This window comes from Mus caroli, unplaced genomic scaffold, assembly GCF_978045245.1.
Source record: "Mus caroli unplaced genomic scaffold, Mus_caroli_1 scaffold_12, whole genome shotgun sequence".
Lineage (NCBI taxonomy): Eukaryota > Metazoa > Chordata > Mammalia > Rodentia > Muridae > Mus > Mus caroli.
Window position 1 is genome coordinate 11,342,561 of NW_028227267.1, and position 133,595 is coordinate 11,476,155.

At 45.1% G+C, this 133,595-nt stretch overlaps 4 protein-coding genes and 1 pseudogene across 16 annotated transcripts; 1 reads left to right on the forward strand and 4 right to left on the reverse strand.

Moving 5' to 3' along the window:
- The first annotated feature begins 27,184 nt into the window (after nucleotides 1-27,184).
- On the forward strand, nucleotides 27,185-35,024 carry Pdhb (pyruvate dehydrogenase E1 subunit beta). Its single transcript, XM_021181368.3, has 10 exons — nucleotides 27,185-27,312; nucleotides 27,386-27,439; nucleotides 28,861-28,968; nucleotides 29,062-29,124; nucleotides 29,218-29,253; nucleotides 29,833-30,118; nucleotides 30,439-30,549; nucleotides 30,813-30,904; nucleotides 34,160-34,301; nucleotides 34,531-35,024. Exons 1-10 carry the CDS (start codon nucleotides 27,271-27,273, stop codon nucleotides 34,674-34,676), a joined length of 1,080 nt encoding a protein of 359 aa, XP_021037027.1. The 5' UTR covers nucleotides 27,185-27,270; the 3' UTR covers nucleotides 34,677-35,024.
- A 765-nt stretch (nucleotides 35,025-35,789) lies between these two features.
- Nucleotides 35,790-101,654, reverse strand: Pxk (PX domain containing serine/threonine kinase like). Of its 12 annotated transcripts, none has more exons than XM_021181483.3 (20): nucleotides 101,464-101,654; nucleotides 80,678-80,728; nucleotides 78,090-78,137; nucleotides 70,214-70,400; nucleotides 63,549-63,626; nucleotides 63,077-63,150; nucleotides 62,504-62,578; nucleotides 59,860-59,964; nucleotides 59,058-59,159; nucleotides 56,303-56,464; nucleotides 55,832-55,949; nucleotides 54,294-54,372; nucleotides 52,463-52,511; nucleotides 49,926-50,003; nucleotides 49,349-49,435; nucleotides 48,777-48,846; nucleotides 45,568-45,627; nucleotides 41,284-41,314; nucleotides 39,504-39,506; nucleotides 35,790-37,060 (listed from the first exon to the last, which is right to left on the reverse strand). In XM_021181483.3, exons 1-20 carry the CDS (start codon nucleotides 101,563-101,565, stop codon nucleotides 36,883-36,885), a joined length of 1,737 nt encoding a protein of 578 aa, XP_021037142.1. In that variant the 5' UTR covers nucleotides 101,566-101,654; the 3' UTR covers nucleotides 35,790-36,882. The 12 variants fall into 12 exon arrangements, with proteins under 12 accessions (XP_021037142.1, XP_021037141.1, XP_029324537.1 ...); XM_021181482.3 differs by having other exon boundaries at nucleotides 45,568-45,630; XM_029468676.2 differs by lacking the exons at nucleotides 39,504-39,506; nucleotides 41,284-41,314 and adding exons at nucleotides 38,662-38,687; nucleotides 41,039-41,068 and having other exon boundaries at nucleotides 37,029-37,072.
- Nucleotides 74,383-75,913, reverse strand: LOC147001630 (large ribosomal subunit protein eL13 pseudogene; annotated as a pseudogene).
- A 6,431-nt stretch (nucleotides 101,655-108,085) lies between the features above and the next one.
- Nucleotides 108,086-110,202, reverse strand: Htd2 (hydroxyacyl-thioester dehydratase type 2). The gene has a single exon (XM_085828381.1). It carries the CDS (start codon nucleotides 110,200-110,202, stop codon nucleotides 109,726-109,728), a length of 477 nt encoding a protein of 158 aa, XP_085684507.1. The 3' UTR covers nucleotides 108,086-109,725.
- On the reverse strand, nucleotides 110,102-119,351 carry Rpp14 (ribonuclease P/MRP subunit p14). 2 transcript variants are annotated; one of them, XM_021182076.3, is made up of 6 exons: nucleotides 119,176-119,351; nucleotides 116,032-116,118; nucleotides 115,826-115,910; nucleotides 112,524-112,600; nucleotides 111,483-111,561; nucleotides 110,102-110,372 (listed from the first exon to the last, which is right to left on the reverse strand). In XM_021182076.3, exons 2-6 carry the CDS (start codon nucleotides 116,100-116,102, stop codon nucleotides 110,316-110,318), a joined length of 369 nt encoding a protein of 122 aa, XP_021037735.1. In that variant the 5' UTR covers nucleotides 116,103-116,118; nucleotides 119,176-119,351; the 3' UTR covers nucleotides 110,102-110,315. The 2 variants fall into 2 exon arrangements, with proteins under 2 accessions (XP_021037735.1, XP_021037736.1); XM_021182077.3 differs by having other exon boundaries at nucleotides 118,961-119,351.
- Nucleotides 119,352-133,595: the final 14,244 nt, after the last annotated feature.

Consider the following 133,595-nt stretch of genomic DNA (forward strand, 5'->3'; position numbering starts at 1 on the left):
CTCGTTCTCTGCCTCTGCCATCAGCACCACAGACCTAGACCCACTTAGAAGCCTGTCAGCCTCAGTTTCTTCAACTGTGGACCAGAATAAACAACTCCTATTCAGGATTGCTATGACAGTCAACTAGGACAGTTGAGAAATGGAAAAGTTTGATAATGCAGCGCCTGGTATGAAGTCGGTGCACAGAAAATTGGTGGCTCTTATTATAATAACTAATTGCTGTACTGCTGATTTGAAAGGATAAATATAGAATTGAAGCGTTGGCAGGCAGCAGGGGAACCGGGCTGAGAGAGGGGCTGATGGCTTGACTGTTCCAACCAGACCTCTTGAAACATCCATTTGTTTTGGTTGGTGGTTGAATGTTGTCCATGTTGGTAATTGCTATGAATAATTAAGGAACAATGGCTTCCCGTGACATTCTTCTGTGATTAGAGAAGTGTATCTTTTTATAACTTTCTGTAGTAAGCCACACAAAGCCTGAGCCCTTAACATCATAAAACTAGGTTGGCAGCGAGATGTAATTACACAAGGTAATAAGACAGAAAGTAATGACTCAGTTTCATTAACTACTTAAGTAACAGCTGAGAGAATTGAGTGTTTATAATATAATATAAAATGACATTTAAGTAGAATTTCTAAATAACGTTTATCTAACACCTAGCACATAGAGGGCACTTAGAGAAAAATGTCAAAATATCTCAGTGGACATAAAGTTTGGATTATGTTCTAAAGGCTATGTATTGATGAATGCACAATTTCAGGGCTCATGGAAAACATTTTTCTTGCTGAATGGAAGTGATACTTAAGTTTGGTTGGATATGTTTTAGTTAATTTTGTTATGGTGATAGACCTGAGAAAGAAATAGCACAAAACACAAAGAAATGCTTCAATAAAACTTCACCAAGTGAGTGTCCCTTTGTAACCATACAGTCAAGAAATTAGACATCACTGTATTCAGAAGCCCCTCATGCCCCTTCCTGGCCAACTTTTCCCAGAGCTATATTAAAGGCATGGTGGTCCCAGTCTTGTCATCACTGGATGGTGCTGGAACCTTTAAGAAGTGTGACTTAGCAGTCCATCTTTCGGTCAGGAGGTGTGCCCTCCCTCCCCCAGGACCCCCTACCTGCCCCCATCCCCCAGGCTTTTTTCTTGTTTTTCTTCTTTTGCTTCCTGGACACTAGAGGAGCAGTTTTGTCCCACCAGTCATGGTCACCACAATACTACCTCATCATAGGCCTGAAAGCAACAGACAATCCATTGGGTCAAAACCTCCAAAGCCATGAGCAGAAATGACTTCTTCCTCTAGAAGTCAGCACTCCCAATAGGCACTCTCAGACATTTCTCGTAATGACAGAAAGCTAATTAACACTGTATAGTTTGGTTTCATTTGAAATGTATGCAATTGCGCAACCATCACTACATCCCAGTTTTACAGCCTTTCTACCATTCCAAACAATTCCCTGGTTCACAGAACTCGGTGCTGAAGGTCCTGGGCAAGCACTCTGGAGTGTTTTCTCTCTGGAGTGCTTTGCCATTGCTAACCAGAATTTATAATCTCAATGGGAGAACACGAGCATTGCCTTCTGTGTGGCATGTGGCTTTTTAATCACAAAGTCTGTGGACCAGGATTTCCCAAGCATGGCATATGACACAGCTTTAGATGGTATACAGACAACTGTGAGGTAGCCTGATGTATGTTTTCAGTAAGTAAAGGGGGAAATGTTTATAAACTCTAAAAGGAAACTAGTTGGTTAAGTGTTTCTGATAAGATACATGAACTAACTAGCAGATGGGGACTATGGTGTCACAGATAGTACTGTTAAATTTGGAGTGTGTTTAAGGTTAACATAAAAAAAAAAAAAAAATGATGTAGCCGGGTGTGGTGGCACTCGCCTTTAATCCCAGCACTTGGGAAGCAGAGGCAGGCGGATTTCTGAGTTCGAGGCCAGCCTGGTCTACAGAGTGAGTTCCAGGACAGTCAGGGCTACACAGAGAAACCCTGTCTCAAAAAAACCGAAAAACAAAAACAAAAAACAAATAAACAAACAAAACCCATGATGTCCGGGCATGGTGGTGCACACCTTTAATCCCAGCACTTGGGAGGCAGAGGCAGGCAGATCTGTGAGTTCCAGACCAACCTGGTCTACAGAGCTAGTTCTAGGAAAGCAGAACTACAAAACAAACAAACAAACAAACAATCAACCCTACCTGTCTCAAAACAAATAAACCAACAAAAGAGAAACATGATGAATAACAACACAGATAGAAAATGAGATATGAATTTTTCTACACGTGACTGCTGTCAGCAAAACAGCAAGCTTCCATTCAGCAAGAAAAACGGTTCCTATGAGCCCTGAAATTGTGCATTCATCAATACATAGCCTTTAGAACATAATCCAAACTTTATGTCCACTGAGATATTTTGACATTTTTCTTTAAGTGCCCTCTATGTGCTAGATGTTAGATAAATGTTTATTTAGAAATTCTACTTAAATGTCACTTTATATTTATATTATAAATAGTTCTTAAAGTAAATTAACGATGCAAATCAACTATGAAGCTTGGCATATTAGCTCATGTCTACAATATGAGTACTCAGGAGATTGAGGCAGGAGGATCGCAATGAGTTTGAAGCCAGTCTAGACTTTACAGTAAGATCTTGTCTCAAAAAAAAAGTGTGTGTACAAATGTATGTGCATGTGTGTGTGTGTGTTATGCGTGGTGTGTGTGTGTGTGCTGTGTGTGTTGTGTATGGTGTGTATCTGTTCTCTCTGTGTGTGTTTATGTGGTGTGTGTGTGGGTGTGTGTGTGTGTGTGTGTGTGTTGGGGAGCTAGGGGGATTGCTCAATGGTTATAGCACTTGCCACATATGCCACATGAATGCCAGGTGTGTATGTGTAGGCCCACCTGTAATTCCAATCTCAAAAGTCAAAGACAGAGGATCCCGGAAAGTGAGCTGCTTAGTAAGATTAGCTATATCAAGCTTTGGGTTTATTGAGAAGTCCTGCCACAATTGAATAAACTGGAAGAGCTATCAAGAATGATTCCTGATACCAACTTAAACTTCTACATGCACACACATGTGTGCCTATACTCATACAAAAACACAAATACAACATGGACACACCACACACACACACAATGGAAAATAATAATTGAAAAGAAAATGCCAGTGAAAGCTTAGAAACATGATAAAGTGCTGGGCTGTCCCTTCCACAACCCAGGCACTGAACGGGCTAAAGAAGCATGCAGAAGAGAACCCTGGCCCTCAGAGAGTAAGGCAGATGCTGAGACGAGGAACAGTCACCAGTGCATGCAGCCACAGGCAGCAGGACATGGTCTCATACACTCAGGGGCCACTGCCACAAAGACTCTGGGTTAGTAAGAGGAACCATAGTGCAGGGATATGAAGGAAAGTAGGTTTGGCTGGTGATGGATTTGGCTCCAGGAGGCGAGTAGAAGGTCGTGGCGAGTAGAAGGTCGTGACAGTTCAGCAGAATCAGAAGCAAATTGGAGAGCTGCATATTCCAACATCTCTCAGGCCACCCTCTAGCTCGTGCAGAGTGATAAAGAGCAAAGAGTTGGTAACAAGATTGGAAGGCTGGTATCAATCTTGATCACCCACAAACAACTATGGATTATTGGACATTATAAAAACAAAAACAAAAACACAAGTCTGTTGGGTATGGTAGCATGCATTTCTAATTCCAGCATTTAGAGGCCCTAGTAGGAAAATCTCAAGTTCAAAGACAGCCAGTCTCAAAAAAGAAAGAAAGGAAGGAAGGAAGGAAGGAAGGGAGGGAGGGAGGGAGGGAGGGAGGGAGGGAGGGAGGGAGGGAGGGAGGGAGGAAGGAGGAAGAGGAGGAAGAGGAGGAAGGGGGAGAGAGAGAAAGAGAGAGAGAGAGAGAGAGAGAGAGAGAAATCAAGAGGGAAAGAGAAAAATGGAGCAATGAGAGAGCAGAGGTGAAGAGAGGCATTGATACTTAGCCTACTTTGATAAAAGGATGGATAGATATTGGAAAACGTGAAGATCCATTCCTATGGCATAAGAAGGTCTAACATTAAAGTTAAGTTTATTCCCCAACTTCTGATAAAAATTAGGGGAAGCATCTCAAACGACTTACTAAGGTCCCGTGTCTCCTCCTCCCACATATGGATCAGAGATGCAGCTTGGTCTTCATGTGGGTCCCCAAAGCTGTTGCTTGTACATAGGATATGTTCTAGCTGGCCTGCTTTGTCTGGCCTCACTGGGAGAGGATGCACCTAACCTCACAGAGATTTGATGTGCCAGGGTGGGGGAATACCCAGGGGAACCCCACCTGCTCAGAGGATAAGGGGGGTGACATGGGGAAGGAATGGGAGACTGGGAGGCCATGGGAGAGATGGCCTGGGGGGGTAGTAAGTGGGATGCAAAGTTAATAAGTAAGCAAACAAACAAACAAACAAACAATATTTTTTTTAAAGTTGCTTGTCGATCAGCTTTCTTTTTACAGGTAACAGGCATGCTTTCTACCAATCCCTGAGACGTGGCCTTCACTTCTGAGAAAGAAAATCTACAGAATTATTCCAACCAATCACTTCCTTCTACAAGAGCTAAAAGACAGCTCATCCTCTTGATACCATATGGCCTGCTTGCTCCTTGCAGACGCTGTGCCCACTCTGTTCCCAAGTACAATTTCCATGTGGCATGCAGTACCTCGTCCCCAAGCCTATGTGACTGATAAATGCTTATCAGTGTCACCTGTCAGGGGCAGCCAGTGTGTGTTTGGTCAGTCTTGTGCCCTCACCAGGGATCCTCTCACTCCCAGGTTACACAAAACCAGAGTCCAGAACCAAACAATCCAGTTATCCTGTGCCAACAGAGACTGGGTTTTGTTCAAGAAGCTATCTTTGCCAGCATGACCCAGGAAGTGGCCCTTTCCTCCCGGAGATATGTCCTAATTGTTCTAATTCCATGTCACTGATCCTGTTGGGCTGCAGCAGAGGACTCGGTTCTCTCATTAAAATCTTGGTGAGACCCAAAGGATGACTTCCGGGAATAGTCTTTCAGGTTCTTAAGAGGAGAACAGAAGCCGGGCGTGGTGGCGCACGCCTTTAATCCCAGCACTCGGGAGGCAGAGGCAGGCGGGTTTCTGAGTTCGAGGCCAGCCTGGTCTACAAAGTGAGTTCCAGGACACAGAGAAACCCTGTCTCAAAAAAAAAAAAAAAACCAAAGCCCCGCCCCCCACGCCACAAAAAGGAGGGGAACACATACATGAAAGAGCCTTCCCCTGTGTAAAGTAACCCACTTATTTGAGGTCTTATTGTCTTCAAGCAACCGTGTCTAAAAATACTAAATGGAAAATTCCAGAAATGAACATCTCACAAGTCTTAAATTGCTGCCATTCTGACCATGAAATTTTGTGTCAACCTTCTCTGACCTGCATGGGTCAAAAACCAACCCATTGTCCAAATGCTGGGATTAAAGGAGTATGCCCCCACACCCAGCAGCTTTCTCTTCTCCTGTCTCATCCTCTTTAGAGAAGATAATACCAGCCTCTTACTTTTTTTTCTGAAACATTTGATATGCATACAAAATTTAATCCCAGTACTCAAGAGGCAGAAGCAGGCAGATTTCAGTGAGTCTGAGGCCAGCCTGGTCTGCATAGAAAATTTCAGGACAGCCAGAGCAGAGAAACTTGTCTCCAGCAACAACAACAACAAACAAACAAACAAACAAACAAAAAGCCCACAAAACTATCTGCAATGCAAAACTAGGGCTCTACAGATGATTCAGCTATTACGGTGTTTGCTGTGAAATCCTGAGGATCCGACTTCAAATCCCAGCACTTACAGAACAAGCCAGACATCCTGTAAACACTTCTAACCTTGGCTCTCAGGAAGACAAGCATGAGAGGGCGGCAGGGGCTGACTGACCTCTTGCCTAGCTGAGAAAATAGAAGGCCTGGTTTCTGGGAGAGACTTGTCTCAAAGGAATAGGCAGAGAGCGATGGAGGGGACACCTGATGACCTCTTTTGGTGTCTGCATGGGCATTCACAAGTGCAAACAGCCACACCCACACGTGTGCATACACACACACATGTAACATACATATATACAGTGCACACATACACAAATACCTAAATATGTACTTTTACAAGGGACCAGTGAGATGGGTATGCAAACCTGACAACCTGAATTCAAGCCCTAGGCCCATGGAAAAGGAGAAAACAGACTCCTCTCTCTCTCTCTCTCTCTCTCTCTCTCTCTCTCTCTCTCTCTCTCTCTCTCTCTCTCTCTCTCTCCCTCTCTCTCTCTCACACACACACACACGCATGCGCGTTTTTAAAATAAAATGAAAATTAATGTAAAGTTGCTTGAGATGTGCGATTAATCAATTAATAGCATTTATTGAGCTTGTAGCACTGGCAAGGCATCTGTCAGGACTCTTGGGAAGTGTATTTTATTGTCTACAGAGCAAACAGCAGGACCATAGTACAAACTGCAGCACAAGATGGGACTAGCCATCAAAATGGAATTTTAAAGCCCCCTAGCAGGTTGACAGCTCCAGTAATTTAATGACTTTAAGATGTGACAACACTGCTTATAAATAGGACTTGAGCTCTGGACTCAGGAAGCCTGGAATTCAAACCCCAGTTCTCCCCACTTGCATATAACCTTGAATGAGTTGTTACCCTACTGAGCATCAATTTTCTGTTCTACAAAAAGGAAATAATATTTCATTCAAAAGGCTACAGCTTCAGGTCCAGTTTAGACTCAGCAGACAGTACCAAACATTATGTTTTTATCCTCATCCACGAGGATAGATGCACATGCACAGTTAAGCACGTGTGCACATGTTCAAGACACCCTTGGATGCTGTTCCTTAATTTTTGAGAGGGGGTATCTGGAGCTCACTAACTAGGCTAACTGGCTGGCTAGCAACCCCCAAGGGCCCACCTCCTCAGCACTAGGATTACAAGTGCACATTCCACCCCTGGCTCTGTGTGTGTGTGTGTGTGTGTGTGTGTGTGTGTGTGTGTGTGTGAATGTGTGAATCATGTGTTAGTGTGTGAATGTGTGTGCGTTAGTGTGTGAGTGTGTGTGTTAGTGTGTGAGTGTGTGTTAAAGTGTGTATGTCTGAGTATGTTAGTGTGGGTATCTTGGTGTGTATATGAGAGTGTGTTAGTGTGTGTGAATGTATGAGAGTGTGTGTTAGTGTGAGAGTGTGTGTTGGTGTGTATATGTTAGTGTGTGTGAGTGCGTGAGTTTGTGTGTAAGAGAAAGTGTGTTACTATATGAGTGTGTGAGTGCATGTGAGTGTGTTAGTGTGTGTGTGTGTGAGTGTGAGTGAATGTTTAAAAGTTTGTATAAGTTTGTATTAGTATGTGTGAGTGTGTGTGTGAGAGAGGGTGTGTAGGTGTGTGAGTGTGTAAGTGTGTTGGGTGTGTGAGTATGTTAGTATGAGTTCATGTGAGTGTGTGTGAGTGTGTGTTTGTGTGTGTAAGAGAGAGAGGGTGTGAGAGGGTGTGAGTGTGTTGATTTCATGTGTGTGTGTAAGAGAGAGAGTGTGTGAGTGTGTTGAGTGTGTGAGTGTGTTAGTGTGAGTGCATGTGAGTGTGTGTGTGAGTGTGTGTGAGTGAATTGTGAAAATTTGGGTAAGTTTGTATTAGTGTATGTTAGTGTGTGTGAGAGAGGGTGTGAGAGGGTGTGAGTGTGTTGCGTTCGTGTGTGTGTGTAAGAGAGAGGGTGTGTGAGTGTGTTGAGTGTGTGAGTGTGTTAGTGTGAGTGCATGTGAGTGTGTGTGTGTGAGTGAATTGTGAAAATTTGTGTAAGTTTGTATTAGTGTATGTTAGTGTGTGTGAGTGTGTGTGTGAGAGAGGGTGTGGGGGTGTGAGTGTGTTGAATGTGTGAGTGTGTTAGTGTGAGTGCATATGAGTGTGTGTGAGTATGTGTGTGAGTGATATGGGATCAGGACTTGGGTCCTGTGGTTGCACAGTAAGTGCTTTACCAACTGTGCTCTCAGCCCCTTGAAAGATAATTTTCTTTTATTTTAAGTAGATATCTCCAATGCCCCATCTAGAAAGACAGCGCTGGCATCAAAGGAAGAGCTGGCAGCAGCAGACGTGGATCATGGTAGAAGGTGTTGATCCACACTGCTGGTTCTTTCTGCGTCTGCCTTCCTCACTTCCAATGAAGAAGAAAGCTGTGCCAGCCATGGTACAATTTTACACGCCTGAATTTTCCAGCACATGGAAAGCTGAGGCAGAAGAATCAAGGGCAATCCAAGGCCAGCACCTAGACTGCGTACTGCGTCAGAGACTAGCCTTGGCTATATAGCAGGACCTGGGCAGGGGCGGGGAGGGGGGCTCTAGGACACTGCCTAGAGCTGGAAGTTTGTGAAAGCTGTTGCAAGCAGCATCTGGGCCTCCTTAGAGGCCAGGGAGATAGCAGAGAGCCTAGAGGCCCGCTGAGCGATGAGTAGACAGTTCAACCAGCTACATGGTCTGATGACCCCAAGAGAACACTTTGTTCTCCCCTTCCTTAGCCTCCCCTCACTCCCAGGACTATGCAAAGCCCACATGTGTGCACACACAGGAAAGCCCTCAGTCACAGTTTTTACCTCAGACTAGCAAGGTGGAGGCCTGCTCAGAGATAAGCACCAGACAGCCAAGCTTTGTTTCTTACCCACTGGAGTTGCGGACCCGTTTCCATAGTATGAAGAATTCCAAGTTGCTTGTTCCCAGAGACAGAATGGGTAACACAGCCCAGAAAGGAGCAGCAGAGCCGATGAAGTCACTGACTGGTCACTAAGAGAGTGTCCTAGAGGTTGCTGGTGTGGGCTTGAGCACAAAGAAACGAGAGAGCACGAAGGAACAAAAAAACCCTAGTGCTGTTTGCTGCAGTTCACACTCAAGTCTTAGTAAATGCTGAGACTGGGGTTAGCAGCTGGAGTTCAGCAATTAAAACTGTTAGGCAGCTACACCTTCTCTGTTTAAAGTGAGGACGAATGCAGTTTGTGAAGGTGTGGATTTGACACCACAGCCTCCTGTACAAACATCTGACTCCATCTGAGCACACGGGGTGGCTCGCTCAGGTTTCACCATCAACCCCCAAACCTGCTGTGAATGTGTGTTCCTTCCCAGAAGCAAAACGGATAAAGCAAATCTCTTTAAAGCAGGACCAACAGCCCTTAAGCCCCAGTTTATGAAGGTCCAAGCCCCAGAGGACACCTGTGTTCCAGTGGTGCGCTGTGAGGGGGACCAGCTAGAAGCTGGAAATCAGTGTGCTTAGCACCGTGACATTTACATTCTGAGAGCCCGGGGGAACGGGGCTGTGAGCCGATAGGCCTGTTTGTACAGCAACACCTGGGATATGTTCAAGACCCTGAAACAAAATGATTCCCTTCTCTGCAGCCTAGTCGCAAGTCTACCTGAAAGGTCAAAGGTCAGCAGGGGAAAGGCTCGTGCTGCAAGGACATTTTCAGGGCTTGCTGGGGCCACTGTGGCATCTCATGCATTAGTAAACTCAGGTCAAAGGGAACTAGGAAACCCCAGCCAAATAAGTCACATTGCAGAGTGGCCCGTCAGCTGTGATGGCTGTCCTGACTTGGGTCTGCTCATTCACTAAAAAAACATCTTTTGACTGTTACTTGAAAGCCTCTGTGGTCCTGTGGGTCATGATGGGATGCAGCAAACATGCTCCAAATTACTTCTCACCACCATCCAGAAGCAGGGGTGTGATGCTCTCTGAGTCAGTGGGACAAGCCCATAAGGCCCTAGGACATCAGAGTATGTCACCCCAAACAAGAATGTTTAGCATAAAGACAACGGTGCTGGAAGCAATGGACAAGAGGCAGATGTGGGGAAGTGTTTGCGCTTGCTCTGCTTGCCTGAAAGCAGATTTACAAAGGCAAAAGGTAGCTCACCCCATGTTCTACCAGGGAGATCAAAGGCAGCATTCAAGACACGTTTGGATTATTCCTGGCCTGGCTATGGCACCAAGGAACCTACATCTTAGTTAGGATTCACTGCGGTGAACAGACACCAGGACCCAGGCAACTCTTATAAGGACAATGTTTAACTGGGGCTGACTTACAGGTTCAGAGATTCAGTCCATTCTCATCAAGGGAACCTGGCAGCATCCAGGTAGACATGGTACAGGAGGAGCTGAGAGTTCTACATCTTGTTCCAAAGGCAAACAGAAGACTGACTTCCAGGTAGCTAGGAGAAGGGTCTCAAAACCTACCCCCTCATGACACACTTCCTCCAACAAGGTGACACCTACTCCCACAAGGCCACACCTCATAATAGTGCCACTCACTCCCTGGGTCAAACATCAAAACAACCACATTTCACTCCCTGGCCCCCCCATAGGCTTGTTCAAACACATGAGTCTAGAGCATGGTACAAAATACATTTAGTCCAACTTCAAAAGTCCCCCTCTATAGTCTCAATAATATTAAAAGTTCTGAGATTCATCTAATCACTTAATTTAATCCCATATAAAATCAAAATCAAAAGGCAGATCACATATCTCCAGCATCAGGATATTCATTACCATTCCCAAACATCATAGTGAGGAGATACTGGACCAAAGCAAGACCAACAACCAGGTGGACAAACTCCATGTCTGTTGTCAAAGCACTCTTCAAATCTCCAGCTCCTTTCATCTGTGTTGACTGCTATTGACAGATCCGGCACTCAGCAGCCACAAACGTCATTATCTTGGGCTGGCCCCACTCCCTGTTAGCAGCTTCCTAGTCAGGTATCCTATGACTCTGACATCTCTAACATCTTGGGGTAGCCAAGGCAACTTTAACTCCACAGCTTCTTGTTCCAGTGTCTGGGATCCACACATCATGTGTGATCTTCTGGGATCCTCCAAAGGACTTGGGTCACTTCTCCAGCTCTGCCCTCTATAGCAGTCTAAGCTCTGGTTGACTCCACTCTACTGCTGCTGCTGTTCTTGTTGGGCATCCACAGTGCTGGCATCTCTAATACACTGGGGTCTTCTGTTGCATCTAGGCTTCACCAATAGCCTCTCATAGGGCCTCTTCATAGTGCCAGGCTTTAACTTCTTTGCATTACTCCTTCAATTCTGTGCCATCAACTGCAACTGAGGCTGCACCTTTACCAATGGTCTTCCCTGGCCTCCCACAGTGCCAAGCCTCAGCTGTTCTCAAAACCCCTTCATGCCTTCAAGACCAGCACCTCCTGGCTGACTCTTATACATTCCCAAGACCAGGTACTAGCATGAGGTACAACCTTGGCTGTCTCTGGAACATAGCTGCTTTGTGCTTTCAGAACACACTTCCCGGATTTCATCTCAGTGATGCTGGTCTCTTCTTAATCACTGCTAATCTCTTAGCTTCAGCTAACCAGCTTCAACTGTCCCAGTAGTCCCTCCTATTCTTGACTCTAAAGCCAGAGCTACTTGGGTGAAAGTCGTGGACAAGCTAGTCTTTATTTGCCACGGATTTACCTTCCCATGAGTCACCACGCCCAGAGACAAAACCTCCTTCCTCAGTCTTATCACTTCTTTAAAAGTTTACAGTTGCCGGTCTACAGAGTGAGCTCCAGGACGGGCAGGGCTACACAGAGAAACCCTGTCTCGAAAAACATAAAACAAAACAAAACAAAAGTTTACAGTTGTAGAAAATGGTATTTGGAGATGTGTTTTGGTTTTGGTTTTGGTTTTGGTTTTGGTTTGCCAAAAATGAGAGCAGAAATTTCTACCCTTTAACAATCAGACCCTGACTATTTAGAGCCTCACTCCACTGTGTTTTGTTTTTTGTTTTGTTTTGTTTTTGAGACAGGGTTTCTCTGTATAGCCCTGGCTGTCCTGGAACTCACTTTGTAGACCAGGCTGCCTTGAACTCAGAAATCCCCCTGCCTCTGCCTCCCGAGTGCTGGGATTAAAGGTGTGCACCACTACTGCCTGGCTACACTGATTTTTTTTTTATAAATATTTAAACCCTAATTCCCATTGACAACTGATGCTGTAAAATCTACCAAACAAGATAGGGAGATGCTAACTGTCCAGATGTGGACCCCACACAAATGGTACATAAGACCAAGAGACTTCCTTTAATTGTTATGAAAGAAGCAACATTCTCTGAGAATTTGCCTGCTGCGTTTGTCTTTCTTTAAAGAACTCTCTCTCTCTCTCTCTCTCTCTCTCTCTCTCTCTCTCTCTCTCTCTCTCTCTCTCTCTGTGTGTGTGTGTGTGTGTGTGTGTGTGTGTGTGTGTGCGTGTGTGTGTGTGTGTGTGTGCATGCAGTTGCCCATGGAGATCAGAAGAGAGTGTTGGATACCCTGGAGCTACAGGTGGTTGTGAGTCTCTCAGTTTGGATGCTGGGAACTGAAGTCCTCTGGGAGAGTAGCAAGCACTCTGAAGCACATAAGCACCTCTCCAGCCCCATCCATCTATATCTCCCTGAGCTGGAAGCTCATTGAATTTGTTCATTGGTGGCCAGTGAGTTCCTGCCTCTCCCTACCAGTGCTAGTGATGCAGACACACAGGCCCAGTTTTAACTTAGCTGGTGGGGACCTGAACTCCTAACATCATGCTTGTGCCACAACGACCAGTCTCTCAGTTCCTGCAGTATATGTCTCTAATAAATCTCTTCTATACTGAAGTAGCCTTGTACAAACGTTTATGCCAGTATCGTCCTCTAATTACCATTTCCATCCCCTTCAGGATAATAACACATAAGGCAGACTGCAAAGGCCCTTCTGAGAGGTCTGCCTGGCTGGCTTCCAATGTATGCCTGTGTGTACCATCTCAGTTAATAAACTTGTATTCGGGTTTATCTCGGTAATTTGTTTTTGTTTCAGGGGTTTACTCCAATAAAAATTTCGGGAGATTTGGGGAGGGGGATCATTTTTTCTTCCTTATGTACCCAATCTGTCCCTGGTTTTGCTTCAAGAGTGCGTGATTCTGAAGAGGATTGTGTCCTAATGAGCAGGTTCCCTGCTGACCAGTCTGCTCATGATCAGTTTGCATGGTGAAGTTTATTCAAACTCAGGCTTTTCAGTTTGTGTTTTCTACCCCTTGGCTTTTGTTTGTTTATTTGCTTGGTTGGATCTTGTTGTAGCTTTAAGACAGAATCCCAGGCTGGCCTCCAGGTTGTGACCTTCCTACCTCTGACCCCCAAGCCCGTGGATCACACACACATGCCACCATACTTGGCCTGCCCTATTATTTTCCTTGTTATTTTGTTTTGGATTCACCAGCCAACATTTTGGCATTTTTACGGGTTTAAAAATTAATATGTTCTAAGGTTTTTTTCCCCTCCTAAATGTTATATTTCTGATTAAGTATTTATGTAATGCGTTGCTTCTATTAAAAATGAAATCGTTATTTATTGCTGTGGGAGGTTCTTGATGATCTGCCTGCCTCCAAACACCACAAAAGGCTGTTTTGCAAGTATATGAAAGGTTTTATTTCCTCAAAGATGCATGTTTACAGGAGGTAACTCTCCCTGGGTCTTATGTTTAATATATAAAATTTAGAAAGTAATTCCAGATTTCAAATACAAATAGGTGCCTTTGGTGAGCAACTGCTTTGACTTTAGGAGTGGGACAAGAAAACCCAGTTGCTAACAATGAATTGTAACTGACATATGATTACAATGGATAAGAACTTTCTATACCAGGCCTAAGGGTGAAGATTAGTGTTAGGGCACTTGAGCCAATCCCCAGCACCACAGAAAAAATATTCTTCAAGACAAAGTCTACTCTTTATTTGCTACCGTATCCTTAGCAGCCAATAGTAGGCTCCTTTTGAAGAATGCCTGAACGGTCCTGTTAGGTCGTGTTGTTGCTATCGGTCACCTCAGATGTCCGGGTGAGGAAAGAGTCTTAGCAGCCATCTTCTCATGAACACCATGAAGGGCAACATGGTCTGGAGTTCAGACTCCTAACACAGGTAAGTGTGGCCTCGGGCTTGTGCTCTAGGACAATGGCTGACCAGAATTCAAAGACCATTTGAATATGAGGCCCAGAATGGGGGTGGGGGGTGGTGGGGGGTGGTGAGGATTGGAATGCACAGGAATGCTGTGCTCTGTATATGGTTTTATTACTGGGAATTTGGGGCATAACATTCCCAGATCAGCTCCAAATTCAAAGGGCACCTTGGGACAGACCTCAAACCTGGGTCAGAGGTCAGGAAACAGCCAGGTAACCTAGGCTGCTTGTCTAGACTCTGCACCAGAAGCGTAGCATGATGGTGAGGAGATGACCATTTTCCTAAGTCAAGAGTCAAGCATGAGACCTCACAGGCAAGCACAGAGGTCACCTTCACCTTTCCCTCTTTCTCTCCTTTGCTAAGATACAGCAAACTGAGTTTCTTAACAAAATAGAAGTGGCTCAGTTCCTCATGTGCCTCTGGCCTAGTGCCACTGCTCACAGTAGTCAATAACATTTTGTATAAAAAGAAAACTGTGGCTGGGAATGAAAATGGTACAGACTCTGGAACAAAACTTGGCAGTTTCTCAAACAACCAAGCACACATTCATCCTACAGCCTGGCGAGTGTCCTTGGGCATTTATCCCAGAGAAACAGAGACTTATGTTCACACAAAACCTGTGCAGGACTGTTTGTAGCAGCTTTTTTAGTACTAGCTCTAAACTGCAAACAACCCAAGAATTCTACAGCAGGTAAGTGATTAAACCGAAGTATATCCACAGCAGGGTGAATGTAGCATCCAACAAAGAGAAGAAACAAACTGATGTCATAAAAGCCAACCACATTGTTCTCCATGGGAAAAGCCAACCACATACAATGTGCACTTACATAATATTCTCAAAATAACAAAATGATGGAGTTAGATAACTGATTGGCATTTTCCAAGGTCAAGAAAAGCAGAGGAAAGACCAGTATACTATGTGGGGCAGCATGAAGGAGATGTCTGTGGTAACTGAATACTTCAATTTCTTCTTTTTCTCCTTCTCCTTCCTCATCCTCCTCCTCTTCTTCTTCCTCTTCTTCTTTCTACAATTTACTTGTGGTGTGTGTGTGTGTGTGTGTGTGTGTGTATGCATATGTGCACGTGCACGTGCTCATATAACCAAGAGGACAATCTGTAGGGGTCAGTTCTCTCTGTCCAGAGACTGAACTCACATCATCAGGCTTGTGTAGCACGTGCCTTTACCCACTTTGCTGTTGCACAGGCTCTACTTGTTCTGTGTAGTAGTAGTTACCCAACTCCAGGTCCACAGATGCAACACAATAGCACAAAATACAACGGGTGCCTGTCTTGGTCACTATTCTATTGCTGTGAAGACACACCATGACCACAGCAACTCATATAAAGAAAAACATTTAAATTGGGGGCTGGCTTACAGTTTCAGCAAGTTAATCCATTATCATCAGGGGTGGGAGCATGGCAGCATGCAGGTAGACAGGGTAAGTAGCTGGATAAGTAGCTGACAGTTTGACATCCAGATCCACAGGCAGCAGGAAGAGAGAGATGCTGGGCCTGACTTGGGCTTTTGAAATCTCAAAGCCCAACCCCAGTGAAATACTTCTTCCAACAAGGCCACACCTCCCAATCCTTCTTGAGTAGTGCCACTCCCTGATGACTAAGCACTCAAGTACATAAGTCTAAATGGGCCATACTTATTCAAACCACCCTGGCATCAATGTCAGTTTTTGGGCTCTGTGACATATTTATATGAGCTGTCACCATTGAGGAAACTAGAAGCCAGGAGGCTTCTCTATCTCATCAACCACTGTGAATAATTCTCTCTCTTTCTTTCTTTCTTTCTTTCTTTCTTTCTTTCTTTCTTTCTTTCTTTCTTTCTTTCTTTCTTTCTTTCTTTGAGACAGGGTTTCTCTGTATAGCCCTGGCTGTCCTGGAACTCACTTTGTAGACCAGGCTGGCCTCAAACTCAGAAATCTGCCTTCCTCTGACTCCCAAGTGCTGGGATTAAAGGTGTGTGCCACCATCACCCGTTTGTTTTTTTGTTTTTGAATAATTATTTCAATATAGAACTTTTTAAACAACAAAACTATAGTTGAAAGCATCACCAGATTCTCAGATTTGTACCCACTGCGCAGATTCCAGTGAAGTGGAAAGACAGCGATGGTTCCATGCTCAGAAAGCTTCTTACCCTCTGTTTTCAGATGATTTCACTTTATAAGCACAGCATACATATTTTAATGCAAATATTACCTGTGGGTATCTATATTCTCCCCGTGCTGTAAATGTCATTAGAAACAGTCATGAATCACCGTATGCATAATTCACTTTCCCCTTTGTTTTTACATCTTTTGAGTACAAATTCATTAAGGTGGCAACATTGGTTTTCCTAAAAGCTATGGTATATTACTAATTTATGCTGTGTTTTAAACCAATGTATAAACCTTTTAATATCAAAATCTTAAAAATAGATATTTATATACAAATTCTCTTTGGTAAAGAGGTTAGTCTACTTCAAGTTACTATAGCTAGTTAACAGTAATAAAACACTATCTCTAGTTGGTTACTGCAAGTTAAACATTTACCTATCAGTGTTGATATAAATATTTCTTTTTCTTTTTCTTTCTTTCTTTTTTTTTCTGTGGGTCGTGTAAAAGTATATAAAAGTATTTTAAGAGAACTTTCTGGACTGGAGAGATGGCTCACCAGTTAAGAGCACTGACTGCTCTTCTGGAGGTCCTGAGTTCAATTCCCAGCAACCACATGGTGGCTCACAACCATCTGTAAGGGGATCAGATGCCCTCTTCTGGTGTGTCTGAAGACAGCAACAGTGGATTCACATACATTAAATAAATAAATAAATAAATAAATAACTTTCTTTCTGATTATTTTAATGTCATTTGCTTTTACATAGATCCAGAGATAATGAGGTGAAATGGTGCCTCCCTTAGACTCTGAACTACACACAGGAAAGGTTTACTGTTAGTTAATTCTCTGAACACCAGAAACACAAAATTAGTTCTAACATATTAAGCAAATCCCACCCCACTTTGGTACTAGATAAATATATAGTCAAGTAATTAGTATTAGAATGTTTGGGATGCTAAGAAATGTCCCCTTTGTGCCTGGAAATGGGTCATTTCATCATCTTCTCAAAGTTCTTTGTACAGTACGTGGGTGATGCTTTCTGGACTTTTTCCTCTTTTAGCCTGCTGCTACAAAGTCCAAATATGGGCTCTGCAACTGAGCTTTCCAGCCCACAAAAAATGTGGTTGAGGCCAGAGAACATAAGTTTTAATATTTTAGGAAGGCCACACATGGTGTTAGTCAGTCATACAGCAGTGGCTGTCAGCAGGTCTTCACACTTTTAATGGCATTAGCCACAGTTGGGAGACAAGAGCGCCCTCTATAGGCAACTCTGAGCAGCAACATGGAGGTTGTGCTCCTCAAATCCCAAATACCCCAAACCCCAAAATGTTAACCACTGGTAAGTGAATAGAGTGTTCCACTTAAAGACATAAGTGGAGAACTCAATGTTTGACACATATGATTTGTCAAAACACAAATGCCCTAAAATATTCCATAAAATACCATAATATCATGCTTATGAAACATGGATTAACTCCTGGTTAGGACTTAGGTCCCATCTCTAAGATTTTTTTTATTATGTGTATGTAAATATTTCAAACTCTGGAAAACATTCAAAATCTAAAACATGTCTTAGTTACTTTGCTAGTGTTGTGATAATACCATGACTGACTTATGGAGGGAAGTGCTTAATTGAGGCTAACAGGTTCAGAGGGTCAGAGTCCATGGCTATCATGGTGGGAAGCATGCATAGAAGCAGGCAGGAAGGCATAGTGCTGGAGCTGCAGATGAGAGATCACATCCTTAGATACAAGAGGAGGCCCCTCCTCCCCAGCCACCCCCCTCAACCACTCCCCATTACACCCCCACTACGCCCCCACTCCTGCACCTAGGCCTGCCAGACAAAGACAATGGATAAGATCTTGCTTCTGCTGGGCATGGTGGTGGTGCACACCTTTAATCCCAGCACTCGGGAGGCAGAGGCAGGTGGATTTCTAAGTTTGAGGCCAGCCTGGTCTATAAAGTGAGTTCCAGGACAGCCAGGGCTATACAGAGAAACCCTGTCTTGAACCCCCCCCCAAAAAAATAAGATCTTGCTTCTGAGAATTCAAAAGAAAAACACACCGGAAACCCTTAACCCAAAAGTTTTCAGGCTTCTTTATTTTAATGCTTGTTTTCCCAACAGGAACACCTAAAACAATGTTCATGCCTTTCAACCCCAAATTTTCATGCTTCTTTATTTAAATGTTTATTTTTCTCCCTAGCATTTGTGCCTTCTGACCAAAAATTGTCCTAAAGATTTTCAATTTGTTTAAAATTTCTTTTAAGGTTCAAAAGTCATTTAATCTACTCCCATGGGTCAAACCAACTATGCTGATAACCATTATTTAATCCTTTTGTAACAACCAGTTTCCTTTTACAGACAAACTGTTGCTGTTTATCCCAGATACATAATTAGCATAATAAGAAAATAAGATATTTTCTTCCTTGGCCATCCAAAGGAGACTTAAAGGATCCTTCCAGAACTAAATTCCTGAAATACCCTTGCTTTTCTAGGATCATAACAACAGACCATGATGTGCTCCCAAGCAAACTATTACAGACTTAACACCCACTACCCACCCTATGCGACATCCTGCTGCCTGGGTTCTGCTTCTCTATTGCAATTACCCTGCAGGTTTAACTCTACAAAAGAAAAGGAGAGAGCTACTCCCACAGATCCAGACAAGACTGACCACCATCTCCTTGGACCTCCCTGGGACAATGAAGCTGCCTTTGTCCAGACACCTCATCTGACTGAAGACTCCCGAGACACAGCCTGAGATGCACAGATGACAGCTGAGACCCACAGAGAACAGACTTAGGACCTTCCAGCTACAGATGAACTCTCTTGCCAAAGTCAAATGGCAAACTTGGGGAAAGTTACACGATAGTAAGGAAAACATGATGTCTATATAGAGTAATCAAATGTTGTTTAAAACCAATGTTAATTCCCTTACAAACTATAAAATCCACTGAATAATTAATTGGTTCAATAATCCCTTGTCTTCCTAACTCCCACCCCTCCTTACCCCTCTGGCTTAGCTGTACCTCTGTGTTGTGTTGTGTTTTATTCTGATACTTCCACCCCACCTAAATTTTTCATTACAAATGACACAGTCACTCCAGTAATGCTTCTCCTTTATAAAAAGAAAATGGAGGAATTGTGGGATGTAAACCATGCCAGGAAGTTTGGTAAGGCAGAACAGGTCGAGACCCGGAGACTTGGTGGGCACACATCTGAGGCTTAGGTGACTCCCGGCTCCCTGCCAGACTCCTGACTTAGAACACATGCCATGCATCTCACATAAAAGAGATGTGACCACAGGTCACGTAGGCTCAAGACAGAGTTCTCCATGCTAATAAGGTACGTAGAGGCTCAGAGGGCTTAGCCGATAAGCTTCCCCTCCCAGACATTCCTCCCTGCAAAGGGTATTTAATCTCAAGCCCACTCTTAGAAGTGGGGTATGGTTTTACACTCCATTTTCTGCTGTGACAATAAACTGTTTAGAACCATAGACTGTCTCTTTTCACCAAGATCCACTGTGAGGAGCCAAGCTGCAACCTAATCTCCCATAGAAAGCCTGTCTGCACTCCTAGCCAAGCCTGACTCCTTCAAGCCAAGGCCAATCACCCTGATGGGACAATCGGAGCTCCTCCCTCCCATCCCCACAGCCCCTGGATGCCCTGGCTAGATACTGTCCCCCGCCCTTGGGCCCAACTCCGACCTCTGCTCTTTTGAGACTCCCAGTGGCGCCTGTATGTCCAAGAATCTGAGAACCCCACAGTCTGTATATTTCAAAATGTTTAAGTGTTCTATGATGATAAAAGTTCATGTAATACTTCTACATGGAGCATGTTATGTGGGGCAACCTGAATCTATGTTCCAAGGCTCTGCTCCCTCACGCCTAGGTCAGAATAAAATCTTTCCCTTTGCATGGAGAGCCGGTTTGCATCCACAGCCACAGCTGAGGGCACAGATGGACTAAAAGGGGAGAGGCCAGGCATGTTCATTCCCCTTCTCCTGAGAAAGAGACACCACACATCCTCACTCAGCCTTCATCAGAAATGCAGGCCTGTGCACTCTGACCTGCTCCACCCAAGTTCTCAGACCTGCACTGAGCCATAGTATCAAGGTCTCTGACTCTCTCATTTGCCTGTAGCTTACAGGTGGCTTCTCTCAGCCTTCACAATCTCCTTCACACATCTGCATCTATACCTACCTCCACATTTCTTTATCTATACGTGTTAGTGCTCTGTTTCTCTGGAGACTTTCAGTAAGACAGACACTTACCTGATAGCTTTCTGCAGCAGTGGAACTGTTTTCTGATGGGGTAGGTTTCCCACTCAACAACATTTTACCTAGAAAGCTTATCATAACGAGTGGGTGGTCGGGGAGACTGTACGTGTGTGTTTTGAGATGAGGTCTGTTGAGATGAGCTGGGGTTACAGATATGTATCATCATACCCAGCATTCAAAATCACTTTAAAAACCAAAACTAAAGGATAAAAACTGTAAGTGCCTATGGAGATATTGGAAAGGAATGCATCAAAAGTATGAATATGTTTTGTTCTAAGTAGGATTTAGTATGTCATCCTTATTTTTAAAGTTTGTATTATGCATCTAACTTAACTATTCCTGGATATTTTCTACATATGAAACAGACAGACAGACAGATATTAGAGTTTATACATATACAAAATATATGCAACAGAATTGTTAGAGAAATGGCAGCTCCAAACCACAAGACATTACTTCATACACATTAAGATAATATTTAACTCACACAATAGCAACAATAGAGAGACTGTAGAGAAAAATGTTCACTTCTGGTGGAGTATGTAAGTGCTGTGGAATTTTGTGTGGGGAAGTATTAAAAACAAAAAACCTGAACATAGAGTCACCATATAATATAGTAATTTCACCTCTGAGTCTATATAGTTGAAAGAATGGACAGCAGAGAGGTAGGATGTGGCTCAGTGGCAGAGTGCTTGCTTAGCATGCACAAAGCCCCAAGTTCAATTCCCTAGCAACACATACTGAAAGCCAGGACTCACGTAGGCATTTGTATACCAATGCTCATAGTGTGAGCGTCCACAAAGCCCAGATGCTTAGGGTAGATTAATGAAACAAACATACTGTGGATGGGCTAGAGAGATAACTCAGCAGTTAAAAGTACTGACTGCTCTTCCAGAGGTCCTGAGTTCAATTCCCAGCAACCACATTAGTGGCTCACAACCATCTTTAAGGGGATCTGATGCCCTCTTCTGGTGTGTCTGACTATATGAAATAAATAAATCTTTAAAGAAAAAATATTTTTTTAAAAAAAACCATACAGTGGATATTACTCAGCCACAGGAAGGACAGACACTGAAACAGGATAGATACAACAGAACAACGCTTGGACGTGATATTTTTATCTGGTGCCTAAAAGACTCAAATTCAGAGACAGAAAGTAGAACTAAGGCTTGCAGGGGATGGGGAGAGAGCAAGAGATACTGTTCATGGTTGAAGAGCTGCTTGGTGGGGATGCTTAAAGAGTGTGGGTGTGGGCTGGAGGGGTGGCTCAGTGGTTAAGAGCATATCCTAGTCTTGCAGAGGACCCAGGCTCAGGTCCCAGCACCCACATGGCAGCTCACAGCTGTGTCCAATCTGTCACCAGTTCCAGGAGACCCAGTGTCTACTTCCGACACACATGTGGTCCATATGTATATACCCTGGCATACCCTCATTCAGTTAAAATGAATGAATGAATAAGAATAAGGATTAATACCACTGAACTCAAAAATGGTGAGTTTTAAGTCTGAATATTTTGTACACAGATTTTAAAAACACAATCTAATTAGAATATGGTCAGAAAACTTTGCCAAAGATGAAAGCATGTCACCAAAGAGGGTGATACTTCATCAAAGATGCATGTTAAGTAGGCTTATGAAAGACTACTATCATCATGAACCATTAGAGAAACACAATTAAAATATGAATAATACCACTACATATCTATTAGAACACACACACACACACACGCGCGCGCGCGCGCACCCAACCAGATATGTTGTACACATATGTAATCCTAGCACACAAGAGTTCAGGAAAGACAATTAAAGTTTGGGACCACTGTGAGCTGCAGGTATAGCAAAACCCAAAGGACTGATGATGTCACTACATACTGCCAAAGACCTAAGGCAACTAGACCTGTATCTCATTTATTGTGGAGGTGAAGTAAAATGACATGGTCAGGCTTCAAAAGCAGCCCGGCAGTTTCTGAAACATTAATGATGCACTGACCACACAGTCACAGTCCTGGGTATTTCCTTGGAGAAATGAAAACTTCTTACATTCACATGTAGACTTGATGTCCTTAATAGCTTTATTGCTAAGAATGGAAAACTGGATATAACCCAGATGTCCTTTGAAGAATGAGCAAGCCAGCTGATTTAATCATGACAATTATGTAACAGACAGAAATGCGGCACACACTAATTTGCATTGCTCTGAAGATGAGAACCAGTCTCAAAGGGTTACGTATTGTATGATTTCATTCATATAACGTGTGTGTGTGTGTGTGTGTGTGTGTGTGTGTGTGTGTGTGTGTTTTGCTGGCTAATCCAGGTCCTCATAAATGCTAAATAAATGTTCTACTGATGAACCCTATGCCCAGAATATAAAAGAGCGAAGAACTACAGTCATTTGAAACATATCAGCAGGTGTTGGGAGTTGAAAACCATGAGGTAACAAGGGGACATTTCTTTGTGGTTATGAAATAATTCTGTACTGGATTGGTGGTTACATGAATCTGTGTTAGAGACAACACACACACATACATATACAAGCACACTCATATTGTTAGAATATATAAATACATAAAATAATGCACATAGCTGGGCATGGTGGCACACAACTTTAATTTCAGAATTTGAGGTCCAGAAGCAGGAGGATTTTTGTGCATTGGAGGCTAGCCTGGTCTATGGGTAGAACTACATATTGAGACCCTGACAAAAAGGAGAGAGAGAGAGAGAGAGAGAGAGAGAGAGAGAGAGAGAGAAGAAGAAGAAGAAGAAGAAGAAGAAGAAGAAGAAGAAGAAGGAGGAGGAGGAGGAGGAGGAGGAGGAGGAGGAGGAGGAGGAGGAGGAGGAGGAGGAGGGAGAGGAGGAGGAGGAAGAGGAGGAGGAAAGAAAACAGAAAAATAGCAGCAGCACTTGTGTGACAGTCCAAATCTGTGATCCCAGCAATCCAACACTCCGGAGACTGAGGCAAGAGGACAGATGAACGTTTGAGGGCACCCTGGTCTATGCAGTGAGATCCAGGCAACTCTGGGCTGTGTACAGAATGAGACTCCTCTTTAATCCAAAACTGCACACAAGGTTGGCCAAACCCATAGAGAAAGAACCTTGGATAAAGAAATTTTCCAAAACAGAGAAAAGACCCCAAGCATTTGAGGTCCAATGTTTCTTCTTACTGTACAAAGACATGATTTTGGCCGATTTCTGCTTCTCAGAGCCTGTCTATACCATCTGGTGAGCGTATAAAGCTCCTTTTCAGAACTTATGTCTCTAAAGTTCAGTATTCTTGTTTGTGTTTTTAGAATAGGAAATTTTGCTCAGAATCTCTAAATCGGCCGCTTTGAAAGGAAAGCAACTCTATCAATTAGTCTGGATCTAAATGACCGTGATCGTTATTTAAAAGAAAACTCTCTGAGGCCCATGAAACCCAGTGCCTTCCCCAACTAACTCAAATGACTTGGGGGGTCACTGACAATTTTTGTGTGTGAATATAAGGCCCAAGAACACATCTAGGCTCTAGGTTTTATTCATCTTGATGTTTCCTTTGGCTTTGTAATTCAGATCCCAAATGCTGGGCGGAAGACAACTAAATCATATTTTACTATGAACAGGACTGTCCTAATTTGTTTTCTGTTCCTGTGATAAAATGATGACCAAAACCAACTTGGAAGAGGAAAAGGTTCATTTGACTTATACTTCCATGTCACAGTGCATCGCTGAGGAAAGTTGGAGCAGAGATAGGAACCACACTAGAACACTGCGTACGGGCTTGATTTCATGGTTTGCTCCAATTGCTTTCCTATACTAGTCCAGGGACGGACAGCACAGCCTACAGTGGGCTGGGCCCTCTCACACCAGTCCAGAAAAATCACACCATAGACACACCCACAGGCCAGTCTAATGGGCAAATCCTCATCCTCAACTGTGAGTCCCTCTTCCTTTAGGTGACTTTAGTTTGTCTCAAATTGACAAAAACTAACTACTACAAAGGAAAAAGAGTCCATGGGGACTAACACCTGAAATCAAGGGGCTTCATGGAGGATGCTGGTAAGCACTGGATGTCCCTGAAATGAGCCAAAAGTGTAACTGGAATTCTGTCCGTGCTCTCTGTCACTTACAGAATAGGCAGAAACAGGAATTGATCTTAAAACTGTGCCTTATTCAGAGCTGGGGATAAGAGAAACTTAAGTTAAAGATTCTAGAAATCTGGATTATATTTCACCTCTACCAGCAGATTCTATAAGACATCGTCGTACAGGATAGTGTGTGTGTGTGTGTGTGTGCGTGCGTGTGTGTATCACTCTGGAGCTCAGGCTTGCCTGCCCTGCTCAGGGGTCAGCCATATTTGAGTCTTGTGATGTCTGCTTCTCTCCTCGTTGCTGATGTTCTTCACTCTGGGGACACACAAAACAATGAAGCTCAAGTTCGTTTCCTCTGGTTTCCACCTTCAGAACTGGTAATCCTTCAGGGACATCTGGTTTGGGAGAGGGGTTAACGCAGACCAAGAAAATCACTAGGTGTGTGAATGAAAAATGAGATAAAAGGAGAACATGGCTATGCCTCAAGTGTGGAAAAGATTTCTATTGTAGACATAGGGAGAAAGCAGGCAGAAGGAAGAGTCCAGGCTGAACATGGCCAGCAGAGTAAACTGGGCTGTGAGAGGAGAGAGGGGAGGAAGAACAGGAAAGGACCCTGGGAATAAGAGACTCATGTAGCCCAAATGGCTGTATTATATAGGGATCAGGCTGGGGGACAGGAAGCCCAGCAAATGGGAGGGAGAGGTTTAGGGTAGGAGGTGGGGTGAGAAGTGTTCAGAGGAGTCATAGGTATTGAATGAGACTTGTCCTGGGCTTGAGACCTAATACAGTGTATATGTACTAAGCTATTAATATGGACAGGCGGATTCTCTTTTATACTGGAGCAAACAAGTGTGTCTTTATAATATAGAACACAAAATGTCCCTATCTGTTCCCTATCAAAAAGGACTAGAACCAGCTGGAACTAGAAGGATTCCAAGCATTGGCTGTTTCCTCCATTGCTGGAGGTAACTGGAAGCCTGAAGTTGTCAGAAATAAGTTTGGGGACACAACGAAAGAGACCAGCACTTCATTTGAAGTGTCTGGACAAGGTGAACTTTACTCCTGTCCAAGAGGATGTTCTCAGAAAGAGGGACTACACAGGGAGACTGGGAGTGCGTTTCATCTTCATTCTAACTCAGGCCACGGTGATAGGTTCTTTTCCGAGTTGGCACGAGTCTGAAATCACAGTCTGATGCAATGGCTATCCTTAGACAACTCAGCACTCAGGAAATGCTGGAGGAAGAGGAAAGGAGTGAAAGGATGGCCCATTGCCCCAGGTGTTGAATTCCAAGAACAAAGCAGAGGGCCTTTGCATAAATTATGCTTAAGGAAGATTCAAACTTTTTTTTTCAATTTTTTTTTACTAGATATGTTCTTCATTTACAATTCAAAAGATTCAAATTTTTGCTCAAAGCTAGGTGTGGTGGTTCATTCCTTTAATCCCAGCACTTGTAGGAGGCAGAGGCAGGCAGATCTCTGAGTTCAAAGCCAGCCTGGTCTACATCAATTTCCAGAATGTCCTTTGGTTACATGAAAGAGTGTCTTTGTTCACAGAAAATATACTCTGAAGTTAGGGGACCCTGATGTAAGCAAACTTCATAGTTTGAATAGATGAGAACACTAAAGCCAATGTAGTGAAGGCAATATTTAAGTTGCTAGTAAATAGAATTTGGAACATTTAAGCCATAGAAAAATAGTGGTAAGAAGAAAAACTATGGACCGGGTGGTGGTGGCATAAACCTTTAATCCCAGCACTCAGAAGGCAGTAGCAGGTGGATCTCTGTAAATTCAAGGCCAGCCTAGTCTACAGAGTGAGTTCCAGGACACCCAGGACTACACATAAAAACACTTCCAAAAACCATTTAAAGTCTTTCAAGGCAGGATAGAAAAAAGGATTTGAAGTCCATGTCCCAAACACAAGTTTATATAATTTTTGATAAAAAGACACATATTTGATATATCTCACAAGGTGACCACCTGATGGCAGCAATGAGGGAGGTTTGGAAGGAGGTGACCCCATACCTCAGTGTCCTTTTACAGTCGATGAGACCGAATGCAGAATATAAAGCCTCATCTAAGTATCTATTCTCAACTGTCTCTTGCCCTGCTAAAGCTAGATTTCAGGCTTCTCCAGTGCCGGTATGCCATCTAAATTCAGCAAGGTCAGAACAACCTCCCCATCTCTTCACGCCTGGATACAAACAGAAACCACCTAAAAGCACTTATCAAGCACACATCACCATACTTGGCACACAGTGGACGCTTAGTGCATACATGAAAGCTATTGTTTACATTCAATTTACAACGCCCGTTCATATAATGGTAGGTTCACCCTCCACTGTTGTGTGTGCAAGATTCACACGTTGCTCAAAGTCCTTCAGGGCCCGCAAAGGAGTGGCTTTAAGGTCCTTGCAGCCTCGGTCGGATCAGGCTGCACTGACTCAGTCCCAGCACGTGAGCAGTCAGCAGTCAGGCTGAGTGCAGGGCGTGTTAGGTGCATGACGGCCTCTGCAAGCGGTCTGCAAAGTTATCCCCAGTGCACCGGGTCAAAGAGGAACAGCAGCCTCACGTCACCTCTGCAGGACCGCGACTCGCTAGGTGGGCGGGGCTCGCAGGCGTCGAAACCGGCCGTTGGCCACGCTTGCAGAGGCGGGGCCCAGAGGTCGCGCTCTGCAAAGGCCTGAGGGCGGGGCCTATGAAATAGCGCCTTGCTATTGGCTTCCTCAAGAAGACGGGACTCTCAGTTACCACTCTATTGGCTTTGCCGAACAGAGGTGGGACCTAAAGGTGTCACGCTCTACCATTGGCTGCGTCAGACGGGCTCTGCGGCGCTTCTGTGTAGTCATTCGGCGGCTAGTAGAGGACACGGGCAAGATGGCGGTGGTGGCTGGTCTGGTGCGGGGACCCTTGCGGCAGGTAGGTAGCGGCCCCTAGCGCGTCCGCTGTAGGCCCTGTGCCCTTTCTGAACCCTTTTTTCTCTCCCTGCCAGGCTTCCGGGCTGCTGAAGAGGCGTTTTCACCGCTCGGCGCCCGCAGCGGTGCAGGTAACAGGTCCCGACGTCGGGCAAGGCCGGGAGGGAGCCCTGGGTCCCGGGAGCAGGCCTGAGAGATCGGGGCCGTGTCTGCCCCAGGGCCAGGTGGCATCTTGGACCCTGGCAGCGGCCGCGTCCTGCGGATGATTCGCACTGCCTCTGTCCTCGCCCGGTGCCATTCATATTGGTAACCATCCCTTCGAGGCCGGTGTCAGTCGAACAACCACCTGCTTTCCTGACTTTTAAACCCCACCCTGGAGTTGTGGTAAAATGTAACTTTGAAACCTATGTGTTCAAATGTGGCATCGAATGAATCCACGGTATACACTATCAACTTCCAGAACTTTACACGATAATAATTCACACTATTTCAGCCGCTGTTGTATTGTACTTTTCTGGCTCTTTTTGAGTTCTTGTTTTAGAGCGTCATATAAGTTGAATCTTTTGTTCTTTTGTGTCTGTCTTATTTAAAAAGGTTCATCCATATTGTAGAATACGTACATCAGAATTTGTTCCTTTGGAACGTTGAATCATATCCTTTGTACGTTTTATTTATACATTCATTGAAGGGCGATTTGTTTCTATCTTTTGGATTTGTTATGGTGCTGAGAACATTGGCTTGCAGATACATACTTTTTTTTGGCATATATATATCTAGAAGGATTTTATCAGTCTACATTACTGTAGTAGTAGCACAGCAGCACCTGTGTGGTGGATGTCAAGTGTTGTGCACTAGTGAATGCTTAATACTTAGTCGTAGTTAGTATCCATAGTTAGACCTTCCTTGCTAGTTCTCTAAGTCTTAGTACTTCAAGTGTATAGGTAAAACAGCCTGGCATGTTTCCTCCGTAGGAAACTGCGTGGGAGCTAGTTTAGCAATCGCTGTTTTCTTGACTGTGCATATGAAGCAGTAGAGCCAAAGTGTTCTGTAAGCTGGTCTCTTAACGTCTAGTGAAGATCATTTGGCATAAGTGGTACTTGTTAAGTTCTATCCATGTATGTGTGTGAGCATGCACATGTGCACTTGAGGTCAACGTGAGGGGATCCGTTTCCTCCTTCCACCATAGGAAACGGGATGAAACCCAGCAGGCTTGGCCTCCTCAGACTCTGGAATGTGGGCTGCCTGCATGAGTGTTAAATTTATGTGTATTGTGTGGGCAGTGTAGGTAAGCATAAGGAAGGGGGTTTCCATAGTCTCCTGAATAATCCTGTAGCATGTTTTCTTTTTTTTTTTTTTTTTAGGTTTTTCGAGACAGGGTTTCTCTGTATAGCCCTGGCTGTCCTGGAACTCACTTTGTAGACCAGGCTGGCCTCGAACTCAGAAATCCGCCTGCCTCTGCCTCCCGAGTGCTGGGATTAAAGGCGTGCGCCACCACGCCCGGCTTAAGTTTTTTTTTTTTTTTGCATGTTTTCTGTTTGTATACTTGGGACAGTTGACAGTTCGTGAAGCTATTAATCAAGGTATGGATGAAGAACTAGAAAGAGATGAAAAGGTTTTTCTGCTTGGGGAAGAAGTTGCCCAATATGACGGTGCATACAAGGTAACTGAAATAGATAAACTTTATGTAAAACTAAGAAGTAGCCATTTGCCCTGACAACCGCTTGGTAGTGATGTGGTTAAATCTTAATTGTAGGTTAGCAGAGGCCTGTGGAAGAAATACGGTGACAAGAGAATCATCGACACCCCCATCTCAGAGGTAGGTGCACTCTCTGACAAGCTTTGGGGGGCTGGTCAAGTATTCAATTTTAATTTCTATGGACTTTTTCTTAGGCTGGTGTTTGCTTTACAGATGGGCTTTGCTGGAATTGCTGTTGGTGCAGCTATGGTATGTAGTATTTATGGAGCTAATCCAAGGAGATTTCCTTTAATATCTTTTGAAAATATTGTTTGCTCTGTGTGTTGTGGTGTTTGCCTTTAATCCCAGCACTCAAGAGTCAGCCAGGGCTGGTGAGATGGCTCAGCAGATAAGAGCACTGACTGCTCTTCCAAAGGTCCTGAGTTCAAATCCCAGCACCCACATGGTGGCTCACAACCACCCGTAATGGGGTCTGAAGTCCTCTTCTGGGACAGCTACAGTGTACTTACGTATAAATAAATCTTTAAAAAAAAAAAAAAGACAGCAAGTACATTTGCCAGGCGTGGTGGTGCGCGCCTTTAATCCCAGCACCTGGGAGGCAGAGGCAGGCGGATTTCTGAGTTCAAGGCCAGCCTGGTCTACAAAGTGAGTTCCAGGACAGCCAGAACTACACAAAGAAACCCTGTCTCGAAAAAAAAAAAAGAAAAAAGAAAAAAAAATACCCCCAAACCATGCTGCTTGTATGTCGGGTGAGTGGACTGTTTGGTTATTCACCACTCTTCCTTGTTCTATTTAGTCTTTTTAACATTGATGTTTTCCATTTGACAGGCTGGGTTGCGGCCCATCTGTGAATTTATGACCTTCAATTTCTCTATGCAAGCTATTGACCAGGTTATAAACTCAGCTGCCAAGACTTACTACATGTCCGCTGGCCTTCAGCCTGTGCCCATAGTATTCAGGGGGCCCAATGGCGCCTCAGCAGGTGTAGCTGCTCAGCACTCGCAATGCTTTGCTGCATGGTATGGGCACTGCCCAGGTTTAAAAGTGGTCAGCCCCTGGAATTCCGAGGATGCAAAAGGACTTATTAAATCGGCCATTCGTGACAATAACCCAGGTAACCCTGCATCTCTTTTGAACATTAGAAAGCTGACATGGAGTCTCTGGCAGATAAGGCATCAAGGGCAGCTCGTGCGGCTTAGATACAGCATATGTATAACGTACTAATGACTTAGAGACCGGAAAGATAGTCAAAAATGTACCTTTTTATTAACTGCATACCTGCACATTTGGCTTAACCTCTATTGACCAGACTGTGTGTAAACCATTCTAAAGTTTCTATAGGAGACAGAAACCAGGCTTCTAATTCATAAGATGAATGGGTTTGTAGTCTATGCACTTGTAGTTTGTTGTTTGAGAACTTATAATGTTTTGCAGTGGTGATGCTCGAGAATGAGCTGATGTATGGAGTTGCATTTGAACTTCCTGCAGAAGCTCAGTCAAAAGATTTCCTGATTCCTATTGGAAAAGCCAAAATTGAAAGGCAAGGTAAGAACACCTTGGTATGCATTAATCATTTTTACTGTAGCCCCTGTGTTTGCATAGGTCAGAAGTTACTGCTAACTTGTAAGGAATGAGTGAGCTTGTTAGGCTTTTCTGGTAGGCTTGTATTTCATGTGCCTGAATACAGCCTCATTGTACAGCTCACTGAAATAAGCTGCAGGTTTGGTAAGACAAGCCGTAGCTGGCTGCAGAGTCACTGGTACTACATCAGTTCCACTGACCTGTAATCTGTGACCACTTTATTTCAGGGACCCACATCACTGTAGTTGCCCATTCAAGACCAGTGGGCCACTGCCTAGAAGCTGCAGCTGTATTGTCTAAGGAGGGAATTGAATGTGAGGTAAGTGGACTTTCACTCCCCCTATCCCTCACAAATCAGAAAGGCTCCTTTAAGATGCAAGACTGATGAGTTGGCTTAGCTGGTAAAGTTGCTGCCAAGCTCTGACAGCTCCTGAAAGTTGTTCTCTGCCTTCTCCACATATGCCAGCCACTGCATGCTGCTCTGGGACAGGGCTAGGGCCACTGGGTGAGGCGGGACATAGTGAGTCTGACTACAGTGCAACCCCACGGAACTGCAGAGTATTGGACTGTGGGAAGCTACAGAATCCTGCTCTGACTCTCAGGCACCACAGAAGAGCCTGTTCTGGGGTCGCTGGGCTGCACAGAGCCCATGGAGGACAGGTTCCCGCTCTGGGATATATGTCGCTCTGCTGTGTGTCGCAGAAGAGCTGAGAACAAAATGGGGACCTTCGAGTTTACTCTGGCCTGGGGGCCGAAGGAAAAAGGGCAGAAAGGAGAGCTCTGACAGGTTACCGTGGGTTGGCAGTGGCTGTAGTGCAGGGAAGCCCCAGCAGGAGGTTAGATGGATATGGCTTGTTGGAGGGAACCCTGCTCCATTGCTCCAGCACTGCGGATCCCGATGAGAAAAGGCAGTCCATGGTTTTAAGGTGTTTATTATAGAAAAGGCAGAGAGAGGGAGAGAGTAGAGAAGCAGAGGTCAGCCATGGCCATGTGGAGAGAAAGGGAGGAAGGGAAGTGCAAGTGAGCAAGAGTAAGAGGTAAGAGAGTAAGCAAGCGAGGAGGGGGCAAGCAGCTTTTTTAGTGGGATGGGCTACCTTGCTACTGCCAGGTAACTATGGGGGTGGAGTCCAGACCAGGAGCTTGAGGCATTGCCTACTTGACTGATGGACACACACCTCTCTGCAAGTGGGGTGGCTGTAGCTGTGACGGGAGCCAGGGGCCCAGGAGGCATACCTAGTCACCAAGTCACCACCCACCAGGTCTGGGTTTCCAGGCCTGTGCTTGACTGGAGACCAGGCTATCTGTGCACTCTGTGCACAGTTCACTGCCCCACATACTGCTACTTTTTCTTTTTTTAAAAAAAGATTTATTATCTATACAGTGGTCTGCCGGCATGTTTGTTTGCAGGCCTGAAGAGGCATCAGATCTCATTATAGGTGGTTGTGAGCCACCCTGTGGTTGCTAGGAATTGAACTCAGGACCTCTGAGCCATCTCTCCAGCCCTTAAATTCTTTATTGTTGGTGGTGGTTTTTGTTTTTTCAAGATAGGATTTCTCTGTATAGTCCTGGCTGTCTTAGAACTAGGGCTGGCCTTGAACTCAGAAGTCCAACCTGCCTCTGCCTCCCAAGTGCTGGGATTAAAGGCATGTGCCACCACACCCAGCCACACCACATGCTTCTATATGCTATTGTGTGCACACTCAACACACCCTATATCCAGAAGCTATGAATTCATGCCTGTAACCCCAAGACTCAGAAGATGAGAGGTAGAATCATGGTTTCCAGGCCACCTTGAGTTCTCTCATCAGTCTGTCTCTGCTTACAGGCAAAAGTGGTTGCTGTTCACCACAGACTCTGGGTCTCAAGATCCAGTCTTGTTGGGCTGGGGAAATGGCTTATTCAGTGAAGTTGCTCTGCAAGCATGGGGAGCTGAGTCTGGACCCCAGCACTCACATGAAAACGTCAGGTGTGGCAGCATGGGCTTGCTACCCAGCACTGGGGAGACCCCGCCAGGAGGATCCCTGGACCCCAGCACTCACATAAAAAGGTCAGGTGTGGCAGCATGGGCTTGCTACCCAGCACTGGGGAGACCCCGCCAGGAGGATCCCTGGATCCCAGCACTCACATGAAAACGTCAGGTGTGGCAGCATGGGCTTGCTACCCAGCACTGGGGAGACCCCGCCAGGAGGATCCCTGGACCCCAGCACTCACATAAAAACGTCAGGTGTGGCAGCATGGGCTTGCTACCCAGCACTGGGGAGACCCCGCCAGGAGGATCCCTGGATCCCAGCACTCACATGAAAACGTCAGGTGTGGCAGCATGGGCTTGCTACCCAGCACTGGGGAGACCCCGCCAGGAGGATCCCTGGACCCCAGCACTCACATAAAAACGTCAGGTGTGGCAGCATGGGCTTGCTACCCAGCACTGGGGAGACCCCGCCAGGAGGATCCCTGGACCCCAGCACCCACATGAAAACGTCAGGTGTGGCAGCATGGGCTTGCTACCCAGCACTGGGGAGACCCCGCCAGGAGGATCCCTGGATCCCAGCACTCACATGAAAACGTCAGGTGTGGCAGCATGGGCTTGCTACCCAGCACTGGGGAGACCCCGCCAGGAGGATCCCTGGATCCCAGCACTCACATGAAAACGTCAGGTGTGGCAGCATGGGCTTGCTACCCAGCACTGGGGAGACCCCGCCAGGAGGATCCCTGGACCCCAGCACCCACATGAAAACGTCAGGTGTGGCAGCATGGGCTTGCTACCCAGCACTGGGGAGACCCCGCCAGGAGGATCCCTGGATCCCAGCACTCACATGAAAACGTCAGGTGTGGCAGCATGGGCTTGCTACCCAGCACTGGGGAGACCCCGCCAGGAGGATCCCTGGATCCCAGCACCCACATGAAAACGTCAGGTGTGGCAGCATGGGCTTGCTACCCAGCACTGGGGAGACCCCGCCAGGAGGATCCCTTGGGCTTGCTAGCTTGGCCAGCCAGTCTAGCCAGTCAGGTCCAGATTCAGTGAGACCATTTCTAAACAAACAAGGCAGAGAGCAATTGAGGAAGAAACTGGAGGTCCTCTGTGTCTGTGTGTGTGTGTACAATCAGAAGATCCCGACTGGCAGCTGGACTTTAAGGAACTTGTATCTAATATCCTGTGTAGAACCTATCAAGTAGTGCTTCTTGGAAAGTATCACTGTGCTTCATAGGCTATAAAAATGTGGATAATAGGAATTCTCAATCATAGGGGATCATGGTGTAGGCCCAGTGCATATTAAACACTTGACTTTATATTTTGATAAGAGGGATACTGAAACCAAGGAGGGTAATGAATTCTATAGGGGAGCAGAGCTTCCTGTGATGGGGTGACAGGCTTTAATTGTAAATTCCCTTTTACTTTTGTTTGTCTGAGATAAGATCTCACTGTGTTGCCAACACACAGTGTCATCCTGCCTTAGCCTCCTAAGTGGTGAGCTTACAGGAATGTGGCACTGTGCTGGTTTTCCTTAGTCGATACAGTTGTGTACCTGTTTCTCAGATTCTACAAAGCCTGTTTCCTTGCCTTGCCTTGATTTAGGTAATAAATCTGCGTACTATCAGACCAATGGACATTGAAGCCATAGAAGCCAGTGTGATGAAGACAAACCATCTCGTGACTGTGGAAGGAGGCTGGCCACAATTTGGAGTAGGAGCTGAGATTTGTGCCAGAATTATGGAAGGTATTTCAAAGAACCTGGTTTTAGAACACAATCAAGCTGTACTTGACTGCCGACTTGTAAGAGATCAGAAGCTAGGGGTGACCAAGTGAATTTTCAACTTGTTAGTCTAGGGCTTTGTCTTTTGGGTAAATGTTTTTAAAAGTCAAGCCAAAAGTACAGTCCTGTACCTACGACTCATTCTCTTCCTGAGTCCCGAGTCTGCCTCTCAGCTGAGCCATCTCTTCCTTAGGCCCTGCATTCAACTTCCTTGATGCCCCTGCCGTTCGTGTCACTGGTGCTGATGTCCCTATGCCTTACGCAAAGGTCCTAGAAGACAACTCCATACCTCAGGTCAAAGACATCATCTTTGCAGTAAAGAAGACTTTGAACATCTAATTCGGACATCTAATGTAGTCGTTGAAATTTATTTAAAATACTTGTTGGGACTTCACCTGATGTGTACTTTGAGACTTACTAGTCATAAAGGTAACGCTGAAGTGACAGCGGGTGTCTGAACTGGTAAGAAGTTTAAATGTGCTTACGAGTGGAATGTTTCCCACTCCCTACCCTAGATGCTCTGCTTGCTTTGTCTGTTACCGTTTAAGTTAAATTTGCCCTTTTTCACTAGATGGGGCAAGATAAGAATGCCCCCACAGAAGATAACTTATATGTCTAAAAAGTATATTATCTACAGTTGCTGTTTAACTGTTTTGATAAGGAATAAAGGGGATTCCCACCAATGAAGTTTTGGAGTACTATTAAGAAATTAGTGTCAAGCTGGGTGATGGAGGCACATGCCTTTAGTGCCAGCACTCTGGAGTGAGCCTCAGGAGGCAGAGGCAGGTAGATCTCTGAGTTCAAAGCCAGCCTGGAGTACATTTTGAGTTCCAGGATAGCAAGGGCTACCCAGAGAAATCCTGCCTTGAAAAACTACATACATACATATATACGTATATTAGTGTCAAATAACTGATATGCTGTATATAAAAACTGTAGATTCTTTAGTTTTTTAGAGGATTTCAGTGTGTCTTTGGCTGGCCCAGAACTCAAGATCTCACAGATCTACCTGCCTCTGCCTCCAGAGAACTGGCATTAAGGCGTGTGACACCACACCTGGCCCAAATTGAAGCTTTTTATTTCCAGAGCAATGTTCTTAATAGCCAAGTGCTGTACTGCAGAACTCTGACTATTGCTTTTATTCCTATTCTGAAACTTTGCCCCAAACTGCAGAACTAAAACCAGAAGCACTTAGGCCCAGATTTCCATCAGAGACTGGTCAGTAGTTCACACTGCACACAGCCTCACAGCCTTTCTTTCTTTCCTTAAGGAAGGGGTCTCATTAGCCTCAGATTAATTATTTAGTAGAGGATAATGGCCCTCCTACCTGCATCTCCTAAGTGCTACAGACTCAAACCACCATGCTGAGTTGACACTGCGCTGGTGACAGGTCCAGGGCTTTCTGAGCGCCAGGCAAGCTGAGTTCTACCTTTACCTCAGTCTATGGATTCCTCACACCTAGTGAAGTTCCTTTTGATTTATGTCAGGATCTCTACAGGAGCATACTTTGTAACACTACACTTTGTTCTCCTCTGAAATACCTAGAAAAGCTACAACGTATTTTTGTGACATGATTTATTTTAATAAAAAATACAGCTGAACATATATCACAGATTACATGAAACTATACACAATAACATTCTTTCTGCATAGTAACCAACACTGATGTGTGTATTTGAATTTTAAAATGGATTTTTTATAATCCTTTAAAGTGCAATTTATTTAAAAGGTTTAAGCAAATCATAGGATAAAAGATTTCTGATAACAGTAATATCAAAAGATGCTGAAGTTGGATAAATCAAATCAGAAGTGATTACTATAGATGCCAAATTCACTTGTAATGTTGGCCCTCCCTCTACTCCAAACTGGATTTGATGGCTGAGGACTAAGACCACCCTTTATCTGTGGTTAATGTCCTGTCTGGCGCATTGTGGCTGTACAGATCCCGAGGTGCTGTTCTCAACACGGTGAACAGAGTTCAGTCCCCACTGAGCTGAGGGGCTGCCCCGTCTCCTCCCCCCGCATCCTGTGTGTAGGTAGGGAGAGTGGTGAGCCGCTGCCTCTCCCTCCGCAGTGTAACTGACAGGTCACAACGTTAGCATCTGAGGTGAGCTACCTAAGAACCAACCAAAAGATGCTGCAGAGGAATGAGCTATGAGAACACTGGGAAGGACGGAGTGACAAAGGCCAATTGCTGCTGTGACAGGATACTGTCATTGCTTTTGATTTTCTGTCATTTTTCTTTCGCTGGTGAAAATGATACCCATACAATGCTGCCCCTAAAGGAAGCCCAATAGCATCACAAGGAGCAAAATATTAAGGCAGCAGTGCTGGCCCCACTGTATTCTATTTGGAGAGCACTTCCCTCTTAAAGTCTCCTAACTGGAGTGTGTCTGGCTCTGCAAGGATTCACCCAGGGAAGGCCTTGAGGGAAGCTGTGGAAGAGCTCACCTAGGAAGAGGGACTTGGAAGGGTGGGACGGGACGGAGGGTTGAGCCTGCTCAGTGTTACCAAGAAGCATCAGCCGATCTTAGGAGCACTGTGGTCACAGGTTTGGGCTTTCCGCAAAGTTCCCTTTTGGAAATTCTGGATGGAACTGAGCAGGGCCCCACGGCTCACACCATTCACAGCCTGGGGCAGGAACGGAGCAGGCATCTCCGTGCCTGAGGTTGGTGAGGGACCTGCTGGTGGAGGTGGAGGTGGTGGAGGAGGTGGAGGTAATGCTGAAGACAGTCCTGCAGAAGAAAGAGGAGGTCAGGGTTACAGCTTTCTACCTGCCCTGGATGCTGCTACTCAGGCCAGGGCAGAATGAACTCTGTGGGGACTAAATGTTCTCAGGGTGTCTTCAAACACTGATTAAAAAATAAATAAATAAAATAAATAACTGGAAGCAACAAAGGTGGTGGCATAGGGTGGGGGATTTAATGGTTATTTCCTTTAAATGTGTCATGTGAGAATTGAATCAAGTATGTGAAACCACACAGGGACATCTCTCCCTAGAGTAGCTCTGACTCCATTTCCAGCTGTATGGCTTAGGTTGAGGTTGGCTCTGCCTACTGAGCTCACAGGTGGAACATATCTGCATGCAGAATTAGGCCAAGGGGACAAACAATCCATTTCCTCACATAGTATTTGAAGGAAGTGATTGGCTCAACTAGGCTAGCAAGCCCCAGGGATCCTCATACCCTGCCTACCCAGCTTTGGTCTTACAGGCATGTGCTATGCTCAGGTCCTCATGCTCGCATGGCTAGCATTTCATAGAGAAGCAGTCTCTCAGCACCACACAGCTGCATCTTCACTTGAAAAGCAGGTACTTGTAAAAGGGCCAGAGCATAAGTGAGAAAGAGACTTGAGGTTGACTATAAGGAGGTAAGCCATGATATGGAAAGCAGCAGAGACTGAGTAGCATCTATTGACCTGTTACAGAATGGTAAGCCACTCAGGCCTCCCCAGCCCCAGCCCCAAACAAGACAGGGTTTCTCTGTGTAGCCCTGGCTGTCCTGGAACTCACTCTGTAGACCAGGCTGGCCTCGAACTCAGAAATCTGCCTGCCTCTGCCTCCCAAGTGCTGGGATTAAAAGCATGTGCCACCACCACCGGGCACCACTCAGCATTCTTAACAGGGAGCCAGAGTGTTAAGTCCCTCAGAGTCTGGTGCGAATAATTCCCTGTGGTGCTGCATTAAAAAATATAAAGTGCTAATACCCGTCAGGAAGAATGTAGAGAAAAGGGCAGTCCCATTTTCAGGGGGAAGTAGTCTTTCAGGCACTATTCCCTTTTACCATAGCCTAACTTAACAGAATGAGTCACATCAAGTGTGTGCCCAACTTCTGGAACATCAGGGATCCTGGACAAAGGGAAACTGGGTATCTCAGACATCCTCAGCTTCCAGGAACATGTCTCCTTGCAACATAGTAAATATTTTTAAATGTTGTCAAGGGTTAGGAGCCTGCATCTTTATTTGCTGAGACCTCTAGCAATCCCCTTTATTTAGCAATTTGCCTTTCTTTGCTTTTTTTGATTTAAACTTAGTAAACTGTCCACTCCAAAGTAGTGTCCAGAACCATCACTGCTGTACTGGACTCTAATATGTGGCAGTTATGTACACTACTGTTCTCTCCTCTATCCCTCCCTGGCCTGCCCAGGAGATAGTCTGCTGGGTGGTTCCCACACTGCTATGAGCTGCAAAAATAACAGGCAAGACACTTTGTCCACTAAATGTGGATGAAGAATGAATGGTTCAAGGTCACTCAAGTAAGTGCCTCCTTTTCAGTAAGTGTGACAAGCAATGGCTAAAATCTCTTGATCCACAAAAACCACTTACCTTCCTTATATCTTTACCTAAGGCAGCTGAAATTAAAGAATTACAAATACATAGTCTCATGCTCTGTAATCATGGATTCTCAAATAATGATAATAAAGCAATACAAATAAAGATTAAGTACAGACAAATGAACAAAATGTAATTACTCAACAGTGAATGATGCTCAGCTTTTATGTGGAAGACATTCCTAGCTCTGTCAGAGTTATAGAGGAAGTTAACCTAAGAAGCCCAGGTAGAATGAGGGCAGAGACATTCTACTTAAGGCATTTGGGTAAAGCCAGTAGAATGCTGGGGTGGAGCAGGTTTCTCCTGAAGCTCTTGGAACTGAGTTTCTGGACTGACAGACCCCTGCCAGAGGAGGACACTCTTACCTTGTGAAGATGAGTGCCTAACACACCATGCACTATCTTAATGGCCAGAAAAAGGGTAGCAGACTGTCCAGGGTCAGTGCGGACCGGGAGCTACAGGCTTCCCCTCCTCTCTTTGGGGTCAGACCCCCTGGCTGAAGAACCACTGCAGGGTTAAGGCTCAAGAAGACAGGAGTGGACTGCAGCGGCACTGGGGCCTATTGCATGCCTGAAACTGACCATCCTGAGACTGGTTACTCTCCAGTCCAGGGTTCAGGAAGGCTCGAGACAGGCTCAGGGTCTTGAATTCATGGGTGAGAGTGGTAGTCTCAGCATACCACAGCTTGACTCTGGCCTCACAACCTTACAGGCACTACAAGAGTTTGGGAGTTAGGGGTGCTTTCAGTAAATGGATCTTCATTTTTCTAGGTGAAGGCTGAAACTGTCACTTAACAAACCCCTCGGGTATTAATATCAATATTGATATCAATATACCATCTGAAGTACTATGCTTGTATAATGAATGAAAGAATGAGCATCCTGATATTTGCTCACAAAGAGCTGGGCCAGCCTGTGCCTGTATAACTAACTGAAGAGGGGACTGTGTGAGAAGTGGAGCTGTTTAATCCAGTGGGAGGAGAGTAAATACCCTGATTCCTGCTCATAGGAAGCTGGACTAACCAGTCCCAAAGGGCCTGATATCCCATGAAGCCCATTTTTCCTTGTTAGACCTGTCAGAATTACGGCAGGTCTTGGTGCATACACTAAGACAAGGGTAGAACCACCAGATACTGGAAGCTGAGGGGAGGCCCTAAGAAATAGAAGGGCAGAACTGGAAGAGGTGGGAACCCACTGGGAGCTCATCTCTGAGCATAAGCCCCATCTAGTCATTGTCTTTGGCCATTTTAAGAGTCTGTTAGCTTCTTTTAAAGGTTAGTGAGTATAGGGTAGACCCATTAGCAGCAATGTCAGGAAAAGAAAAGGGGAAGGGACAGAACAAGCTGCCAATATGCCCTGTGAAAGACCTGAAACAAGTGCCTGATGCATGTACTCTCTGTACCTATACTCTACTCATCCCAGGGCACAGACGAGAGAAGAGCAAACCAACTCTGTTTGGTATATGACATCACAACTAGGATGAGGCACGTTCCTAGAAATACACCTACAATGACAACCAGGTTGGTCCTGAGTTCCCTAGCTCATGTTCTCTTAGACAAAAATCTCAATATTAGCTGATCTAATTTTCCCATAAGCCCCTCCACCAGAAACATTAAGAATGTGACAATCAGCCAAGGGCCGGAAAAAGGATGCACTCTAGTACACAAAGAGAAATTACGCAGTTTAGATCTTTGAAGGGTTGCTGTGCCAGGCACATTTGTAACACCTTTGTGCAAAGGACATTGAGTCACCTAGTCCTAATCCAAGTCTAGTAGTTTCTCCAGAAACTAAGCAGCTAGATCTAGTAGGGCAGCTGACTACTAGACCATACCAGACCCAGAAGAAACAGCAGTCACACAAGGACACAGCAAGTCTTCAGTTTTTGGGCCACCTTTGCCTTGGCCTTAGCAGATGAGAAGACTTACATCTTACTCAATAATTCCCAAGCATGAGTCAGAATTATTTTTTACCATCATTTACAAAAGCTTGGAAGTTATGCCAACACTCAACTGCCTGATACCACATGCTCTTCACCAGTGACTGGGAACCAATATTTCTGCAGCAGGACTTTAAGAGTAACAGTTTACAAAATTGCTCTCTGATGCCATTGATGCAATTAGGGCTCATACTTCCAAACTAAAACAGGACTGAAAGATGAAGATTTTAGAAGCTCATGAAGGAAATGAAATGAATACAGATGAAGTGACTCGGGGGACTTTTAAAGATGCTGTGTTTCACTGAAATGCCCCAACGAGGGAGTGTGATCTCTGTTCTTCCAGCTCTGTTCACCAGTGACACAAATGCATTGGGTCCAATCTCACACAGAAACACAGTATCTTTAAAGCTGGATACGTCAGCATAGTTTACTTTACCGAAAATTCACGTTCAAAGTGGTGCATGCTCTACTGTAGACAGCAGAGAGTAAAAGGAGAGAAAGACAGAGACAGAGAGATTATCATTACTATTATTACTATTATTATTCAGAGTTTAATGGCATTTAGCCAAATAGTAACAGTAAAATGTTAGTCTGAAATGTTTGTTAAATATTTTCACTGCAAAACTGGGGTACATTTGACCACAAAATACCTTGGTTTACAAACACGAACAGCAAATGAACAAGTCACTTTCTTCACACCTTTCTAGGCCAGCTAAATGCTACTTTTTTTTTTTTTTTTTTTACTTACAAGCATGACATGCACTCCTGAAGAGCAAAGAGGTTTTCTCTCTGAGTGTAGCAGAACAGATGCCAATGATCTGTTCTGCATCTTATCACCACGGATGGTTTATCAAGAGGCTAAGAAAAGGAGCTCACTCTTTTACCAAAAAAGCCTTGCCATGAATGTGTGTGTGTGTGTGTGTTTGTATATGTGTGTGTGTGGTGTGGTGTGTGTGTGTGTGTGTGTGTGTGTTTCTATATGTGTGTGTATATGTGTGTGTGTGTGTGTGTGTGTGTGTGTGTGTGTGTGTGTGTGGTACAAGTGCCAGAGCACATTGTAGAGGTCAGTGAACAACTTGCAGAAGCCAGTTCTCTCCCGCCATGTGGGTTCTGGGGATACAACTCTGGTTGTCTGGTGTCAGGCTTGGCAGCGAGCACTTTTACCAACCCTGAGCAACCCCAGTGGCCCAAGGATCCTTTCCAAGGCCAGCTGCTTAGAAAGCTCTCTAGAGAAGACGACATCTGCAAGCCTTTCACTCCATACACCTAGGTGTGAGAGTCTAGAGAAGATGACAAATAACGATGGTTTGAAGAGATTTTACTTGGAAGAGAAAAGAGAAACCTGCAGAGGGTCTGAGCTGTGCTTTGACTCCTGGCTCTCATGCTTTTCATTTGTCTGGAACGTTTCTCTGAAAAGTACTCGTTGTTACACATGCTGACTGCCATGCTACAAGCTTCATCCCTTTATCATGCCTTCACCATTTTGAACTTATTTCCTCTGTTAATTAGAATTTTATCAGAAAACATTAATTAAAGTAAAAAATAAAATAAAATAAAAGCCAGCTTCTGAGACCAGAGCTGACTTGTTCAAGGTCACAGTTGGCAGCTGGCAGAGCTGGGAATGGACCTGAGTGTCCTGCCCTGCCTGAAGAGTCAGCTCCAGCAGAGCAGTATTTAACTGAAACAGGCCACAGAGACTCCCCAGAAAGCAAGCACTCAATGAGTGGGGAAAACGAACAGAGGCAGAAGCAAGTTCAAACCCTGGCTGTTGCAGCTGCATCACCTGTGACTTTGGCCAAGTTCTCAATGCTACTAGAGGCTCAGTTTTTCTCTAAAATGGAGCTAAACTGGAATCCACTCTCATTGGACAGGAAGAAAGTTGAGGATTAAATGAGACATGAGGAGCTGGAGAGATGGCTCAGTGGTTAAGAGGTCCTGAGTTCAATTCCCAGCGACTACATGGTGGCTCACAACCATCCAATGCCCTCTTTTGGTGTGTCTAAAGACAGCCACTGTGTACTCATATACATAAAATAAATAAATCTTTTTTTTAAAATAGATGGCTATTTCTTTTAAAAAATGAGAATACACATCACTTAGATGTGATTATCAAAATCAAGTTTCAGGTTTATTTAGTTTCTTTAACTCTCTTTTGCAAATCTACTTTTTCTAAAAAGCCAATGCAATAGTTTGAGGCCAACCTGGGCTACATGAGATTCCATCTTAATCCCCACCCCACAAGGCTTGGAGAGTTGGTTGAGAGGTTATGAATGCTTCCTACTCTTCCAGAGTATCTGAGTTCCATCTCTGGCACTTTTATGAGGAGGCTACTACCTGCCTGTAACCGCATAGGTTCCACAACTTCTACTGGCCTCCCCAGAATCCTCACAAGACACAAATGCACACACACATAAAAGGGAATAAAGGCAGAGTAGCCCTGTTGCCTGTTCCTCCAAATTCCGAGACAGTGAATATTTATATGTGTGCAAACTGGGACATTTGAAAACACTCAGCTCTATGAATATAGAGAATGAATGTTCCTTGTAACACATGGCATAAGGTGTATTGAGATAAAGGAATTTTAAAGCTGGCTGTCTTTATAAGTTCTCACTAAAAACTAAAAAAGCATCAAAAAATGAAAACAAGAACAAAATACCAGGGCCTTACTGCAGAGTATGAGAGAATGCCACTCTACCAGTGCATTTGCCACCAGACTCGGGGAACCAGCGTTAGCCCCAACAATTTACCATTGATCTCAAACTGTCCCAAAGGAGGCAGCCGCAGAGAGGGTCTCAGCTGCTAGACCAGGCTCACACTAGTAAGATCTCTTCAGTTAGATATGTCTGCCACCTCTGCCAAATCCTAAATGCAGCTAAACAAGACCCTATCTGGTTACCATGGTCACCTAAAACAAGCCATCAGAAGCCCCATGGCTCAACTCAACTGGCCAACACCGGGCTGCTGCTGTCCCTCCTACAGGGCCTGACCTAGCTGCCTTACAAGGCTTGAAAATCATGCCCCTCACCTCGCCCAGGAGAAGCCCTGAAAATGGAGTGTGCTTCTTCCTCCCACAGTTAGGTCTGCTAGTGACTCTGCTGAGTGATGGGATTAAAGAAGAAAATATTAGCAGGCCTTAGAGAAATTTTTGTCTGCTTGAACTGTGCCTGACAATTTAGAACTCCTGAGGCATGGGACATCAGTTGGAGCCTGTCTGCCTCTGTCTGTAACCCAGGCTACAGAGTTACTGGTAAACTCCAGGCCACCTGTAAGCATATCTTGAATACATGTTAGGTGAGCAGACCTCCTGTGTTTACCTGGCTTAGCACCAGGCAAATGCTCTGAGATTCATTACAAGTAACAGCCAGTAGAGGTCAGAGTGTGGTCTTTGGGGTGAATAATTCTGTAATTTTGTCAGCAAAGTCATTAAAGGAACAAAGGAGATGCTACTTTGACTCAGAAGCCTCTCCTGACAGCCACTGCGCCTGAGCTTCAAAATGTGTTCCCCTCAGTTCACAGTACTGCTCCCTGCCACCCCACTGTCCTCAGATGGAACCTTTCCCATACTGACTGGGTGCTACAGAAACTTGCAGTTTTCTTCTCTCATTCTCAGGGTTACCTCAGTCTCTGTAAAGCTGCTATCATCACTCCCATCTAGAGAAAGAGACCTGGAAGTTCCCCTCGAAGGGTCCCTAGACTATGAAGGAAGCAGGGCATCTAAAGGTGAGACTGGGAGAGAACTCCCACTCATACAGTGAGGTGCTCTGCACACTAAGCAGGCATCTCCCTGGTAACCAGGATGGAAGTCTCAGAACCTTCTCCACTTCCTCAGCACATGCAAATGATAGGGAATTACACCATGGTATATGGAAAATGGCTCACAATAGGAAAGCAGTACATTTCCAGAAACGTCTGCTTAGCCCAAACAGTCAATCTCCAGATGAGAGTTCTGTCTATTTGGAAGCTCCTTGTAAAGTCTGCTGAGAAAGTCAGAACAAGAGAATCATCCCCATGACCTGGCATTTTGCTACATAAAACTGACCCCTTCCCTAGAACTTTCTACAGTAAGCAAGGACAGAGTCAATCAGACCGAGCCCTCTTGCATTCACCGCAGGAAGCTTCGCTAGAGTCATTTAAAGGCAGCCACTTTAAAACTCTCCGAGGTTCCTGGGCAATGCCATAAGCATTAAAGTGTATGGTACTGTCAGCTCAGAGCAACCCTGCCAAAGATCTCCCTCTCATACAGCTGGAAGAACTCTTCCGAGGACAGCAGCAAACTGAATGGGAGACTCAGCATCTTAGACACTGAGGAGGAGGAGGAGCAGAAACGCTGCCCCTCCTTTTTATTAGTTTACAAATGATGGAAAAAGGATCTTAGTTCAAAGAGGAGAGACATGAGACACAATTCCAGAACTGGTGCTTTTGTAGGTACTCCCAAAGACAACTCTTGGTCAGCTTTTTTTTTCTTCCCCCCAAAAATCCTCACAGTGTCTGATTTAGTTCACAGGTGGAACAAAAGTTAGTGACTACCCAGATAATTATGTGCTTTAGAGGAGGGACAGAGAACAAATGGTTATCAGGAAATTTATTGGTAGGAATATTTTACTCTGCGCTAGATATCTCATCAGCTCTAACATGACAAACCTACAGCAGGAAGACCGGAAGACTAAACTGTGGTAGGACAAAGGCCAGGACAACAGTTTATTTTTCTGCCCTAAGACAAGCTCTGACCCAATGAGCCTTGCAAGAGGCTTTTCAGCAAACAGAAATCGTATGCTAGAGAGAACCAGGGGTCCTGAAAGCAGCCTTCCCCCAAGTGCTGAGCTTGGGAATCAAGCCTCTAGATGACACGTTTTGATTTGCAGGTGTCCCTCTGGGGAAGACAGGTGGGGTCTAACTCCTAAAATGCTTGGGCCAAGGCAAGTCCACCTGCCCCGTTGATGGAGAGAGACGTTACACCTTACTAACCTGCTGTGGAGGGTGGAGTTGGAGATGATGGGGATGTGAGAGGTGAGCTGGCTCCAGATCCTGCTAAAAGAAACAGAGAAATCCTCATGGGGCCCCAAGGCAGACATTTAAACTTGGCATGAGCAGAAAGTCAGCACTGTAGAAAAATCTGTAATCAGCCCATCGTGTGGAGCTTGTGGGACCATGTGATGAAGGACAGAAATTAGGAATTAGACTAGTGGTGACAGGTTTTCACTCTAGTGCAGGGTGTACTTCCTTCATCAGGCCACTCAGGTTTATTGACCAATGAGGACCGGGTAGCATACACACTGGTTGTAGTCTCTCTCCTGAACCAATCCCATCCTTGGACCAATGACTACGGTCACAGCAGCCTGTGCAAGCCTCTCCCAAGAGCACCTTGAAGCATTTATGCACACACCCTTTCTCCTTCCCTCCCTCCCTCCCTCTATCCATTCGTTGGTTCCCTGTAGCCTTCTCAATGATTTTTCTGTTTATCCATTCGTTTGTTCCCTGTAGCCTCCTCAACGATTATTCTGTCTCAGCCTCTCAAGTACTGGGACCACTGGCACACATTGCCACATCTGACGCTTTCTTTGAGACAGTCTTTCTATGTAGCTCTGGCTGTCCTGGAATTCACTCTGTAGACAAGGCTGGCCTCAAACTCTGAAATCCACCTGCCTCTGGCTCCTAAGTGCTGGGATTAAAGGTGTGCGCTACTACGCCCACTTAGGTTTTACTCACTCAACCATTGTGAATCAGCATCTCCTTAGGATAAGCAGACACCTTGTCGGTTCAGTTAAAGAGGCTCAGGCCCAAGCCTGGGGATTCTCTCGACCTTTTCTTAATGAAATTCAGCAAACACCCTCATTTTGGGTAAAAACCATAAGCAAAACCTAAAATCCCCACAACTTGAAAAAATCCCTAGAAAATATGCCCCAGCCCAAGGAATTAGCCCTGCAGCAGAAGCCTCTTATGTGGAACCAGGAAGGCATAGCCCTCTGGAGAGGACAGCCTGGGCCCCTGAACTGCACCAGGAGAGGGCTGTTGTCATGCAGCACTGAGCAGCCACCACCAGCTCTGAGGGTAGGGCTCTACCATCACTCCACTAATGACTCAGAGGATTCGTCTGTCCCTGTGGACACACTGGTGATGGGTCCTAACTAAACCACAGCTGTCAAAATACTTCCTCAGCTCTGTACAACAGGAGGGCTGATCACTGACAGATCTTCAAGACAGAAAACTGAACTTGTGATTCTAGACCGGTTGGTAACTGCATTTCTACCAATAACCAGTTCTTGTCTTTCCTAAACTCCTGAGGTATCTTGGGTAGGATTTTTGTTTTTGTTTTTGTTTTGTTTTTTTTCAGACAGGTTTCATGTGTCTTAGATTAGCTTATACTTGCTATGTGGTTAAAGACAACCCTGACACCCTGATCCTCCTGTTTGCATAAGTGCTCTCTGCAAGCACATGCCACCATACCCACTTCACTGTATTAGAGGAATGGAAGCAGGGCCTTGTGCATGTTGGGTGAGCATTCTATCAACTAAACTACATCCCTACCCCACTCCTGGATTCCGCTGATGACCCCTCCTGCTGCATGTGGAGAACAGCAGGCATAATCTTGGGAAAAGAAAGAGTAGAGTAGGCCTTCTCTGCTTCACCAAGAACCAGCTGCTTAACCAGAGTCACTAGTGTATGGATGTGCTGGCTGGAGACTGCATCTCCCCACCATGGACACTGACTAGCCCCTGCTCATCCTATAAACCAGGAAGCAAATGCATTCCCAAATGTGAAATCATATGCCAGTCACAGCAGCTTCCACTCCCCAAGCATGCGTTGTCCTCACTGGGACCTCCTTTCCCCCAACACTGTGCCTAACTCAAACCTAGGATTCTGTGACAGTGTCATCATCCTCATCCTATTCCTAGAGCTTTAGCACTCGCATTCCAATCTTCAGTATTACCTACACCTCCTGCATTCTCGGCTTCAGAGAGTCTAGCCTTCAAGGTACAGCTCAATTTGCTAGTGTACCTCTCAGTATGTCCTCTAGTGTGGGCAAACATCTGAATTGACCAAGGAAAATGAGGTATGACCTATGATTGATTCATCCAATCATCCATCCATCCATCCCACCCAGTCTCACTACAGTGTCCAGGCTTGTCTTCAGTTCCTGTGCTTAAAGAATCTGCCTCAGGAGCCGGGCATGGTGGCGCACACCTATAATCCCAGCACTCGGGAGGCAGAGGCAAGCAGATTTCTGGGTTCGAGGCCAGCCTGGTCTACAAAGTGAGTTCCAGGACAGCCAGGGCTATAGAGAAATCCTGTCTCAAAAAAAAAAAAAAAAAGAATCTGCCTCAGCCGTGAGTAGCTGGGACTACAAGCATATACTGCTGTGCCCAGCCCTCCCACGTTTAGACTTCTACTTCTTCACCTGTCTGTCCTCTCTCCGGTGTTTTAGAGATGAATGGGCTTCCCCCAATCCTGACATGGACAGTGGGGCTGTCAATGCTCCCCTGTGGCCCTTCTCCATCACCCTCTTCTTTGCATATATTTAGCTTCTCCCTTTCTGATGGGTCCTTCATCTCTTTAAAGGATAATCAGCTTCACTTTAGTCTCCCTTTCCCATTCCCTGTCAGGATGAAACTGCCTGGGTTACTGAAACCTCCCTACTCTACAATGAACTGTACTTCACAGATTCATAAGCAGATCACTCAGTTTGACCTTCAATCTGGTCCAAAGGAATATACATTAGGCTCAAAGTCAGTATGGCCAGCAGAGAGAGGGGCAGCGGAGAATGACTGTAAAGACTATCAGAGTCCTGATCATGACTGAGAGAATGACTCAAAAGAGGTACTGTGACACTCATACACCCACACGCAACCCTCCGCCCCACCCCACCACAGAGTCTATTTCTCAGCCCACCGAGGGAACACATCCTTCAACCACATGGGTTCTAGATTTAGGCTAATTTCCATGTACACAGAAGGGCCTGATTTTGTTCCATGTCAAATGCTCCTGTCTTTGACAGATGGAGTCTAGCCATCAGTGGAGAGGTGGGAATATGAGTGTTGTCACAATTCTTCCCAGGGGACAGAGTTTTCTAATCTCCGCTCTCGTCACCGCACTGATCCATCAAATCTCCATACCACCTACAGAGTCCTGAACTGCACCTCTGGGGGCTGGGCCCACGGCAACATCTAACCAGTTACCTGAGTTATTGGAGTTACTGTGCTTCACTGGCTGCTCCTCACTGTTTTCGACAGCAGATCGTTTTGACTTCTTTAAAAATAAAAGAAGGGTGGGTGGTAAGCAAAGAAAAAGCACTCTGAGCTGAGAGTTTAAAAAAACTCCAGACATACAGTTTCACTAGCTGTGAAAAATGGCATATTCAGCTTCATAACCTAAGGCACAGAAGCCACAGCCAAAGGAGAAAATAAAACCAAGATGCTGACTTACTACCCACCCTGACCGTTTCCTCCCATTGCCTTCTGCCAGCGAACTCTATGCTACTGACATGTGTGTGCGTGTGCATGTGTGTGTGCAACACTCCACTAAAAACATAATCTTCTACAAACAGGAGCAGGGCAGACTGGGGCAAAGGCTGCAGGACCCAACTGGTGGGAGGCGGTGTATATGCATGTTAAGTTCCAAACCCGTTGTCATCCAGAAATGCTTTTAGCTTCCAAGATAAAACTGTGTCAATAAGTGTGCACCATCAGCCTTAGAATTTTCTCCTCGTGCAGTCAAGGATTTAAAAGAGAACACAGGGACAAAGACTTACCTTTCGAGCTAAGATCTTTCTCCTTTTCCTTTCTTCCTCAGACCCATGGTGAGACTGGGCTCTCGTTAGTCTCCGATGCTGGTGAATCTTTAAGAGAGCACAGTCCGCAACAAGTGTAAACCAAGTCTACCCAAAGCAGGCTCCCAGGGAGACTTCTGTGTGTTTGTCCACAGTGAGCTCTTAGGATAAATAAGGTCTTTCCTGGCCTGCTTGTAGCTCAGGTCTGGCTCTCTGGAAGAAGGGCATGCTGAGTGACGGTGACCCTTCTCACTTTCCCAATTTCTTCCTGCCATTGATCTTTACAGCAGAATGTGACCCATGAGTGCTGCTAACCGCCCGCCCCACCAGTGAGACCTCATCATGAAGGATGGTCACACCAGTGCGTGTGCTTGTTCAACACAGACTGAGCAGACTGAAGGCAGAACTGTGAGACACTGTTCTGTGCCACAGAACTTAGCCCCAAATCTGGTTAAGAGCAAGTAGGCACGGAATGGGTATGTAGGTGAACGTCCAAAGTCAATCACTGTGAATGGGTCACTGAGTGATCACAGGGGATGCGGGGCAACTGCCAGCTTACCTGCTTCTGTTCCTCGGTGAGTCTCTTCTCTATACATTCCTTGGCAATTCGCAGGGCCTCTTTTAATTTTGTGGGAATCTGAAGGGAGAATCAGTACATGAGCTACTGAGTGAAGTAGTTGGAGTCTCCTGAGTTCTCAACACATGCTGCAGCAGCCGTCATCACATGGGAGGTCCTCCAGTTAAAACCATGCTCCATGTACACCAGCTACCCTCTCCTTGCCAGCACTTTCAGACAACAGATCATAAACTTAAAGGGTAGACACACTATGTTTCAAGTAATTCAAGGGTTCCAGAATTGCCAAAGCAGTCTCAAAGAACAAACACAGCATCAAAACCTATTATCACACGACCTCCCAAAACATCATTTCAAAACCAGTTACTACACAGTTAATGGACCAGAATGAGAGATCCCAGAAACATGCCCACTTGTACACAGACAAACGGTCTCCACACACAACCAGGAAAGAACGATAGCTTCAAAAGGGCATTGGCAAAAGTCAAATACTACATAAAAAGTAGTAAGATTAAATCATTATCATTCATATATATATATATATATATATATATATATATATATATATTTGAAAATTAATTCAGCATGGGTGCAAGACCTAAAGTAACACCTAAAACTGCCAAACCCCTAAAGCTCAGGGAGGTGCCTTGTGGTCAACAAAAGACACTGCTCACAATGAAATTTAAAATATGTTAATACTTATAAGGACTTGATTAATAGATATGGAGAAACTTATACAAATGAACAACAAAAATATATAACCCAACTTAAAAATGGGAAAAGGGCTTTAACAGAAATTTCTTCAAAGAAAATAAACAAATGAGCCGGGCGTGGTGGTGCACGCCTTTAGTCCCAGCACTCTGGAGGCAGAGGCAGGCAGATTTCTGAGTTCGAGGCCAGCCTGGTCTACAAAGTGAGTTCCATGACAGCCAGGGCTACACAGAGAAACACTGTCTCGAAAAACCAAAACCAAAAAAAAAAAAAAAAAGAAAGAAAGAAAGAAAAAAGAAAATAAACAAATGTTTAAAAATAATAAAAAAGACCCTGCCTTATCAAATGGTAACTTTCATCAGTTAAAAAGAAGTTTAACACTGAATAAATACAAATCAAAACCACACATTAGATATCATATCTCTTCATAGCCATTATGATGGTCACCATCAAAAAAAAAAAAAAAAAAACCATAAAATAAGTTTAGCATGGTAGTGCAAGCTGTTAATCCCAGCACTCAGGAAGTCAAGGTAGGAGAATTTGAGTTCCATGATAGCCTGGGCTACAAGGCAAGTTTTGGGCCAACTTGAGTTATAGTGAGACCCCAGTGTAAACAGACAGACAGACAAGAATAATAATAATTACAAACATTTGGGCTTCAGAGAAGGCTCAATGGATAAGTTTTTACAGGATCTGAGTTTGGTTCCCAGCAGCCTCATGGCAGCTCAGGATCTGTACCTGGTCACAGTCCCAGGGGATCGAATGCCGCCTCTAGCCTCTGCAGGCACAAGGCTTTTGTGTAGTACACAGACATAGATGCAGGTAAAACACAACTCTTGGCAGGAATGTAGAGAAATTGGAACCCTTGTGTACTGAGTAGGAATGCAAGATGATTCAGTCACCGTGGAAACCAACATAGAGATTACTTAAAACAACCAGCACTGAAAAGCAGCTGAAGAGGTGGGAGGTTTACTTCGTCCAAGGAGAAGCAGGGCTGCGCTTCCCGGGCTTTGGTGCATCGGCCAACCACTGCAGAGGGCAACCACTGCAGAGGGCAATGTGGCCCCAAATAGCAAATGGCTGCTAGCAGCCACAGAGCAGTGTAAAGCCCAAGATCACCGCTCCACACTGCTGCTTCTCCTAATAGTTCCTTCCCAATTTTCTTTAGATACAGATATTTGGGTTTATATTCTGTCTTCCAGATCCCACTATTTTGTTGATATTGGCCTAAATAATAATTACTTTCCACAGGATTATAATGCATTTATACATTTCACTTTTAGTAGATAAAATGTGCATAGTAGATAAAAGGCATAGTGGTGCATGCCTATAACCCAGCATTGGGAAGGCAGGCTATCCAAGTCTGCTTTTTCTTTTTCTTTTTCTTTTCTTTTTTTTTTTTTGGTTATTTGAGACAGGGTTTTTCTGTGTAGCCTTGGCTGACCTGGATCTCATTTTGTAGACCACGCCCGGCCCAAATCTGCCAGGAAGTGGTGGTATACACCTTAATCCTAGCACTTGGGAGGCAGAGGCAAGTGGATCTCTGAGTACAAGGTCAGCCTGGTCTACAGAACAACTTTTAGGTCAGGCAAGGCTACACAGAGAAATCCTATCTTGAAAGGAAAACAAACACACACAAAAAACTAATAAAACAACCTCATGCATTATAAACAGTCAAAATAGTAACTAGCTATAGGATGTTTGGATACTTCCTAATTTTTCATTTATGAACCTTTTAGTTTTTTAAAAAATTAATTTTCAAAGTCAACTTACTTATGCCATAACCCCAAATTTTATATAATTTGCTTTACCTTAAACTGTGGCTTTTCAGAAGTTGTTAGTAAAACATCACTGAATAATCTATAAGAAAAGAAACAAATGCGTAAGTGTTTAATCTCAGTGCTGGGTGTACTCTCAGAGCAGGGTAGGGCAGCTTACCACCTCTGAGCCCACCTGTCAGCAAAGGCAAAGGTGCTTCCAAGTCACTCGGTGCCCTCAGAGCTGTTTTGGGGGAGGGACCAGGTCAGTTATACGTGACACTGTGGGCCATATACTATTTTTTTAAAAGAGTTGATAAACACCAGTTTGCAAAACGTTGCAGATATATTGAACAGATGTTTCTAAACAGAACTATTTGTTTTCTTGCATCTGAAAAGGCGGTTTATTCTGTCTTGATTGGAATGTAAGACACACTTCATCCTAAAACAGTAGTTTCTGGCGTGCAACAATTCTTTCTTCCAGGGTATGCTACTAGAACAACAGCAGGAAGCACTGTTGACTGGTGTGGTTGGAAGGACTGCATGGACAGTGTCCAAGTGACTTAGTGCTCTTAATGTGAGATTCTGTTGAGACAGACAGAAGTTCACCCCACACAGAAATGATGAACGCCTTTTTCAGCATCCTTCTCGAATCCTGGTCCTCTCCTGCCATTCATCCTCTGACTTTCAGATTTTCACTAAACACAAGACACACCTCTTTAAAGCGGAAGCCCATGGGGTGGAAGGTTCTGGGGAAGACGGAATACCTGTCCTGATGCTGAGGCTGGGAACAAGCACAGAGCCCTGGGGAGATGATACAGGTGCACATCGAAGCAGGCAACATCACCCACTGCTCCCTGACTGAGTGCTCTCTGACCCAGGAGTCTGTGGCAAATGTTGTAGGTTTCAAAGTAGATCTATTTTCTCATATGTATGTTGTTATTAGTGGCTGTTGGTTTGGAAATAGATGCTGCAGTGTCACATCCGTGGACAAGGGCTTGGTGGACAAGGGCTTGTTTCTTCTGATCATCAGCTTCCCCAGGGAGGGAAAAATTGCCTGGCCTATAGCAGGCCGTCTCTAACCAGGTAGGAGGAAGGAATGAGGGCCCTGTAGTGTAGCCTCTGGCTGCACTTTGTCCCCTGCCATGTTTGCTGCTGTTACTTCCTGAATACCTTTGCTATACAACAAGCTGGTACAGACGAAGCAGGGCTCGGGAAACCTCGCAACACGCTCAGAAAGCTTGCCTATGTCCTTCTGGGAGGAAGAATGAAGCTGAGATACACTCACAGGTTTGTCTGACTTCAGCTACATCACCTTAACCTCTGCATGAAGGAGAGGCCCTAAGGAGGCCTTACACACTCAGCTCCTCACAACTGTGCTGACAGGAAGAGGTCTTTTGAGTACAAAAGCCTTGGTACAAAGTTTGGTACACACTAGCTATTTAACAGCTAGTGCTCAGAGATGAAATAAACAAACAAAAGCACAGGAACCCAAGAACACATCACTTTCTTGTGGAGGGCAGGCCCGCCAAGGCCTGATGGGTACCCAGCTGGTGGCTGGGGCAGGACCAGCAGAGAGAGGTGCTAGGGAGGACCCTCCTATTGTATTTCCTAAATCAGGAGTTCAACAAACACATACACGTGTTAATGGTGATGGGACACGTGGGAAGGACACAGGATTTCCAGGACAGCAACTGGACTAAGCAGAGTGGTCACAAGGAAAGGGTCATGGTATCATGCTGTAAGTGCCTGACAGCAAGCTGGTCACTTCAACTCTGCAGGGACCAACTGAGTCATTACCATGGCACCAGGCTCTGGGCAGAGTAGTCGGTCCAAGGTTCAGCAAAGTTATCAAGATTACAACCAATGCATATGATTGACTTACGGCATCTGTAAGAGCCGGGAGACGGTAGGCATGCCATTTTTACAGGCTTCACAAGACAGCGTAGACTCCAACACGGCCACTTGAAATGAACAGATACACATTTTAGTCCCACAGAACTCTCGCAGATCCACTTGGTGAGGAAAAGTTTGACATCTCTTTGCAACAACTGTCTGCAGGCTGATCAGGACAGTGTCAAAACTCTTCACATACAGACAGATGGCATATGTGGGGGGATGGGAAACACTGCCATTATCAATGACTCAAAAGAAATGCCTCAGAAACCACATGCTGACAGACAGCTAAGTCTACTCCAAGGAGAAATGGAGGAAGGCATCAAGATAGTGTTCATACAACTGTTCTATTTACAGAGAAGTAAACAGTACACAAAAGCAAAATTCAGAACCTGATTTTAACGCTTGCTTGCTTTTAATGGAAACCAAGACACAAAATGCCAATTTTCTGACAGCTTGTCATCCAACACCTTGATGTTATAAAAGAGTGACCAGACTCTCATACCCACAGGTTACTGTTTAGTTTCAGCTGCTCAAACTTGGCAGGAAACAGTACCAGGGTGTTTTTTCACTTTTTTTTTTTTTCCTTTGGGTTTTCGAGACAGGGTTTCTCTGAGTAGCCCTGGCTGTCCTGGAACTCACTTTGTAGACCAGGCTGGCCTCAAACTCAGAAATCCACCTGCCTCTGCCTCCCGAGTGCTGGGATTAAAGGCGTGCACCACCATGCCCGGCTTCACTTTGGTTTTTTGAGACTGAATTTCTTTGTGTAACAGCCCTGGCTGTTCTGGAACTCACTCTGTAGACAAGGCTGGCCTCAAACTCGCAGAGATCTGCCTGCCTCTGCCTCCCGAGTGCTGGGAATAAAGGCATGCAGCACCACACCAGGCCCATGTCTGTTCCCTTGAATTGCCTCATCTGGCATAGTGAAAACTGACAGAGTGATTGCATATTCCAAACAGTGTCCCCAAAGCTACCTTGGGCTCTTTTTCTTCCATCCTTGAGCTCTGAGCTGGCCATTCGAGAATGAGATGGTCTAAGATGAGTTTACACTGGTCCTTAGGCCTCACCTGTTCTTCTGTCCTCCTTAGTCTCCTTGGGTAAGACTGTAACAGCCCTTGAGCCACCTTCCTCGAATCTGGAGGCCTGGCTGGGCAGGCTAGGCCCTTATCTTCCAGGCTTCCAGCCATGGCTCTCGAGTTCCTTTTAATTCCCACTCCTGCTTGGATGGGACTCTGACACTTGCCTGGCTCCTCAAGTTTGGCTGGAAGTTGCCTGACCCTCACTTTAGCTTAAGCTGGCCACAGTTCTCTTTCCATTGTCCTGCTCTCAGAATCACACTGCAGTTTACAGACGTTTCTCCGGAAGCTTCAGACAGATGAACAGACAGACAAACCATCCAAATGTTCAGTGCTCTGGCTGGCGAGCATGACAACTGGCTCTCCGTCCTTCTTGGAGTTTGGTAAGAGCTTAAGCAGCTTTGTAGACTACCAGATCCCAGCACACCCCACTGCCAAGCCCTGTACTGACCCACAGCCAAGGATGATGCAGGAGGAAAGGAGTCCACAGGCACAGAGTCGGGAGGTCGTCCATAAGTCATTTCATAGAGTAAGTGGCCAAAACAGTGCACATCTACACTCTCCAATGTCTGGGAAAGAAAGCAGTGCCATGTTCAACCTTCAGTCTTTGGCCCTCACTCCCCCTGCCCAGGCTTCCACGGAGAAACAAGGCTCAGGGTAGCCTCATTCCCAATGTAACTCCAAAGCCTTTTTACAAGGCTCACAAGGCATCCTTGTGACTTAGGCTATATGTCATTTTCAACCAATGATTTTATTTACTTCCTTGTCCCACCATGTCATCTTTGCCTCTTAGAGACCCAGCAATGTTCCATGGGAGAAATAGGAGCAAGGTACACTCCAACTTTCCAATTGAATTTTCCAATGCTTAATGCACAGGGTAATCGGACCCAAACACAGACCTGTCATGACTGCCACAACTCACATTGATTTTCCTGAATTGTGTGAAGTAGGATCGGTAGAAGGAAGGAAGACCCAGCAGTGAGTTTTCGAGGTCTAGCAGCCGGCAAGTGTTGCCATCCAGCATCACATTGGCTGCATGGAGATGGCCGTAAGGGAATCCCTTGTCATGAAGAAACTTTAGTACCTATTAAAGAAGATGTGCAGGTTAACTGTTCCCAATTCACTCACATATCACACAAGGTAAACTCACGGTTTAAATATTTTTGGAAAAAACAAGATGGCTCAGGTTAAAATGTGCTGACAACTGAACCTGACAGCAATCCTTGGGGCAGACATGGAGAAAAGAGAGAACCAATTCCCAAATGTTGTCCTCTGACCTGCACACATGTGCTATGGCATGCATACACCCACTCACATACAAGCACGCACCCACAGGTAAACAAACAAACAAACGTAAGAAGAAAAGGCATCTGAAGCCGGGCGTGGAGCTCCGCAGCAGTTTTCTCAACATGCAGGAGGCTAAGAGTTAACTCCCAAGCAAAACCTAATTACTGTAAAATGAAATCCAGCAGGCCACTGAAGAGATCCCCACCCCCAAAAAATGCCAACTCTGATGAGTTGGTTGGAAAAAAGACTGATGATAGAGACTGTCTCACAGCTGTGAGACTGTCGGGCACACCATCGAGTTTCCTCTTTTCCCAGGTGAAGAGAATTAGGTTGGAGGAAACAGCTCTGATGCCCAAAGGCTCTGATTTGGGAACTTTCTGGTCCCAGCAGCCAGCTCTTTTCTGGGGCTGTCCTGTTCCACCTGCGTGGATTTCATAAAGCTATGGCATCAGTGTCTGTGCCAACCACATAGGAAAGGGGGTGAAGGTGAGAACTTCTCCTATTCAACATCTACTGTGAACATGGTTGGTGTTTAGTAATAAAAATACAAAGTAGAATTCTGGCCTCTCTACAAAAGCAACCTTCTCAACTTCCATTAAGATAAACAGTGACTCAGCAAAAGATACCTGATATGTCCCCGCAAGGACCTGGGACTAGACCTTTAAAATGTCATCCTTTAAGAAATCTTACCAGGCATTATGGCACACGCCTTTTGATTCCAGCACTCGGGAGGCAGGGACAGGAGGATTTCTGAGTTCGAGGCTAACCTGGTCTACAAAGTGAGTTTCAGGACAACAGAAAGACACCTGCTGTTGACTTCTGGCCTCCACATGTATATATATAGACAAGTGTATCCTTACACAAAAACACATTATGTATGTATGTATGTATGTATGAAGCTATATCTTTATATATAGATATCTAGATGGATGGATGGATGGATGGATGGAAGGATGATGGATGGATGGATGGATGGATGGATGGAAGGATGGATGGATATAAAGAACATGGGACTAGGGTATGCTTAACTCTCTACTGATGGGGTTGTGAAATCCAAGAAGCCTAGAGAAATTATGTAGAGAGGACAACATGGACAAAGCTGGCACTCTTTCCTGCCTCTCTTTCACCTCCGTTTCTCTCTTAGTGTTGAAGATCACTTTGTGCCTTGGAATAATAAGAACACACTGTCCTTTGAGCTATATCTCTATCCCAAATGGGAGCAGGCCTTTATAGTTCCGTAAAGAAGACATATGGAGTCAGGGATCTCAGCACAGGCCTTTGATCCCTAGCATGCAGAGGCAGGGTAGATCTCTGAGTCTGAGATCAACCTGGGTCTATGGAGTGCCTTCCAGGCCAGTCAGAGCTACACAGTAACACCTTGTTTCAAAAACAAACCAGCAAAACAAAAGACAAAAATTCCAAACATATATATATATATTCCAGCAGATCAGTAGCTGACAATGTTTGTCATCGAAGCCTGATGACCCGAGTTCAATCCCTGGAACCTAAGCAAAGGGATCTCACATAGCATGGCTTATATTTCCACATTCAGACAATACAGATGAAGCTTACAAAGAAAAAAATCTTGGCACAGAGATAAAGATCAGCCAAATAACCCAAAAGATGACCTAATAGCCAAACTTTTGGAATTTTATAGATCTAAATTACTGTCACCTTTATATCAAATATTTGTTTGTTGGGGGAAGATATAGCAATGATATCCAGTATAATATATCAAGTTATATCAGTATATATCAAGTGATAGATAATATGACAATGTCTCTGATTTTGGAAAGTACAAAAGAACTTTCCCATTTAGAAACTATCATTCTAGGAGGCTACGGAAAAAGTCACTTGTTCTTCCAAAAGGCCTAAATTTGGCTCCTGATAACCGTACTGGATGGCTCACCACCACCTGTAACTCTAGTGCGAGGGAATCTGTCACCTTCTTCTGGCTTCTGTAGCAGCCCCAACACATGCGGCAGACACATACACTCAAATAAAATAAATCTTTTTAAAAATTGTAATTCTTGGTGAAATATGAGTGCAACTGTGGTTGTCTGAATAGGAGGTGTGGCCTTGTTGCAGAAAGTGTGTCACTGTGGGGATGGGCTCTGAGGTCTCATATGCTCAAGCTACACCAAGTAAGGACAGTCCCCTTCTGCTGCCTGCAGATCATGATACAGAACTCAGCAACCTGTCTAGCACCATGTCTGCCTGTATGCCATCATGTTTCCTGCCGTGCTGATAATGAACTAAGCCGTTCAAACTGTAAGCCAGCCGCAAATTAAATGTTTTCCTTTATATGAATTGCTATGGTCATGGTGTCTCTTCACAGCAATAATACCTGAACTAAAACAATAACTTAAGCAAAATCAAAAATCTCTTACCTCTAATATCTGCCGCCCATATGTTTTTATTTGCTGGAGTTCCAGGCCCTGGGTTTTCTTAGGGTTGCAGTATTTCTTCAGGAAGGGGTCTTTTGGTTTTGCCTTTAGAAAAGAATCAACCATACATAAAGAGCTAGAGGAAGCAATGTTTACCACAGGCTTCCTGAAAAGGTAGGAAAGACTCCAGGAGTCAGCCAGGGGCCCCAGCACACAGCATGTGGGGTCTGTTGTTGTTAACCCAGTAGACTGTAGCTGAGGTAAAGAGCCTGGTCTGAGGTCTAGTTCTTCTATATCCAAGGGATGACATACTGGGCCTCACCCTGGGCCATCCCCAGAGTCTTGCCTACTGTAGGAATTTTCCAGGACTGCTCTGCTCGAATGCAAAGTATAAACTTGCAAACTCACCATCGGAGCAGCCTACCTACCGTGTAACAGACAGACAGACACCCACTTCTGCTCATGGGAAAGGCATGCTGTTCAAGCAAACTAGTCTTTCCGAATCAGATTTAATTGTGTCCGTTTGTTTTTGCGATAGGGACTATGTGATTCAGGTTAGACTGAAATTCATAATCCTCCTGGCCAGTCTCCCGAGAACATGGGATTTCACCATGCTATGTTTAAAATGTAAAAATTAAAGTTCATGGGGCTTAAGGGAAGAAACGACTTAATTATAATCCTGAGGAAAATTATTTTTTAAAATTTCACGGGGCCTACCTTTTGGAAATTTATATATCAAACATCAAAACAGATTCTAAAGGGACTGAAGAAATCTATAAGCATGGCCTTGATTTATAAGTGGTACCTTGTAGATCAGATCCTTCAAAGTTCCCTTTTCATTAAAGGTTCTAATCAGCAATGCTGAGGACTCGCTAGCCGTGGCAAAGGTGACCCGATAGATGTAAGGGTGCTGCCAAAACAAAAAAATAAATTCAGGTTAGTTTACACCAGAATCTAGGGCCTTTTAGATTCATGTTCTCTTTATGGAGAGGCAAGCACCTGTGAGGTTGGCTTAGTTTTACGCAGATGTGCCACTTCCTGAACACAGGCTACTTAGTGACTAGATGATCAACCTGCTCCTCTCCCTCAGATGACCGGGAGGAGGGGGCAAGCTCCACACCTGAGGCCTTGCTTGGCTAAGCCCTCATGAGAGGTCTCTGAAAGCTTCCTCACTTGGCTCTGTGCATCCAGATTTCAGGCAGAACCATGGTGGCAGAGAAGAAAAGGCAATCAACTGTCAATCAACAGTCGCTCAGCAGTCAGAGCAGCTAAGTGGGAGAGCAGGCCAAGTGTGTCTCTGCTCACAGCCCTGCCACTTACTCCACACTGCTGTCTGGATGCCAAGGCAGGGAGCATATCCACTTGGGAGCTGCATGAGCAGCGTGCTTTGGTGTGGAAGGCAGGAGCATGGACTTCCCTGACTTCCTACACAAGTCTGCAATATGCGGCGGATTCAGTGTCCTCTGCAGATGGGACCCAAATGTCAGCCAGCAAGGTGAGGTGAGGTAGAAAAATTCTTTAAAGACTTAATGTGCTCCTAAAACCTGGAACTTTGGTTACATGGACAAGAAGGCTGACTGACTGCTCGGGCTCTAGGTAACCTGAGCGGGCGAATGACAAAGAGCCACTTTGCTGTCTAAGCTGCCTTTGTCAGGCTAACTTGCTGGCCTAGGGAAACATTCATTATTTATTCTAATGGACAGTCCTAATCCAAGAGCTTACTTGGATTATCACCAGGGCATATTCAAAATATGTCTGAGATATGACCTGCAAATGGGCTAATGTGAATCCATTACCTGTCGTCTAGAAGGAGTTGCTTGAGGACTGAGCCACCAAGCCCAGCTAATGTGCATATCTTCGTTGTTGTTTTACTGATATTTTTTTTTCCAAGACAGGGTTTCTCTGTGTAGGCCTTCGCTGTCCTGGTACTTGCTCTGTAGATGAAGCTGGCCTGAAACTCTGAGCTCCTACCTTGGCTTCCCTGGTGCTGGAATTAAAAGAGTGCACCACTACCATCTGGCTTAATGTGTATTTCTTACATGCACTATGTTGGGATATGGTGGAGGGGCTGTTTTTGTTATTTGAGGCAAAGTCTCACTATGTTGTCCAGGTTGGTCTTGATTTTGTAACCCCCCTACCTCTGCCTCCAATACTGGTACAGTAGCACTGTTATTGGTTTTGTTGTTGTTTTAATTTTTTGGATTTATTTATTTTATAAAGTAGGAGTATTGTTCCTCCAGGCATGTATGCACATTATATACGTATCTGGTGACAACTGGAACTATGGACGGTTGTGAGATACCATGTAGGTGCTCGAAATCAAACCCAGGCATTCTGCAAGAACAAGCCTCCTAACCTCGGAGCCATCTCTCCAGCTCCTTCTTTCTTGTTCTTGTTTTGTTTTTTTTTAAACATTCATTATGAGTAATTTTAAATCTGGGTGCTAACTGGGCCTGGTGGTTCAAGCCTATAATACCAGAGTTATGAAACAGGGGCAGGAAGATCAAAAAAGTCCAAGACCGGCCTGGGTCAGAGAGTTAGTTCAATGATACCCTGGGGAACTTAGTGCAACCCTATCTTAAAATAAAAGATAAATGACAGGTGGGGGCATAGTTGAGTGGTGGAGCATCTGCTTAGCATATACAAGGCTCTGGATTCAAACTCAATCACTGCAAACAACAGCAACAAAAATCTGGGTTCTTGAAAGCCAGATATCTACCATACAACCACGCAAACTCGAGACCAGAGCATTTTTCTTGGATGTAGATCACACCTCATTAAACCACGGCCTCATTGCTTTAACAAGATGAATTCAAAGGTGAACGCGATGGACCAGCCACTCCATAAAGCAATTAGTTCTGGTGTGTGGAAAACAGGTCATTAACACTAACCCATCCATAGACCAAACTCCAGCCTTTACTGAAGACATTCTGTACGAAGTAAGTCTCTCAGTGTGGGTTCTTCCAACCAAGGCCTTAAATTAGGACTGTCCATTAGTACAAGCAATGCATGTCTCTCTAAGCCAGCTCATTAGCCTGTGGAAAGTAGCTCACACAGCAAAGTGGCTCTTTCTGTCATCCTTTCGCCCAGCTTACCTAGCCCCTGAGAAGTTAGTGTCCTTCTAGAAAGAGATCTTGGAGTCCCACTGATAAAATGCTCAATAAGAGCAAGAGGCTCAGAAAAGTGTCTCTATCTTACTCTGATATCTGATTAAAATACAGACTACATTTAAACAGCTATCATTAATGGGCCAAGATGTCACCAACACTGGCGTAAAGGACGTCACATCTGTGGGACTAGCCTGCACACTTCTGGCCTGAGTTAAAAGCCACTGTTCCTTTTCATTTTCTTGAGACCACAGAGTATTTTCCAGGTCTTGTATCCAGGTTCACCCTCAAGAGAACACTGACCCTGAGCAGCAGTGAGGCAGCAGGAGGACTTGTACTTACCACACAGGAAGGCAGAAGTTTGATTAGACACTGAAAATCTTTATCTGACAAGTACTTGTCTGGGCCAAGATCAGCCTGGAAATGTAGGAAGAAATATCAGAGTATCACTTTACTCACTGCAAGGAAAATTCCTCATGTCTTTTCCCCTAACTTTATTTGTTCAAATTCTTAATTATAAATCAAAGACAGAAATCATATTAAGTCTGCTGCTTCAAGGCCTTTTCTGGAGAGGTAGTGTGTGCACATATGAACATCAGGCTATGACTGGGATTTCATTTAATTCCATAACCAAATATGTCACTAGAACTCCCAGTGGGAAATAGATGAGATAATATCCAATAGCCTTGGGGGGGGACACACACCGCAAAACTGTCAGTCCTAAATCCAGGCTGTCCCTATATCCTCCTGAACATTTATTACTTGACCAATTGTATAGTCAGAGGATTTGAAACGACTCTTTTTTGATGTAGGATTGAAAAAAAGCTCAGTAAAAGTGCTAAGAGTCTCCTATCGAAACTCTTCCATATACTACCCAAACCTTCTGGAATAAATGAAGGTAAAATAAATGTTTACCCAGCTTAGCACCAGCCGCTCCTTTGGTTGGTTTTTAATTTTCATCAAGAAATATTTCTTCCTTATCCTCCAACCTGCCACAAAGCAGAAAGGTGCTGATAGTGTCAGTATTTTTGCAACAATTGATATAAATTTCAATCTTAGCCTTATCTACATAGGGCCCAATCACTCAACCATGTTTATACAGAAAGGCCACTCTATAAAAACAACAGAGACATTATTACTACATTTACAGAAAAGCTAGTAGGACAGAACTTCAATCTAGACTTACTGAAAAAGCCTAATGGGGACTGAATGGAGGTCCTGAATGTTACCAGCACCCCAGTCCTCTGACAGGGCTTAACCAAGGTTAACAGGTATCAGCGTCAAGGACAATGCTTGAAGCAGTGGGGAGGTACAAGGACCATGGTCAGCAGAGGTAAAGAGCTTTGCCGGGATAACGTCCAGCTGGATGGCCAAGCCAGCCTCTCACCTATGTCCTTCAGTGGTTCTACCACCTCCCACTTTGGTTCTGATCGGAAGAACATGGAAACCTGCTGTAAGGCGATCTCTGCAACGACATTGTAGAAATCCGTTAGTCAGATATGTTAGGAAAAACCAAAGGCTCATATATTGTTCACGCAAATAAAATCCCTGTAGTCTAAAGACTTCTTTAAAAGACATGATCAAAAAGTGGAAAATTAAAAATAATGTAGACTTTTAGACTGGACTCTAGGTGTTAGCATTCCTCTAGGCTCTGCCCAACAGTTACCTGGCAATAGGCAGGTAGGCCTGGCTTGCGATAAAAAGGCCCCTTCTCACTCTCTCTTTTCACTCCGTGACCAGTTTCTCCTTCTTTTCTCTTCCCCCTTCCCTGTCTCCTGGTTTCTCTCCTCTGTTCCTGGCCTTCCTCTCCTCTTCCCTGTCACTCTCTTGTCTCTACTCCCTTCCCAACTTCCCTTCCAATACCCTTAAATGAACTCTATTCTATACTATACCCATTCTATGGCTGGTCCCTGGGGGGTGGGGATGCCTCAGCATGGGCCCGAGGAGACACCCCACCCACCTCACCACCACACTCTATAAAACACAACACTAGGTGTACTGGCTAGTTTTGTGTCAACTTGACACAGCTGGAGTTATCACAGAGAAAGGAGCTTCAGTTGAGGAAATGCCTCCATGAGATCCAACTGTAAGGCATTTTCTCAATTAGTGATCAAGGGGGAAAAGGTCCCTTGTGGGTGGGACCATCTCTGGGCTGGTAGTCTTGGGTTCTATAAGAGAGCAGGATGAACAAGCCAGGGGAAGCAATCCAGTAAGGAACATCCCTCCATGGCCTCTGCATCAGCTCCTGCTTTCTGACCTGCTTGAGTTCCAGTCCTGATCTCCTTGGTAATGAACAGCAGTATGGAGGTGTAAGCCAAATAAACCCTTTCCTCCCCAACTTGCTTCTTGATCATGATGTTTGTGCAGGAATAGAAACCTGTCTAAGACAGTAGGAAACTGATGAAAGCTGAGCAAAACCTGCGTTTAATGGTAAAGGGCCGACAGTGCGTCCTTAGTCTCAGTTATGTGCCGTGGTTACAGCAAAAGCTACCCTGGAGAAGGCAGGGGAGGGGTGTCTATGCAACTATTATTGCAACTTCTCTGTAAACCTAAAGCTACTCCAAAAGTAGAGGACTACCAAAGACCAAAGATAAAATGAATAGTTATGTGGAAACACATTTTTTTAAAGATTTATTTATTTAATATATGTAAAGCCACCATGTGGTTGCTGGGATTTGAACTCCGGACCTTTGGAAGAGCAGTCGGGTACTCTGACCCACTGAGCCATCTCACCAGCCTGGAAACACATTTTTTAAGCCAGGAAATCTAAAGTAAATAAAGTAGCTGACCTAAACCAGGAGTTTAACAGGCCACAGCTGAAGCTCAAGATTCACAAAGTATTATAAGGTCACATGGACCGACATGTTCCAAGTGATATTTCTCCCATCTTCATTCCTTGTGGAATTATAGCTTTCACAAACAAAGAAATGATTAGCCTTAAGTATGTGCTAGAATAAAAGCCAGAGTTTCAGAAAAATATCTTCCTCGACAACATGGCTCACTTGTGGTAGGTTAGAGAGTGCCTGTCTACTTACAAACATATCCTCTTTTTGTTGTTCATTTATCATTTGAACACTTCCACTTAACACAGACAATGAGAAGAAGAATTTCCTTCAAGTTCACTGCATTAAGAAACTGTCAGCCAGCACTCTGGAGGCAGAGGCAGGCGGATTTCTGAGTTCGAGGCCAGCCTGGTCTACAGAGTGAGTTCCAGGACAGCCAGGGCTACAGAGAAACCCTGTCTCCGGGTGAAAAAAAAAAAACCTATCAGAATAACTGCCTTTTATACCCTGCCCCCTCAAATGCAGTGAATAAGTAAAGCCACTCTAGATCTCTGAGAGCAAACAGCAATCTTACAAAAAAAAAAAAAAAAAGGTGGACTTCACCTCTGCCTGGTGTTAATTATGGTCCAAAAAGCCTGGTGAGGCTTGCACTCACCAGCAGTTCTCTCCATATGTCACAGCAACCTCTCCTGGAATCTGCTGAGAGCTTGGCAAACATTATCACTGTGCATATTTTACAGCACATTGTGAATGAAGAAGTTTGCAGGAGACAAGAGCTGGGTGTTTGTTTACTGACTCACTATGCAGCGGTCCCTAAATATTCCAGAGGAAGCACATGACCATGAAATGCAGGACTGGCTCTATCTGCACTCTGTTCGAGCTGCTCTGAGAGGCCAGGGATGCTGGGAAGGGCTGAGCACAGCTCTGAGAAAGCTGTGCCCTGTTATAAATGTTGATATAATATTTTTACCATTTCTAAACTAAGTTGAAAACCAGTTAAAAGGAAACTACTTTAAATGAAAGTATCCATATCAACTCTGAGGCAATCATGGAAATAACTTCCTACCATAGTACAATGCGTCTCACGAAAGTGCACAGGACGGCAGTTCACAACTAAAGGAGGCAATCAACAACTCAACAGCTGTGCAAGGTCACTGTGTATCTCATACTGCTTTAGACACGGAGAAGCAACAGGGAACAAATAAAACCTGGCAGATTGTGTTCCTGATAAAGAGAGGACTGAGAATTAGACTTTTGTTTTAAACCCTGAGGGTCAGAGAGCTCAAGGCAGAAAACGTTCCTCTTATTTATCTGAACTGTTGTTTATCCTAAGAAATTGAATGATGACTGATACTGACACAGTCTCACCCCAGATTCAGCATCAAATCCATTCAAGCCCATACTGCCTGCCACTTCCTTAAACCAAACTAAACCCAAGCTGCAAGTGTCTAACTGGCTAGGGCTTGGTGGCCCACGATGTTTGGTTCACCTTCCACACTCTGGGCTCTGCCTCCCACAACCCCTCTAGCCTGCCCTCTACACTCAGCTTTTCCACAAGGACCAGCTAAACCTTTAGGCTGAGCCTAAATCTACTATTCTTCTCCCTGCAACCTCTCCTCCTCACACACGTCCAGGACATCTGTTCCTCTCATGGACCTTGAACTTCCTGAACGAGGACTCTAGCTGGGAGGACATCTTTTAACTCAGGTAAAGTCCAGAGCCCTTTGAAAGTATTAATTCTCCCCTACCTGAGCTGTTCTTCCTGGTGTACTGGCCCCCTGGCTCCAAGCCTGCTAATCTCCACTGGCCTCTCAGCTCCCAAAATCAGCACTGCCTCTTCAGGGAAGCCCTCCTCTGTCCCCAGGCCTGATGCACCTTCTAACCCTGTGTACAATCTCCCTGCACAAGTGCTATTGGCCCTATACTGGGAATATATAATAGTGCTCCAATTAATATCTGTTGAAGAAAGAACGAAAGACTCAATACGTTGCCAATTCAATTGTGAAACCTCCCATCAGAATACAGACCCCCAAAAGGAATACATTTACTTTCTACTTGTTTCTCTTATAATACTTATTTTTATTTTTGTTTGTTTGGTTTTTCTCTGTGTAGCTCTGGCTGTCTAGGAACTTTCTATGTAGGCCATCTGACTCTGCCTCCTGAGTTCTGAGATTAAAGGCCTGTACCACCACCACTTGGCTAATATTTATTTTTAAATTTTGCTATCTTACAAAAAAAGTTTTTGTCTCTTTAGGCTGATGGATATTTGGTTGAAAATGGCTACTCAGTTAAGTGCTAAAAAACAAAAGTCCAAGACAGGGAATGGGAAACCAAGCCCCAGCCCATCTTACTGCTTCTTGTGCTTCCAGCTTCCATAGACTCAGAGGTATCAGGTCTCCCTCTGTGCACAGCCTTTGAACCCTCTGAGCTGACTCCTCCAGTCCTGTGGTGGGCTGTGCAGATCCCTAATCTGCTGCTAGGTGCTGTAACCTGCATTCCCTCCAGAATACCCAGCTCTGTTCTGAACATAATCCTCAACTGAGACACTCCTTCCTAGCCTACCAGTCACAGGAGCTCTGAGAGTTAGGTCTAGAAGGGAACTTGCTCATTGCTTGGTCTGTCCCTCCCTTCCCCAGCCCCTTTTGAGAGTGAGTGTATGCTTTACCTTTATGGACACGGTCTTTTGAATAAAACCAGGAAAAGGCCCAGTAACTAAAGGTTGGTTCTCTGGAAGGGCAGGAAACAGCAGCTTAGGAGACCCTGCTGCTTACCCCAAGCCTCAGGTTGACCAGACAGTCCCTCACAAACAAGGCTCCCAGTAAATGTGCTCAAGACAAGGGAAAGTAGGTATGCTGATTTGGGCTACCACTGCAATACAGAACTCAAAAATTGCTGAAGTAGGGCAGTAATCAAGTCAGTTAGAAGCTGAGAAGAGGCAAGGGTATCCATCAGCCATGCTGGAAGGGAGACTTGGTCTTGCTTAGAGAGGCACACCATGTGTGTGGGTGGGGAGTGAACCATGAATTCCAGGGAGCCAAAGCCTTGCTGCAGGAGTGTGTTGGCCAAGAGGAAGTGAGCTGTGCTTCCCTCTTCCGAGGCGGCGGCTGGTAAACCAACCTATACGCAAGGCAAATTCTGGTATTTCATTCGAAGGGAGAGATCAGCCAGCTTCCTCTTTGCTGCTCCCTTTCAGTCCTCCAACGGTGGCCAGACTGGAGCTGGGGATTTCTAGTGGCCTTATACTCTGCTCACATCTACTCTGCACCCTAACCATCGCCTCGGCTGCAGGGGATGGGAAAGAGCCAGGACAGTACTACTCAGGGAAGAATGATGAAAGTGGGGAGTAGGGATAAGACAGACCCCTGACAGGCAGACACACAGAAAGAGGGGTCCTTAAGTAGGTAATAAAGATGGCCAAGTTCCAGCTTCTTCCTCACACTCCTTACCGAAGACAAATGCTTAAAGGGTTCTTTAGACTGTGGATAAATCAAGGAATTCTAGGTGAGATCAGGACACGTTTACCTTAACGTTGAGCGCCTATCGCCTCCCCATCTTTGCTCAAACTGACCAATCCTAAACTAGGGAAGGGGATCCCTTAAAGACTCCTAAAACCCACCCCACACCCTCAAGCAGAGACTGAGCGTCAGCTCTGCTTTGCAGTCTTTCTCCTCATTGCCTGCTCTGTGTGTGTGTGTGTGTGTGTGTGTGTCCAAGCACGTGCGTGCAGGTCTCTGCCTCCTACCAGCACTGGGATTTCAGGTGCAAACCAGTGTCTCTGGGTTTTCACATAGAGTCTTGGACTTAAAACTCAGGTTCTCATGCTTTTGAGGCTAAGATGTTACTGACTCTGCTCTTTGTCCCAGCTGTCTGACAGATGGGGAAACTGAAGTCTGCAGAGAGATGGGGATTACTTAGACCCGGCACATTTGTGCCGCTCTGGCACACGCACACACACACACACACACACACACACACGCATTACACTGGTTAGTTTTGATACAAGAGCTCTAAGATGCCCTCTGGATTCTACCCCATGTGAATATCACTCCTAGAATACAAGAATGCATGAGCTCCATGCCTCCCTGGGCACATTGTATGGCAGGTCACTGATCCTGGCTAGACAGTTGTCACCGTTACATACTCACTCCAGCCTGACACTATCCCTCACGAGAGCAGAACACACAGAGGGCGGGGCTGACTCATCAAAACCACTCAGACGACCAGCTGAGAGTTGTGGAACAGTCAGAGTGAAAGGTTTGCTTCAAACGATACTGACAGAACTGAGGCTCTCCTGAGTCCCAGCCTAGCATAGAAGGTCTTCTGAGCAAAGAAAGAACAGAATCCCTGTAACCGTACAATGCCTGATTCTATGACCCTAGAGTAAGTGAATTTGGAACACCCATTACTTGTCTTGGTTACATTCTGGAAAAGCATTTTCCTTAGCTCTGCATGACGTCTACTAAAGATGGCAAGCACACTCTAAACGAGGCTTCTCGAAGGTGTATGCAAATCACCCGACAACCCATTAAATCAGTTCCTGATCCAGCAGGTCTGGGGAGGACCTCAGTTCCATACTTTTGGCCAACTACACCTACTTGAAAAGCTGCCCTGAGAGCAGTGAGTTCAAGGGCTAAGGCTTTCGCCCTCAGCTGTATAGAAGCCAGTGCAGGAGCTTCAGGTCCTACAGACTGGCTGACGGGCTCAGAGCTGGAGCACAGGGGCTTCTTAAGCCACCCCCCAAGTGGCCCTCCTACGCAGGAAGGCCACACCAGAGTGAAGGAGGTACTTAATTCTTCCTTCTACTGACATCAGGCTTGGGTATTTGACACTGAGTTTGTGTGTAACCAGTAGGGGAGCAAAAGCCATCTCTGCTTGGCACTAAGAGTCCCAGAGCAGGTGGGAGGACACAGGATCAGCCTTTCTGAATCAATATTACATTTAAAGACATTCTAGAAAAACAAGACACACTAAAAACCGAATTGAGGTTGTTCTATGTACTGTAGTGGGCTGCCCACCCTGTTCCACAGAGAAGAAAGCGGGCAGACCACAAGTGCACAGCGGGACTGTTTCGTGGATGTTTTTCTGAACAGGCATCACACACATTTTGGAAGTAAGTTATGCCCCTTCTATAGATGTCAGACAATTACAACCAAGCAAGACTTTTCAAAGAAACCCTGCCCTGTTGCAAAGGTGCACGTCTCCCCACAAACCCCACCCCTCGCTGAGCTCACAGCCTGCGACGTCACAGCCCGCACACTCCATTTCTTACCAGTATAGTTTGCAGAATAGTTGTTTGGGTCTAGGAACTTCTTGAGCAGCTCACAGTTGGACAAGACATGATTTGCCATGATAACGTTAAGGTAGTTCTGAAGGCCTCGCTGCCTCTCAGCTATGAATTCACGGTCCATGTTTCCAATCAGTTTCTTGGGAGGAAGAGGCAGACTTAGGCCTGTAATCTGAAAGAATGGAAGGAAAAGAGGGAAGAAAAGGAGTTATATTCATGTTATCTACGAGTTAAATTTGATATCTGAGTCCTGAAGCACGATGGTTCATTAAGTATAAAACAATATAGACTTTGAAGATACACCCTAATATTTTATTATGATTTCATGTATAAAACTATACATCTCATAATTGTGTAAAATTATATGTGATTGTAACTGGGTTTTGTTTTTTCACTTTTGCCGAGGTTATATATGGACATAATACAAAGAAAAATCGTTTTTTACAAAATTAGCACGAGCAGCCAGGCAGTGGCAGTGCATGCATTTAATCCCAGTACTTGGGAAAGCAGAGACAGGTGTCTTTGAGTTCTGAGTTCAAGGCTGGCCTAGTCTACCGAGTGCTTTCCAGGACAGCCAAGGTTACACAGAGAAACCAAGAAGAAAACGTTCTCCTCCACAGTTCGTGTTTACACTAGGCGACATGAACTAGCGACTGCTAAGCCTCCTTTAGGTTCTGTGATATATACAGGATCCTATGAGGTTACCTGGTTCATGTCTCAAAATGCTTCCTTCTTATAAGCTATCTGAATAATTGCTTAGGTCTCATCTGGGTTTCCTTTGTTTGTTTGTTTTGTTTTTCTGAGAGGGTTCTCTGTGTAACAGTTCTGGCCTGGGACTTGAGTGCTAGGATTAAAAGCGAGTACCATCATGCCCAGCCCTCATTTGGACTGGACTTTCTTTTCTTCTTTTGGTTTTTTTTTTTTTTATTGTTGTTGTTTGTTTTTTTGTTTTTTCAAGACAGGAAGACAGGGTTTCTCTGCATAGCCCTGGCTGTCATGGGCCAGGCTGGCTCAAACTCAGAGATTGAGCTGCCTCTGCCCCCCAAGTCTGGGATTAAATGTATGAGCCACCACCTCCCAGCTGGCATTTGGGTTTTCAACCTAAAATGTTTGGTTTTCACTTCTGTATTTCTATTTGTCCTTGAAGGAGTGAATGAGTGAGTGAGTGAGTGAGTGAGTGAGTGTGTTTGTGTGTGTGTGTGTGTGTGTGTGTGTGTGTGTGTGTGTAAAATCAATTCATTACTGCTTACAATGGCTAGGGAAAAAGAAAAGGTAAAAGCGGGTACTCAATGCACTGTCATTTTCTAGATCACTTAAAACTATTACGATTTTTTTTTAAAGATTTATTTATTTATTATATGTAAGTACACTGTAGCTGTCTTCAGACACTCCAGAAGAGGGCGCCAGATCTCGTTACGGATGGTTGTGAGCCACCATGTGGTTGCTGGGATTTGAACTCTGGACCTTCGGAAGAGCAGTCGGGTGCTCTTACCCACTGAGCCATCTCACCAGCCCACGATTATTTTTAAACTTGAAAAACAAAGCAAATTTACTTTCCAGAGCCACAGTGCTATTTGACACTTATAAATAAATAAAAAATAAAAATAAAAACAAAAAAGCAATCCAAGTGACATATATACTGAGCAGTTGAGGGTGCGGTCTAATAAGAAGGGCATCTTCAAGTTAGAAAAGGACGACGCAAGGTAAGCTAGTCTGGGCAAACCTGACTCAGGCGCTACTCTGGGTTTTCACACAACACTGATACAGTCAAATGAAAGATGCAAGAGATGTGTGGTGGCTGGAGTGAGCATGGCCCCCACAGGCCCGTGTATGTGGTGAACACTTGGTCCCCAGTTGGTTGCTTGTGGGTTGAGGAGACATGGCTGCTGGGGATGTGTCACCAGAGGCAGGTTTGACAGCCTGCAGCCGTGTCTCCGAGCAGTTTGCTCTCTCTGCCTCACACTTGTACCTCAAGATCTTTCTCAGCTGGCTGCTCAAGTTGCCATGTCTGCCACTTGCTGCCATGGGGTTCTAAACCCCTGGAAAGGGACCTCGAAATAAACTCCCTTCTATGAGTCGCCCATCTCTCCTCTATAACTATGAAAACATGTCAGACACAATTAGGATAAATCTACCACAGCACAGCTCATCACAAGATAAGACACTTACATGTCAAGTGCTTTTCCTCATTCATCAAGCTAAGCTTTATCTAATTGTCATTTCTCCAAGAGATCTTAGCAAAAAGGCCAAAAAGTGATTGCAGCTTCTTTTTTTGTTTGTTTGTTTTTGTTTTTTTGTTTTTTCAAGACAGGGTTTCTCTGTATAGCCCTGGCTGTCCTGGAACTCACTTTGTAGACTAGGCTGGCCTCGAACTCAGAAATCCGCCTGCTTCTGCCTCCCGAGTGCTGGGATTAAAGGCGTGCGCCACCACGCCCGCATAGCTTCTTATTTAGCTAAATAAAATGCATAGGTACAAAGAAAACACATTACTCAGCACGCCATTGTTTTTCTTGATGTTGCTCATGGACAGAAAGCATTAATAAGGCAATATATAAATATAGCCTAAAACATAACTGGTGTATCCTTTAAAAATAATTTATAAAAATTGCTGAATTTTTATATACACCTGGGGATATTTTAAGTCATGGATGTGCTCATATATGGGAATAAACTACCTTTTTCCCCTTCAAAACCTTTTATTTTAAAAAAAATTATGTGTATAACTGTTTCCCTTGTATTTATGACTATGAAATCCAGTGCATAGTGCCCATGGAAGCCAAAAGAGTACATCAGACTCTAGAACTGGGGTTATAGAGGGTTATGAACTATTGTGTGGGTGCTGGGGATCAAACCCAGGTCCTCTGGAAGAGCAACCTTTGCGCCACCTCTCCAGCTCCCATGAATACTGTCACAACTTTTGGCAAACACAGTTATCTTTGGGAACAGGTAATTAATTCCTGTTCTCTGTGATGGAATAGTTATCATATTCACTTACCCTTTTCAACTAAAAGAGAAAAACATTCCTTTTTTAATCAAGATGACTAATTATTTAAGCAAGGGTATTTTAGAATTTTTTCCTTATTTACTGTGAACAGATTTAACAGCATCCACTGAGTCCTACAACATCCTACAGGGCGGCAGTGGGCTCAAACTCTCGGATGTTGGCTATTTTCCATTCATGGTGGGAAGCATGCATTTAATAAAATGTCTGTCTTTTCTGCTTGTTGATTTTGAGTAGTTTCAAACACTCTAGGTAACCGAGAATGACTCTGAGCCTGATTCTCACGCCTCCATCTCCTAAGTGCTGGGACTATAGGTGTGTACAATACCTTACTCAGTGTCGTGCCAGGGAACTGAGCCCAGAGCGTCATGCTTGTCAACTGAGCTACACTCCAGCCTACCACATCTGTCTGGAATGGTGAGGGCTGGGATTACCGGCCTGGGCTAGCACACTTGGGTTCTGGACATTCCTCACAGTTTATCACAGGAAGTGCTTTGTTATCTGGGAAGATACTCACTGAGCTATCATCGCAACCCTCGGGCTAATTTTTCAGACTTCGCTTCATACTAAGAAAGAACTGTTCTGTCTGACATCTCCCAAATCTTCAGAGCCGTCTTCCCCATGCTGTGAATCTACAGTCCTGAAAGCAATAGCTACTCCCCAAGGTGCTGAAGCTGCAATGGGAGTTAATTTTTAAACCTTGCTGCTTAAAAAGTTTAGCATCTAAGAGATGTATTGTGTCCCCTTCTGCCTTCTCCTATGATGTTGACAACCTCCTCACCCCAGAAAATAAAACCTTAGAGGGGAGAAAAGAATCGCACACAGAGGACAGTCAGTAAGACTGGACGCCTTCACACAGGCCGTGTCAAGCCAGCTCCTTTCACTAGCTTCGCCTTGTTTCAACAAAGCCCAACTTCCCTTGAAAGGAGAAGCACTGTGGGGAAGCAAGGGCAGCAGAGAAACCCATAAGTTCGATTCATAACAACTTCTGAGTGGCAGTGCAGAGCTGGAAGTTTCCAAAGTGGAACCTGAAGTTGGTCCTCTGGCCTAGTAGAAGCTTCTAAACTACACAGAGCCCAGACCAGCGCTTCCAGGAACCTAGCTTTTTTTTTTTTTCTTTATGGAAAATGTATTGCACCTCTCCAGCAGCCCATTACTTTTTCTTTTCAATGCCTTGCTTACAGTCCTTCTCTTCTGTGATGACGCTGGCCTTTTCCTTTTTGTACACATTCCGGATGGGCATCACAGATCCTGTCAGCTGGGTGGCCAGCTTCAGCTCGTCAGCAGAACTGTCTCCCTTCTTCAGAGCAGAAGGCTTCCTGGGGAACAGGATGAGCTTGGAGCAGTAGTCCTTCAGGCACTGCACGTTGGCCTGAAGTGACTCAGTGGATTTGTTGGGCCCACAGAGATGCCAATGGTGCGAGTCATTTTCTTGTGGATGCCAGCCACCCTGAGTTCCTCCAGGCTGAAGCCCCTGCAAGCCTGGACCTTGGTGTGGTATCTAACTGTAGGGCACCTCATCTCACGATGGGCCTGATGGGGCCCGACACGGGATGAGGGGCTATGCGGCGCGCTTTTGCCTGCCGGGCCTTGAGCCTGCGGATCTTGCATGCCAGCTGGTTGAACCAAATGTCCACTCGCTGCTGCCAATCCTTGTGAAGTGGGGCTTCCAGATCATGCCATTCCGGCTGGGCGCCAAGGCTGCCTCCTATACAGGAGAACGGCCGAGTGGAAAGGGATGAACCTAGCTTTTATCTGGAGGAAAACCCTCCATTTCTCCTTACTCCCTTCCAGCATCGAAGCTTAATAAGTTGTAATTACCTTCAATCATATGCCAGTGAGTGTTCTAAACTCTCAACAACCCCTAATTTCAGCATGAAATAAGTTTCTCCAAGGTCACCAATACAGTAAAATTCAAATCATAAAACATTTGAAATGTGAGACTTCAGAAGAGTCCTTTTCACTTGAGAAGAAGAAAATGAGGCTGACCTAAGAGAAAACCTGGCTGACCTAAGGTGTACCAGCAGCTGCTCCTCAGTTTCCCCGGAGTCTAAGGACAGTTGCAGCTCCTTCCCTCTCCACCCAGTTCCCACCCGTCTCCTTAACTTCCCACTGCTGCGGTCCCTGGATGGCTGTTAACTTGACACTGCATATATTTGAAACATGGTGCTTTTTTCTTTGTTGTTACTATGAAATAGGATAACCATAAAACTTGTGGAAGACGCAGACTTTTCTTCTATTTTTCTACTTATATAGCTTATGTGTGTTTTAGCAGGACTTGGAAAGTACCACATACCATAAAGTGCTGGGGAAACAAAACCATAACCCACAACCCTGCATCTGGGGATCATCACTGTCAAGATTTTGGCATACTTCCTTCCAATCTTCCTAAACATTTAATGTCATTATATCATGTGGCATGGAAGTTTACATTCTGATTGTCATTTGCACCAAAGTATGTTCCTGTGGGATTCAGACTCCATACTTGGGATTCTATTTCTCTCGTCTGTAGAGAATATAAACAGATCCTGAAAACCATGGTCAGATTCATTCTGAGGTTTCTGGACTCTCTGGTTATAGAGGTTGTTTTTAAATTATTTCCCTGCCCAAACGCTGGATGTACTTTCTTCTGTTTGTTTACTTGGACAACTAAAAACCTCCCGCCGCCAGATGCGGTGGCCCATTCCTGTAATCCCAGCATTCGAGGCAGGAGGACCAGAGGAGTTCAAGGTCATACTGGGCTACACAGTGAAGGTGGAGACCAGCCTGGGTTTTATGGAACCCTATCTCAAAACAAAACAAAACAAAACACCCCCCTATAGGCCATGTGGATATTTGAAGGTGGAGACAAGCCTGGGCTTTATGGAACCCTATCTCAAAACAAAACAAAACACCCCCCTATAGGCCATGTGGATATTTGCATATGAAATAAGATGCGGGTAGGAAACACCAATCTTAAAAAGCAAAACCACACTGAAGCAAAACTAAACTCCAGGCCAGCCGGGGCTATACATGGCAAGAAATAATAACAATCACTCAAGCTCTGTCCACATGTTTGTCATCTAGAGATTTCCGCTGGTTATGATAAAACTAAAAGCAAGTAACGGGGTGAAGCTGTAGCCAGTGGTAGAGCCGAGGGCATGCAAAGGCCCTGCACTCAATCTCCAGACTACAAAGCAAGGATCAACAGTAATACCACTGTGTCCTACAGATTCTTGGGCCAACTGCAGAGGAAAAAGTACATGTTCTTTTACAGTAAAAGAACAGCTCAGCCGGGCGTGGTGGCGCACGCCTTTAATCCCAGCACTTGGGAGGCAGAGGCAGGCGGATTTCTGAGTTCGAAGCCAGCCTGGTCTACAGAGTGAGTTCCAGGACAGCCAGGGCTACAAAGAGAAACCCTGTCTCGAAACAGCTCTGCTGATACCATTTTCTGAAGTCTGACCTAAATCATAGCTGTCTGAAGGGAAAGGAAGCATTATGCTCCTTTCTACCCAAGTTCTCCTGACCTTGGCGCACAGCATTAGTGCTTGGCACTCAGCATGTGTGATAACTACCAGCTCAGTCACAAAGAGGGCAGCCAGCCCTCTGCCTCGCAGCTGATCTGGCTCTGGCAGAAAGGTTTCTATTATCACTCACATCTGAGGAATGGTACAAGCCCAACAGTACTTAGGACTCCACAGCCCTTGAAGACCAGTCTGCCAGGGAGAGAACTCATTGGCACAGCCAAGGATTCTGATGGTGCTGACTCCCATCCGCGAGCCTTCATGCATTCCTGGCACTGGCTGTCTCACCAGACAAAGCCTTGGCAGAGCTTCCTTCTTTTGATTAAAGACATCAGGTTAGAATATTAAAATCCAAGAGATTTAGAAATGTGTACTTCAGAGAAATTGTCAAGCAGAAAAAGACCGAGTGTCTACCGTTATGGTTTAATGATGATATGCAGCGCTAAATGCAGAGAAGTCCAGCAGAAAAGCCTATAAGAGAGAGCCCCAGATCCACCTATGTTGTAAAAAATATTCAGGGGCTGGTGAGATGGCTCAGTGGTTAAGAGTGCCAACTGCTCTTCCTAAGGTCCCAAGTTCAAATCCCAGCAACCACATGGTGGCTCACAACCATCCATAACGAAATCTGATGCCCTCTTCTGGAGTGTCGGAAGACAGCTACAGTGTACTTACATATAATAAATAAATACATCTTTTAAAAAAAAAAGAAGTTATTAAAAAAATATTCATTCTCCATCTGGAGCGTCTACCCCAACCTTTGATCATTTAGTTCACAGATAAAAGATACATATAACCTTTATACTTATAATAAGCCTTTATTATCACTAAGGCTGGGCAGATATCTACACTCTATGCTATTAAAATCTATTTCCTATTGATAACCCCAAGTTATTACTTACTATGATTCATCCGGGCTGCTCTTAACTCCAATTGGCCAGCTCTCATGGCCATGTTTTCTTGATTCCTAACCCATGGTGTCTTTCTCCTCTCTCCACATTCTCATCCAGCTGTGGTCTCCTCAAGCCCAGGGACCCAAGACCTCTGCCTATCTCTCTTTTGCCCAGCTATTGGCTGTAGGCATCTTTATTCACTAATTGGAAGGCAAGGTCACATAGCATCACATATCCATATGTGCAGACTCTCTCGTCCCTGGGAGCAACCAGGCCTTGGGGGAGGGGGGGCGGCGGGCGGGCAGTACTTATCATTACAAGACATATCAAAAGATCAAATCTCAACAGACCTACATAAATTATATATGTAGTCATATATGTAGTCAGTCCTGATCCACAAAGGGAGATTCTCCACACATTCTAACAGAAAGGCATCACTCGCAGTCAGCGTGATTGGAAGCACTTACTTGCAAGCTGTTGTTAAGCAGATCGAAGTCACTGTACCTTCTGACGATCTGTAAGAGACAGAACAGCGCTGTTTTGATTCAGCAAAGGCATCCATCCCTCTCCACCTCCTGACCTGGGAGTCCCTGGTGCTGCAGAGCTGGAGCATTTGTGCCAGCAGAGCAGTGCTGCCCAGTTTTCACTGTTTGACTGATAAGCCAAAGTGAACTGGTTAATGCCAGTCAAATTCACAAGGCATCAACAAGAGATTTAAACATCAACGAAAATATTGTTTTTCTTGTTTTCAGGACAAATTGCCTTTCTAATATCTTTCATATTAACTGAGTCCATGGAAAGGTGGATTAATGATTTGCAAAAGAAAAGTTTTACCAGGCATAAATGACAACAAGAGGAGGCAGACAGCTCTGATGCCACTTGTCCTTGTCAGGGATAAAACATCATCCAGTCAAAATGGCAGCACCCCTAGGACTAAGTCTGTTCCTGAAGGTCAGGCTGTCTCACCTCTTGGCAGACAGTCCAGTTTTTACGTCCTGTGTCCTTTCTCAGTTGTACTGATGCTACTACTTAGAACATAGCCAAATCCTACTAGCCCTGGTGTGCTGGCTTCTTTTATGTCAGTGTGACAGCAGCTAACGTCATATGGGAAGAGAAAATCTTGATTGAGAAAATGCTCCCAACAAGTTGGGCTGTGGTAAATTTCTTGGTTGATGATTGATGTGGGAGGACCTAGTTCTCTGTGGGCCTCACTATGGGCTGGCTCCTGGATGCTGTAAGAAAGCAGGCTGAGAGGCTGGAGAGATGGCTCAGTGGTTAAGAGCACTGACTGCTCTTCTGAAGGTTGTGAGTTCGATTCCCAGCAACCACATGGTGGCTCACAACCATCCGAAACAAGATCTGGAGCCCTCTTCTGGAGTGTCTGAAGACAGCTACAGTGTACTTACATATAATAAATAAATAAATCTTTAAAAAAACAGGAAAAAAAAAAAAGAATTAACTCCCTAAGCTTACACTGCAGGATGAATGGGTCTTCACTGACCGATCTCTTTAAAAAAAAAAAAAGAAGAAGAAAGGCTGAGCAAGGCTTAGGAACAAGGCAGTAAGCAGTACTGCCATGGCCTCTGCTTCGGTTCCTGCCCTGCTATTCCTGCCCTGGCTTCCCTCAGTGATGGACTTACATAAGATGTAAAGGGAAATCAACCCTTTCTTCCCCAAGTTGCCTTTGTTTTAGGTGTTTTTATCAGAGCTAGAAACCATAAATAAGACATTTAGGTAATGAGATCATTGTGCTTTTGAATAGTTTGAATTCAGTCACTGGTTCTCAAATGTATGTAGATAAATTACCTGGATACCACCTAGAACCTTACCTACAGAGAGTGTCATGCAGTAAGGGTGGGGGTCCAAGAGCCCCCTTTTGTTAAGTACCCCAGGTTTATAATGCAGTCGATCTAGAAAACTTGTATCAGGGTTTGACCATTCTGGTAAGACAATTCTTGCCAGATACACATAAAGTTACATGCTATCCCTGATAGCAAGGAAGCGGAAGGCAGGACAGTGCTGATCTGCCAGTGTCTAAAGCACATGGCCTCAGGTCAACTGCTTACCTCCCAAGTGCAAGAGGGAAGAATGCTGGCACAGAGGAATGGTTTAAGATGGAATAAATTAATGTGTTTAAATCAGTGCTGGACACTTCGTAAATGGTCAACAGATGACAGATGCAATTCCTAGTCAGACAAAAGCAGCATGACATTTTAGGCAAAGAAAAGACCACATTTGGTGCACTCGGTCAGAGACTGCCTAAGGTGGAGCCAAGGCTTGAGCTGGGTCTCAGACCAGCTACCCAGCAGGGGGTAGGAAGGCAACGATGAACACTAAAGGAGCCCAACACAGAATCCAGCCACCCTCCTCAAGCCAACCAGGAATGGGAAAGACCTTTAGTTCTCAACATTGTCTTTCTCTCTAAGGCCAGCACTGAGAAAAGCAGAGCTGGGGACCTCAGGAAGAGCATCCTTAGGGACAGCAGCTAGCACCAGTTGTCACGAGTAAACATGTCCATAAAATGCTGTGACTTCACTATGCATCACTTCTGCCTGGTGGACTCCACTGTCAGGGTTTCAGGATTGAGCTGGAGACAGTTTTTTAGAATATTCTTCCTGGCAACCATGTACACATTAACCACACCACCACAAACAAAAAAGCCCTGATACAAGCTTTCTAGATCCTACATTATAACCTGGGGTACTTAACAATCTTAAAGCCAGAGAAACGGTTCGCGGGTAAACAGTTGGTGGGTTAACAGCAGTTTGCTTCCCAATACCTATATCCATGGCTCACAACTGCCTGTTACTCCTGCCCCAGGGAATCCAACTTCCTCTTCTGGCTTTTATGGGCGTGGCATTCATAACCACAAACCCACACGGACACATATACATGATTAAAAAATCAAAATATGCAATCTAAAGGCTTACACCTAAAAGAAATATGATTTGCAGTATATGAATATTCTGACCTTTCCAGATTTTCTGACACCCAGAGAGAGCTTTGGCCACAAGTTTAATTTTTTTTTTCTTTTTCAATAAATGAAAATGCTCACCTGCCAGCTGTTTTCTGCAGAAATTCCTCTTTGCACCCGGATGATATATTCCTAAAAGGGATGAAAGAAAGAGCTTTAGCTATAAAATAAAAAGCTATCTGGGCGAGGGATGTGGCTAGGTAGCCAGAAAGTAAGTAGCATGAAGGCAGCTCTGGGTTCAGTCTTAGGCAGGGCAGCAGGGAGCTTCAGGCCACGGTGGCCCACATCTGTACTCCCAGCAACAGGAGACTAAAGCAGGAGAATGACAAGTTGGAGGTCACCTTGTGTTATACTGTGAGATTCTGTTTTAATTGATGTGGATACCAGATAAACATATGACTTGAAATAAAAGGGCCAGAGTCATGGCTCAGTTAAGAGTGCTTGCCGGGCGGTGGTGGCGCACGCCTTTAATCCCAGCACTTGGGAGGCAGAGGCAGGCGGATTTCTGAGTTCGAGGCCAGCCTGGTCTACAAAGTGAGTTCCAGGACAGCCAGGGCTATACAGAGAAACCCTGTCTCGAAAAACCAAAAAAAAAAAAAAAAAAAAAAAAGAGTGCTTGTTGCTTTTTCGAAAGATGTGGGTTCTGTTCCCAGCACCCCTATGGTAGCTCACAACCATCCATAACCCCAGTTCCAGGATATATGTCACCCTCTTCTGACCTCCAATATACCAGGCAGACACACAGAATACATACATACATACATGCAGACAAAATATGCACACAGAACATAAATGAATCTAAAGGGAAAAAAGTATGAGTGTGTGTGTGTTGTGTGTGTGTGTGATGCTTTTTGTAGTTTTTGTTTTCCCAGACAAGGATCTCACTATGGAACTCTGGCTGTCCTGATCTGGCCACTAACTCATGGAGATCTACCTGCCCGTGCCTCCCAAGAGCTAGGATTAAAGGTGTGGGGCACTATGGCTGCTTTAAAAGTAAAGTTTATCAAGAGGATTTTAAAAACGGACAGTTACAGCTTGGATACCTCTAATCAGGAGATCCAAATCTCAAACACTCCGGGTCCTCACACCATTGTCCAAAAAGCTCCAGACTTAGCAGGGCTGAAGTGCCTGACACATCAGCACCTGCACTGCAGCCCTGGGAACCAGAGGCAGGAAGATAACCAGCTGGATACCAGCCTAGGCTACATCATCTATGCATAGAGAGTCACTAACTTCAGAGAAAAGAAAATTAAGACCCTCTGGGCAATGGTGGTGCACATCTTTAATCCCATCACTCAGGAGGCCAAGGCAGGTGGATCTCTAAGTTTGAGGCCAGCCTGGTTTACAGAGTGAGTTCCAGGATAGCCAGAGCTATACAGAGAAACCCTGTCTCTTAAGTGGTGGGAGTCAGAGACAAAGAAAAAGACCCAAACACTCAGGGAAACTGTCTATTTTTGCACTTAGGTTCAATGAATGGTGAATAGCCATTTAAAAACAGGTTAGACTAGAGAAGATGGCTTACTTGTTTGTGAAACAGGTCTCTTGTAGACCTCTGTAGACCTGGCTAGCCTTAGACTTTGCCATCAACCTCCTGCTTCAGCCTCCTGGATGTTGGGAGCATGGGCATGGACCACTCATGTTCCCAGGATACCCATGTCCAGGGTCTTCTCGCTGCCTGTGTATGGATCTTTCCGCTTAGGTTTCCTCTTAGGTTTCCTCTTAGGTCCAGGCAATGACCCTTTCTGAAAGGAGCCTTAGGATCTACTGTCAGACAACATAGATAAGGATTATGACCTAGCAGCAGGTGTCTATGAGGGAATTTCCAGAAAGGTTTTACTGAAGAGGGAAGGCTCATCCTGAATGGCAGTGTACTGGCTAGTTGACACAGCTGGAGTTATCAGAGAAAAGAGCTTCAGTTGAGGAAATGCCTCCATGAGATACAACTGTAAGGCATTTCCTCAATTAGTTGGGGGGGGGGGGGCGGTGGCTCTTTATGGGTGGTGCCATCCCTGGGCTGTTAGTCTTGGGTTCTACAAGAGAGCAAACTGACCAAGCCACAGGAAGCAAGCCAATAAGTAACATCCCTCCATGGCCTCTGCATCAGCTCCTGCTCCCTGACCTGCTTGAGTTCCAGTCCTGATTTCCTTTGGTGATCAACAGCAACACAGAAGTGTAAGCTGAATAAATCCTTTCCTCTTCAACTTCTTGGTCATGATGTTTGTGCAGGAATAGAAACCCTAACTAAGACAGATGGGCTGTCCTGAAGTGGGTGAATTTTAAAAGGACAGCTGAGCACCAGCATTTGCCTCCCTTGCTTCTTCACTGGACGCCATGTGACTGCTTATTCTCCTGCCACCAGGCCTTCCCTTAAACATATTGAATGTTCAAACTGCAACCAAAATAAACCATTCTTTAAGTTGCTTTTGTTTGGTGTTTTAGCATAGCAGTGGCAAAAATAACAGTTCAGTCTTAGTCATCTCTTCCTCCTCTCCTTCCCTCCTTCTTTTTTGATTTCTCTCCCATCCCCTTTGGTTTTTTGAGACAGTATTTCATTGTGTAGCCCAGGCTGGCCTCGAACTCACAGAGATCTGCCTGCTTCTGCTTCCTGAGTACTGCAGTTAAAGGTATGTGCCACCTCCATCCTGCATTCAGTTTTCTAATAGAAACTTAAATGAAACTGATGTTTTGGTACATCCTTTAATCCCAGCGTTCACAAGGCAAAGGCAGACAGACCTCATGAGGTCAAAGCTAGTTATATAAATTTCATTATTTTCCCTGGATCTCACAAGAATATGAGAAAACTGACTCCTGAGAGCTGTCCTCTGACCTCTACGTGAGCTGTGATGGTGAATGCCTACTTTCACACACACACACGCACATACACACACATATACATAAAACATATTGCTTACTTTAGAAATAAACTTAAGGCCAGCCTGGTCTACAAAGTGAGTTCCAGGACAGCTAGGGCTACAGAGAAGCCCTGTCTCAAAAAACTAAAAAAATAAAAAATAAATAAAAATAAACTTAAATCATAAAGAGTGATAAAATCGCTCTGTTTGGTAAAGGACTACATCTATGACGACGCCAAGAGCAGCGGCTGTGTTATAGTCTGTGAGCCCCATGTGCTGTGTAGTTACAGACAGACACAGGAAAGAAAGGTGAAAAGCTAGAGGTAGTTTTGCTCAGGACATTTCTATTCTGCTTCAATGGATCAAAACTACTTCCTGCTAAAAAAGACGTTGATTTTTTTCAAGATTCCTCAGAACTGCCATACAAACTGGCCAAAATGAAATACCTCACTCAAATTTCCATTGTTTGAGCTGTCCACTGCCCAAAAGCCCTGGAGACCTGAAGTCAGCTTCCTCCTGAGCTGCAAGCTGAGATGGCACCCCAGATTCTCCAGTGACTCGTGCCCACCCTTCTCACCCTCTCTGACATGGAACACCCTCTGTGCGGATAAGAGAGTGTCAATCACCAAGGTCCTAAAAGACAGACAGGAGCACTAAGAAGTCCAGGCTACACCAACCTAGGCACCTGTAGTTACTCCTAGAGAGCTCCCTCCCTCCTCACCTTCCTGCCACTACACATTTACTCTTGGTATGCAAGGGAGTTGGGAGCGCTTGGGCACTGTGGCAAGTCATTATAGTCTGGTGCTGACATTTTTCAAATTGGACATGTACTAGGTCACATGATATGTGGCATAAAAGAAGAGAGAAGAGAATTAAGAGGAACCTCCACCCTGCAGAAATAAAACCTTTGCATGGGCAGAAAGGACACCAGTGGACCAAACCAAGCCCCAGCCCAGCCTAAAGATCTTCCTCTTCCCTTCCTCTCACCATAAGGGCTCAGCTCATTTGTTTCTCTGAGTATAGTCCATACTTAACCTAAGTCTCTTGGGGTTGTAAACGTGGAGAAGCATCACCCTCATGAAAGAGCGAGGGAGCTGTGCTCTGTGAGGGCAGCTATCGGGATGGGAAGCAGCCCTGCCTTGTCTACCTGGTCTGGGATGGGAAGCAGCCCTGCCTTGTCTACCTGGTCTGGGATGGGAGGCAGCCCTGCCTTGTCTCAGAGACAGTTCTCTCAGGTCACTCCCAAGCTCACTTCTCTACTGGCACTGGTCCCTCACTGGAAGGACCAGGGAGAATGCTGCAAACAAGAGACAAACAGTACTTCTCTGCTCTGGAACTTCCCAAGGCTCCCACTTGCCATAGGTTAAGTCCCCAACCAACCTTCTACATTCTCGTACATCCTGACCAAACAAATCTTTCCTTTCTATTTAATACCTCTCTATCAGACTGTTGATATCCTAAAAACTCCTGTTTTATGTACGCCTTTCAGTTTGCTGTTCAAAATATTTAAATCCTGGAGTGCTCAGCTTTTTAAATGCTAACGCTATTTCCGTCCTGTGTCCATGCTTGGGAAAATAGCTCTCTCTGACTGGATTAGTCTGGAAGAGCTCTGCACGTTTCTTAGGTTGCAGATCTCCCCTGGCACACGGCACACTGTGAGGTCAGCACCGAGACATAGCAAAGGGCTCTTGAGAGGCTTTTGCCAACCACCTCGCCCTTGGGAATGAGGAAGTCTGTACCTACCATAAACAGGTAAAATCTACGTGCTCTAAAAAAGAGCCACAGGATCTCTAGGTCTCAGATTGAGACCTCTCTAAGGAACTAACATTCAGGCTAGGTGTGGTGACACACACTCAGGAGGCTAACACACGATAATAGAGTTCACAGGCTGTCAATCTTCAGGCCTGTCTGGTAACACAGTGGAGACCTTGAGTCAAACAAACAAGCAAACAAACAAAAAACCATACTTTGTTTAAGGTTCAAACTTAGAAAGCCAAACAGTGCAGCAGCTGTGACTGAGGCAGCAACATCCTGAGGGTCATCGCGTCTTCTGAGGAACTCTCAGAATAGAATGGCTTGTTCAGCTCACTGGCACCTGCCTGGCTCCACCATCCTTAATATATCACTTAGAATGAATGATTTACTCTTTGCTCTGATAAATGGGCATCATTTATCACTGTTTGTTCTGTAGACTTTCAGTGCTAGAACCTAGTTTTTATTCTCTGTCAATTTCTGTGCAAACCAACAGTGTGCAAAAAAAGAAAAAAAAAAACCCTCAAACAAATGAAATTTTTAAGGATTTTAAAGGCATCTGAAGAACCACAAATTCTTAATATAAACTCTGGCAGGTGAGAGAAGCCAAGCGTATCTCCTTCCCAACCACTAAAGTCTGTTTAAAACTTCTAATTAATTAGATCATAGAACCTTCAGCTTTATTCTTCCCAAAACAAAATCCCCCAATTTGGTTTATGCAAATCCAAAAAGAGTAGTTTCTTTCTGCTCACAGCATAGTCAAGGAAAGCACACAGCCCACTTTGGTCTCTGCAATGAACACACTCATGATCTCAGGCCCTTTTCAAGTTCACGCTCTCTTCCGTGGAATGGTCTCTCCCAACAGAAGAGCTGCTGCTCTGCACAAACTTCAGAGACAGATTGTGCTCCAGTTAGAGAGGAAGCACTCTGAACTCTGCTGACCTCAGACAGGGCTACAGAATGCATGCATGTGCTTGTTTGTGTCTCAGACAGGGTCTCTCACTGTGTAGCCAAGGCCGAGCCCGGGTTCATGATTCTCTTGCCTCAGCCCTCCAAGTACCGGGATCATAGACATGTGCCACCTAGCCTTTGGATGCATGTTAAACAGGAAACTCTTGGAGCATTTTATAGTATAGTGGCCCTTAGATTCTACCAAGAAAATGATATAATTTGCTAAAATGAGAACTCAGTAACTAATCCTTATATCAAAGCAAAGCACAAACACATAATGGCTCCTCGAAAAAAAAAAAAAAAAGCTGTTAAATGAAATATAACTTTCACTTATTTGTCCAGTTATTTTGGAGTGCCTCAAAACTGTAGAAACAGATGCACTGGTCATGAGGTACCACCTGTCACACAGCTAGGACAGAGCATTAAGCAGATGAACTGACCTGCTGGAGGGCCAGTTTCTCTGTGTGTCTGACCCAGGGACTGCAGAGGGCTAAAGTGTCCCTCTCCTTTATGCCACTGGTGTCAGGACACAGGGTAGCCACAACAGACACCCTGACTCAAGGCCCAACTGGTACCTTCTAGTTTACCAGGATAATTTTTCTGAGCCTCAGTTTACCCCTCTGCACAATCCTATCTTTCCAGTGCAGCTATGTCGAATACTAAATGAGAGCGCTGTCAAAGGTGCCACTAGAATGGTCAGGTCCCGAGTTCTCAAGGTGTCTGCAGTCTTTACGGCATAGCAGTGCCTGGGACAAAAAGAGAACAGCAGCAGCCATTCTCCTCAGCAGGGATAGCAAGTCCAACTTCTGTCACTCTAGCCCTGAGGCCCCTGCTCCTCCCCACTTTACCACACTACAACGTCATGGTCAATTAACATACGTAAATTTTATAATAAGGAAAACCAAGGTTTTTGTTTTTGTTTTTGTTTTTTTGAGACAGGGTTTCTCTATATAGCTCTGGCTATCCTGGAACTCACTCTGCAGACCAGGCTGGCCTCGAACTCAGAAATCTGCCTGCCTCTGCCTCACAAGTGCTGGAATTAAAGGCGTGTGCCACCACTGCCCAGCTGAAAACCAAGTTTTAAAACATTTATTTACTCTGTGTATGTTTGTGTGTGTGTGAGAGAGGGGGGTGGGGAGGGGGAGGGAGAGGGAGAGGGAGAGGGAAAATGAATATGAATATGACCCCGTGGAGTGGAGTTGGCTCTCCCTGACCATGTGGACTCAGGGATTTTGTTCAGGTTGTTTGTCTTGGCAGTAAGCACATTTACCCGCTGCGCGATCTCACTGGCCCCAAAACCAGTTTTTAGGAAGTGAGGTGGTTTGTAGGTGGGGCATTCATTGCACAGCAGTAGAATACTTGCCCAGCTGGAGGCTAGAGAGCTGGAGGCACTGAGAGAAAACACAATACATTGGAGGCTACACTTATCATTTAAACTATACAGCTTTAAGTAAGACCTCTGAGAGGAAAGGACTGAGATGCCACATGTGTTTATCAGTAACAAATAGAGTTGACCCCTCTTTTCATTTGGTACGGGACCATTCTGCCATCACCCACTGGTACGGGACCATTCTGTCATCACCCACTGGTAAGGGACCATTCTGTCATCACCCACTGGCACGGGACCATTCTGCCATCACCCACTGGTAAGGGACCATTCTGTCATCACCCACTGGTAAGGGACCAGTCTGTCATTACCCACTGGCACGGGACCATTCTGCCATCACCCACTGGTAAGGGACCATTCTGCCATCACCCACTGGTACGGGACCATTCTGTCATCACCCACTGGTAAGGGACCATTCTGCCATCACCCACTGGTACGGGACCATTCTGTCATCACCCACTGGTACGGGACCATTCTGCCATCAACCACTGGTACGGGACCATTCTGCCATCACCCACTGGTAGGATTTTTGGTTGGCTGGTTGGGTTACTCTTTCAAGAAAGGGTTTTTCTGGGTAACAGCCTGGGCTGTCCTGGAATTCACTTTGTAGACCAGGCCTGCCTCTACTTCCCAAGTGCTGGAATCAAAGGTCTGTACCACCACCCAGCCACACACTGGCATTGTAACTGTTCTGGGGAGAATAAAAAACATAACCTGAAAAAAAAAAGTAAATTAAAATTTCTATCTGCATGAAAACTGATGAAATAGGTGTGGGGAGGCTGCTGAGGTGCATCTTAGCAGCTTGACTCTCCAGCACCTCGTTAACAGCACAGTGACACACACCCTCCTGACAGCACTCAGGAGGGACAGGGAGGAGAGTCAGAGGATCAAGGTCAGCTACACAGATTCAAGACCAGCTTGGGTTACGTGAAGTCTCAACGGGGAAACGGCAGGAAAGGATCCGGAAATTCTGAGTGAAGTCAAGCGGCTACAGAATCACTTCCTGGGTTAAAATGGTTCTTACCAAGAAGGAGAGATGAGCACACCACAGTCTCTTCAACCCAGTGAGAACATGGCGGTGTCCTAACACATGAACTCTAGTTCATAACAACTGTGTGTGTGTCACCATGACATTACACACTATGCTGTCATAGCCTCCTCAAAGGGCACAAGCTCCTATGCTCTCTCTAGGACCGTTCAGCTTATTCCAAATCCCAACTAAAGGCCAAAGTTCAAAGAGAGTTAGTACCTTAGACATAGTCCCTGAGCTCTTAGTGAGAGTGACCGGGCAGTTGGCCTCTAAGACTGACCCAAGGACACGGCCACTCCTACATTCCATGACCTTAGTTAGGCACACACTTCCACATTGTGCAGGTTCCTTTCAGCACGTTGAGGTCAGCTGGGTAAGCAGAACCAGCCTATCAGGTCAGGAGGATGTGGCCTGCATGTAGCTGCATGGTGACAGAATGACACAGGCTGACTCAGGTCATCAGGTCTGCACAAGTAGTGTTTTTACCCAGCCAGCCATCTCAGCAGCCCTCTTGTCACTGCTGTTAATGTAGCCACTGGAAAATGCAAAATTACATATGCCCTCATGCTATGTCTTTACGGGCTGGTGCTGCTCTCAGCCGCTAGCATGCGTGATAAGTTAGCTCCATGCCCAAGTGGCCACGGGGAAAACTGAAAAACTGGCCACCCAAATCACTGACTCAGTCTGTGGTTCACAGGGGGACCTTCAAATTGCTGGCATCTGGGTCAGAGCAGCCATCAGACAGCTCATTCTGCAGGTCTGATAACAGATCACTCAAGGTTCAAGGAGTAGCCATTCTGCCACTCTGAGGCCTGAGGTCTACAACAACTACCCTATCTGCACTCCATTTTCTCCAAGTGAAAATGGACACCAGTGAAACTCAACCCAGACAGTTTTAAGGATCAAATGAAAAAAAGAAAAAAAAAAAACTAGAAAAACATGACTTGTTATAAAGTAAAATATATACTTAGCATCCCTAAGAAGAATAAATAAGTGTCATCCCTAGGAATTTATTCAGAAGGAACGAAAATGAATGTTCACAATGACTTTACCCAAGTGCTCACAGCAGCTCTACTCTTAATATACCCAACTGGAAGCTACCAACTACTGATGTGAGGATAACGAACTGTCTATATACACTCGGTGGAATACCAGTCAGCCATTTAAAGAACCTTGGAGCCAAGCCTGGTGGCATGTGCCTCTCTTTCCAGAAACTTGAGAGGAGGCAAATAATCATTTGAGCCCAGAAATTCAAGGTAAAGCTCAATGTAATGGGACCATCTCTCTGAGAGGGAGGGGGAGACAGTCTGGTAATATTATGTTATAAAATATATGACATATATTTTATTGCATGTAAATTATGTTTCAACAAGTTCAACCTAACAGGAATTAAGGAGAAAAGGAAGAGGGGGAAAGGAAAGAGAAGAAAGACATCAATGATTAACATGAAATACTTCATGGTTTGCTAATGACAAGATCAACTGTACAATAGTCACCACACTCATTTCAGTGTCACTCAAAGGGTAGAAGTAAAGATGACCCCCTCTGGCCCCAGTGTCACTCAATTTCCCTAGTTATAGCTCTGGTGCACCTGTTCCTACCCATCTGTCACCTGATCAACTTTTCCTTCAACATGTTCCTCCCACTTTTCCTTCCTTCTCCTATCTTGTCAAGGACCTAATTTCACTGATTCATGTCTTCTCTATCCACCTCACAGTACCTTATACCCCAACAGCAAACAGTAGCAAAAAACAAAATCCTAAGACATCACTCTCATGTGCCACACACCTGCTCATGTCTCCTCAACACTGCTCAGATCCCAAGCCCCCATCCAATAGATCCCACAAATGGTTCCAGGCTGCCCTTTCATATTTACCCGGACACCACAATAACCGAATGGAAATGAATGTACGAAGCAGGAACCAATTCTATCTCGTTTACTCGTGCACCCTACACACCAAGTGCCCAAAACATGGAGCATGTATGTCTACAGCAAGTTATGGAGAACCAGTATTCAGATGCATGACAACTGATCACCTATCTGGTTGAAATCGACAGCACACATGTGGAAAACCCAACTTGGCTAGGCATGCATGCCTGTGACTCCAGCACTAGGAGGCTGAGACAGTCAGACCCCCGAAGCTAACTTTGGTCAGCCAGCCTAGCTAAATCAGTGAGCTTTCAGTTCATTGAGAGACTCTGTCTTATAAGGTTGATAGTGAGAGAAGAGAACACAATGTTGTGGGTATGGCATTACATAGCAATATTCATTAAGACCCAGAAAATTCTAGAGGGAGGTTCCTTATGACTCAGAAAGGAAACAACTCAGCAGTCTCAAGAAGTCCCTGAAATTTATCAGAAGCACAAGCCCCTCCCTCACCCCTCAAGTTTGTATAAGCTGTAAGGACTGTGGAAGAGACTCATCTTAGTCTCTAACCAGCCTAGCTGTTTGTAAGAGACTCTAACCAGCAGAACTACCAGGAAGGGATACTCATTAACCTGTCAAACTACCTGCAAGTCATGGAGTCATGAAGAGAGCTCCAGGGTTGCAGCTTTCCTGAGCTGCTGGGCCTTTCAGTGAAGCAGTTGCCTCTGAGTCATCCCTGTTCTTGTAAGTAATCCCAATAAACTCAGTGGCTCAGCAAGTTGGACTTCGGCGGTATTATTCTGAGGTTTGTAATTAGTTCCTTATCTGGGGTGAATAGACATTTGTGTTGTATCTCCCCTGGGAAAGTGTCATACAACACATGGATATACACATTTACCTGCATGCTCCATACACATTAACATGCACACAGAAAGCAGCAGACAAGTTGAGCATGGTGGCTCCTGCCTGTAGTTCTAGCACCCAGGAAAACAACCAAGATAGAAGGCAGATAGATATACATTTGCATAGTTGCAAGTTTGCAATTTGAGCAGCAAGACGCTAAGAGGATTACCACATCTCAAGGAAGAGGAATGGCTTATGTAGAAGGCTTCAGAGGTACTCTGTGGTCAGGTGGAATGTCCCTGGGCTTGGTCAAAAACTAAGGAAGGCAGTCAGTCAGCCTCAGTTACGCAGCAATGTGGGTGTCAGAGGCTGGAGAATAAACTCACTCCCTAACGTTGTCCCATATGGGAGTATGAGACAGTCTGTAATGTGGTAACCTGCAGGCCCCAACACAGACATGCTTAGAGAGAGAATGGCACGGGACTGTCCATTCTCTGTGCTCTAGTGGGCCAGTGGGCTGCTCTCTACTGCACAGATGCCTGCGATTGCTGGACAGACCTACTTCCAGCCTCATGTCCCTCTGCTTCAGCAAAGAGGAAGGGCTAAAGTGTGAGCTAAAGTGTAATGAGTCCCTGGGGAGGACATCAGGCCTAGCAGGAAGGCCCTGCGTTAACTTCCCTCTCCACCTCTAAAAGTGGCTCTTAGACACTTAGACCCAGCATTCTCCATTCATGTCCTCCCTCATCATGGGGGGGGAGCGGAGGAGTTTGCTCAATGACTTAATGAGGAGGAATGACTTGTTGCTCCAAACCATATCCAAAAATGTGGGGAAATTCATTTAAATGTTATAAGCAAAGATGCTGGGACAAACAAGTGGAGCCATGGGAAAGGCTCATCCATACTGCTTTCTGTTCCAGAATCCTCTGCCCTTCCTCTGGGCCACCAATAAGTCATCTGTGTACATATACCAAAACACACTATGCAAGCTGCAATCTAAAGCAGTTGTTTTCTTTTTTACAGTATATAATCCATCTAAACCAGGCGTGGTGGCACACACCTTTAATCCCAGCACTTGGGAGGCAGAGGCAGGTGGATTTTTGAGTTCGAGGCCAGCCTGGTCTACAGAGTTAGTTCCAGGACAGCCAGGGCTATACAGAGAAACCCTGTCTCTGTCTCAAAAAAACCAAAAATATAATAAAAAAAATAAATAAAAATAATCCATCTAGTGCCTTAAGTACAGTTCATTATAGAATATAATATATATATTCATATATATAGCACTATAGTACATTATTTTAAATATACACATCTCACTAAGTTAACTGTTTAAGCTTTCAGCTTTAATTTTCTTTTGAGTGTGAGTTGAGTGTGTGTGTGTGAGTGTGTGCGTGTGTACACACGCATGCACACATGTTTGTATGGGTGCATGTGGACACATGCTTGCCAGTCTAAGCATGTATAGAAACTAGAGGCTGACATCAGGTGTCTTTCTCAATCATTACTTTGCATATTTTTTTTAAGATAGTGGGATGGTTTGTATATGCTTGACCCAGGGAGTGTCACTGTTAGGAGGTGTAACCTTGTTGGAGTAGGTATGTCACTGTGGGTGTAGGTTTTAAGACCCTCTTCCTAGCTGCGTGGAAGCCAGTCTTCTGCTAGCAGCCTTCAGGTGACGGTGTAGAACTCTCAGCTCCTCCTGCACCGTCGTTCCTGGATGCTGCCAGGATCCCACCGTGATAATAATGGACTGAACTTCTGAGGAAGAGTTGCCTCGGTCACGGTGTCTGTTCACAGCAGTTAAAACCCCAAGACACACGTAGACTCTCAACGAACCTAGAGCTTATTATTTAGTTAGGCTGAGCGGCCAGCAAGCCCCGAGATCTTGTCTCAGCTCTGGGGTTACGAGTACCCTTAGTCACATGCAGCTTTTATGTAAAGATCCAAACAGATGCGTCGTGCTTGCTGTGTGAGCATCTTATCTACGTATCTACCTCCTCAGCCACAGCTTTTAGGTTATTTTCTAACAGTCATTTTTTTAATCCTAAGATCCGTAGCTTGAAAGGCTTTATGCCAGTGAGGCTCTGAGAGGCTTACAGACAGGTATATCAGGGTTTATAGAAAGAAGCTGCCCTGCCTCTGAATCTCAAAAAGGAACTGGATCACAAGAGCAAAGAATTCGAGGGTGAGGGAGTCTGTATGTTCCAAGTTTAATATCCTGAAACGTCACAAAACTTTCCAGGATCACAGAGGGGGTGGCTGGTTGCTTTGGAAGGTAATGAAAACATTTTAAATTGTACTGATATATTCACAGCTCTGTGGTGAATATAGTAAACTGTCCACATCTACTGGATAAAGTAGGATTTGTGGATTATATAAAGATATTGCCAAGAAATAAGTGTAAAAGAAGCTTTGTGGGCAGACTCCTGTCACAATCCAATTCCCAAGGGGACGGATAAGCTCATTAACAAAAGAGAGCGTCTCAATTACTGGAAAGCAATCGTATCACTAAAGTTCCTTATGCTTTCAACTGTGCACTCTTTAGAAACTATGAGGATATATATGAAAGTGTGCTGTCTCTTCACTACAGATGGCCAGGCTTCCCCTAAATTAGGTCAACGGCATTATCAATTAAAGATTAAGTAGTCAATATGCAGAAACCTCCTTCTCCAAAATCCCAGAGTTTACCAAAGATAAAGCATTTGTGTCCTTAGTCAAAGTCTCAGCCTAGGAACAAAGGACCATGGCCTCCTCTCTGAAGAGACAGCACACTTTCATCTCCCCACTGTGTGCCTGGTATTCAAAACTAACCAGAATGGCAACCAGTTCAAGAGCAAACCCATGGGAGGAGTCTACCACTCCCTTCCCAACCCTAAGTGCTTAAAAGTTCCAAGGAGAGCCAGTGTGGTGGCTCACACTGGTGGTTACAGCACCTGGGAGACAGGAGGAGAGTTACCACAAGTTACAAGACAGCTTGGACCAAATTGTAAACTCCAGATTAACCAGGGTGTTACATAGTCAAACTCTGTGTGTTTGTGGGTATCAGGCCTGGCAACACTTGCCTTTAATCCCAGCACAGTAAGTAAGGGTGCTTGTCCTCATGCCTAATGACCCAAATGTGATCTCAGAACACACCTAGTTGAAGGACAAAACCAACTCCTGCAAGCTGTCTTCTGACCTCTGGAGTGTCTGAAGACAGCTACAGTGTACTTACATATAATAAATAAATTTTTAAAAAAACAGAGTTCCAGGGGGACTCAAGGGATTAAATAGTCCATAAAGTATTTGTCACACAAGCATAAGGACTTGAATTCAATCCCTAGCACCCACACAAAAAAAGTCAGGTACAGCATCTACTTTTAATGGCACCACTCAGGATGCAGACATGGGAGGGCCTTTAAGGCTTCGTAGCCATCAGTCCAGCTAAATCTGAGAGGTCAACAAGACGCTGTTTCAAACAGACAAAACCTTGCGGGCTGAAGAGTTGGGTCAGCAGTTATGAGCACTTGTTCTTGCAGAGTTCCTGGGTCAGATCCCCGCAGCCACATCGAAGCTCTCAACCATTTCTAACTCCAGTTCCAGGACACTCAACACTCTCTTTTGGCCTCCATAGGAACCAGGAACATATGTAACACACATACATACATACATATAGTACATAAAATAAATCTAAAATTAATTAATTAAAATTTAATTTTAAAAAGTGATGGGTGGGTGAAGAGATGACTCAGTACTTAAGAGCACTGGCTGTTTTTACAGAAGTCCCTGAGTTCAATTCCCAGCAACCACATGGTGGCTCACAACCATCTGTAATGGGATCTGATGTGTCTGAAGAGAGTGACAGAGCACTCACATATATAAAATAAGTATATCTTTAAAAAAAGAAAGAAAGAAAGAAAGAAAAAAAGAAAGAAAGTGGTTGAGCTTAGAATGGTGGCAAACAACTTTAACCCAGCACCAGGATGCAAAGTCAGATAGATCTCTGTGAGTTTCAGGCCAGCCAGAGCTCCACAGTAAGACCATGTCTCAAAAATAATTACTTAATAAAATAAAAAGGCAGAGTACAATTAAGAATACACACAGACACATACCAATACACACACAAACACAGGCACACATACACAGATACACACACATACATATACAGTCATTTACACACACATACACATACAGACCCACATACACACATATTTACAGACATTCACACAGTCACACACACACAGAGTTCGAGGTGAAGTCCAGGTTTACACACACACACACACACACACACAGACACACACAGGTCCAGGTGAAGTCCCAGTTCCCTTTCCTCAGAGTGCCAACAGATGCAACATAAGGAAAGAGCTCCCTTTCCTGTGAAGAAGCCCTTAAAACCTTCTGGAGGCTTAGAAGGAAATAGCACTGGCCTCGCAGTGAGAGCCAAGTGTTTGTCCTATGTGTTACTAATAAACACACTCAAACTTTCTATTGACTACCTGTATTTTGAACAATCTCAAGATCATAATGGAAGGGATGCTGTTTCTGCAATTCTAGACAAGAACAAAACACTTTTCACATACAACAAACGGCTGCCCTGGAACCCCACATTTTCTCCTAGGAACACCACCACGTTATTATTTATCCCCACTACAAGACATTTCTAATGGGGTAATACTCAAAAGGCGTGACAGATGATGACAAGTATCATTGATCCCTATGTCAGGTGCAAACAGATGCTTTTCAATAGAAAGAGATGACTCAAACTCTCTAAATGAATTAAATTACCAGTCTCTGAATGCTCCCAGTGGAGAGCTTTCTGAGTGCATTTATCAAGTTTTGTATAGGACAACTGGGAAAATGCACAAATCAGCAGATGAGTGGAGAGTCCCCCGGGAACAGGTGCCATCACTGCCTTGTTGCAGTGTGTAGGAGTGCTGCCATCACCTGTCCTACGTCAGCACCTGACATGCAAACATCTTCAGAAGAATTATTTTACAAGGATTCAGTATCATGTGGACTTCTAGAGAAACCTCCAATTATCATCTGAAAAGGAAGTCTGGGTAATCCTGACACTGAGTCCTGCTTACCTGAACATTTCATGCTCTGAGACACTGATGTCTTATTTGGAAAGAACCCTGAATAGGTATCCTGGTAAGTCATGAACAAAGGCTCTGGGTTGGTTGGTTGGTTGGTTTTGAGACCAGTATGATTAAAGGCCTGACTATGAATAAAGTGTTAAAATTGTTTCTTTAAACAGTCACCAATTAAGAAACCAAACTCAACACGGGGGAAAGAAGCTCCACTCCCATCTATGCTATGGCAGGCAGGGAACTTGTGCAAACACTGGAACCCAGAGCTCAGGTGCCATACAACAAAACTCTATGAAACCCACAACTGTCCAGCTCACTACTCCATTTGAGAGACTGTTTACGCTACAACTATCACACAATGATCTTTTACTTCAAGAACAAAACACACCCGATGCAGAGAATGGGCCCTAAGCCAGACGAACCCGCAGAACATTAACCAAGAAAGCACTGCCAAGCTACCACACAGCAGCACGGAACCGCGCAGACCTGACAACAACCCGCTCCAGAGGCCGCTTCCTAGGATTTTGTCTGTGAGGCCAGCACTTTGTGAGTCGGTTGACTCTTGAGTTTTCCCGTTAGGCAGCTAGGAACTTTCATTTCCCCTTCCTTCTCTTATTTCTCCCAGACTTGCTTACAACTCACCTGTTGGCCATTTACCATAATCTCCTCTGTAGGAAACCTTTCTTCTCAAAGCATCCTACCCCTGACTCATGAGTCCTGTGTGTGTGTGTGTGTGTGTGTGTGTGTGTGTTGCATGCACCCCAATGTTGGGGCCATAAAAATGCACAGCTCTGCCTGGTTTATTACCACGATGCTAGGATTTCAGACTCAGGCCCTCAGACTTTGAAATGAACACTCCTAACCACTTAGCTATCCCTCTAGCCTCCTAGGCAATTTCATTAAAAACAAAAAACAAAACAAAACAAACAAACAAAAAAACCCAAAACCCCATTTTTTTGTAATTACTTATTTCATGTACATAGATGTTTCACCTGCATGTATGTGCGTGCACCACCTGCCTGTCTGGAGCCAATGGAAGTCAGAAAAGGGCATTTGATAGACTGGAACTGGAGATAGACAGTCGTGAACCACATGTCAGTGCTAGGAATCCAACTTGGGTCTTCTCCTCTGAACTACTGAGCCATCTATTCTGCCCCTCCTGATCAATTTCTTGAAGCTAAAACCACTGTGCTCCATTGAGGGAAAAATGTACAAAAGAAAACGATTCAAGCCAAAGCCAGGCAATGACTCACCAGCCGCAGCACAGGCAGCCAGTGCTGCTCATCCAAGTGTGTCTTTTTGGGAAATGACTTTGTGTTCCCTCATCTTCCTGGTGTCCGTGTCTTCTCCACACAATTTTTCCCTTCATAAATCCAAAGTCAGACTTACCCTATAATTTTGAGCTGTAAATTCTGTTTTCTAAGACAAAACAATTCAAAACAAACTAAAGCAACTATGGACAGAAATGAGCTTCCTTGCCATAATATACTTAAAAGTCATTAACCCTCTACAGCTAGGTTGCTAGGAAATAAAGAGATGGAAGGAAAGAACAACCTTACAAATACTTCATAAAGATGATTTTTTTTCACCCTTGTAACAAGGAGACAGCTGAGAGCATGCACTGATTAGATCTACACTTACAAGACAAAACTAAATTAAAAGGAGGGGCCTAGTGGTTCATGACCATCATGGCTATTCCTGGTTGTCAACTTGACTATATCTGGAATGAACTACAATCCAGAATTGGAGGGCTCACCTAATCTGGAGGCTGAGAGATACGAGTGTTTGACCTGGATCTTGGTATGGGAGATCTTGAGGCATATTGGCTATCAATTCCAGAAGGCAGGGAGACCTCTGAGTTCAAGGTCATCTAGGATTAAAGGCGTGGCAGCACACACCTTTAATCTGTGCCACACCTTCTACTGGAGACCTACATAAGGACATTGGAAGAAGGAAGATTTACTCTCTCCTTCAACTGCTTGCTTTGTGGGACTGAGCAACTGCTAGATCCTTGGACTTCCATTCACAGCTGCTGCTGACCACTGTTGGGAGTTGGACTGCAGACTGTAAGGCATACAAGTTCCCTTACTATATAGACACTACCCATAAGTTCTGTGACTCTAGAGAACCCTGACTAATCCAGTGCTGGTACATGTACAACCCCAGCATTCAGAAGCTGAAACAGGAAGACCAGGGTTCGAGGCCAGATTCAGCTACATCAAAAATGAAAAAAGTTTGAGACAGCAAGATGGCTCAGCAAGAAGTTAAGGCACTTGTCTACAAGCATGAACTGAATTGGACCTGATCAGGCCTAGCAGAAGGAGAAAGCTGACTTCTCAAAGCTGTCTTCTGACTACCACACATTCACAGTAGCAGGCAAGCACCCTCTACACACACATTAAATACATACATACATACATACATATATAATTTATAAAACTTTGAGTAAGCTGGGTAAACACCCTGGGTGGAATCTCTATTATTTCCAGGCCAGACAGAAATACATAGTACTGGATACATACATACACCTCAAAACAAAGAGGAAAAAAGTTTCAGTGACCTGCCCAAAGTCATGTGACTGACACATATGTTTCCAGACCTATAGTCAGCTTGACTCTTCCACCCAAAGGGCAACAGCTGTATATGTTAGCATTCCTTCCAGGCTCAGCCCCAGTTACCTGGCAACAGCCAGGTAATGCCTTGCTTACTATAAAAGGGCTGTTTTTGGCCCCTCTGGCTCTCTTTTTTTTTTTTTTTTTTTTTTTTTTGGTTTTTCGAGACAGGGTTTCTCTGTGTAGCCCTGGCTGTCCTGGAACTCTGTAGACCAGGCTGGCCTAGAACTCAGAAATCCTCCTGCCTCTGCCTCCCAAGTGTTGGGATTAAAGGCGTGCGCCACCACGCCCGGCTCCCCTCTGGCTCTCTTACTCTCTTATTCTCTCCCCATTCTCTCCCTGCCTCTTCTCTCTCTCTCTCTCCCATATCTCCCTTCCCCCGCCCCCCCAACACACATGTGTTCCTGGACAGCCTTTCCGCTTTTCTCTCTCTCCTCCTCCTCCTCTTCCTTCTCTGTCTCTCTGCCTTTCTTTGTCTCTACTCCCTTCTCAACTCCCCTCCCCATGCCTTAAATAAACTCTATTCCACAATATATCTGTCCTATGCCTGGTACCTCAGGGGGAAGGGGTGCCTCAGCAGGGGCCCACAGAGGCACCCCCTTCCACCTCACCAAACCGCCCGCACTTCTACCAAACATATCCTAACTCTTTCTTCCTTTTTAAAAAAAACACAAGATACCCTCCACGTGTTTCTGTCCACAGCCAAGGAGTGACTTTCTAGAAAGCTGTATTTTGAAGGGTGCATCTTTGAGCTCTGAGATCTCTACAGCCAACACACTGTAGAGCTACCTTCCATCCACCCAAAGGAAAGCAATGCCTTTCTCTTCGCCCACACGCCACTTTCAATAACTACTTCTTTCCAAGATAATTTCCAACTGTTCCTATTTTCAAGGGACCTACTCGTAACTCATCAGCAGTCCAAGAAGTTTGTGTCAGTGTCTGCTTTTTCTCAATAAAGTTTAGGGCTGAGGCAACATGTCTCAGTCGTACATTTCACAGCTAAAACGGCAAGAGCACAGAACAGTCAAATGTTACGCAAGACAACACTCTGTATTCACTCCACATCTGCCTCTCTGGGTCTCCTGTGAGTCACTGTCTTTTCTGTTCACTCATCATTATAAAAACTGCCAATTTTTTGCCCTAAAATTACTTACGCTTGTTTTAATGACAAGTTCTGGCGTAACTATGGAACCCATTACATCTCTTGCCTCCACACTTTAGCACTGACCTGTTAGCAGAAGCCAGGTTGTTCTGACTTTCACAACCATCTCTACACAAACAGGAAATGGGGCACAGTGAGGTTGCAATCCATTCACTTATTTGTTCAATCAACACATATGAAATGCTATCAGGTAGAGACCCTCCTGTTAAAGCTTGGAAGAGAGGAACTTACAGAACCATCCTGGTGTCCACACTGCCTAGGGTAATAGCTACGCAGGAAGGAAGGCTTTCTAGAGGAAGTGGTCTCTGAGCACCCATCTCTTTAGTATTAAATAGACCTAAAACACCCTATGAGGTTGTAAGACTTACTTGCCGGTAATCCAGTCAAAAAACATAATTTGAAAGAATTCTTACTTTCTCTAAACATGGATCCTTAAATACCCACTTTGCAACAAATTACAAGTGCAACAAAGTCATGGATTTTTGGTGCCTTTCACAAGTTTCTACAATAGGACTCAGGATGTTACCTACCATAGGGAGGAAAAGTGCATTTTTTTAAAAAAGACAGTCATTTCTCTAAGTGAGAATAAATGCTTTCAACAATCCTGGACCTACAAAGCAAGGCTGTCGGAGAGGTAACAGGGTTCTAAAAAGTCCTGCTTTAATACATCAGAATGAAAGATCTCTTTGAATAGCGAAGAATTTGAACATACACACACAGAAACAGAGATAAACACACAGGAAAAGACAGAGACAGCAAGATGGAAAAAGGGACGGCGAGACAAGGAGACAGAGACACAGAAGGCTTTTGTGGGGCTTTAGCCTCCAGATGATGAACCCCCAAACACTGCTTGATAAACAAGTCTCTGGGCTGGAATCTGATTTGCTGGCCTGACAAAACATTACAATCTCAGGAATCCCAATCCCACCCCCACCCCATTCATCATTTCCTCGATCAAGTCCCAGAGGCTACAAGCTCCCGGGTTTTTACTGGTTCCTGGGGTTTACTGCTTGTAAATTACAAGGCATAGAGCACCTTTCCAAAAGGAAAAAGGGGGAAAAGTACGGGCAAATGAAAGCAAGCGTGGCTTTAAAGCCCCATAAAAGACTGCATGTGGCAGAAATGAACTCGCCTGTGCGTACTACGAGCACCGAGGGCTCCCCTAAGCCACTCCAGGGGGTCTGGGATGCGCAGGCTCGCCGCCCCGACCGCGGCCGGGCAGGAGGCAGGCAGCGGGCTCACACACCTGCCCGGCTCCGGTGCCCGCGCCCCGCCGCGCCGCGCCGCCGTCCGGCCTTCGCCCGGCCCCCGCCCTCGGCCCCGGCCTCCCGCCCCAGCCGCGCACCGTGTGCGACTGCAGACTCTGGCTCGCCTCGACGGCCGCTGTCAGCGGCACCGTGTCGTCCAGCAGCACCTTGCCAGCCGGCGGCTTCTCCATGAAGGCCATCCCGGGCCGCCGCCGCCGCTGCCTCTGAAGCCGGGGCAGGAACCGGAGGCGCCGAGCCCCGCCACCCGCCGCGTCCCGCCGCCGCTGCTGTCAACGCGCACCGCCCCGCGCCCCGCGCGCCGCCGCCGCCCGCGGGTCCTAGCGCCGGTCGGCTCTGCCTGCCGGCTGTCAACACCAGTCTGCCCGACCCCGCTGGGTCCTAGCGCCGTTCTTCACGGCAGGGTAGGTGACTGCTATTGTCGTCCCATGGTTGCAGTCAGAGGCATTATGTCCCTTGCTCTCTTGGCGCCTCCTCGCCCCCGCAGGGTACATTCAGTACCGTGAGCTCCTGGCCTCGGGCGAGGAGCACAAAACTAAACCATTACCACCACATCTCGCACTGCTTCTCTGGACTCTAACAGAACTGAGCTTTTCAGATGAACCGTTCAGAAAATCAGATTGGTAGATTTGAGACCCTACTGCTCCTAATCACACTTTCCTGCCCACGGACCTTAGGACTCAGGATATAACAAGAAGCAACTTCAGGGTGGGTTCTCAGTCTGTCTGTAGACCAAACTTTGTAAACCAAATCTGGATTCAGGTTTTAAACTTGGATCTTGAGGAGAACCTAGGTGCTACACTCTCATAACTGAATCCCACGGGGTTTACTTCCTAACCTTTAAACAATAAGCTTTAAGACAGAGGTAGAAAAATAAAATAAAATTACTGATGCAAAGATTTCCCTGCTTGTATGCTTCGTCCTAGCTCTCAGTTGAGCTTTAAAGTCTTTGAACCCAAAGAATACCCAGATCTCTTGGACTCTGAGAATCTTTGGTCCGTCCTAGCATTCTGGCTCCAAGAACCTCAAACTCAGAACCACCAAACTTGATGATCAACTTCTCAGTACCAAATCTACCCTGCTCACCTTAACCCAAGACCACAGTCTTCCAGGATAATAATGAAATTAAACTTAGATCAGATGACTAGGACCCTGTTGAGGATCTGTGTGATCTTGAATAAGTCTCTCTCTCTCTCTCTCTCTCTCTCTCTGTCTCTCTCTCTCTCTCTCTCTCTCTCTCTCTCACACACACACACACACACACACACCCTGAGACCTCACTCTTCGATTGGCAAAACTAAGTAAATGCCTATGTAGAATGTGTAATAGGAATGCAACTGGACAGGAAGGAACTTTGCACATATTAAAAATCTCAAACAATATGCATTCCATCCTGACAATTCACAGAACAGATTTATTTCTGTTTGTTTCCACTAAATTTCTATTATTTTATTCATAGAAACCAAGCTTCTTTGTGCATCCATCACCACTGCGATGACATCATAGCAAAGGTCTAGATTGCTCTTGACGGTTATTCTCTTCAGAATTCAGGCTTAGAGATTGCTGGGCAACCCCAAGAAACCAAGTGACACCAGAGTTCCTTCAGGGGCCAATGCTCAGAGGAGACCTGGGGATCTTCTTAATTTAGCCCTAAATGAGACCTCTTCTTACATCTCAGTTTTATTCCTATGTGCTTTAGAGCAGTAATCCATTAAAGCCAAACCATGTGTCACTTTAGGACGGTTCCACTCCTTTCCTCCGTTTCTTTGTTTAAGGACAATGGAGTATTTCATTGTCAGAGGAACAGAAACACAAATTCTGCATTATTGCTCTGGTCATGGTGGGGATTCATCAAGGCAAGGCCATGTTCATATTTCGTTGGTGGGGATATAAAGTGTCCTAACCCTTATGGAAGGCATTAAGTCACTCAGTGAGTATTTACTGATTTACTGAGAACCTACCATGTAATAAACTGAGTGGTGGTGCTGGGATTTAATAATGCATATGAAAGGCTTGACCATGTCTCACCTCGAGACTGTGATTCTGTCTCTAAGAGGGTTATACTTAAGAAAGCAATGAGAGCTTCGCACAGAGGTATACCATGTAAAGACAAGCACTTAACCCCCAGTATAAGATTATACAGTCATGGGCTGGAGAAATGGCTCAGCGGTTAAGAGCACTGACTGCTCTTCCAGAGGTCCTGAGTTCAATTCCTGGCTCACAACTATCTGTAATGGGGATCTGATGCCCTCTTCTGGTGTGTTTGGAGACAGCAACAGTGTACTTAGTGAATAGTACATGGATAAAGTACTGTGGAAGGGGAACAGGAGATGAGTATGGAGTGGGTGAAGGTGGAAAGGATTGGTTTGGAAGAGGACTGCTATGAGAAAGGAAAAAATCAAGTTTGACGCAAGAACTAGGCAATATGCTGCCTTCACAAAGCTAGGCGGGTCAGGGCTCAGGTGCACGTTCTGAGCTACTCCTCAGGTCTGCAGCAGCTCCAGGGGAAATCAGAAGTCTGACTTCACTTTGCTTCAGCTTCCTCACCTGAGGCATGGAGACTGGGACAGCTTCAGGCAGGATTATCTATCGAGGGCCCTGAATTGCACTGATGCCTGAGCCAGAGGCTAAGAACAAACTGCAGGCTATTTCAAGGACCTCGGCACAGCCTTGCCTAGAGAAGGGAATTGCAGTGCTTTCCTCTCTGGAAGGGAAGGGAAGGGACTGAAAAGGAGTGAGAACGAAGACTAGAGTTGCACGTGGCAGGAGGTGTGACTTGCCTGTCTTCTGTACCAGGAAAGGGAAACTGAAAGTGAGCAACATCTGATGGAAGCCAGCCACAGGCTCAGGGTTTCCTTCCTCTGGCTCTTTCCAGAAGCCCTTCACGACAAACACTTTTGCTGGGCCCATCTCTTCCTATTTACCTCAGTGAGTTCCTTGCCCAACCTCCTGACAACCTCCCACAACCTCAATATTCATTTGGCTTTTCTCCCTTCCTTCCTTTCTTTTTTTTTTTTAATTGGAGTTTTGGCCTTGAACTCTTAAGAGACCTAGAGATCCTCCTGCCTGAGCTTCTGGAGTGGCTGACTACAGATGTTCTGTGCCTGGCTCTGTCTAGCATTTGAAGTCACACAGGCTGAATCTGGGAAACTCTTCTCAGGCCAAAGCTGTTCTAAATCAAACAGACTTGTGTCTCTAGTTCTGGGCCGCATAAACTGAGGAGGAATGAGAAAATGGGAGGCTTTACCTCTTCGCATACATACAACTACTTGGAGGCTAGCAGAAGAAAAAAAAAGATTTTTATATTCGGCTATGTTGCCAAATGTTTAGACAGCTCATGGGCTGTTTATCTAACAATCTGAGGCTTGGCCAGATTGATTGAACATAATGGATTTTAGTGAGGAAATTTCTAGCCCTGACAACGGCTGTACAGAATCACATCACAGAAGCTTGTGAAAACCCAGAATTTCCTAGGCAGGGTGGTCTTACAACTCCAAATGACTTTATTTCTTCAAATAATCATGGTATGGACACTGAGCAACAGAATTTAACTCGTAATAGTCATTCATATGCTAACACTTTCTATGGCAACACTGGGAAAGATCTGTCCAGGGGCATGAGGTCAAGACGGTTTACAGCTAAGAGCCACTTTAAAAAGAATGTCTGTGGCAGCCGGGAGTGGTGGCGCACGCCTTTAATCCCAGCACTTGGGAGGCAGAGGCAGGCGGATTTCTGAGTTTGAGGCCAGCCTGGTCTACAGAGTGAGTTCCAGGACAGCCAGAGCTACACAGAGAAACCCTGTCTCGAAATACCAAAAACCAAACCAAACCAAAACAAAACAAAAATAATGTTTGTGGAATCTATTCATCTTGTTTAATTGATGGACACATTATTTGGGTTTTCTGCGAGCTGGTTATCCAGCACCAACTCCAAATTTTTCTGAAGATGCTGAGACCTTTGCTCTTGGCAATCCAGATGCACAAAGGGAGTAAAGAGCGAAGTACCTGGAGCCCTGCGGCAGATGCTCATGCAGCCAGCCCCGAGATGGTCACACACACAGCCAGCCAGGTGATGGTCCCACATACAGCCAGCCGTGTAACCCAGGAGTGAGGGCACAGCACCTGATTCTGCTGACCTAGAACTAGGTAATCAACTAAGCCAGCACACAAGGCAGTCACAGCAGCAAGCTGCGCAGTGACAGTCAACCCCTGGTAGACTGTTTTAATATAAATCCTCAATAGAAGCGATTTAACAGCAATTTTCTCAGGGAGTAAATTGGCCTGTGAATTATACTCTAGGAACATGAAAGAAAAATGACTTATAGTTTGGCACAAAATGAAAACCCACGGTTATCTCAGAGGTGCTGGTGTGCACTTAGATTTCTTTTTTCTTGGATGAACACACAAGTCAAGTCCACAAGATAAATGGTAGCCATAGGGAGGCACTACCCATTAATCTAGGATTTGCTGCTGGGAGGTGGGGTGGGGTGAGTGGCATTTCAGTAATATGGAAATGTTTCTAACATAACAGTCTGTTAAGCAATTTTCCAGTCCATTAGGCTAAAATTGCTTAAGATGGCTCTTCTTTCTGTGGCAATCAAGAATCACATAAGTCGCAGGCTTATAATGCCCCTAATATGGAAAGCGCTAGACAAATTGGGCTATTTCAGTCATTACTTCTGCACTCACTTCCATATGTGACCCGTACAACCAAGGCTCCCTCCCACTGACCAGCCCCTTTCCTTGTAAGATGGTCACTCCTGGCACCTCCTGTGGGCTCCTCAGGGCTGCTCTAACACAGCACAAGCAGCTCCACAGCCTTGGCTCTGAGTCACCACGTGGAGAGACTCTATTTCTAGGGATCAAAGGTCATGGCCACCCCAGACTATTGATAATGGGAAAATGCTCTAAATGAAAAGCTACTTTTAAAGTCACAGGGTGACATCTCTCTCCACTCCCCATTTGGGCTGCATAACTTTTTCTTTTGAGGGGTTGGGACAGACAGCAGATCTTCCTACCCCGGTTAGTGAGTTTCTAGAATTAGGCATCAGCCACTGTGCCTGGCTCTAGTTTTCTAGTCATCTAACTGATCCTTAGAGCGTCCACATTCTGAAGTCAAACTCTGAATGGCATTTAGGAAAAGGGTAGGTGGCTTGGAACAGTGGTACACATTTGTTTTCCCAGTGCTTGGTAAGCCCGAACCAGAGGGTCTTGAGTTCAAAGCCAGCCTAGACTATGAGGCATGACCATCATTGGGGGTAAAGGGTGAGAGGCAGGTTTTGGGTAGAAACCATAGGTATAAAATAGGGAAATGCTACAACTATAGCAGGGAATATCAATCTGAATGGATTTAAGAATTTTATTTTAACAAAATACTATTGAAATGGAAAATACTCCAGGAATGAGAACACTGTAAGATCCACAGTGATGAGAAAAAGAAAGCTCAAGCATGTATCCTGGATGATCCTGGATGACCTCAGACAAGCTATACAGCGTGCATCTGCTTCTGTCAATAACACGGGGCTAGTAACTTTATAAAGCTTGCAAGAATTAAAATTAGCCTATCAGAAATGTAAAAAACTGTGTTTATAAAGCTGTTTCAAGAATTAAAATTAGCATATCAGAAATGTAAAAACCTGGTAGCTACTACGATTAATCATATTATGCTCCATTTATGGATCTTGCTGCAAATTCCCAGTTGAAAGATGCGTTCTGCAGGAGTGTGCACTGAAGGCCTGAGTCTAGTGACTTGCCTACAACCAAGTCATTGTTAGATGAACTCAGCCTGCAATGCTGCCCATTCTGAGACTTACTATAGCTCTTGGCATTGATTTGGGGGGTTTCTTCCCCCTTCACATACTGGAAGAAGGTGCAATAGGTTTATAACTCACTTTAGACACATGACTGCCCTCTGGTGACAAGAATTCTTCCTAGTAAGCTATTCAAAGGCTTCAGGACAAAGTGCCTTGCTGAGCAACCAAGAGACCCCCCAGAATCCATGTTTACAAACAAAAACCAAGCATAGTAGCTTGTGTTTATAGATAAATCCCAGTGATTGGGGAAGTGGGGACAGGTGGATTCCTTGAGCTCACTGGCCAGCCAGCTTCATTTAATTACTGACATTAATGCCAGCAAGAGACAAAAAGACAGTGAATCTTAATCTTGTCAAGAGTAATGACACCCAAGCCTGACATTTGGCCTCCACATGAACAAACGAGCACACACCCATAAAAATCTGCTTACTTAAGATGACACAGAAGGAATGTCTTTTCCCAGGAAATATGGAACAGGTGACACATGCTCCTAAGTTTTATGATAGTAAGAGGTGCCATGCCTTGCTGATCTTGTATTTCTAATTGAAGCATCTAGCTATGATCAGTTACCATTTAACCTACTGAGCACAGGTAGACCACAAGTATACAGGTACATATTTCAGAAGTCCTGGCTGTTAGGGACAACTGTTTAATACAAACACATTCAGCACATTCTCCCCATAACTCAAGTTCTTAAAAAGGACCCAAAAGCTAAGCGTGGCCTTCCTCTGCCATCATGCACTCACACCTTTTTTTCTTTCTTTCTGAGACAGGGTCTAAGTAGTCCTGAAACTAGGTTAGGTAGGGTCTAGGCTGGTGTCAAACTCAAGAGATCCTCCTGCCTCCTTTATGTGTGTACACACATAAAGGAATATATACAGACACACACACACATATATAATAGTTTTATTGTTGCTTTTTTTGTTGTTTTTTAAGTAGATCCACATTTTCAAGAGAGGGAGAGAATTAGAACCCTTAAAACAGCGCCTTTGCATTCCAGATTCTTCCCTTCAGGTTTAAAATACTAACAAACAGATTGGCCAACTCTCTGAAAGATCAGCATGTTAACCTGTTCAAATGAAGAACAGCCAACTTCCAATTCAGAAAAGTCACCCCATTCACTCATGGGAAGCCACATGGAAGGAGAACACTGGCTAATTATTTCTAGGTCCGGTCCTCTGATGAATTCTGTTTCTATTATTTCCAACAATGCTGCCGGGCTAGGACTTTATATCACTGAGTCATGGCTTCATGTAAACCCCTCACCAGTAACAGCAAACCCCCTGAAGGGCAAGTTACAGAGAAATTTGAATTAAATGTCATTTATTGTTTTTATTGGTTTGACAGGGTCTCTTTATGTAGCCCTGCTGTTCTGGAACTTGCTGGGCACGCAGGTTAGCTTTAAATTCTGCCTGCCTCTGCCTCCGAAGTGGGAACTAAAGGCAAGCGCCACCACATCCAACAAAAGATGACATCTTGGTGTAAGGAATTATAAAGCTAACCCAGAAGCCACTGAGAAAGGGTCTCAGAATTAGGTGTTCAAAGATGGCTCTACTTGCATTGCTGCAGTCAGTATACATGGTGGTATAAATTCAGCAAGAAAACTCCTCAACACTGACACAGATGTTATCAGATACAAATATAACTGTTTGAAATTCCCAATTTAAAAAGACTTTTATCTTACTATTATTGTGTTTGTATTTTGCTTGCAGGTATGCGTGTATGTCTGTGTACCATGTGCAGGTAGTCTCGGCACAGGCCAGACGGTGTTGCATCACCTGAGACTGAAGTTACAGTTGGGAGCCGCTGTGTGGGTGTTAGGAACTGAGCCCAGATACTCTGGAAGAGCAGCCAGTGATCCTAACTGATAAGCCATCTCTCCAGCCCCTCTCAATTGTTTTTCTGGTTGGAAAAAAAAAATCCAAACCTTGATAGATGATGAGATCTTGCACATATTTAAGTCTGGACAAACCATGCACCAATCTGAAATCCCCCCTTCCACACACAGCTTCTGGGTGGACCAGCACTCCTTCAGGAAGAGCAACAGCCCACCTCCCCGGGTGTCATTTGAAATCTCCCCTTCCACACACAGCTTCTGGGTGGAGCAGCATCCCTTCAGGAAGAGCAGCAGCCCACCTCCCCGGGTGTCATTTGAAATCTCCCCTTCCACACACAGCTTCTGGGTGGACCAGCATCCCTTCAGGAAGAGCAACAGCCCACCTCCCCGGGTGTCATTTGAAATCTCCCCTTCCACACACAGCTTCTGGGTGGACCAGCATTCCTTCAGGAAGAGCAGCAGCCCACCTCCCCGGGTGTCATTTGAAATCTCCCCTTCCACACACAGCTTCTGGGTGGAGCAGCATTCCTTCAGGAAGAGCAGCAGCCCACCTCCCCGGGTGTCATTTGAAATCTCCCCTTCCACACACAGCTTCTGGGTGGACCAGCATTCCTTCAGGAAGAGCAACAGCCCACCTCCCCGGGTGTCATTTGAGAATAAGAGCACAGGGTTTTAAATGTATAACTTTGTATTTCAGGATCTGGGCGCTCCCGGGACCATCACTTTAACCCAGCCTTCCATAACGGTCCTCTTACTTTCTATTACACAACAGGACACTGCAACAACAGCAACAGACTGCTTCAGCCGCTTCACTTCTGCAGATGCTAAAACCATCTCTCCAACATAGAGAGGAGCAGGAAATTTAATTTCCTGGGAAAGAAACACACAGCCTGGCCCTGGCATTTTGGTGCCCAGGAGAGCTGAAATAAGTCCATTTATCAAAACTCCATGAACAATTGTCTTTCCAAACTTGGAGTGTTTTGCAAAATCTTCACTTAAATGCAAAGGATTGGCATCTCCCGTTAACTCTGAGAAGGTAGCTACATCCTGCTGTGTGAAGGCTCTGCGGAGCTCCGCTCGGTCTCCAACTTTCATGTGCACATACTGAAAACACTGCCCTGTTGGTACCATATGATGTTGCCACAGTCTCCTCTGAAGCCCACTCCACATCTTCAGTATCTCCAAATGTCACCAACAGGGGCTTTAGCCTTCGTCTGTTTTCAAATAATGTAGACACCTAAAGACACCGTGGAGAGTGGAAATATCTGGACCTGTAAGAGTATTCAATCCAATACTTGTTCCCTGCTATTGCCAGATAATGCCAGGAGAAAGGGAGACACCTACAAGAGAAGAACAGGTTAACTCAGGCTGCATGGAAACTAAGACATGTACATTTCTCAGGACGCACGGTACTGCAGCAGTCACATTTTAAAGGGCATCATGGAAGCACAAGCCGGGAAACCGCATGCCAAGACGTACATCACTGGTGTAACACTCGGTAAGAAAAGACTTTAGCACAAGCATCCCAAGCTTGACCTCCAAACATCTCCAGTATGTTTACCTGTTGTAACTTTTATTCGCCTGATGTAATTGCTGTCTTTGAGGCTTACTGCCACCTGCTAGGTTCCAGGCCTGGTCCTGGAAGCTCGTAGCCTCCACACAATCTTACCCAGGCCGAGAATGTTTTCATCCTCCGAAGCTTACTAATGAATGCGCTCGCCCTTCCGAGTTCTTTCTGAACTCTGTCTGCCTGATTCAACTCTGACTCAAACTCCTCTCCCAACTGACCGATTCAGCCTGCCTTCTCTTGGCTTCTCCCGAATTGCTTTGCTTGGCCTCTAACTAGCTCTACCAATCTGTTCTAACCTTCTAGCTCCTCCTATCTTCTCCTGTGTCTAACTCATTCTCTCTTCAATGGGTCACTGTAAAACTTTCCTAGAAAACGGCTTCCTTCTTCCCTTTCTTCTGTGCTGCTCTCTTACATAATCTCTTTTTTTCTCTTCTCGTGAGAGTTGGGCATAGCCTATTCTGTCAAATCTTTCTGACTCACCACTTTGTCTGCCACTCAATTAGACATCACTTTCAAACATGGATGCTTCCTTCTTCAAACTAACTTTACCTTTATTGCTTGGGATTAAAGATGTGTGCTCAGGGCTTGTCTGTATTTCAGCCACAGAGATTAAAGGTGTGTGCTGAGGGCTGAGCCACATCACAACTAGAAACAGCTTTTTTCAGTAAATAACACAATCTCCGATTCACAGTGTGATCAAATATCCTCCAACAAAGATGACTTAAAAATCTGACTATGCCTCAGTTCCCAAAGCACACAGATTCTGGGTTTTCCCTTGTTAGATGTTAACTGCTTTCCTCAAGACAAATATTAAGACACTCCCAGATTATATCACTGCAGTGCTGAACAGCTCTTGGAATTGTAAAGGAAAAGCTGTTACCTGAATCACTCTGAAGGCACACTTCTTGCTTTTATAGGCTCCAAACAAGGTCAAAGAACTCCATAATTTGACCAGACCACTGTATAAAGATAAGGAAAACATAATGAGGGGGGAGGGTATGGGGGACATTTGGGATAGCATTGGAAATGTAAATGAGGAAAATACCTAATAAAAAATTAAAAAAAAAAAAAACAATGAAGATTTCTGCTGGAACAGAGCTCAGTACTTCTGCTTGTGATGGTCTACAAAGACTTTCTTTAGTAAACCAGGAGGTTATGAAATAAAACCTTAAAACATATCAGAGAGAACAAAGTAAGCCCCAAGACTCTTTATAAAATGTACACATTCATGACTTTAAAACTATAACCATCAACTGGGAAACTGACTGTGACTAATCACAAGGTTTTCTCTAACTAGCATAACTCCAGGTGGAGGTATAGTACCAAGGAAGTGTTCATGAATCCCGAAGACCAAGCAGGAACCAATCTGATGCCATCACTCAGGGTCTTTATTTACAAGCTTAAGCTTGGGCTTAATTCACTACTGACCAACAGTACAGTTCCCTCAGAGAAAAAGCCCTGAACACTCACTGGGACAAGGTTTTATAGAAGATGGCAATCGAGAGATAAGTGTTTCTGGCCTGGAAAGCATCTAATTGGGGTGCTACTGTGGCCTTTAGCTGCGAACCAACCCATAAACGTAACTTCTGTTTTCCTCCTAACTGGTGGTTGTGAGGCAGGGGCAGATTTGTTAGGGAATAACCTGGAGACACGGGTCTTGTTGGGGGTGCAAGGATTACCTGGAAACTGAAGTTAGGCAGTGGGCTGTTTATTTGAGGTTAAATTTAGGTCAGGATCCCTAAGATGGAGTCTGAACCCCCAAAATTTGGTGTCTCAGAGGAATGTTCATATTAACTCCAGTGTAAATTCCCCAAAGGTGCTGCAGGTTCCTCCAGCCACACGCTCTCATCCGGAAGCATCTTCACTGTACTGTCCCACCACTCTCCCTGCCTGTTATTCTCCAACTGTCTTGGGGTCATACCTGCTGCATACTCTCAAGATGGCCGACAGTGTCTTCTCATCGTAGATGAGAACATCCACAGGCAGAGCGGCACCGACCTACGTACGGAGCAACACATTAGCAGACATCCGTCCTCACGAACCCAGAAATCCAGTCTTTCAATTAACCGTGCTGCTGGTCTCCTGTGACTGCTTAGAGCTCCCACTGTCTGCGATGTTCCTACCTCTTTTTGTAATCCTCATCTTTGCACCTGTGTTTAAGGTGTTCCTTCTCCAGCTGCTGAGAAGGCTCAGTGGGTAAAGGTGCCTGGTACAAAGCCTCATGACCTAAGCTTCATCCCTAGTTTGATCCCCAGGACCCATACGATGCAAGGAGAGAACTAACTCCAAGGTGTCCTCTTACCTTGACACATGTGCACACAAGCCATTTAATTTGTGTGCCAAAACACACACATGCATACACACAGAGACAGAGAGACAGACAGCAGAGGTTTAAAAAAACAGCTCCTAGCCGGGCGTGGTGGTGCACGCCTTTAATTTCCAGCACTCGGAGGCAGAGGCAGGCAGATTTCTGAGTTCGAGGCCAGCCTGGTCTACAAAGTGAGTTCTAGGACAGCAAGGACTACACAGAGAAACCCTGTCTTGAAAAAACAAAACAAACAAACAAACCAAACAAACCAGCTCCCTTCCTTATTTACAAGCTCAGAGTCCTGATTTATAAGATCACAAGATCAATCTACTTACTGAGTTCTTCCTTACACCAGACTCTATACTCTGCTCATCTATAGTTCTCCCCTCCTTGTCACCATTTAATAAGACAGCCCAACGGAGAGAAACCATATCTTACTAAACTCTAGCTCCTGAAACCACATTTTTCTATGACATACAAATTTCAGGTTTTGTTTTTTAATTTGCTGCACTCTATAGGAAAGTACGCACACTCTTACCTCAGCCTCCCCATAATCAGCATCGTATGTTAGTACTGTGCGTGACCAAAGCAAGTAACTGGTGTTGCTACAACTGGATTTAGTCAGCCCAGACGTTATGTGTATGCTTCCACACGGGCAACTTCTTATAACTACCAACATCACTAAGATAAAAACCTGGGCCATCACAAGACTCTTTCTATTGGCCCTTTATTACTTATACCCACTCCATTTCCCATCCGTAACCCTGGCAACCACTTCTTTCGACAGGTTACGTTGTAGGAAGAGCATTATATACATAGAATTACCCAGTAAGTAACGTATCCAGGGTTGGCTTTTTCCATTTAGCTTAATTTTCTAGAGCTTTGTCTAGCATTGTTCTTTTCTCTGATTATATTCCATGATATGAATATACAATCACTGAACAACCCATCCATTAAAGAACAAATGTGATGTGTTCAGCTTCTGGTTATTATAAGACTATCACCAACACTGGTGTGCAGGATTCCTTTTTTTTTCCTTTCAGGATTTATTTTTATGTACACAGCCTTTTGCCTACATGTGTATCTGTGTACCGTGTGCATGCCTGGTGCCTGAGGAAGCCAGAAGAAGAGAACAGATCCTGTACAAGTAGAGCTACAAGTCAGTTAGGTATCACTACGTGGATATCAGGAACCGAACCCAGGTGCTCTGCAACTGCTGGGACCTCTCAGGGCCAAGTGTAGATTTTTGCTTTAAATTATTTTTTTATTATATTTATTTATTGTGTGCATAAGTATGTCCCTGATGTGCATATGGAAGTCAGAGGACAACTTGAAGAAGGCAGCTCTTTTCTTCCACCGTCTGGGTTACAGGGATCACATTTAGGTTATCAGGCGTGACGGCAACACCTTTACCTGCTAAGCCATCTCATCTGTCCACGGTATAGGCTCTCATGCTAATGTAAATTTTCAGTTTTCTGATGTAAATACCCAAGAGTGCTATTGCTGAGTCGTATGGTAGGTACAGACTTACTTTAATGTGGCAGCTGGTACACACTACCCTAGTATCTAATATTTTCATGTGTGGGTTTTTTTTTTGCCAATTATACACACTCTCTAGTGAAATGTCTGTGAAAGTTTCAGCCTATTTTATTTGGACTGTTTGTTTTCTTATGATTGGACTCCTTAGTGTGTGATGGGGTCTTGCTACACATAACCTCGATCATCCAACTTCAGCCTGTCTAGTGCTGTGATTACAGGTGTAAATCATTATACCCAACACTACTGGGTTCTGAGAATTCTTTCTAATATCCTAGGTAATACTTCTTTGTCAGACATAGAGTTTTCAAATATTTTCTCTAGCCTAAATCTCATCTTTCCATCTTCTTACACAGTCTTTGCAGAATTTATCTGATAAGGTACATAGAAAACTTGAACAGAATAAGTCAGTTCCTGACAGTCAACCCTATCTGTGTTCTTCCCCTCCATTTCCAAAGTTCCTCTTCTGTTAGGCAAATGCTCAGACAGAGCTGCTCCAGGTGCTGGTCTGTGACAGGCTGAGAGCACATGGAAATGTCAGCCAGCATCACAGAGCACAGTTGCTTCTGCTCACACTCTTACATCTTTCTATTGCTTTAAGGTTTATTTATGTGCGTGTTTTCCCCACATGTATGTGTGTCGCGGCACATGTATGGAGGTCTGTTTGCCCACATGCATACGTTATGTGTGCCTGTGCCACTGCAAGCGTGTCGAGGTGAGAAGAAAGTCTTGAGAGCTGCTTCTCTCCTTCTACCATGTGGCTTCCAGGGTCCGAACTCAGAACATCCCGCTGTCCCTCGCACTGAAGCATGCTAGTGCTCATGTAAGCCCTTTGCCTTTTCAAAGACGGCAATGATGTCTCCTGGTTTCCGTCCAGACGATAACTGATAGCACTGTTTGAGACCAAGCCGGTGTCTGATAGATTTCTTGTCAAATACAGGATACACTAGTATAACCTACAGAATTCATTATGTCTGAAAACCAGCTTCTAGCCAATTTCTAGTACAACATTAAAGATATATAGATAAGATAGATATAGATAGATAGATATATGTATGTATGTATTTGTATTTCTTACAAGCTGCTCTTTCTAAACTGGGAATGATGTTGCAAGCCTTTAATCCCAGGGCTTTGGAGGCAGAGGCAGGTGGCTCTGGGATTTGATGTTAGTCTGGTTTACAGAGTACATTCCAGACAACCGGAGTCATACAGAGGACCTGCCTCAAACAAATAAACCAAAAGTTCTTTTGTTTTTTTGTAACAGGTACAACTAGGCCCAAGGTAGGCCATGATTCCACCAGTGAGTTATACCCTCAGGCCCTTTTCTAAAATTTTGTACCAAAACCTTAAGAATGTTAATCTGCCAAGCGATTCCATACCTCCCCAAACAGGTCTCTCAGGGCTGAGACGAGGAGCTGTTTGAACTGTGCCACATTCAGTCCAACCCCATGTTCTTGAAACTCTCTGTAAAAAGCATTAAGAAGAGAAAATATCACATTAAATGCCATGCTTTTCAAATTCATAGAAAAGGAAACAATCAAACAAAAAGAGGTTATATAAAACAGAACTCACAAGAGGGACTTACAGACAGACTTTCATGTAGTGGTACTCTGAGGGGCTCTTGTAAACTACTCTTTCATATGCAGTCGCTGGCATCTTCCAACATGGGCACCTACAGGAGTCAGAGAGCTCGTAACCATCAGGATATACAGGGTTATTAACAGTAGCATTGCATTTTCTATGCTGGGACTCTATAAGCAAGAAGCCTATAACTAATGTCGCCCCTTAGCCTTGGACCTGAAGTATAAACCAAAGCGTAGCTGTTTATAATGACTTAGTCTGTGGTGTTCTTACTGGCAACAGAAGATATATAAACACAGGCAGCAATACTATTGCTCTTTTCAAGTAATAATGGGGGGGGGGGGAAACCCAGCTACATAGCCCAGGCTGGCCTTTTTCTTGATTTTCCTGCTCAGGTTATGGGTGTGTACAGGGCATTCCACAGGCAATGCCATTTCAAACAGGTCTGGACTCTCAAGTGCTGATCCCCCTTAGAAAATCTCTTTTCCTTGAGGCCACTCAGACCTTGCTCCCCCCACCACCACCCCCCAGCTCTCATTCCCATTTCAATGTCTCTTCCTTCAGGGTGGCTTTCTCACACTTGTTCTGCAGATGTTTGTTATGCAATGTCTTGCCATTGGCGCTCCACTTCTTACCCAAGCCACACTGTTATGGAACATTTTAAGAACCTCTCTGCGTCAGACCCAATGCCAAGCACTCTCAGATGACAGCCGGAAAAAGGAGAACACTTGCCACATATGTGACTGAGGGGCAGTGAGGTAGGCCTGGATGTCCAGAGTGTCCAGGTGCTTTCAGGACAGCAGCACAGCTACTTGATGCTCCTCTGTCAGCAGCCAGTCTCTACCAGAACCTTGTTTACTTCAGTCATTTACCACCTGGCTGACACATGAAGAACTTCCTAGCTGAGGAATACTGCCAAAGGCAGAGCCGAGTGGTTTAAGCCTGAGGCTTAGGAGCAGTTTAAAGGTAGATGGTGGTTGGTAATGGTCACACAACAATGTGCATGACAAATAAAGAAATAAATGACACACTGTACATTTTTCTTTGTTTTGGTTTTGTTTCTTGGTGTCGTTTTGGTTGTTTGTCCTGAAACTCACTTTGTAGATCAGCCGACCCCAAACTCAAGACATCCACAGCCTCTGATTTCTGAGTGCTGGGATTCAAGGTGTGCACCACCACTGTCTGGCATATATATATATATATATATATATATATATATATATATACACATATATATACACACACATATATACACACACACACATATATATATATATACACACATACACACACAAACACACATAGCTGTATATTAATATATAATACACATACAACTACAAGCATCTACATAGATTAAAGATTACTCAGGGCTGGAAAGATGGCTCGGCTGTTAAGAGCACTTGCTGCTCTTGTAGAGAAGCTGGGTTGATTTCCCAGAAGCCACAGGGTAGCTGACATCAGTTTGAACCCTAATTCCAGAGGATCCTAACACTCTCTTTTGTCCTTCCTGGGCACTGTAGCAACATGGTACAGTGGCGCAATACAGGCAAAACACTCATATCCATTAAATAAAAATAAAGTAACCTTAAGAAAATGACCTAATGACCTTTGCATAGGCTTGAGTTCTCAGAGTAAGACAGTACTGCCCCGTGCAGGCTGTACAGAGATGGAGGTGCCCTCAGATCAGGCATCACACTCAAGAGTTTCAACGCTGTTGGTACTGTCTACTGACTGCAGGAATGTTCACAAACATCTTACTAGCAACTGCCTCTTACCTGAGCTTTCAATCTCCTGCCCTCTCTCTAAGCTACACAGCTGCCACTGCGGGGTTAAGCCACATCACAAGCATTGTAATGTAAGAATAAGGTCTAAGCCTTCGGGGCATGGCTCCGATCTCTTGTTCAGCCATTCCTCCATGGCCTCAGTTCTGTCCTCTGTAAATCAAAAATAAGGACATGGCGGCTCCTAGGTCTGGTTAAGGAGAAAATTTACTGTAGCTATGAGGGAGAGCACAGCCAGAGGTATCTGGAAGGGTCCAGCCTGAATTTGGTCAATAGAATAGACTGGCCATGAAAAGAGCAAGAGAAAGAAGAGGGACCAAGAATGTGCAGGATTAAGAGACCCACCAGAAGCCGGGCGTGGTGGCACACTTCTTTAATCCCAGCACTCGGGAGGCAGAGGCAGGCGGATTTCTGAGTTCGAGGCCAGCCTAGTCTACGAAGTGAGTTCCAGGACAGCCGGGGCTACACAGAGAAACCCTGTCTCGAAAAACCAAAAAAAAAGAGAACCTACTAGCATAGACTTCGATAGGCACCACAGACAGGTTAATGGAGAAGCAATATGGCTTTTGCCAGAAATAAGACTCCTTTTAGGAAGTAGGAACCACCTTCTTAAATCCCTGAAGGAATCCCGACCTTTGTCTAAATGCCAGATTTTTAAGGAAAGGATTAATTAATTTGTTTGTTTGTTTAGCGTTTATTCCTCTGTGTAACGGAGCCCTGAAACTCACAGATCCGCCTGCCACTGCCTTTTAGGCGCTGGAATTAAAGGCATGTCGAAACAGTTCCTTAAGACCTAACACTCTGGGCTTCCTCCTCCTCTTGGCCTCGGCTACCGCTACTCGCTTCTTAGCAAGGCAGAATCGCCTCTGGGTAGCCACGTGTCTCACACTCTCCAGCCTCTCTGATCTTACTCCATGTGTCCCACTGCCCATCCTATCTATTATGATACCATGCCCTCCTTGCCTAGTTCTTGCAAGTTCTCCCCTTCTGCTTTACAGTGTCTGCACTCCGAAACAGAGATCTGCTTCATTCCCTAGTGCTTCTCACGAACTCACGAACCAGTGTCTTGAACTTTTGGGAACACAAAATATAACTAAAGCAATTGTTTAAAAAGCCGATCCCCAACTGCCGAAGAGTAAGATTGTTTCCAACCTTGCTCCATTAACAATCGCTACTGACTTAGCGCCCACGTCGAAGGCAGTGCGCCCAGCAAACGGCCGGATCAGCCTTCCCGGTCACCGCCTGTAGCCGGGACCTCAGCCGCGCTGTACTGAACTCGGCGGTGGCTCCCAGACTGACACGACAGCGGCGAAGAACCTGAGGTCCGCCACACTTCCACCCCGTGCTCCCGCGTCGCGCATGCGCACCTGCCCCGCGAGGCTAAACCGCCTCGGCCCAGGACCGGAGGCTCACTGGAATAACCGCGTTCCTGACTCTTGCACGCCGCTAGAATTCGGCACGGGTCGGAGTTCGCACGCAGCAGCCCAAGTTCGGACCTGGAAAACTGGTGTATTTACATTCGCCCCGCCCTGCAGACGCACAACAGGACGTGGCGTCACCGCGCCGCGTCGGTCACTGAACTAGTGCGTAACCCTCAGCGGGGGCTGAGGACATACAGGTTCTGCGCCCTCTAGCGTCCACCCTCGGAACTGGCGTCAGACACTCTTCATGGTCGTTTATTTCTACATTTATGCTCAACAGGTTATATCAAACAACCTCTCTCTTCTTTCTTTCTTTTCTTTCTTTCTTTTCTTTCTTTCTTTCTTTCTTTCTTTCTTTCTTTCTTTCTTTCTTTCTTTCTTTCTTTCTTTCTTTCTTTCTTTCTTTCTTTCTTTCTTTCTTTCTTTCTTGTCTTTCTCTTTCTTTTTCTTTTTTGCAATGCCAGGGATCAAAACCACAACCTTGTCTATGCTAAGCAAGTCCTCTACCACCAAGCTAAATCTGAGCCTTGCCATCTCAGGAAAATCTGTGTCACGCACTAAAGACAAGATCGTCTGTCAGTGTCCCATTGTGGCTCCTAACATACACTAGAGGTTCTGTTTTGACATGGAAAAATCCAGCTGCTCCTATTTCCAGATGTAAGTTATTCCACTTCTGTATCTAATCACCAAGTCAGAGTCCGTTATGCATTAGCGACTATTCTGAGTGCTGGCAACTCTGGAGAAGAGGCTATGGTCCTTGTATTCATGTGACATACCGTGTATATCTAACAGTTATAGTAGCAACTAGTATTTACGTTTGGGCCAGGCACTGTGCAGAAGATTTCACGTAAGTGATCTAATGGAAGCCTCAAGCAACCCTAAGGCAGCTATTATTGCAATAGTCCCTGTTTTACATAAGGGAACTGAAGGCCAGAGAGAGACTAAATTGTCTGCCTTTGATGGTTGCCAGTGTTAATACAGATTACAGATGCTTTGGCCAGTGTGATGTTTGTATATGCTAGGCCCAGGGAGTGGCACTGTTGGAGTAGGTGGGTCACTGTGGGTGTGGGCTTTAAGACCTTCATCCTAGCTGCCTAGAAGCCAGGCTTCTGCTAGAAGCCTTCAGATGAAGATATAGAACTCTCACCTCAGCCTGGAGGCTGCCATGCTCCCACCTTGATGATAATGAACTGAACCTCTGAACCTGTAAGCCATCCCCAATTAAATGTTGTCCTTTATAAGAGTTGCCTTGGTCATGGTGTCTGTTCACAGCAGTAAAACCCTAAAGCAGCCAGTGTTGTCCAGAGTAGTTCAGAAGCACCATCTTAACCCAACTGCCTTCTGAGGTAGTCTCTGGGTATGGGAACTTGGTGATGGCTCATCACCATATTGCAGTCCTTGGCACCAGTGGTCACACAGCTTGCGTTTACTAAAAAGATGAGCATTGATTTGGCCTGAGTGGGACACAGCAGTGATAGTAACAGTATGCCTTGCACAGCCACGCCTGTGCCCAGGTAAGTTGGGGCCTTTCCTGTAATTGGGGAAAGAATCTGATATTTTTGTCCCCTAAGCTTTCATTCCTGCCTTGGCCATGCTCTAAAGTCGTGGCCTCTGTTTCCTCTCCTTCCTGCCCGGAGGAAACAAGGCTTGTTGGGGAATAAGGGGGAAAAGCTAACACAGACCTCAGAGAGTGGCATTTTCTTTCTCAAAACTAGAGTGTATTTTGGTAGTTATAGCAGAATTTTAGCAGAACTATTGTATCTGACATGAATCTGAAGTAATGGTACCTAAGCTTTGAAGAAATCTTTTGTCAGTGATTATTATCTGAGATTTTATGAGTGGGTTTTTTGTTGTTGTTGTTGTTGTTGTTTTTGGTTTGGTTTGGTTTGGTTTGGTTTGGTTTGGTTTGGTTTGGTTTGGTTTTTTTCGAGACAGGGTTTCTCTGTGTAGCCCTGGCTGTCCTGGAACTCACTCTGTAGACCAGGCTGGCCTCGAACTCAGAAATCTGCCTGCCTCTGCCTCCCGAGTGCTGGGATTAAAGGCGAGCGCCACCACGCCCGGCTTGAGTGTTTTTTTTTTTTTAAGGACTCTCAGAGTATTTGTATAACTCAGTTCCAAGACAGGCCTAGCAAACCAGGAAATATCTCACGGCTGAGATTTGCTTAGGTGATGGGTTTTTCTAGACAACCCCTAAGTAAGACAAGAAGTCTTGGTATGCGAGTTTGACTTGCAATTCTGTAACAATAGAAACAACTTGAAGCTGGAGCTAAGGAGGGCAGAGGAGGGAGGCTGGGACACAGAGCAGAGGAGGTGGCAGGGGGTCTGGTCAAGTCTGGATGTCTATCTGAAGGCCTGCCCCCCAGCAAAATGACAAACGGGCTTATACCCAAGCAGGAACCCTAAAAGTCCCTGAAATACCGTAGTTGCCAGAACTGTGCTGGAATCCGTCCTCTGCTACCAACCCAGCTCCTTCCCTTCTTGTGTAGACGGATCACCAGCAACTTCCTTGCAGAGTTGTAAGGGGGAAAAAGAGCTGATGTACTGTCTGGTATCCAGGAAACTACAGCGGGAAAGAGTCTCTCTTGCCAACAAACTACTCTTGCCAGGCCGTGTGACCCAGAAAAAAACAGATGCACATGCATTTTGGGTTTAATCTTGTTAATCCAGAGTTGAGGACAAAAGAGATACTTTGGAAAAATAAGTACTTTGCTGTTTGATCCTTGTTTTTTTCAATGAAATTCTATTATCTTACTAGGTACTATGATGTATCTGGATTAACAAGAGAACCCTGGCAGAATCCAGGCATCAGGGAGATTCCACCACTTTTTAAGTTTTTGGTGCAGGAATGAAGTTTTACCCAATGGTCTTTGAAACCCACCTGTAACCCCCACCCCCTTTGAGTTTCTTAAATCTCCTCCCACAAGTTCAGTGTGGGGTTTTCTCTCTTGAACATTTAAGTGTAACATCACTTTAAATCAAACTACACAAGGGGACTGGCTAGATGGCTTATCAGATAAATGTACTGACTGACAAGCCCAAGACCTGGGTTGTATCCCTGGTACCCACATGGTGAAAGGGAAGAAAGTTGTCCTCTGCCCTCCATGTGCTGTGCGTCTGTATCTTTGTGAACACACAGACACACACAGACATTTAAAAAGATGTATAAAAAAATCTTTCAAATGAAAACGCATGCTTGCAAGGCCTCCTCAGCCTTTTATAAAAGCTTCCTTGCTAAGATAATTGTCACCAAGTATTAGGAACATTCTTTCTAATTGTTAGAGAAAGGTTATGTCAAGTTAAATACCAAATTGATGTTTGGCCCGAGGACAGTAGTGAAAACTAATTTTTGATCTGTTGCAACCAGCATGTTGTTGGCGAGTGCTGCTCTTGAAGTGTCTCTGATCTTTGCAGCAGTTAGGTATCTTGTAAGAGGCTGGCACCAATTTAACAGATCCTATGGATTAGGCAGCTGACAATGACTCATGTAGCATGGTGTCTACTTACACAGGACCTGTATTTTGCTGTATGTACCAAGTCGATTACCATTTGGTCGCCTAGCTCTTGGAGGCATGCAGGACGTCACAAAACACTTTTGTCCTAACCACTACAGCTCACAGTCTCTACTGTTTCTTTGTTTTTATTCTTCCTAACTCATATTAACTAAGCTTAATTTTCTGTCTTATACATCTTAGTAAGCCATTTTTAGTCTCTCCCAAACAATGAAAATCAGTACATAGTCAGGGTTACTTCTGCTGTGATAAAAGGCCATGACCAAAAGCGGGGGAGGGCTTATAAGTCTGTCATTGAAGGAAGTCAGAATAGGAACTCAAATAGAGCAGGAACCTGGAGGCAGGAGCTGATGCAGATGCCATGGAGGGATGCTGCTTACTGGCTTGCTCTCCGTGTCTTATACATCCTGCTTTCTTACAGAACCCAGTGTTAGCATTTCTTCTAGGTTCCACCCAACAGTTACCTAGCAACTAGGTAGGAGCCTGGCTGCTATAAATGGACTGTTTGGACTGTTTGCTCGCTTGCTCTCTCTCTTTTCTCTTTTCTCTCTTCTTCTCTCTTCTCTCTTCTTCTCTCTTCTCCTCTTCTCCTCTCTTCTCTCTTCTCTCTTCTCTCTCTCTCTCTCTCTCTCTCTCTCTCTCTCTCTCTCTCTCTCCTCTCCTCTGTATGGCCTGTCCCCTGACCCCTGTCCTCTCTCCTTTTTTCTCTCTCACTCTCTCCACGTGTTCCCGGCCAGTCTCTTCTTTCTGTCTCCTCTCTCTTTCTGTCCCTTTTCTTTCCTACACTCCCTCTCATGCCCCAAATAAACTTCATTTTCTACTAGACCTGTTGCATGGCTGGCTGTACAGCTGGTACCTGGGGGAGGGAAGTGCCTCAGCATGGGTCTGCTAAGGCACCACTCCCTACTGATTCAGGGCTCCACATTGCAAAACAAATCACCCAGGACCACCAGCCCTGGGGTCACTCCATCCACAATAGGCTGGGCTTTCCTTCATTAAACACAAATTTAAAAAGTGCCCTACAGGCTTGCCTATAGCCCAATCTTCGGGAGGCATTTTCTAAATGGAGGTTTCCTCCTCTCAGATGACTAAGGCTTGTGTCAAGCTGACATACATCTCGCCAGCACAGTTACTGACCCAAGCATTTTGACTGTAGGCACCATGACATTGTTCTAGTGGAACACTGAGTACTGCACACATCAATGCACTGGTTTGGGGTTTTTGTGTGTGTGTGTGATTTTTTTTTTTTTTTTTAAGAATGGACTAATGTAGCAAAGACTGAAAGGATAGAAAATACAGCCCCAACCCCAGCCTCCTAAGAAGCCCTAAATAACACAAATTCCAGACCCTGCTCCCTGCCAGTATATAGGTAAAAGGTCACACTTCTTGCTGCTCCAGGGCCCTCTTCCTGTGAATACGTGATCCTAGCCTACTAAGATAACAGGAAATGAGTTGACTAACCGCTTATCTAGCTTCTGTAAACCACTTGCACCATAGAAAGAAAAATTACACACTGAAACTGCGATTTGCCACCCCCGCCCAGGAACCCACGCAAATGCGGACCTCTGAGGCTATAGGAAACTGATTGGCCCCCTGGAATGCGGGCTTGATGATTTAAAATGATTGGCCTAGAAACTGTGGAATGGTACAAATCGATTGGCCCGCACTGCTCGGGCTGTTGTTGATATGACATGATTGGTTTGCGAAGCACAGGCTTTGTTGTAACTCCATAAAAGCTGTCCCAATTCCACACTCGGTCCTCCACCCCTGCTGTGGTGTATGACTGTGGGCCCCAGAGCGCATCTGGAATAAAAAGTCCCCTTGCAGTTTGCATCAAGACCCTTTCTCATGAGTGATTTGGGGTGTTGCCTCTCCTGAGTCAGAACATGGGGGAGTCCTCACGTTGTGGGTCTTTCAAAACCAAGAGTTCAGGTCACACTTCTTTTCTCTGCTTTTCCTTCCTGGCCTTGCTAACCAGTGCCACCTAGATTTTTTTACAGTTCCCAAGGTGAAATCCATTCTACAATTGCCAGCAGTGGGAATCTTGGCTCCTGTGTCAGCATGATTCTGTGATAAGAGGACAAAGGTCAAGATGACCATAGCTAAAAGCTCTTAACTACAGCCATTCTCCCCCCCTGCCTCCAGACAGGGTTTCTCTGTATAGCCCTGGCTGTCCTGGAACTCACTTTGTAGACCAGCCTGGCCTCGAACTCAGAAATCTGCCTGCCTCTTCCTCCCGAGTGCTGGGATTAAAGGTGTGCACCACCACACCTGGCTGCAGCCATTCTTTATATTTCATTTAAGGAGCCCCACCAAGTGCCAGGCAGCTGGCTCACATTATGCCATCTGCATCATACAGAGGCACTATCATTGCCACCTGTCACAGATTAAGTGCCACAGAAGACTCCAGGTGGATTCTATCCCTCCCACGTGGAGAGGCGGGCTGCAAGCTGCCCGCTCCTTCAAGGAAACCCTGGGGATCATCCCAAGAACTGGAAGGCACCTAACTGTGGTTCACATGGAGCCTCTGGAGATGAGGGAAGCAGGGTTTGGCAGGTAGAAAGCAAGATGAGTTCTGTAAAAAGAGTTATTTATTCTAGCTGGCCTGTATAAAAGATACAAAAACCTGGTATTTTATTTACACAGTGTGATCCTAGATTGGGGAGTTTCTGAGCTACATACAGACTGTATGCCCTGCATTGCTGGCTGTTTGAGTCTGAGTTACGTACAAACCGTATGCGCTGTGTTGCTTGCTGGCTGAGTCTTGCTCCGGCTGCTTTGCTCCATCAGTCTGGCTTCATGGTGTTCTTCTCTTGGCCACGTGCTCCTGGTTTATCCCATCTAATGGCGACCCTCTGCTCCCTCCATCTTCTTTCTCCTCCCCTTGATCTCTTCTGAGACCCCTCACTCGATCCTCTAGTCCTGCCTTACTCTGTCCACTGCTCATTCACAGGCTTAAGCCTTTTATTAACCAATTAACTTTAACTTGGGGAGCAAGGTTTACACAACAAAGGTGATGTACATGAGAATTCTCTCATTTGTCTGGCAACCAGATCTTGGGGTTCAGAATTTAGCTTCCGTATGAGTAGCACCAGACTGACCCCCAACAGGCTTCCTCTGAAGTCTGTACCCCACAGGGACTCTGGAGTATAAAAAACTTGCAATCTTTGAGGCAATCTCAAAGGAAGATCAAGCCTTCCTTGTCTGTGGCCACTGGCTTTCAACTGCAGCAAATGAATGTAAGGATGCATTGTATGGTGGCACATGCCTGTCACCTGAGAACTCAGAAGGCTGAGACAAGAATATGGAGAGCTTAAGGCTAGCCTGGGCTACATGGCTCACCCTGTCTCTCTTTCCTACTCCAACCTTCAAACCAAGCAACAACAACAACAAAATCTGTGAAGTTTGGCCTGGGATGGCTGAGTAGGAGACCACCTGAGTTCAGGTGCACGCAAACCTGTGGGATAAAAGCAGCAGGTCCCAGGAGCTTACCACCAGGCAGCCTGGCATAAAGGTAGAGTTTGGATTAAGTGAGGCTTGTCCCAAGGGACTAATGCATACAGTAATGGAGCAGGACGCTGAATGGCTTCCTCTAAGCATACACACACACACACACACACACACACGTGTACACGCATGTACATGCACATCCACACATGCACACACCACACAAAACAACAAAAACCAGGATTATCAGTTAAATCTTGATACCCAGTAAATCCAAGTTCTAAATAAATAATCAGTAGGACACAAATTAAATGCTTTTATTTTTTTTTTAAGATTTATTTATTACATGTAAATACACTGTAGCTGTCTTCAGACACACCAGAAGAGGGCATCAGATCTCGTTATGGATGGTTGTGAGCCACCATGTGGTTGCTGGGATTTGAACTCGGGACCTTTGGAAGAGCAGTCAGTACTCTTAACCGCTGAGCCATCTCACCAGCCCTTAAATGATTTTATTAAAAATGTATTTATTACTCATCTGACATTAAATTTTTACTGGGTACCTTTTGTTTTACCCAGCAGCCACAAAAAGGTGGGAGAAGGGTAGTTGCAGCCTGTCAGTCAGCTGAGCCAGCAGCCGTGTACAGCAAGGCTGGATCCCAAAAGTTACTAAAGGGGAGCTGGAGGGATGTGAGTGGCCTGTGTGGGCAGGGATTCTTGCAGCAGCTCAGTGGATCACAATAGATTAGACGCCCTGACCTAGAACTGCAGGTCCAAACACCTCTAACTTAATGAGAGCATGGCTTAGTCTCTGCTTCAGAGCCCTCACTTCTGCAGATATGTGCCTGTTGGCACCAAAGTCAGTCACTTTGTGTCTCAGCCAGCTTTGCTAAGCTTGTAAATGACAAGAGAGAGAGGGAGGGAGACTTTCCTTAGATAGATCTTGGAGAACAAAAACAACCCTCCAGACCTCAGTACAGGAAAACCCAACCATCCTGTACTGAAATGGATTGGTTCCTGGTGTGGGTCTTGAATCTGTCCCTGTCTTAGTTAGGGTTTTATTGCTATGAAGAGACACCATGGTCTGGGAAACTCTTAGAAAGGAAACCATTTATTGGGGATGGCTTAAAGTTGCAGAGGTTTAGTCAATCGTTATTATCATGGTAGCAAGCATGGCAGCATGCAGGCAGACAAGGTGCTGGAGGGGCCCAGAGCTCTTTATCCTGATCTGCAGGCAGCAAGAATGTGTGTCTCACAGTGGGCATCACTTGACATAAAAGCCCACCTCCACAGTGACACAACTCCTCCAACAAGGCCACACCTCCTAATAGTGCCACCATCTATGGCCAAGCATTCAAACACATGAGCCTGTGGGGCCATAGCTATTCAAACAACACAGTCCATTACCCAACTCTAGCACCAATCCCCCTCCTGTCTTCCAGAGCCTCACAGGACAAGGACTCTGTCATGGAGCTCTGTCCTTAGCTCGCTTCATTCTATTCAGAGATAGGATGTCACTAGGCTGACCTCCAACTTGTCACCCTCGTGTATTAGCCTCTGAAGTAGCTGGAATCACAGGCTTTTGCCAGTATAAATGGTTAGATGCATCTTATCTGGAGAACTCTGCATTCCCCTTACAGAAATCTGGGGCTCTGTGGGGGTTAGATTTAGAAGAGACCCAAGGTACAGAGGTAAGAGAAGCAGGTGGCAGGAGCAACGATAATTCCCAGCATAACTCCATTTATGGTTTGTTTTGGTTTGGTTTTTCAAGACAGGGTTTCTCTGTGTAGCCCTGGCTGTCCTGGAACTCACTTTGTAGACCAGGCTGGCCTCAAACTCAGAAATCCGCCTGCCTCTGCCTCCCAAATGCTGGGATTAAAGGCGTGTGCCACCGCTGCCTGGCTTCCATTTATGTTTTTAAAAACCCACAAAAGTACCTGTTTATAGGTATGTATGTTTATAGGTATGTATATGTGTCTGCATGCATAGACATCCCCCCAAAAAATGATGGGGGAGGGGAGGGCAGGAGGCATAGGTATCTTTCTTCTTAACATTTGGAAAATAAAAGTGATATGTACTATTGACATTGATAATTAAAATATTAGGGCAAGCTACTGATGGTCAGGAAGAGGGCGCTATGGCACACACCACATTCAGGCTGCCCCTTCTCCGTGCTGGAAAACTCTCTTCTGCTGTGTGCTACCCACTTCTTCCAACAGAAGAGCTGGAACCTGGAGAGCAGGCTCCCATTCTTTGTCTGTGACTCTGAAACTAAGCAAACATACAGAACAGAAGTGTGGTCTCCTCGCCCAACCATTGTGAAACAAAGACTTGTTTCCTATCTCATCCAATTTACACTGACAGCAGAAACATGAGTGTGTCAGATTGGTTATGCATTGCATTGGCATATACAGTCCCATGGTCCTTTTACACAGGGATGGTTTTGAATTGACATTTAGACCTGAGAGCCTTGGTGAGGAATTATGGAACTAGGTTCACAGTAGTCTTGGCAGTCACCTTCCAGGAGTTGTGTTTCAGCCAATGAGAGTCACATGTCCCAGGTAGCTTTGGCCTTGGGCCATTGGGATTGTCAGAATCCTTCATTCCCATCACCTGATGGAGCTGTATGGCCCAAGGTTCCCATTCACTACCCTGAAGGTTTAGGAACCAAAGATCCCGAAACTCGGAAAGGAACAGTTCCCACTGGTGCTCAGAGCAGCAACAGCTCAGCAGTTCGATGCTCTTCCTTTCTGATATCAGTGATGGTGACTCCAGACCCGTATTCCCACCACAGGCAGAGGACCCGACAGGCCCACACTGTGGTTGTTATCAGCCTAGAGAATGTGGATGATACTAAACCACAAAGCCCTGGGGTAGCAGAGATCTTGAACAGAAGCCCAAGTACTGTTCCAGCCAGCTCTGCTCAGGCCTTGGCTGGTAGTTTGAGGTTTTTGCAATTGTCCCAACTTTGTTCATTCCTTCCCCATCAAAACACCTTCTACTTTTTAAGCCCCTGACAGCTAACCAGGAAGTCTACTATGTGGCTTCAGAGTAACACTGGAAGAAATAGAAAACAGCAGAGCCATGTTTCCAGTAACTAGGGGTAACTGCCTGTGCCCATGGGTGGCTGATACCAGGCAAGGCATGGGAAGGCAGGAGACAGAAAAGGGGACCAGACAAACACAGTAGCCTCAGACATGTTGCCCCACCTGGAAGGTATTCCAGTCCCAGTACTTTCTGAGAGCTATCTCAGAGCAGAGCAGAGCAGAGCAGAGAGCAGAGCAGAGCAGAGCAGAGCAGAGCAGAGCAGAGCAGAGCAGAGCAGAGCAGAGCAGAGCAGAGCAGAGAGCAGAGCAGAGAACAGAGAGCAGAGCAGAGAGCAGAGAGCAGAGAGCAGAGAGAGCAGAGAACAGAGAGCAGAGCAGAGAGAGCAGAGAACAGAGAGCAGAGCAGAGAGCAGAGAGAGCAGAGCAGAGAGCAGAGAGCAGAGAGAGCAGAGCAGAGAGCAGAGCAGAGAGCAGAGAGCAGAGAGAGCAGAGAACAGAGAGCAGAGCAGAGAGCAGAGAGAGCAGAGAGCAGAGAGAGCAGAGCAGAGAGCAGAGCAGAGAACAGAGAGCAGAGAGCAGAGAGAGCAGAGAGCAGAGAGAGCAAAGAGCAGAGCAGAGAGCAGAGAGCAGAGCAGAGCAGAGTAGAAAGCAGAGCAGAGAGCAGAGAGCAGAGCAGAGAGCAGAGCAGAGAGCAGGTATGAGTTCCCTGGGATATGGGCCATCACAGGAGCTCTTGCAGAACATACACTTGAACAGGCAGACTTGAACATTCAATCTGGCATATGTCACCCAGTACCAATGTCATTCCTGTTGTCCCCTCCTGCCCCTCCCCCCCATCCTAGACAAGAAGCCCAGACTGATGGCAAATATTCTGACCACTGCTTGTCCCTCGGTATCTTCAGCATTGCCCAGAGGGCTCCATCTGCAAGGACTCTGATGGTCCTAACTCCATGCAGGGGGAAGGAGTCTGCTGGGGCTTTCTGGTTTTATCCCAGAAGTTTCTGGCAGTCTTGCAGGAAGGGCTGGAATGAATGATTCCTTTCTTCTTTTCAAGATTCAGCAAAGGCACAGAGCCCAGCAGGATCTGGTGTGGAGGAGGCTAGCTGGCAGTAACTAGCACGATTTTTGTGAGTACTGAAGCAGGAAACAGGGTGCAAGGGATCTCCCAGCATGGCAGAACCAGCAGAGAACTCGAAAACCTATTTTATGTGTTTATCAAAAACAACTGATATTCTTGGTTCATGACTTCTATTCCAGGTTTTCTGTTGACAGTCGAGGGAGTGGGGGCCATGTCCTCCTGCAAAACCTGCCTACTGTTCTTTTCAAGAACCCCCAAGACCAAGCTCTCAGTACAAAGGAGATTTATTTGCCCACAGGGACAAAGACAGGAGGTAGAGGAAGGGGAAGAGGGGGAGAGGGAACAAAGAAGAGGGAGAAAGGAGACAAGGGAGAGGCCTAGGGGAGTGTTTGTTCTGGAGTGGGACAAAGGACTGCTTTTGGATAGAGAGGAGACAAACTGACACATAAGCAAATGGTGCTTTATAAACTGGGAAAGCCTGTTAGAATGAGGTGCTTAATTTTAACTGGGTATGTTAATTAGGTGAGCCAAAGAGGACGCATTGGGCTTCAGTACTTTGATAGTTGGACCTGGACAGTCAGCTCTAAGAGGAGGAAGTGGCTAAATTAGGGAATAGACCTTGGGGAGTAGCTTTCAGAATGTAATCTAACAGTTTTTAGCAAGGCAGAGAGAATGGAGAGAAGGGCAAGGCCTGCCAGAGTCATGCTTGCAACGCTTGAGCTGGCTGCAGTCCCTTCAGTTCTTCCAGTCAGGTAGGTGACAGCGCAAACCCTGCCTGAATGACAAGGCAGACCCCTCTCCCCCTGCCCCTCTGTGCTTTGGGACAGGCTTGCTCTGGTCACATGATCTTCTTGCCTCCTCCTTCCAGGCCCTATGGTTATGAGTATACACACTACACCTCCCCCACCCCCGGGGGGAGGGGGGCTTCTAACCCTCACCAGGAAGAAATTCTGAGTCCAGGAGTCAGCTGTCCTGAAAGTGATCTGCAGGGCCTCTTTAGTAATTGATAGCAACCCGTCTCTCACCACCCAGATACAGACTCACCCCCTGCGAGAGGCCAGGAACTCTTGGTGAATGAAGATCAGGATGCACAAACATCCACTGCCTCGTTCCTCTGAGAAAGAACGAATTCTGTAGACTCTCTCCTGTTGAGTGACTCCCATCTCACTGCTTGAGTTACTACTTTATTTTAGCTCCTGGAGGTGGGAGCTTAATTTTGCCCATTTTCAGCCATTCTTTTCTAGTTTCTAATGCATGCATTCACACCTATATGTTTTCCTGATCATTGCATTGGCTGCGCCTCACAAGCTAGAGGTCAGTTTTTGTATCTTTTCTAAGAACTATAGTGCATGCTCCTCTAGTCAATATTCACATCTCACCATGGATTTCCATTTAAACTATAAAAAACGGAAGCAAATGAAAAGGAGCAAACTGATGACGTCTGCTTTCCTTTTTCTTTTGCATTTTTAATAGGCTATCACTCTGAGACTTTAAAATAAACAACATTGTGGGGCTGGTGAGATGGCTCAGTGGGTAAGAGCACCCGACTGCTCTTCCGAAGGTCCAGAGTTCAAATCCCAGCAACCACATGGTGGCTCACAACCATCTGTAACGAGATCTGGCGCCCTCTTCTGGAGTGTCTGAAGACAGCTACAGTGTACTTACATATAATAAATAAATCTTTAAAAAAAATAAATAAATAAACAACATTGTACTGATAAAACTTTCAAACATTTGTAAAACAAGAATAAACAGTACATTCATTTTCTTGTGTGAATTTGCCAAATATTCATGACTTTTTTCTTTTCTTTTATTGGGTATTTTATTTACATTTCAAATGTTATCCACTTTCCTGGTCCCCCCCCCCTCCTATCTCTCCTCCCCCTGCTTCTATGAGGGTACTCACCCACCCACTCACCCACTCCCACCTCCTCACCCTGGCATTCCCCTACACTGGGGCATAGAGCCTTCACAGGACCAAGGGCCTCTCTTCCCATTGATGCTAGACAAGGCCATTCTCTGCTACATATGCGTCTGGAGCCATGGGTGGCTCCATGTGTACTCTTTGGTTGATGGTTTAGTCCCTGGGAGCTCTGGTCTGGTTGGGGTGATATTGTTGTTCTTCCTATGGGGTTGCAAACCCCTTCAGCTCCTTCAGACCTTTCTCAAACTCCTTCACTGGAGACCCCATGCTCAGTCTAGTTGTTGGCTGTGAGCATCTGTTTCTGTATTTGTCAGGCTCTGGCAGAGCCTCTCAGGAGACAACTATATCAGGCTCCTGTCAGCAACCACTTCTTGGCATCTGCAATAATGTCTGGGTTTGGTGACTGTATATTTGGTGGATCCCCAGGTAGGACAGTCTCTGGATGGCCTTTCCTTCAGTCTCTGCTGTAACAGAAACTTGGTTGTATACACCTTTAACCCAAACCTTTAGGAGGCAGAGGCAAGTGGGTCTCTGTGAGTTCAAAGACAGCTTGGCCTCCATCAAATTCCAGGCCTTCCAGGGTTATCTAATAAGCCCTCGACTGTAAACAAACAAACATTACTATTATATGGTATTAATGAAATGGTTAATTTCGACATTTGCATATCTTGTTGTCATACCAAACCATTTGGTTTTGATGTTTGTTTATTTTGTTTTTAGTAGAGCTTAATATCTTGGCTCTTACTGTGGTACAAACCCAAAATAACAACTTTTAGACATTGGAGTTCATTGTAATAAGGCTATACTTCAATGTCCCTCACATCACCAAAGGATTTTACCTCCGTAGTAGCTAAGCTAAGAGTTGACAGTTCTGCTGTTCCAAAGAATGAATTGTAGGCACGATTAATTGTATTTCCGGCTATGGTCAAAGCTTTTTTTTTTTTTTTTTTTCGTTTTTTTGAGACAGGGTTTCTCTGTGTAGCCCTGGCTGTCCTGGAACTCACTTTGTTGACCAGGCTTGGCCTCGAACTCAGAAATCGGCCTGCCTCTGCCTCCCAAGTGCTGGGATTAAAGGCGTGTACCACCACCGACCTGATCAAAGCTATTTGACTTGAGTGATTGTCATCATTTTCAGCCCACTGGTGTTGGGCCTGATTTGGCCAGATACTGAGGCCTAGTGAGGAAGCCTGAGCCTTTGCTGGAGTTTAGAGACCTGTCTTGTTCACTTCCGTACTGGAGTGACTCAGCACAACCTGCTTAAGCCTGCCTCTGCCTAGCTTCTGCTGATGTGTCAATTTCTTATAGGCCCCGTGAGATCACCCACACTTCTCGTCATCTCACCCTATACCCTCCATCACTCT

Excerpts from the sequence above, each read along its gene's own strand:
- Pdhb (XM_021181368.3), top strand. The coding sequence starts at position 27,271 with ATGGCGGTGGTGGCTGGTCTGGTGCGGGGACCCTTGCGGCAG. Across the intron at positions 29,254-29,832 it reads TTGCTGTTGGTGCAGCTATG|GCTGGGTTGCGGCCCATCTG; the intron begins GTATGTAGTATT and ends TCCATTTGACAG. Across the intron at positions 30,550-30,812 it reads AGCCAAAATTGAAAGGCAAG|GGACCCACATCACTGTAGTT; the intron begins GTAAGAACACCT and ends ACTTTATTTCAG.
- Pxk (XM_021181478.3), bottom strand. The coding sequence starts at position 101,565 with ATGGCCTTCATGGAGAAGCCGCCGGCTGGCAAGGTGCTGCTGGACGAC. Across the intron at positions 62,579-63,076 it reads AGCGGCTGGTGCTAAGCTGG|GCTGATCTTGGCCCAGACAA; the intron begins GTAAACATTTAT and ends CTACATTTCCAG. Across the intron at positions 56,465-59,057 it reads ATGGGCGGCAGATATTAGAG|GTACTAAAGTTTCTTCATGA; the intron begins GTAAGAGATTTT and ends CTTCTTTAATAG.
- Htd2 (XM_085828381.1), bottom strand. The coding sequence starts at position 110,202 with ATGTGGAGTGGGCTTCAGAGGAGACTGTGGCAACATCATATGGTACCA.
- Rpp14 (XM_021182076.3), bottom strand. The coding sequence starts at position 116,102 with ATGCCAGCGACTGCATATGAAAGAGTAGTTTACAAGAGCCCCTCAGAG. Across the intron at positions 115,911-116,031 it reads CACTACATGAAAGTCTGTCT|AGAGTTTCAAGAACATGGGG; the intron begins GTAAGTCCCTCT and ends TGCTTTTTACAG. Across the intron at positions 111,562-112,523 it reads ATCTTGAGAGTATGCAGCAG|TGGTCTGGTCAAATTATGGA; the intron begins GTATGACCCCAA and ends ATCTTTATACAG.